The 144,179-nt window shown below is 31.8% G+C and overlaps 10 protein-coding genes and 2 long non-coding RNA genes across 13 annotated transcripts in view; 8 read left to right on the forward strand and 4 right to left on the reverse strand.

Moving 5' to 3' along the window:
- The window catches only part of LOC140448311 (uncharacterized), a 15,421-nt gene extending 10,272 nt beyond the window's left edge, over positions 1-5,149 (reverse strand). The window contains exons 1-5 of the mRNA XM_072541400.1: positions 4,861-5,149; positions 3,745-3,948; positions 2,435-2,623; positions 1,342-1,519; positions 150-249 (exon numbers count right to left, since the gene is read on the reverse strand). Of these exons, the coding sequence (XP_072397501.1) occupies positions 150-249; positions 1,342-1,519; positions 2,435-2,623; positions 3,745-3,948; positions 4,861-5,149 (960 nt within the window). The remainder of the gene's footprint in view (positions 1-149; positions 250-1,341; positions 1,520-2,434; positions 2,624-3,744; positions 3,949-4,860) is intronic.
- Positions 5,150-46,499: 41,350 nt separating this feature from the next.
- LOC140448259 (uncharacterized) lies at positions 46,500-47,577 on the forward strand. Its single transcript, XR_011951667.1, has 3 exons — positions 46,500-46,788; positions 47,029-47,164; positions 47,374-47,577. It is a non-coding gene; the product is annotated as an uncharacterized lncRNA (long non-coding RNA).
- Positions 47,578-47,966: 389 nt separating this feature from the next.
- LOC140449203 (uncharacterized) lies at positions 47,967-52,593 on the forward strand. The gene is made up of 4 exons (XM_072542371.1): positions 47,967-48,545; positions 49,357-51,332; positions 51,396-51,672; positions 52,262-52,593. Exons 1-2 carry the CDS (start codon positions 48,296-48,298, stop codon positions 50,364-50,366), a joined length of 1,260 nt encoding a protein of 419 aa, XP_072398472.1. The 5' UTR covers positions 47,967-48,295; the 3' UTR covers positions 50,367-51,332; positions 51,396-51,672; positions 52,262-52,593.
- Positions 52,594-54,142: 1,549 nt separating this feature from the next.
- Positions 54,143-59,869, forward strand: LOC140449204 (uncharacterized). The gene is made up of 4 exons (XM_072542372.1): positions 54,143-54,679; positions 55,991-58,524; positions 58,588-58,864; positions 59,454-59,869. Exons 1-2 carry the CDS (start codon positions 54,448-54,450, stop codon positions 57,556-57,558), a joined length of 1,800 nt encoding a protein of 599 aa, XP_072398473.1. The 5' UTR covers positions 54,143-54,447; the 3' UTR covers positions 57,559-58,524; positions 58,588-58,864; positions 59,454-59,869.
- Positions 59,870-61,368: 1,499 nt separating this feature from the next.
- LOC140449205 (uncharacterized) lies at positions 61,369-65,512 on the forward strand. Its single transcript, XM_072542373.1, has 2 exons — positions 61,369-61,837; positions 63,953-65,512. Exons 1-2 carry the CDS (start codon positions 61,603-61,605, stop codon positions 64,933-64,935), a joined length of 1,218 nt encoding a protein of 405 aa, XP_072398474.1. The 5' UTR covers positions 61,369-61,602; the 3' UTR covers positions 64,936-65,512.
- A 127-nt stretch (positions 65,513-65,639) lies between these two features.
- Positions 65,640-66,580, reverse strand: LOC140449206 (uncharacterized). Its single transcript, XR_011951753.1, has 2 exons — positions 66,388-66,580; positions 65,640-66,120 (listed from the first exon to the last, which is right to left on the reverse strand). It is a non-coding gene; the product is annotated as an uncharacterized lncRNA (long non-coding RNA).
- Positions 66,581-67,205: 625 nt separating this feature from the next.
- Positions 67,206-72,502, forward strand: LOC140449207 (uncharacterized). Its single transcript, XM_072542375.1, has 2 exons — positions 67,206-67,764; positions 70,750-72,502. The coding sequence occupies exons 1-2, from the start codon at positions 67,530-67,532 to the stop codon at positions 72,150-72,152; spliced, it is 1,638 nt and encodes a 545-aa protein (XP_072398476.1). The 5' UTR covers positions 67,206-67,529; the 3' UTR covers positions 72,153-72,502.
- Positions 72,503-75,185: 2,683 nt separating this feature from the next.
- Positions 75,186-79,223, forward strand: LOC140448260 (uncharacterized). The gene is made up of 2 exons (XM_072541362.1): positions 75,186-75,568; positions 78,073-79,223. Exons 1-2 carry the CDS (start codon positions 75,334-75,336, stop codon positions 79,221-79,223), a joined length of 1,386 nt encoding a protein of 461 aa, XP_072397463.1. The 5' UTR covers positions 75,186-75,333.
- An 8,796-nt stretch (positions 79,224-88,019) lies between these two features.
- Positions 88,020-97,111, reverse strand: Dbp73D (putative ATP-dependent RNA helicase Dbp73D). Its single transcript, XM_072542378.1, has 7 exons — positions 96,968-97,111; positions 96,549-96,909; positions 95,754-96,213; positions 92,383-92,577; positions 89,723-90,197; positions 88,388-88,607; positions 88,020-88,220 (listed from the first exon to the last, which is right to left on the reverse strand). The coding sequence occupies exons 1-7, from the start codon at positions 96,988-96,990 to the stop codon at positions 88,038-88,040; spliced, it is 1,917 nt and encodes a 638-aa protein (XP_072398479.1). The 5' UTR covers positions 96,991-97,111; the 3' UTR covers positions 88,020-88,037.
- A 252-nt stretch (positions 97,112-97,363) lies between these two features.
- Positions 97,364-101,410, forward strand: nito (RNA-binding protein spenito). 2 transcript variants are annotated; one of them, XM_072542377.1, is made up of 3 exons: positions 97,364-97,510; positions 97,594-99,788; positions 100,980-101,410. In XM_072542377.1, the coding sequence occupies exons 2-3, from the start codon at positions 97,647-97,649 to the stop codon at positions 100,998-101,000; spliced, it is 2,163 nt and encodes a 720-aa protein (XP_072398478.1). In that variant the 5' UTR covers positions 97,364-97,510; positions 97,594-97,646; the 3' UTR covers positions 101,001-101,410. The 2 variants fall into 2 exon arrangements, with proteins under 2 accessions (XP_072398478.1, XP_072398477.1); XM_072542376.1 differs by having other exon boundaries at positions 97,594-101,410.
- A 19,074-nt stretch (positions 101,411-120,484) lies between these two features.
- On the reverse strand, positions 120,485-133,436 carry LOC140449210 (UBX domain-containing protein 6-like). Its single transcript, XM_072542379.1, has 7 exons — positions 133,296-133,436; positions 130,798-131,264; positions 130,588-130,742; positions 125,307-125,552; positions 125,066-125,223; positions 124,222-124,351; positions 120,485-121,533 (listed from the first exon to the last, which is right to left on the reverse strand). The coding sequence occupies exons 2-7, from the start codon at positions 131,165-131,167 to the stop codon at positions 121,261-121,263; spliced, it is 1,332 nt and encodes a 443-aa protein (XP_072398480.1). The 5' UTR covers positions 131,168-131,264; positions 133,296-133,436; the 3' UTR covers positions 120,485-121,260.
- Positions 133,437-134,797: 1,361 nt separating this feature from the next.
- Polr1C (RNA polymerase I and III subunit C) lies at positions 134,798-138,771 on the forward strand. The gene is made up of 6 exons (XM_072541363.1): positions 134,798-134,942; positions 135,277-135,577; positions 136,146-136,268; positions 137,613-137,795; positions 138,268-138,507; positions 138,632-138,771. The coding sequence occupies exons 1-6, from the start codon at positions 134,883-134,885 to the stop codon at positions 138,739-138,741; spliced, it is 1,017 nt and encodes a 338-aa protein (XP_072397464.1). The 5' UTR covers positions 134,798-134,882; the 3' UTR covers positions 138,742-138,771.
- The last annotated feature ends 5,408 nt before the right edge of the window (positions 138,772-144,179 follow it).

Genomic DNA, 144,179 nt, shown 5'->3' on the forward strand with positions numbered 1-144,179 from the left:
TGCTTCATAGATTCGCCTTAGTACTTTTCTTTCAAAACATCCTAACATGTTTTCATAATTTTTTGTTAGAGTCCAGGTCTCTAAACCATATATTATCAAATATTATCATATCATATATATCATATATATCAAAAAACAGCAAAACTTACCCGTATCATTTGATTTTCTGAGCAAGCAACAACCAGTGCAGACACACAAGTTATGAGAGAGCTTGTTCGCTTTCCTAAATCCGACAATTCAGTAGCAATACTACAAAAAATTTTAAAGAATAATTAGGCATGTGTAATACATGTGAAAAGAAAATAAAAGGAAAGAAATAGAAAAGGAGGGAAGCTGAGGAAAAAAGAAAGAAAAGGAAAGGAAAGAAAGGGAAAGGAAAGAAAAGAAAAGGAAAGGAAAGGAAAGGAAAGGAAAGGAAAGGAAAGAAAAGGAAAGGAAAGGAAAGGAAAGGAAAGGAAAGGAAAGGAAAAGGAAAGGAAAGGAAAGGAAAGGAAAGGAAAGGAAAGGAAAGGAAAGGAAAGGAAAGGAAAGGAAAGGAAAGGAAAGGAAAGGAAAGGAAAGGAAAGGAAAGGAAAGGAAAGGAAAGGAAAGGAAAGGAAAGGAAAGGAAAGGAAAGGAAAGGAAAGGAAAGGAAAGGAAAGGAAAGGAAAGGAAAGGAAAGGAAAGGAAAGGAAAGGAAAGGAAAGGAAAGGAAAGGAAAGGAAAGGAAAGGAAAGGAAAGGAAAGGAAAGGAAAGGAAAGGAAAGGAAAGGAGAGGAGAGGAGAGGAAAGGAAAGGAAAGGAAAGGAAAGGAAAGGAAAGGAAAGGAAAGGAAAGGAAAGGAAAGGAAAGGAAAGGAAAGGAAAGGAAAGGAAAGGAAAGGAAAGGAAAGGAAATGAAAGGAAAGGAAAGGAAAGGAAAGGAAAGGAAAGGAAAGGAAAGGAAAGGAAAGGAAATGAAAGGAAAGGAAAGGAAAAGGAAAGGAAAGGAAAGGAAAGGAAAGGAAAGGAAAGGAAAGGAAAGGAAAGGAAAGGAAAGGAAAGGAAAGGAAAGGAAAGGAAAGGAAAGGAAAGGAAAGGAAAGGAAAGGAGAGGATAGGAAAGGAAAGGAAAGAAAAAGAAAGGAATGCAAAGGCAAGGTAAGAAAAAAAAAAGGAAAAGATAAAAGGAAGGCTGAATGTGAACGGCTGAATAACATAGTAACAAATCAACTAGTGATTTTGCCCTCGATTTGATTCGATTCGATTCTGCTCAAATTCAATCAATGAATTTGAGTGCCAATATTATACATTATATTCATAAATGTTTTTATTTATTTTTATTTTATGCCTAATAAAAACTTCTTACAATATTTGTTGCTTACCTTATAATACGGTTATGATACCTGACCCAATATCCCAATCCATCTGGTCTATACCTAATATTTTTATCGCGTATTATAGTCAGAAAGTGATTGCTTAAGTGTTCAAAATGCAATCCCAGTATCTCAACGCATTCGAACGTCAAATACATAAGCATGGCTGAAGGTAATAAAGTGAATACTAAAAAATTTAGTTGAAATTAAAATTAAAAACAGCACATATAGAAAATAGTAAAAAACAAGATATAAAGTAAATCGCTAAAAGTTGTAATGTAAGCTATTTTTCTTTAAATAATTATTTTATCTCCACTTTTATCGATTTTATTCATTTAATAATTCTCCCTTGTATTTTACTATTTTTATTCTAAAAATAGTTGCCGCTCAACTCTATATCAACTAAATATCTTTTTTTAATATTTATGGTATATTTTATTATTGGTATATTGAATTGTAAAACAGATTTTTCTCTATTATACTCTATTTTGTTTTTATTTCAGTAAAACTGCTTGGAAGTAAGTGACAGTGAATCAGAATAAGCAAATCTACTACTATTTACCTACTCACAGTATTTCGTCTGCAGAAAATTTTTAAATTTCAAGGGATTTGCATACAAAAAGAGTACTTATATTATTAGTATATGTATGAAAACAAAAATAAATATTTCGCCTGAATCTCTAAGAGAAGTAAAGGTTTTACGCTACTGAAAATATATTTTTATTCAATTATAACCAAAACAAAACATTAAAAAAAAAATGTATCACTTTTTAACCATAATTTCAAAATTAATGTGTACGTTAAGCTGTAATAATGGGTTCGAGGTTGTTCAGGCGATCTTAACTACGTCACACTCCTGGGCCAGCTGTCAAATGTCATGCGCAATATCATACCTTGTGTATTCATTGTATCATGATATTTATGTATATAATTATTATATAACGCATCACTCACTGGCACACCAGTTGTTGACAACCACTGCTAGTGAAAGAACGTTTTTACTTGCGAAATTGCGTTTTTATCGTAATAGCGAGTTTTGATACTGAGAGATTTATCATAGAAATTGATACAGATGACATGATATTTAGAATTGTTTACTTACTTACAATTGCAAACTGAATAATGAAAATTATATATTGGGCATACATTGGCAATTTAACCGGTATCCATATAGGAAGATACGTTGCACAGTTGAGATTAAAACTCAACTCTTTGTTAATTTTCATACATAGAGGCATTTCTCTAATAGTTACAAGTGCATAAGCAAAGAAACCTCCAATGTAATAACTTCCTAAAAATAAAAGTATTATTGAACTTATAATAAATTAATATCAGTCTAACCTGTCACATCAGGGCCCTGATTCTAATTGAGATTTCGACTCAAAACATGTCGAAATTAATATGGCGACGTCGAAATGCGACTTTGCGAACCTTGTGGATTTCAGCTGAACTAACCAAACGATGTCACTATTTTCGACTTATCGAAATAAATTTCAACTTCAAGAAAGTGGTTGAAATTTCATTTCGAGTCGAAATTAATCTGACATGACTGACTGGACTGGGAGAAGTGAACTTAGGTTCAGTTTAGGTAGGCGGTGTTTTGATCCTTGCAAGGAAAACTGAGGCAAAAAGTACTAATATGGCTGTGTTTTACGGACATTTGCTAGTTTTGGAGGAATTAGAGAGGTAAGATATCCGACGCTCATAACGGAGGATAAGAAGAATGTTACGGGATACTCAATATTCTTTTTCACTAAGTGATGCTCAATTTAGGCAGCAATTCCGGCTTACTAAACAAGCTGCAAATTATTTAATAAGGGTATTAGAACCATATTTGGAAGGTGTTTATGCCTCTAGGATACCCAAAATGTTTAGGGTTAGTATTACTAAGCTGCAGTAAATTTAAAAATATATTAGAATATAACCACTAAGTCAAATCTTAGTCGATATAACTTAGGATCTCCCACATCGCCTTTTGTTTTTCTTGTCATCTTTTCTTTCAATTCAAAATATAATTGAGAATGGCCAATATTTATGATTTAACAACTCAAACAAGAAAAAAAAGACGTTCACGTAACGTAAACAAAACAAACATTCAACAAGCGTAGTGCAGCCAATAAACAACAAGGCCAATCCAAATTTTCAGCAGTGTCAAAATGATAAAGTAAATATCCCCAGTTTTAACTACAATCGAAATAAATGAGAATCGCTAGCGATTGCGACTGTCATGGCGTAGTCGCTTTTAAATTTCGACATCGAAATGAAATAGAATCAGGGCCCTGGACCTCCCCATATCCGGACAAACAAATTTTTCGAAGATATGAACAGCTCGCGCCTATTTAGTTCTCTACGGTTAGTTAGTTCTCTACTAAGCGGCGGGCAAAGCTACTAGTTGTACATTATAATGCTTACTAAAATATTTAACCCAGCGATTGCTCCATTTGACGAAGTCGTCATATTTTTCTGGTTTGCCGTATACAGAAAAGTCCAGCATATTTTTAAAAAGCTGTTCCCATCGCTTGTACAAATATGTCATCTGAGTAACTATAATCAGTGTTCCAAATCCTGCAGTAAAAACAACGATGTCTTCACTTGTATCTATTTCTGTAATATGATCTAAAAAAAAAAACTTGATTTTGATACTATGATACCTATTACACTGTTGTAATGTTTTTTTGGAAACAGTTTAAAAAAAGTTTGTAGATATATAAATTATTCTTAACCCTCCATCACTCGCACCTCAAAAAATTACACCATCACTCGCGTGTTAGATTTTATCTAATATATGGGTATAGGTCAAATAAATGAGTCATTAGTACTTATTGGTTAAGTTTATTGGCTATTAACTCACAAAAAATGATAAACTTATATTTTTTTAAAACAAAACTGCAAAAAAACTACTAGGTAAACTAAAAAAATTTAATAATGTTGGGTAAACCTGTTTTTCCTTACAGTGCAAAAAGAACATCTTGGTTTTATAGTTGGAGTTGCCCCTTGAGAAACTGATGGCTTTTCTCCGGTTATATTTTGGATCATGAGTCTCAACTGAAAAGGCAGATTTGGGATATTGGAACGTCGTTGAAGATGGGACATTAGAAGTTGCTTGCCAAGCTCCGCAATGTAGCTTCTTCGAGATATTACAATATTAGTATTATTGTTGTAAATTATTTGGCTGTTTATAGTTGAAATATTTAGTAGGTTTCAAAAAACAGTAAACGGCCAGCGATTGCTAAATCAAGTCACCGAGTATACTGCCTTCATTTTATCAACAACATCCACTCCGCCTTTTGTGAGGTTGTAATCAGTAATAATCTCTAGCTTCATGGTATGCTCTTTGGTGTTTTCATCATTTAAACCATTGCTGTGTTGTGTTGAAAGTAGTAGTACATTCTTATTTTTTTGGCACGTATGATACAAGTACACACTTGTTTCCATCGTCACCATATGCAAACATTGTACTACATAAAGGTCTTCCTTTTACGTTTATCAACTCAGGGGGAATTTGTTGTTTGTTTTTACGCAAAGTACCTATCGTTGTCAAGCAATGATCGTTCAATAAAGAGTTGGCTAAGGGTATAGAGGAAAAGTAATGATCCGTAGCTACACTAGATGCATCGTTGGGTAGTTGATATGGTCCTTCAGGTTGTTTGCCGGGGTAAATTTTGAGATTTTGTGTGAAAAATGTTCTAGCGTCCACCAAGGCATAAATCTTGATTCCGTATTTTGCTGGCTTATTGGCTATGAATGCTTCCGACATTTCGTCTATGGTCACATAGAATCCAGGAGTGTATGCAGATAAACAGTTAGTGACAAACATTTTCTTGCCTCTTAGTGGCGTCGTCAAATCTTACAGCTTGAATTATTTGGTGAAATCTTTTCTTGGACATTATAACTGCAAAAATATCTGGAGCTGTGTCATCTAATTTCCAGATTTATTTGTCAGTATTTAAATGGTGCGCTCCCTTTTCCCCAGCAAGGAACAAAAGTCCGATAAACGCTTGCATTTCCTCATAGTCAACATCAGGACAATCCCTAGGGCAAGTATAAAACACTCTCATCATATCCAGTTTTTTATTTGTATATTTTACAATATTATTGATCATAGCATCCGAGAAAACCAATTTGTAGCATTATACTATGGTTTTGGCGCTTTTCTGGACTTGTGTGGACTGCTCAGAATCTGTATTGAGGATACTGTGTTCAGAACGGACATCACTTGTTCTTATCAAAATATAGTGGTTCCACATCGCTGTCTATCTCTTCATACCATTTTAGTAACTGGTTTTCCACTTTCTTGTCCATATTTACCTGAAATAAACCAAAATAGCGCTTATAATAACGGATGTTCAACAATCTATAGGTATTTCACTAAAAATCTTACCTTTTATGATAATATTATAACTTTTCTTAGGTGATCTCTCTAAAAATCAACACGCCTACACTCGCGTAGTTAGATTTTTTCTAACTCTCCGACGAACGCGATCGCTCGCGTGTTAGATTTGAACGATTTGAACTAACAACAACTGCTGTCGGCTATAAGATAATAGATCATCATCCAGCCTCAAGAGTCCACTGCTGAACATAGGCCTCTTCCTCATGTTTCCAACCCCGTCTATCTTGCGCCGCTCTCATCCAGTTTTTATTGAGTCTTCTTAAATCGTCAGTCCATCTTGTAGGTGGTCGACCGACGCTTCTCTTGTCTTCCCTTGGCCTCCATTCCAATAACCTCTTTGTCCATCGCCCATCTGTCATTCTGGCTATGTGTCCTGCCCATCTCCATTTTAGTCTGGCTATCTTCTCGATGATGTCAGTCACTCCGGTTCTTCTCCTGATGTCTTCGTTGGTTATTCTGTCTCGAAGAGTTATTCCTAACATGGACCGCTCCATTCTTCTCTGCGTGACTCTCAGTTTGGTAGCTGCTGCTTTTATTAAGGTAAGTGTTTCTGCTCCGTACGTCAACACTGGGAGGACGCACTGATCAAATACCTTTCTCTTTAGGCATGTGGGCAGCTCACTTTTAAAAATTTCTCTCAGATTTCCAAATGCTGCCCACCCAAGGCCGATTCTTCTCTTCAGTTCATGAGTCTGGTTATCCCTGCGAATCATAATTTCATGTCCCAGGTATTTATATCTATCTACGAGTTCTATTTCTTTCCCACCAATACTGATGTTCTGGTTGGGTACCAAATTGGTCATGATTTTTGTTTTTGAGATATTTAAATTTAAACCTACACTTTCTGTAGCCACAACGAGTTCCTGTACCATCTCTCTTGCCATACCTAGATCTTCAGCTATTATAAGTATATCATCGGCGAAACGTAAGTTGTTTATATATTCTCCATCTATTTTTATTCCCGTTCTATTTTTTTTTTCTTTTAGGTAATAGATACTCCCACCATTATTTAACATAGTTTTATACGAGTCTTCATAGGAGTATTCCTGGTTGCAGAACCCAAAAGAAGCAATATTTCGAAAATTATGGCGAAATATTTAAAAATGTTGGATTTTTTCTAACAGTGCGAGTGATGGAGAATAAGAATGCTATTATGTTGACATCAGAACTCGAAATTTCCAGCATTATTCACTGTCTTTCATCATATCGGGTCATCTTTCTATTACTAAATACCTGAAAACTGTTCTAGGACTTAAACACTCTACATTCTCAGACACAATTCATGGGACATTATAAAATTCCTGAAATTACACCGTAAACGTGCTAAAATTGTACGTGTCAAAGTGACACAATCGGGTTAAGTATTAAATATCAACTCACCGTATGTGATTTTGTAGAAATGAGACATAGCTCCTGCAATAATAACCACAGTAACCAACCTCAGTAAAATACAGCGGCAATAAAAAGTTTTCAAATCTTTTTTATCCTTCTCTGTAGGAAAAATTGAGGCGAAACATAAACTATCCAACGCTAGTTGGAAAGGTTTACAAATACTCGTATCTTCAATCATAGTTTTCATTTTTCCAAGTCAATGCAATCGTCTTACATTTCTAGATTTTATATGGCTTGGATAAAAAAGAATATTATATTATGTTGTTTTGAGAAATTTAGCTTAATATTTTATTTGTTATGTTCAAGTTTTTCTTTGAAAAATATCTTTGCTGTAGAACACGATCTAATTAAAACGGACTTTAATTAAAGAGAAAAGGTATACAAAGGTAGTAAAAGGTTTTTTTTAACGATATTCTAGAAAAACAATACCAAATACAAGGAAGCCTAAGTAACCCAAACTTTGATAAGTACGTTTTTTATGGTAGTTGGGGTTTAAAAGTCACAACGAAAATTGGTTGGATCATATTTTGTTTACAAAACTGTACAAGTAACGTGTATACGAAAATTTTACAAGATCTGGAAAAATAACAATTATTGACCATTTCTCCCACATACCATGAGATAGTAATATATAAGCCAATAACAAAACGATATTTTAACTGTATACAGATCGAGTAAGGGTGACTTTGACTTGTTTTTGGTGAATTTTGAGAATGTCATAACCTCCTTGCTTAGTAAAGCAGACAAACTGATCATACTTGGTGATTTTAATATAAATTTTAAAATTGAATCAGACCCTTCTTTTGATATTCAAAATCTATTAACATTTTTGGTCTAAAAGTAACTATAAACAATTATACTAGAATTACATCCCAGTCCAGTAGCTGCATCGTCAACATTATGACAATTGTTCTGAAAATATCTACAGAGTGGGCGTATTTGAGCCTTGTTTTTCTGACAATCGAGCTAAATTTTTGTTAATTGACTCTGATCATAAAGTTGTTGACACTGATCAAACATTTCAACGGTTTATTTGCTTCTTCTGGTTTTTTCTTCTTCTTCAAGTGCCCTCTCTGCTACGGAGTTTGGCAATCATCATTGCTATTCGTATCTTTGAAGCTGTTGCTCTAAATAATTGGTTAGATGTGCACTGGAACCAGTCTCTTAAATTGCGCAGCCAAGATATACGTCGTCTCCCCACACTTCGTTTGCCCTGAATCTTTCCTTGGATAATTAACTGGAGCAATCGGTACTTTTTCCCTCTCATCACATGACCAAGATATGCCAAGATAAAAGTTGGTCATGCTTGACGTTATCAAACGCCTTGTTGTAATCAATGAAACAAGCAAATACATCTTGATTCACATCCAAACACCTCTGATGACAAGATGTTAAAGGCAAGCTCCCGGAATCCAAACTGAGTTTCTCCGATATCTTCTTCCATATTTCTGTATATTCTATTGTGAATTATTTTGAGGAATATTTTTAATGTGTGGCTCATCAGACTGATCGATTAGCATGTGCCTTCTTGGGACGAGGGACAAACGTTGATTTTAGCCATTCTTCAGGAATTACACTGTTTTCATAAATCTTGTTAAATAAGTCTACTAACAAGTGGATTCGATCTTCGTCTATCAACTTTAGTATATCAGCTGGTAGCTCGTCTGGTCCTGGAGCTTTGCTATTCTTTGATGACTTCACCGCTTGCATTGCTTCTTCTTTGCTTATTTCTGGACCTGGCTCCTCTGGAAAATTATCACAAGGAGGCTGTCTTTGATCGTCAAACAGTTCGTCTATGTATGTCTGTCAATCTTTTAGTTTCTCCTCTGTTTCCATTATCATGTTTTTTTGTTGGTCTATAAGTACTGTCTGCTTCCTGTTTCTATTGTTGATCATTTCTTTAACTTTCTTGTGAAGATAGAACGAATCATATTTGACTTCCAAGTTTTCAATTTCTTTACATTTGTCTTGTAACCATTGTTTTTTAGCGTCGCGGATTTTTCTTTTGATCTCTGTGTTAATTTGCTTATACTGTTCTTCATTATTGCCTTTCGATAGTCTTCGATAATTCATCAATAACAAAATTTCGTCACTCATCCATTCTTTCTGTTTCTTTGGTTTTTCTCTCTTCAGAATATTTTTAGCGGACTCCAGCACGTTCTTTTTAATAATGGCCCAGTGTTTATTAATGTCTAGTTCTGGTATCTTCTCTGTCTTTTCAAGTTTTTCAAGATTTGCCTGAATGCTTGTTTCTACCTGATGTTTAATTGTTTCATCATTTAAACGATTGATATCTATTACCTGTTTGGGCTTAGGTGTTTGTACTCTTTTAAGTTTTATTCGGAATTGTGCCACTACTGGATTGTGGTCTGACCCTATATATGCTCCTGGATACGTTTTCACAGATTCGATTGGGTTTTTATATCTGTTGTTTATGGTTATATAATCTATTTGATTTCGTATAATATGGTCTTTAGTGTCTCCAGGAGATTTCTACGTGTATACTCGTCTTCTTGGTAGTTGATAAAATATGTTTTTAATTATAAAATTCTTCTGGTTTACAAAAGCTTAAACGTGCGCTAGCTAGTACAAAGATGGACTCTTTCTATGATATTAATAATGATCCTGATTTTTTGACAGTATTTCTTACCGAAACTTATAAAAACTTAATATTAAGGTATTTTCTACTAAAATAAGTACGACAAATTGCTCAAAAAACACGATAAAATCGGAAATTACAAAATGCTACAAAGACAGCTTAATGTGATTTTATTACTAATTCCAATAATAAACCTAGGGACTGCTGGAAAATAGTCAATTTCGAAAGAAACATACAAGATCCAGTTCGGTACAACCTGACCTATATCCAGACGAAATAAATCAATTTTTTACTACAATGGCAGTGAATATAATTACATCTCTTTCCAATATGAATGTTGATGTCCTCTTCAATTATATAAATTATCCTTCTCCGATCAAGTCCTTTTTTTTTTCTTCCCGTTGTGGAAGAAGATGTGTCTCAAATAATAAAGTCTCTTCGTAATTCTAATTGTAGGTATGGTCACGAAATTAATAGCAAAATTTTAAAAGAAACTTACCAAATAGTTTTAACACTTTTCACTCATCTTATTAATTTAGTTATATCAACTGAAGTATTTCCGGAAGTACTAAAATACTCAAAAGTACTACCTATCTGCAAAAAAGGTGATTCCTCAAAAACTGACAATTACAAACCCATAAGCATTGTTTCTACTTTTGGGAAGGTGATTGAAAAGGTTGTCAAACAACAATCTAATTTCTATTTTGAGTCAAATAATTACTTTAGCAACTCACAATATGGAATCAGAAGTGCTCGTTCTACTACAAACGCGGTATTTAATGTTGTGAGCGAGGTGATTGAGGGGCTTGAGCGCGACAATCGCATAGCAATTTCTCTTTGCGACTTGTCGAAAGCTTTTAACTGCATTACACACGACATTTTGCTCCACAAATTAAATTACTATAAAATCAGAGGTGTCCCTCTTAAGCTTATAACTTCTTATCTATGTAGCAGTCACCAGGCGGTAGTGTCTAAAGGTCATCTCTCCGATTTTCTATCCGTAAACCATGGTGTCCCACAAGGTTCGGTCTTGGGACCTCTTTTGTTTATTATTTATGTCAACGATTTGTCTAAATTTATATCTTTGTACAAATCCGTACAATTCGCAGATGATACGATATACGTTATATCGTTGGCATCAGGAGACAGAAACAATCAACATGTAGCTTCGCCGTTTTTAAAAAATTTTAAACTGTTTGTCTCTGTGTCGTGTAGTGTTAGTGTACAATTTTATGTTTATGACATTCTCAAAGATTGTTGGATAGGCCAAAATTGACGAAATGCCTCTTAAGATGCTCTAGGAAGAGAAAGTACTTGGGCAAGATTTAATTAATAAACTGTGCTCGATATCTGCCTTTCATTTCATCAAAGTTTAGTATGTTTTTATTTTTAATTTACTAAACTTACAAGTTTAGCATTTCCTTACGAGGAGGAGAGGTGTCATATACTTGACATTTTAGTAGTTCTATGACAGAACACTTGGACGTTGACAGATGTCATGGGACGTTACTCACTTCATTACTTACGGAATTACGTTATGTAGGTTACCACACAAATGTTTTTAATTAGTGAAATAAAGGAACATAAAATACATTCAACACCATTTTCATTACATTACACGTACATTTACAACAGTATTAAACAGCTAAGCTGTAATATTTTCGAAAAAGTTATAAAATAATATCTTGTCAAACATTGCATTTACTGCTCAGAAGAATATATGAGACATTGCAGAACATCCGCTGAACTGCCTACCGTGACTTCATAAATCTTTTTCTGTTTAATGTGTTCTTGTTTGTGATATATTATTTAAGTTACTTTTTATATTTATTTTCTATATACTATGTATTTTTTTTTAACTTCCTACTTCTATCCTAGTACTTGTATGCTATTACCCGAAATATAGTTATTATTAAATTGTAAGGAAATGTCCCAAACCAATATTTAGTATTTTTATAACAGTTAATGTAACCAGTGCAATATCGTCTGCATACGCTATCAGTTGGGCTGAGGATTCGATAATCGTTCCCATAATTTTGGCTGCTCTTACTGCCCCCTCTATGGCAATGTTAAATAATCTTGTTGACAGGGAGTCTCCCTGTCTGACACCTACCTCCATGTGTACTTCATCTGACGGGCCTTCCCTTGTTAAGATTCGTGCCTTGGATTCCTTCATCGTCATTTTCGTGAGACTTATTAGGTTTTCTTGGATGCCTAATTGATTCATATCCTTAATTAGCTCCTCCCTTATTACACTGTCAAAAGCTTGCTTGTAGTCAATAAACAGTATATGTAGATCTATTCCGTGCTCGTAACTTTTTTCGACGATTTGCGTTACAATGTGTATTGCATCTATTGTTGACTTACCTTCCCTGAATCCATGTTGGTATTCACCTATTTTTGTTTTAGTTTCTTTTTCTATTCTTTGTCTGATCAAATTAGTTAATATTTTGTACATTGTATTTAATAACGTGATTCCCCTGTTGTTAGTGCATTTCGCCTTTTTTAGGGATTGGTGTTATCAGACCACAATTCCAGTCGTTCGGCATGCGTTCTTCTTCCCATATTCGTTCTATTAGGTTGTGGATTCTGTGGGCTTACTAGAGATTTAAAAACCATGCAGAACATAATATTAATACTAGATAAAGAAGCAAAGAAGAGAGGGCTAGTAATAAACCAAAGCAAAACGAAATACCTCAAGTGTTCAAGAGAGAATACGAACATAAAGAAAGAAATTAAGCTTGGTGCATATACATTTGAAAGAGTACACCGTTTCAAATACCTGGGAGTGATGGTGAATGACAGAAATGATAGAACGGATGAAATAAATGAACGCATCCTACTGGGTAATAAAACCTACTGGAATTACCAAAAACTCCTGAAAGAAAAGTACATTAGTAAGAAAACCAAATTAAAAATTTACAAGACTGCAATCAGGCCAGTGATCACCTATGGTGCAGAGACGATGTGCCTAACACAAAAAGATGAAATGAGGTTGGAAATCCTAGAGAGAAAGATAATTCGACGAATAATGGGACCGGTGGGAATAAGTGTAGGCGAATTTAGAAGATTAACCAATGAAGAAATTAAAGAAGTCATCGAGGGTGAAGACATAATCAAGTTCGTGAAGACGCAAAGGCTCAGGTGGCTGGGACACACAGAAAGAGCTAACCCAGACTCTACGCTAAAGCGAATAACTGGATGGAGACCAACAAGAAAGAGACCAAAGGGGAGACCCAAAACAAGATGGAGAGATCAAGTCTTAGGAGACATAAGGAAGCTGAGAATCTACAATTGGAAGGAGCGCTGTAAGGACCGGAAAGAATGGAGGAAAATTGTAGACAGGGCCAAGTCACACACGCTGCTATAATAATAAAAAAAACAACAGCGGACTGATTCTCCGCAATAAATAAATCAGAGAGCCCAAAAGGGCGGCAAACACTCCGCCAGGAGTGAATAAGCCATGATGATGATGATGATGATAACAGTTAATGTGCGTAGATAATATGGACATTTTAGTTTTTTTATATTAAAGTAATTTTATTTTCTCTGTTACTGAGGCATTCAATTATTATATGCTTATATGCATTTTATGATGTATTGTTTCTTAGGTTTGTCGAGGTGGGTTGGGTGAAATTTCAGATAAGAAGGTATCAATTATTACGTTTTTTTCTGCATTGACCAACCTTCTATTTAGACCTTTGCTATAAAATGTGTGCTATCAATCATTTTCAAATGTACTTTAACACTAATCTATCAATAGCACTCGAAAATGCTACCACTGTATTTCAAACAGAACTGCTAGTAGAGATAGTGCAAACACTCCTGACCATGGAGCTGCGCGAAGGCGGAGTCAAAATTCACGTAAAGGCAGAAAGGTTCTTTTGTAAACCAAATTTCGTCTACTGCGCCATGGTCAGGAGTGTTTGCACTATCTCTAATAGATATGTGTGCTTAAAAATGTCTCAAACCTAATCTTAATTCATCAAAAATATTTAATTCCTCAGTTGAGCTATAACAAAAGCAATGGAAACAAACTGATATAAACCTATCAACTTCTCCTTGATTTCATTTTGCAAAAAACTTTTTGCTGATTTAAATAGCTCTTATTATTATTATTTAAGGGGTAGAAGTAAAAAATACAGTTATATATTTTATCACATATATTTAGATAAAGTAAATTACTAAACCAATTACAGTTAACAAAGGAAGCTAACAAAGCGAATAAAAAGATATGAATATTTGGCTTTTACCCGGTATCTGGTTTTGTTGCTCTCAGGCATCATCATCTTTATAAGCACCTAAGTCAATTTCTACTATATATAGCTATTATATAATAATGATAACTGTAAGCAACAAGTCTTCTTAGTTATATAAAACTGGTGGCGACATCTAACAGTCAATAGAGATGTTTGAAAAAATAATTTAAGTACATAGGATGTGGGTGTGTCATAATTTTTATTGCCAAACGTTTGTTAGGAGTACTCTGGGAGTTAGCTTTTTACTTGATATATTATAAACAAAGGTTGTTTTAGTGTAATCTTGTGCTATTTTTAGCTGTATATGGTGAGTAATCATATTATTTTGTTGAATAAAAATCATGTAGCTCTTTAGCAACATTGTCAATTGAGTAGTTGAGTTCTTTTTCAGTATAAGATTTTACTATAAAAATTTAAATGAAATATCAACTACCTCCATTTATAAAAGAAAGATAAAAATGTCGTGTATTATTCCTGTCTACCCTAATCTCTCCAATTTATCTAACACAAAGAGAAGTAAATGTGCTATGCTCAATATAATAAACATATGAGTGGAGTGGATATTGTAAACTTATTATTGGGTCTTTACAGAAGTTTAAGTCGTAGTACAAGATGGTATTTTCCATTAGTTAGATGGCTGTTAGATGTCTGTATTTTAAATGCATGGATATTATATCAAAATGACAGTAGAGCCAATCATCTAAATTTTATGCCTCTCAAGAAGTTAAGAATGGAACTAGCTTGGTCAAACACTGGAAAGATCAAAGTAAAGCGAGACCGTCCATCAAGTATGGAAAATACAGATAACCTAATTCGCCATCCTGTTGCTGTTGACTTGATGATGCTACCAGAACAGATGTCTTAGGTCATTGGCCACTTTATACAGCTAAAGGAAGATGTAGATTTTGTAAAACTGGCTAGAAAACTGTGCTGTGTGAAAAATTTAACATACGGCTTTTTGTTTTACACGGAACAAAAATTGGTTTTTATTATTCCGCTGTTAGAATTGGGCCTATATTTATAATTTTTTAGTCTTAGGCACTTTATATGTAAAAGTTTTATTTATTAAATCAATAAAATGTATTTAGCTAAACAGTTATTTACATATGATTATCTAAATGTTGGGATCTTCATTAGTGAAGTTAGTACCAAATAATGTTGCTTGACTGGCAATGTTGCTTCTAGGCAACGAATTCAAAAACCGCTTTCCCCTAGCTCCTTCCGGTTTTTTGTACCACAGGGTGTTATTGAGGGTTATAAAGATTATGTACCCAATAAAATAATTTTACGATATCTCTTTTTGGTGTTGCCAGATACCGGGTTAACAATATAAGAGGTTAAGTATCTCGGGAGATATTCTTGATTGAGAACTTATGCGGAATGGGCACATTCAAAATTGCTTTACTAAAATGGACTGTCGGTTTACAATTCAATCTTTATCTGTTAGTGCTTGTTTTTTGTTTTCTTTTTTTTCTACGTAAAATTTTTTTAAATATTTTAACATTGAAAATGGGTTTTATGCAGAATTCTGAAGTAGTGTTAAATAGGAAAATGAACCTTTAATTACCTGAAAATAAAATGAATTATATTAGTAACATAAAAGCTACACACAAAAATGTATAGTTTAAAGTTTTTTTATTTAAATGGCATACAGCCAGTCACAACATGCTAATTTTCTCTAAACAACGAGATTTTCTAATATAATATAAAAAGATAATGTAAATTGAGTCGCTCAGAATGAGAGTGGCCCAATTAATTTTTTTTGGCAATTGATTTTAAATTGGCTCAACTAACCTTTCGCTTGGAAAAGAATAACAACGAAAAGGTTTAAATACAATACATACCTATCACAAAAAGAGTGAGAAGACTACTATAAAGAACTACTCACAGAAAACCGCCCAGATTTCATAGAGACAGACACAGAACAGGAACAACAACAAAATCAGAATGAAGAACAGATTGAGATAACATTAATCGAAGTAAAGAATTCCATAAAGACTTTAAAGAACAAAAAATCAGGGGGACCAGGAGGAATCGTTAATGAACTAATTAAGTACGGAACGGACAAACTACACAGAATTATACACGAAATGTTCAGTAACGCTATAAAACTGAACGAAATACCAGAAGAATGGTCCAAAGCATATATAACCTCGATACATAAAAAGGGAGATAAGAAGAAATGCGGGAACTACAGAGGCATCAGTGTGATAGCATGTATGGGCAGGTTATATGGAAAAATACTGAAAGAAAAACTGGAAAAATCTATCTCAAATAAAATCGGAGAAGATCAGGCGGGGTTCACGGCAGGAAGATCTTGCGTAGACCACATTTATACTTCTTCTTCTAATGGCGCTACAACCCTTTGTGAGTCTTGGCCTGCTTAACAATGTTCTTCCATTCTGCCCTGTCGGATACTTTCCTTCGCCACTGCCTGATGTTCATGGTTTTAAGATCCCTCTCTACGTCGTCTATCCATCTTTTACGGGGCCTTCCTCTTGTTCTGTTTCCTTGGGGCTTCCATCTCTGGACTACTTTTACAGCTCAATTATCTGGCATTCTTTCTAGGTGACCAAGCCAGTTTAGTCTTTGTGACTTTACAAATCTGACAATATCTGCGCTCTGCATTAGTTCATCCAGCTCGTGATTCATTTTAATTCTCCACGAACCATCGCTGCATTGGGTTGGTCCAAATATCTTCCTTAGTATTTTGCGCTCAAATATTCTCAGTTGATTTTCATCAGTGGTTGAGAGGGTCCACGTTTCACATCCATATGTGACCACTGATCTAATTACTGTTTTGTAGATTCTCAGCTTAGACTCACGATTCAGTAACTTACTTTTCATTAAGTCTTTGTATGCATAAAAGCACTTATTACCGCTAAGAATCCGTGCTTGTATTTCTTGACTGATGTTGTTGTTGTCATTTATTATTGAGCCTAGGTAGGGAAAAGTGGAGGCATATTTGTAGGTATGGTTGTCTACCTTCAGATTCTCATGCTTATTCGATTTTGTGCACTCCATATATTTTGTTTTGCTTTCATTTATATATAGACCAAACGTAGCAGCTTCTCGTTTCAGTTCTATAACTTTTTCGCTTAATACACTTTTGTTGCGGCTTATTATGGCAACATCATCCGCATATGCGCATATTTGCATAGATCTTGTATTAATACAGCCGTTTATATCCAGTTTTCTAACAACAGCTTCTAAAGTTAGATTAAAAAGTGTTGTTGATAAGGCATCCCCTTGTCTAACTCCATTTTCAATATCAAAGGCCTGCAACATATCTCCATCTATTCTCACCATAGCTTTGGAACCCTCCAGAGTCATTCGTATAAGTTTAACCAACTTATTGGGTATCCCTAACATAGATAGTTGCTTTAACATCTTTTGTCGATCTACTCCATCAAACGCCTGTTTGAAATCGATATACAAGTTGTAAATAGGTATGTTATATTCAACACATTTTTCATGTATACCTCTTAACATATGTATTTGGTCAATAGTTGACCTCTTTGGTCTGAAGCCACATTGGTATTCACCAATAATCTCCTCCGAAAACGATTCCAGGCGGCTATATATAATTCCTGATAATATCTTGTAGATGACATTTAAAACTGTTATGCCCCTATAATTTTTGCAGAGTCGTTTGTCTCCCCCTTTGTACATAGGAAGTATGATTCCCACTTTCCAATCTTCTGGGATGACTTCTAGTGTCCATATGCGGTCGATTAGTTTATGGATACGCCTCCATAGCGCATGTCCACCATTCTTTATCAGTTCTGCAGTTATTCCATCTGTGCCAGGTGCTTTGTTATTTTTTAGATGTTTTATGACGTTTACCGTTTCTTCCAATGTTGGTTGCTCAACTAGTTGTTCTGCTGTGTGGTGAATTATCTCTTCATCTTCGTTTTGTTCTTTTTCTGGATTTAACAGCTCTTGAAAATGCTCCTTTCACCTTTTCATTATTTCCTCTTTCTCGCTGATAATTGCCCCATTTTTGTCCTTGCAAACTGTTGATCTTGTTATGTATCCTTGGGTGCATTGCTTGATTTCCTTGTAAAATTTTCTAGCCTCTCTTCTGTTATTATAATCTGTAATTTGTTGTATTTTTCTATTCAACATTTCTCTCTTTTTCCTTCTGCATATTTTCTTTGCATCTTTTCTGAGTTCTTCATATGCCTTTCTATTCGATCGGGAATCCCTTTGTAGACATTTCTGTCTAGCTATATTTTTGCTATTTATTACTTGTTGGCAATCTTGGTCAAACCATTCCTCGTTTCTTTGGCTTGAGGTTTCACCTAATGTTTCCTTTGCCATATTTGTAATTGTTGTTTTGATGATATTCCATTCTTCTTCAATGTTGTTTTGTTCTCCTCTTTCATTTAATATTACTTTTATTTTCTGCTGGTACTCATTCTTCTTTTTAGGATTTTTAAACATATATGTATTCCATTTTCTTTGTTTGGCGCCTTTCTCTTTTCTTACCATTGATATTCTTTGTTTTATCTTCGATATAACCAAGAAATGGTCCGAATCGCAATTTGCGCCTCTATATGTTCTAACATCTGTTACGGAGGTTGCCCACCGCTTAGATATTAATATGTGATCAATTTGATTAAATTTATTAGTACCAGGTATCATCCAGGTTCCTTTATGAATATTTTTATGAGGAAAACACGTACTAACAACTCTTAGTTTGTTTGCCATTGCCAACTGTGCCACTCTCATACCGTTGTTGCTGGTAATATCATGTAAACTATGTTTACCAAAGGATTCTGCATATATTTTCTCTTTTCCCAGCTTCGCGTTCATATAACCCAGAACTATAACTGCATCTCTCTTCGGTGCGTTTTCACATTCTACTTGTAGTTGGTCATAGAATTGGTCGGTTACTAGTTCATCTGCTGCTTCTGTTGGGGCATGGACATTTATACACTCCAACAATTATTTGAAAAAAAAATGGCAAAAAATAGACCAGTACACATGGCATTCATAGATTTAAAAAAGGCATATGACACGGTTTCCAGAAAACAACTATGGAACACGATGAAGGAAATCGGAATAACTCAGAGGTTAATAGAAGCCGTAAAAAACCTTTAGAAAAACAACAAGGTAAGAGTTAAAACCGGCAATAAATACTCCAATGAATTTAAGACCACAAAAGACTTATTGCAGGGATGCTCTACATCTCCGACACTGTTCAAGATATTCCTCGAACAAATATTAAAACCATGGAAAAGGAAATGTGAAGGGATGGGAATACCAATCCGGGACAACTTCTTGTACACATTAAGCTTTGCAGATGACCAAGTGGTAACGGCTCAAGATGAAGAAGATCTGTGCTATATGCTTCGAAAATTAGAAAAGGAATACACAAAAAATGGACTGGAAATAAATCTAGAAAAGACTGAATATTTAACAACATAGCAAGAACCAGTGAGAAACTTGGAAATGGACGATAGTAGGGAAATTAACGGCACTGACAAATTCAAATATTTAGGATTCATACTCAAAATGGAACCACCGAGCAAGAGATAACCAGCAGATTAGAACAGGCAAGAACATGTATTAAACAAATGAACGGGGTACTGTGGGATAGACAGGTTACCAGAAATACAAAGAAGAGAATTTATAACACCTTGGTACGCAGTATAATGATCTATGGAGCAGAGAATTGGGTAATAAATAAACGAAACAGGTCCAAAATCACAGCAACTGAAATGGAGTTTATGAGAAGAAGCTGCAGAGTGACAAAAATGGATAGCATCAGAAATGAGGAGATAAAACGAAGAATGGCAGTAGAACAAGACATACTCAGCTACATCGAAGAAAAAATTTGGTATGGACATGTGAGAAGAACAGATCATACAAGGTGGATAGCAAAGATTTCGGATTGGAGCCCAATAGGAAGGAGGAAAAGAGGTAGACCCCGAAGATCAGAAAGGGATGAAATGGACGAGGCCATAGAAAGACGAGACCTTAGAGATGGAGAATGGCAGAACAGAAAGGACTGGAGACGTTGGCTGAAAGAAGGAAGGCGACGACAGCTGTAAAAATCCTTATATAGATAGATAGAACGTTTCGCTGTATACCAAGAGATGGCGAGAGTTGTACAGTTAATCTGAATTTGGGTTCGAAAATTAGTTTACGGATTTTATTCTTTATTTCCGTTATCCTCTGAGTGACACTTGCAAACGATGTGAAGCTTATAACATAAAATAAGGCAGAAGCAGCTCGAAGTGGACTGAAGGAAGACGCATCGGTGTACTTTTTTGATTTGAAACAAGAATATCTGTTTTGTGTAGAATTATGGCCACATTAATGAACCAATGTTATAGTAGGTGGCGCCACCTAGGTCTAATGGTAAAGCTAATAGTATTTTCACATTATTCATAATAAATAATAGCAAGATACCAAATTTCACTTAAATCGGTTGAATAGTTTTCAATATATCCCTAAAAATAATATAAAAAAATATTAATGAATCACCCTGTAGAAGAAAACTAGCAACATTTTGCCTAAGCAATTTGATCTCAAACGCTTTATTTTGATATCATCTATCACCCATTAGCTAATGTCCAATTAATTATGGGACAACCTGTATATAGCATTTTTAATGAGAGAAGAATGAGAGAAGAACAAAGATTAGGACAAACAAGAACAGCAATCCGACAACTTAACTCAGTATGTTGGGATAGACACCTAAATATGAAGACAAAAACGCAGATTTATAAAACATTAGTGCGAAGTATTATGACATATGGGGCTGAAAATTGGATCATAAACAAGAAAAATAGCAGTAAGATAGTATCAACAGAGATGGAATGCCTGCGAAGATGCTGCAGAGTAACAAGAATGGATAGGAGAAGTAATGACGAAATAAAGCAAAGAACATCAATAGAAACAGACATACTAACATATATAGAACAAAAAAGACTAAAGTGGTATGGACATGTAAGAAGAACTAGCGACAGCAGATGGATAAAGAGTATAACCGAATGGAGCCCCATAGGAAGGAGGAAAAGAGGACGACCCCGAAAATCCTGGAGGAACGAAGTAGACGACGCCATAAGTAAGAGAGGACTAAACGATGGAGAATGGAACAACAGAGAGAAATGGAGACGGTTGAGCGAGGGAAGGCAGTGAATACTGTAGAATCCCTAAATAAATATAAACTAATTATTCTTTATGTGGTTTAATTACAGAAAATGTGAAAGATTTATTTTGCACATGATTACCCCTACCATAACTAAAAGAGCAAAGTCAAGTTGTCCTAATGGTAAGGCTTGCAGTTGAACGGTTATGTTGCTACTCATCAAGATAAATATAATATCCTTCCTTGTCTTAACATCTGTCTTATACCATAATGAATTGTAGACTGCGTCAGTTATGTCTTTATTCTAAAACAAGTTTGTTTTATTTAACAATCAATCATTTAAGGACTTATATAGAGTAAACCTAATAGTTACTGGACACCTAAAACTTGATTTTTATTTCAAATTGTTCTCTATATTTTATTCTTAATCGTCTAAAAATAGGTTTGACAACATTGCAGGTTAATAATGGTATTTTATATACTGGTAATACAATAGTTCTAGTACAAAGTGTGTTTATATCATTAAAAATTAAAAAGAAAAGAAAAAAATTTATTGAACATCACTGAAAACAATGAATTAATTAAAAAGAAGACGTAATTAAAAACTATTTACTGATGAAAACCTTTTCCTAAGAAATAAATAACCTAACCCTCAACTGTGGAGTCAGGCGGACCCCCAGTACTTTTTAAATCCATGTAAAACTTGCAACTTTAGCATTTATGCCTGGCCGCAACATCTACCTTTAAGTTGGTGCACTCGTAAGCCACTTGGATACGCACGTTAACTGTGATTCAGTCATTCAGTGTTGTTTTGAGTAGCCAGCGGTAAAGTTCATTTGGGGTATTACTCCAGTCACTGTGGAGGAAAAGAGGTCAATACCTCTAAATTTTTTATAACTGAATCGATTTTGCTAATAATTTGGAATTAGGCTTATCTTACCTCCCTCTTCAAAAGTTATATATGCGATAGGTGAGCTTTTTATTTTTAAGGGGTGAAATCACCCCTTATTGAAAATAATGAAAAAAATTTATATTAAAGCATTTTATGGATTTAAATCGTGTTAAATTAGGTAATTGAAATATTGTCAATTATATTAATGGATATTGTGTACATTCTCAACCCTTAAATAATCTTAAAAACCACCCCTTTTAATAAAAATAATTGTAAAAAAAATCGTTTAACAGGTTCAAACGCTTTTGTAGTGCATTTATATCATCTACAATGTAATTCTCTGCTTATATAAAATAATTTTGGTTGATTGCAACACTTCAACCCTTAAAAACTACCCCCTATGTCAAAATATATAAAAAAATCTTTTTAAACAACTTCAAAAGTTTTTAATGTACATTTATATTCAAAAATTTCTTTCTTATCAATAAAATATTTTTTGATTGGTTGCTTATTTTCAACCCTTAAAAACCACCTCTATGCTCACGAAACAAATTCCCCTTTGGTACATGTCTAAATAAAAAAATTAAGTATACTCATGCTGTTTTTATTGTAAAAAATTATGCATGAAAATACTTTACATTAGAAAGTATACAAAATATATTTACAAAAATAAAAATTATTTACAATATATCAAATTATTCATTGTCTGAAGCGTCATTCTCGTCGTGTTCTAACTCCACCTCTTCGTCTATTGCAGGACAGTTTTGACAATTGTCGCCAGAGCATATTCCACACGTAGCATTGCAAAATAGACATAGTGTACGAAAGCCACACGCTGAGCCGCAACCCTTTTTGCAATTGCAAAAAATCAGTTTCAATAGTTCTTCTGGTGCAGGTGAACTTGTCATTTTTATTGGTTGTAAAATATCATCACTCTTGAACCATCCCCAATCCGTTATATCAATTTCTTTGTTTCCAAGCTATATCTGAGATTGTAAATAAACTCTTTTGATATGCTCATTCAGGGCACTTACAGTTGGTACAAGAAATGATAATTTAACTGCACTATTTTTAGTTGTGGCCCTAATAAACGATTCGTATCGCATTTGTTCAAGTAATGATGAATAATCTTCGACCTTATTCATTTTGTTCATGTGGGTGTCTTTGGCAAGGCCATACAGCAAAATTGTACAGTATCTCCCAGCTTCTAAAATGTCTTCGAGATCTGAAGTACCCCTGTCATTGGCACTCATTGGCGGCTTGCCCACGAAACTTCAAAGGAGTGTCGGTTCTCTGTGTTCGTTAGTTCTCTGAAGCAAATGTTCAGTTTAGAGGTGCCTATATTATATAAATAACATATATATGTATGTATGTATGTATTATATACATATTTGTGTGAGTGTTCGTGTGTCTGTTACCAGTTTTTCAAATATACTTGAATAAAGCATTTATATATACAGAAAATAAGTTGATGCTCCAAAATATAAATAACATGCTCCAAATTTTTTTTAGAATAACTCCGTTAATTTTTAAGCTACAATGTCCATTAAGAAAATATTTTGAAGGTAATTTCAAAAGCTACAAGACTAAGTAGATTAAAATATGTTAAAATTCTTTCTTTTTAAATAGTAAAGGGCCAAAGTGCTGATTACAGGTGTGTCTGCCGCTGTATCTCAAACTTCAATTGGCTATATCTCTATTATTTTTCGAGCTACAACAAAAATAAAAAAATCAAAATTTTTGTTAAAAAAAAACTACATTTTGGTATAGAACCATTTTTCACGTATCTCTTATAGTTTTAGATTTATTTTAAAAAAATGTAAATTTTTAGATAATTAAATAAAATTTTTTTTAATTTAAACAAGATTTTTTCAAAAAATACGCATTTTAAACAGGCTAAACTTTTAAAACTTATAAATAACACTAAAATAAAATGAATTGTAGAAGATATACGTTTAATTTCAATTCTGATCAAAATAGTGTTACTTATACTGCTCGTTTTTATTTAAAACGCTAGAGTAATTCAAATTCTTTCCTTCGTATTTCGCTTTGTTTTAATCGAAATGGCTTTTAACATAGCTCATTTTAAAGGTTTTTTCTAGCTCTTTAAAAAGTGTTGTATGAGTTTTTATCAAAAAAAATGTCCATTTTCCGATATTTGATGTTAAATGCATCGAGTATAGTATCCCAAAAACAAAAAGTCATCTTCAAACAATTATAAATCGCTTAATATTGTACTTATAAAACTTAATAAAAAAAACATTCTCTTTGTTTTTTTATAAGCTTTTTTTTGCTTATTATAGATTTTTTAATAAAACGCTTTGTTTTTGAGTTATTCGTACAAAATCATTGGAAAACATGTTCTTTTTTGCGAAAAGCTTACTTTTTCAAGTGCGTATAACTCAAAAAGTATTGATTTAGCAAAAAAAATTTATATGACGTTTTTTGTTTAAAATTTGATTCTATATCAATTCCCGGGGTTATTTTGTGTGTAAAAAGTTTAACCTCCTAGATGGGGTGCCAACCACCCCAGGGGTAGAAGCACACATCGACACCATATAACTTATGTTTTTTCAGTAATTTACTACCCACTGTAAAAATTTCAGATAAATCGGTGCAGTTATAAAAAATTTAAAGGGAAAATGCCACAGTAACTGGACTATATGTGTGTTACCGCGACGCTAATAGTGTTTTATTTGTGAAATGGCAGATTCTATCAAAAGAGTGTACATATTTCCGAGAACCTAATTTTGATGAAAGTGTAAGGCGGTGGTATGATAAATTAGAAAGCGAGTTTAGTGATTATGAGGACTACAATGATAAAGATTTTCCTCCAGGTAGTGACCATAACTATGATTCTGAGATGGAAGATCAGGGGGACAATGCTGAAACACAAGAAAATCGGGCTATAGGTGAAGAAGAAGAGGATCAGAAACAACAAATGGAAAGTTTTATTTTGGTAAAAATCGATACGAAAATCGGTACAAATAGTATTGTAGTTGTTATTGAATACCCCAAAGTAAGTCTTACACTAGAATAACTTTATTAGAGGTATACAACACCATGGCCATTAAAACGGTTAAAAAACACAGAAAAAAATTTATTTTTTAATTATAACAAATGCATTTTGTAGATAACAATAGATAGAATGTTCTGTTAAAATATTATGTTAATATCTCAATAAATAGCTGCAGCAATAACATTTTTTGGTGAAAAAAGTTTAAAACTGCTCTCTTGTTAGTTATGAAAATGGATATGGTGTTGTATCCTTTCGAAGTACAGATATTTATGTATGTATATATTTGAATTAAAAAATCAATTTTCAGTGCAATAATATCATACTGCATTTCCAGTTTAACGATTTTATACTTGCTTGTTCAGCTATCTTCTCTCCGGCGTGGCATAGTGTACAGATTCCTGCAAGAAATCCAAAGAGGGATAGAAATCCTGCAGGAACATTTTCCTATAATAATAAAGTCAATAAAAACCAATATTTTAAACTACTCTACAGCTTGCGCAGATCTTTTGTGCATATTTTTATTGATCAATATTACTACTTAATGATTTTTGTCCTTCCGGATACTGCTCATTTGATAAGCTGTACCTACCTTGTTGTAAATTTGATAAATGAGACTTCCAAATAATAAAGGAGCGACGAAAGAATATACACCCAAGCACTTTTTTGCTAAAAGATTTAGTCGTTTTGTTAAGCTAAAATCAAATTAATCATTAATTTGTTAATTGTTAAATATATAATTGTTAATAATAATAAATTATTATATATATATATATATACATATATATATATATATATATATATATATATATATATATATATATATATATATATATATATATATATATATATATATATATATATATATATGTTTAGGAAAGTATTTAGTCTTCTTCTTCCTTTTTGTATGTAGGCTTTAAAGCCTGTTTCTTCTTCAATATTAGCCTCCGAAATTGTTTTAATTTTCTCACCATCTTTTTCTTGGTCTGCCAATACTTCTTCGTCCATTTGGTGACTTATCTCGTGCTATTCGTACTATCCTATCCTCTGCCATTCTACTGATGTGTTCGTTCCACTTCTGTTTCCGTTTTGTCACCAATCCATTTATGTCTTCTATATTGCATGCTCTTCTTATGTTTTCGCTTCTCTCCCTATCCAACAGACTTTTCCATGATATTCGTCGGAGTATTTTCATCTCTGTTGTTTCTAGTAGTCGTCTTGTTTTAGATGTGTCAGGTCTTGCCTCCGCCGTAAACAGATTGAACGAATTTAAAACGGAACATACGAAATCAATGTATTTCGGCTCAACTCCGCTCTAGGTGGTTGGCCAACAAAAGGTTGTCAAATAATTATATTATAAAAATCCAATACTTCAGCGGGCTTCTGGATTCTGAATTCATTCAAGAACAAGTCAAAACTCCACCCAAATAGGTTGCCTAGAATCACTGAAAAAACTAGACTACACAAGCAGTTATTATGCTGTCAAACCACTTATCGCTTCCTTATAGTCCAAGAGATAGAGCCGAAATTTTGAACTGATCAGTAATATGACATTTCTCTATTGGAATATATTCATTGTAACTGGGTTAAAACTTTGCCTTACAGGCGGACGCCCCTCGTGGTACAGGGGGTGGCTATACAGGGATGAAGTTGTCATTTTTTTCGAAAAAATGAACGATCCATAATATGGCTGAAAATTTGCCCAGAGTAAGATCTTGGTATAACTAGACGAAATCCCAAAGGGCGGACGCGAGAGTGGATACATAAGGGGTGGCGGACAGGGGTGAAATTGCAATTTTTTGGGGAAAAATTAACGATAAGTAATATGTCCGCCATTTTCATGGCTCATTATTTAGCCCCTTAAAACTCTAAATCAAAAAGAGCAGACAGTTGGGTTGGTACAGGGAGCCATAAAATGGGGTCAAATGTAGCACTTGCCTGCGCATTTTAGGTCTCGGTAACAATTTTCAAACTGATTTTATTATGATATTTTTATACCGATTGATTTGAAAATTTGTATGCTCACTTCTGTTACTATTCTAAGAAGCGTCAAGTAGAGTTTTCCTCAAAATTTTCCAAAAACATTTCCGTAAATGAAAAGTTTCGTAATTTTTTGAGGTAAAATCTAATTTGTAGAATCCTTTTGATTTTCTGTTAGTTATACCATAATTTTTTTCCAAAAATTTTCAAACGATTTTTCCGATAAGAAAAAAAAATTTAGAAAAACTTTTCTAAAACATTTGATAAAACTCTACGTCATCGTCTGAATCTTTTATAGAATATTTTGTAGTATTAAAATGATATTATGATAATGTTTTTTTTTCAAACTAAAGTCATATTTACTTTACAAATCACATTTTTTTCTTAAATATAAATATTTTACGAATTAATTTTTAATTGAATAAATGTTTGATATTTGATATTTTATTAAATTAAAGTAATTTTATAATGTTAATTATTAAATATTTTTGGTATAACAAATAGTAATTTTACTTATTTTTTATTGCAATAAAAAGGTTTTTAAATTTATATTGCATAAATAATGATTGTTCAGATATAAGAAAAATTTGATTTATTATTACATTAATAATCAAATACAAAATATATTATTTCTATTTATCAATAGATAAAATTCAATTTGTAGAATTCCTTTAACATTTTACAAATAATTATTAATAAAAATCAATTTAATAGTGGAATTATCAATTTTTTAAGTTTTGAAATTTACTTTGTAGATATTTTCAATATTTTTTTTTAACTTTCAAATTGATTGAATTTTTTTTCATTAGTTAATTATAATTTTACAAATTCTGTTTGGACATTAATTTTGCATCATTATTATTTTAAAATATTAAAATAATAATGATGCGCGTTCATTTAGATCAGTAATTCTAGACGCATGCGCTAAATGTAATAAGTATCAAGATGCTTTTATTCAACTTGGTGAAAATGACTTCGATTGTAATGAAGTTTTTGAAACCTTAGAAACTTTCGTATGTCACTTATATGGAACAGGACTGACGAGAACAATTCCAAAAAGAAAAGTAAACGATGTCAGATTTTCACTATTTAACCGGCAGTATAAGTTGCATGATGTGAACGAACCTTAAAAAAAAAACTAAAAAATTTCGATGCTTCAAGCTTACCACCATGTCAAGATGAATTACACCAACATCTACTGCGAGCTCATTATATTTCAAATATTTGGACAAATGCTCATAAAAAAGTACCAACAGAATTGATTGTTGAAGAACATGGTTGGGAGTTTGAAGATGAAACATATAAATTCAAATGGTTTAGTGGACCTCAGATGCCAGAATCAGTTCGAGAAGTAGTGATTGAAAATGAAGCAGATAATGAATGTGATATTATTGAAAGTGAAAGTGACGAAGATGATGAATGTAATGACATCAATGAGAGTGAGAAAAATGACGAAAAATTTTTAAAGTTTTTCTAATTTTTTTTTCTTATGGGAAAAATCGTTTGAAAATTTTTGAAAAAAAATCATGGTATAACTGACAGAAAATCGAAAGAACTCTACAAATTAGATTTTACCTCAAAAAATTACGAAAATTTTCATTTACGGAAATTTTTTTGGAAAATTTTAAGGAAAACTCTACTTGACGCTTTTCAGTATAGTAACAGAAGTGAGCATACAAATTTTCAAATCAATCGGTATAAAAATATTATAATAAAATCAGTTTGAAAATTGTTGCCGAGAACTAAAATGCGCAGGCAAGTGGTACATTTGACCCCGTTTTATGGCTCTCTGTACCAACCCAGCTGTCCGCCCTTTTGGATTTATAGTTTTTAGGGGCTAAATAATGAGCCACGAAAATGGCGGACATATTACTTATCGTTAATTTTTCCCCAAAAAATTGCAACTTCACCCCTGTCCGCCACCCCTTATGTATCCACTCTCGCGTCAGCCCTTTGGGATTTCGTCTAGTTATACCAAGATCTTACACTGGGCAAAGTTTTAGCCATATTATAGATCGTTAATTTTTCCGAAAAAAATTACAACTTCATCCCTGTATAGCCACCCCCTGTACCACGAGGGGCGTCCGCCTGTAAGGCAAAGTCTTAACCCAGTTACAATGAATATATTCCAATAGAGAAATGTCATATTACTGATCAGTTCAAAATTTCGGCTCTATCTCTCCGACTATTAGGCAAGCTCCTCTTTCTTTTAAAGGAGACTGATAGTTGAACGATTCTTTATACAATGTCTATCACCGGGTATGGATTTATTTTTGTCCAAGTTTTATATTGGTCCACTATTTCAAATGCAGTTCAAACAGATATATATTAAATTATATGTTCCGTTTTAAATTGGTTCAATCTGTATGTTAATGTAGGTCTAATTTCTGCTTTATAGATTCTTGTTTTTGTGTCTTGTCTTAGGTGTTTGTTCTTCCAGATTGTGTCATTAAGAGATCCCGCCGCTTTACTTGCTTTTAAGCTTTGTTATAAAACAAAGTTATTATTAACAGTGTATGTATGCAGTGTATGTAGTTGTTATTAACAGTGTAAACTGGAGCTGGATATTAGTGACACACAATATAGGTTCCGCAATGGTATGGGTACCAGAGAGGCACTTTTCCCCTTCAACGTACTGACGCAGAGATGTTTGGATGTTAACCGTCCTCTTTACGTCTGTTTTATAGACCACAATAGAGCATTTGATAAAGTAAAACATGACCTACTCATGGAAAGTCTAAAAAATAAAAACCTAGATGAAAGAGATTTAAGGCTAATAACAAACCTTTATTTCAATCAGCGAGCAATGGTACGAATTGAAAAAGAGACATCTGAATAAATAGAAATAAAGAGAGGAGTCAGGCAAGTTAGGTTATATGTTGAAACTAATTTCAGTTACCTTAAGATGCGTAGATGATACAGCAACCATAAGTTAACGCACTTTCTTCTTTCTTTTATAGAAGATATATGAAGTATACCTGCAAAGCTTTGTTTTAAGACTTTGGAATGCATTGCGATTATCGTTGCCACTTCCCATACTAACAGAGTCATAGCAGCAGCTGAAATAGAAATTGTAATAATCTTCAGAATTCACAATACCTGGCTTAAGAAAATATATCTGTCATTCACTAGTGCTTCAGTTCGGTTAATACAAATCTTATTTAAAATTGATTTCTCGCGCGTAGTGTATACTGTATTCAGAAATTTAGTGTCTCATTATAAAATTTATTTTAATAACAGCTGTAAAACTGAATAATCCCTTGTAAATACTCTGTTGTTGTATAATTATCACAGCTATTCAAGCTGACAGGACCGGCATATAGCCAAGTCAACTGTAGGTTAGTACATATAATCAGATCAAATATTATCATTTAAGCGTAATGTCAAAAAACTCTTTTTATAAACATACAAATTTCCCATAATTATTGTATTCTTTTATTAATCATTATTTTAAGTCTCAACGAAATAAAAGCGCCCAAAATTATGAAAATCTCAATTTAGTCAAATTGACTGGACCGGCCGTGGAAATTAATAAGTTTTGGGAAAACGGGTAATATACCAAACAGCACATTAGAACTGACAAACCCGTATATACAGTTATAATGAGTAAACGTTTAAGTTAATGGACAAATTACTTGGAATTTTTATAACTTTCTACCTGTTATTTATCGTTAATTGTTTTTTAATTTGAAGAGAGTTGTACTATGACAAACTAACACTTAAAAGTCTGCTTTCGACGGAATTGATTGTAAAGTCGTTTGATAATAGGGCAATTTCGCCAGTTAATGAACCGGAAGCAAATCGACAAGGAGGTGATCTCATTCAAGTATTAGAACCTGAACACCGCCAACGAATACATTTATCTACTGATGCAAAACAAATTATCGCCAATGTTTTTCAAATTCTTGTCGAAAAAACATGGACAGTAATGAACCTTACATGAAACGACAACTTTGACTAAAAAGCCATTATCCACAGTCAGAAAAATTGTAAGTAATCCTATTATACCAAGATTAACAATACGGGATAAGAGTATTTCTCGGAAGCTGGATCGTGCAGATGAAGATCTTATTCGTCGCAAAGTGTATGCCTTGTATGAAGAACAAATTGTACCCACACTAGATATATTATTTGACAGGCTTCACGTCGACAACACTGAAATTAAGTGCGGTAGAACAACTGTTTGGAAGTGTTTGCAACGTATAGGGTTTAAATACAAAAAAGTAGATAAAAGATAGGTACTTATGGAATCCAATCGTTTACGGATATGGCGAATGGAATATTTAAACAAAATTAAACAGTATCGTCGAGAGAATCGATCTATTATTTATTTAGATGAAACGTTGTTTGATACTCACGATACGACATCTAAAGTTTGGGTAGATAATAGTCAATCTTGTTCAACAAAAGCTCCTTCTAATAGAGGAAAAATAATAACAATATTCCATGCTGGATCAGTCGATTGATGGGTTCCAAATGCCTTATCTCTATCAGCTAAAAACATCAGTGATTCATGTCTCGATTACCATGACAACACAACTTCAGATATATTTGAAGACTGGTTCAAAAATAAGTTAATACCCAACATACCCCCTAATAGTATTGTAGTTATGGACAATGCAACATATCATAGCAGGCAATTAAATAAAATTCCCAGTTCAAGCGATACGAAAATAACAATACAGAATTACTTGTATGACAAAGATATTTATTTTCCCATAGATAATACTAAAAAGAATTTATTGGACATTTTAAAAAGGTTCGCATTAAAAAAAGAATACTTTTGTGATAATTATGCCGAAAATATGGGTCATACTATTTTAAGACTTCCACCATATTACTGTGTATTTAACCCAATCGAACATATGTGGCATCAACTTAAGTCAACAGTTCGAAGAAATAATACTTCGCCACATTTAAATGCATCTGTCCTGCATTTAATTGAAAAGGAAGTACTCAAAATTGATGCGAATAGTTGGAAAAATGCTGTCTCGCATATCATGAAAGCTGAGAATTCATATTTTCCTACATATAATATACAAAATATTATCATCAATTTAAAAGACGACAGTGATAGTGACACAGATTTAACATAATATCTATGTGATGTAATATTTTATACTCGTTTTGTGTGTGTGTGTGTGTTTTGTGTTTTATTGGCACTGGTTTTCACAACCAACTGGCCAGTCAATTTCATAATGATTTTTTTAGACTATAACTTATCACTAACTCAGGGGAGTAATGTGTAGTGTCTGTGTTAAGTAAATGTCTTGTTACTTTAGTAAAGTCGACGTCATTGTCTTTACAAAGAGATTTACTCGTTTTAAAAGGTTCATATTTATTCATGTTGATTTTCCGTTTCATGTCTAAAAAAGTTTGCAAAAAATGATAAATTTCTTTATTAATAATTTCACGAAAAAAAATATTCTTCACTAAAGGTTGTGCATCACATAAAATTATTAATCAATAATCTTAATACTGAAGAAGAAAGTGATTTTAAATTTAGATATAACTACAAGAAAATGTTATTTTAAAATGTTTGTAGGTATTAAAAATTATGTCCAAGTTTAGATTTATGGCCTTCTAATAATTAAATAATACATTTAAAGTAAAAAGTAAATAAAAAAATATTTTTGCATTTGTTGATTTTGTATATTGAATAAGTTATCTGTTTATGTATTGTTTCCCTTAATTATCTAGATATTTATTTAAATTAAATATGTAATGTAAATGCCAAATAAAATATAAAATTCGTTAAGCCGGCCCTTTTTACTATTTACCTGAAGAGGCAAATCTCTTTATGGCGTCGACTTTATCAGCGGGATACTTTTAAATTCTGCATAAGTCAGTTCTTATAATTGTGAATGAAGTTTACATTCAAAATAGCCGTTGTTTCTAAAAGAACGGTTCATTTCATACAAAAAGTACTAATTTACAAGTTTGTTTAAAATTATCTTAACTATATTTTTTATTTAAAATATTTTTTCTACCATGTACAGATTCTTGGAAAATGAATTTTTCGGTTTTTCCCCCTACGGGTGGAGTGATTTAAGAGGGCAGCGAGGGGGGAAGAGAAACTTATCATTGTACGGCTAAATAAAAATATAATTACATTACCTCCAGCTGTAAATAACACAATTAATATTAGTTGAGAGATACAGAAACAGCACTCTGCAGTTTCACTTAGTTTCCAAGGTAACCATGCTGGGATAATCGTACACAACATATTTATATTATGTTCTTTTCTTAATTTGAAACATTTTTGATTATCTATGTAAGCTGAAAGGTAGAAAATAGTAAGTAAAATTTATAAAAAATATAAAAAAAAAATAAAATGTTTTGAATAAATTTACATTCAGCGGCAAAAATCTTTCGTGAACATAAAGTGCATCCCTACCATATACAGTTACATCAAGAATTGATAGTGGATTATCATCGCAGACTAGCTGTTTCTCAATGATCTCAGCGACCAATTTTACCATTATTATATGACCAATTTAACTGTCTTACTCTTCGTGCAAACTCGGAAGTTAGTTCGGTTTTCATTTATTTATGACTGACTATGTTTACTTTAACCATATTTAGTATACAGCACTAGTTTATTCCAAAATGCATACTGATATCATTTGTGAAAGTTTATACAGTTTTTATCATCTGATCTAGGTGGTTTCGAGTGAAAGCCATTAATTGCATATCATTCATATATAACAGATGATTAAGCTTCGCCACAACAGTATTGTTATTTTTTATGTTAAATTCTGATCAGTAGAGTTCAGTAGCTGAGATAGTGGGTTCATCGCTAGACAGAATAAAAGTAAACTCACCGAGTCTCCATGGAAAATGACCCGGTTAAATGATATATCTTCAATTTCGATATTGGTTTCACCAGGTATTTGAAGGTGAATTTTAGTCTTCCACTAGAGAGATGCAACTCCACAAGAATCACTGAACGATGCACCGGCACATCATATGAGATTCAAATTGCCACCATTTGATGGGAAGTCTTCTTGGTCCATATACCTTAGACAATTTAAAGCTATTGCGACAGTCAATCATTGGACAGAACAAGAAAAGGCTGTTTCCTTGACTGCTACTTTACGAGGCGATCCTGCGGATATCCTAAGATCGATTCCTAAGGGTCAAGACAAACTTTACGGAGATGACCATCTCCAACAAGTCTACAACGCACAACTAAGAAGTAGAATTCAACGACCAAGTGAAAATTTGCAAGAGTTTGAAGCAGATGTTGCTCGTATAGTGCTGTTAGCTTATCCAGAGGCACCAGAAAATATTTTGAAAGAAATTGCTGTAGATATCGTCTTCAATGGTTTGAAAGACAGTGAATTACAGAAAGCTTTACGACTAGCAAGACCAAAAATTCTAGATGAAGCGCTCGCTATTGCCTTAAAACATGAAACAGCTAGTTAAACTTCACGGAGCCATCGAGTAAGAACCATGGAAGAAGGCGACGAACCAAACGATGAACGTCTTCTTGATGATGTCTTCTTGACTGAACAAAACGATGATGCCGAAGAGACGCGAGCCCAGATGTTGGAATTGTGTTGACGTAGGTCACATTCACCGTAATTGCAAGAAAATTCTGATGACCAGACTTGGTGGTCAATGCCGAGAGGGAAGTTTAAAGATGGTCTAAGATGTGGACAATGCCAAATTCCTAACGGCAAAAGCTTTAATGAATTTATGTCAAATTGCGCAGAGAGGAAGAGTGCTAAATTTGGCGTGACCACAGAAGTTCAGCAAGGTCTTGTAAGTGTTCCGCATAACGTCTTTCTAGCCCATTGTGTTGCCAAACAGCTTGAGGTGACTAAAGGAATCTCGTCCATATTCTATAAGAAGTTCGGTCGTTTGGACGAGTTAAAAAATCAGCAGCCTAAGGTTGGAAGAGTACTAAGATTAGAATATGGTCCTCGATATTTGCTATATATTATGGCGACCAGGAAGTCGTATACAGAAAAAGCAAGCTACGAGGATATATGGCGTGCTCTAACTAATTTGAAGAAAATCGTGTTTAATTATGAAATCAAGAATTTGGCCTTACCCAAGATAGGCCATATACCAGAAAATGTAGCATGCTTGAATTGATCTTCCGAGAAACCAGCGTACGAATTACTGTGTGTTGCATTAACTCCAAGAGATCGTATCCTTCAAAGACAGTAGACTGTTATTTCTTCCTGACAGATTTATGCAGAGCTGGAGAGTCCTGTAGATTCCTGTAGATTCCGATACAGTGAAGAAGGTAGTAGTGAAATGAATATTGATCAGTGTATTAGTGTCTGGGGGCTCGGGAGACTGAGACCTCGGAAGCCCCGAAGAAGACATCAGGTGAGTTTTATAATGGTATTAATCTCAGCTCTAGGTTTAATTGTACTAACTGCGGAAATCTTTCCGAACATACATATATATATATATATATATATATATATATATATATATATATATATATATATATATATATATATATACAGATTGAACGAATTTAAAACGGAACATACGAAATCAATGTATTTCGGCTCAACTCCGCTCTAGGTGGTTGGCCAACAAAAGGTTGTCAAATAATTATATTATAAAAATCCAATACTTCAGCGGGCTACTGGATTCGGAACTCATTCAAGAACAAGTCAAAACTCCACCCAAATAGGTTGCCTAGAATCACTGAAAAACTAGACTTAAAAAGCAGTTATTATGCTGTCAATCCACTTATCGCTTCCTTATAGTCCAAGAGATAGGGCCGAATTTATAATGTTAACTATTAAATATTTTTGGTATAACAAATAGTAATTTTACTTATTTTTTATTACAATAAAAAGGTTTTTAAATTTACATTGCATAAATAATGATTGTTCAGATATAAGAAAAATTTGATTTATTATTACATTAATAATCAAATACAAAATATATTATTTCTATTTATCAATAGGTAAAATTCAAATTGTAGAATTCCTTTAACATTTTATAAATAATTATTAATAAAAATCAATTTAATAGTGGAATTATCAATTTTTTAAGTTTTGAAATTTACTTTGTAGATATTTTCAATATTTTTTTGACGTGACAACGTCTTAAATTAGGTTGTGGCTCGGAGTCATTCATGAAAAAGTGTAACGCCCGCTCACGTCTGTTACAGTGAGTCACCGAACGAGAGAGAGGCCCGCCGGACCGGCGAATGCCTTGCGTCTCTCTCCCACTCAAACATGATCGGTCCGCTGCGCGCGCAGCACTAGAGAATTAGGCGCGTTGAATCGGTGCGTGCTTCCGTGCTTGTGTCTCTGTCTTTCTCGAGCGTTCTTGGCGTTCAAGACACATTACAGCAATTTCTCCTATCATCGTCCTATCCTCAACAAAATCACTCAAATAGAAATTAGTTAAGTTTAAGTTTACATATACAATGTTTTAGTAAACAAAATATATTTCTATAGATAAAATTTGTGCAATTCTTATTTTCATTCAATTCCTTGTTCCTATTGTGCAATTTAATAATATTCATATCAATAAATATTCTACCGAGAAAAAGACGTTGTCACGTAAAATCTTCGCCCGTAAAACCGACTTTACAGGCAACCGATTTTTTTTTAACTTTCAAGTTGATTGAATTTTTTTTCATTAGTTAATTATAATTTTACAAATTCTGTTTGGACATTAATTTTGCATCATTATTATTTTAAAATATTAAAATAATAATGATGCGCGTTCATTTAGATCAGTAATTCTAGACGCATGCGCTAAATGTAATAAGTATCAAGATGCTTTTATTCAACTTCGATTTGACTGACTTCGATTGTAATGAAGTTTTTGAAACCTTAGTCACTTATATGGAACAGGACTGACGAGAACAATTCCAAAAAGAAAAGTAAACGATGTCAGATTTTTACTATTTAACCGGCAGTATAAGTTGCATGATGTGAACGAGCCTTAAAAAAAAACTAAAAAATTTCGATGCTTCAAGCTTACCACCATGTCAAGATGAATTACACCAACATCTACTGCGAGCTCATTATATTTCAAATATTTGGACAAATGCTCATAAAAAAGTACCAACAGAATTGATTGTTAAAGAACATGGTTGGGAGTTTGAAGATGAAACATATAAATTCAAATGGTTTAGTGGACCTCAGATGCCAGAATCAGTTCGAGAAGTAGTGATTGAAAATGAAGCAGATAATGAATGTGATATTATTGAAAGTAAAAGTGACGAAGATTATGAATGTGATAACATCAATGAGAGTGAGAAAAATGACGAAGTTTTTCTAAATTTTTTTTTTCTTATCGGAAAAATCGTTTGAAAATTTTTGGAAAAAAATCATGGTATAACTTACAGAAAATTGAAAGGATTCTACAAATTAGATTTTACCTCAAAAAATTACGAAAATTTTCATTTACGGAAATTTTTTTGGAAAATTTTGAGGAAAACTCTACTTGACGCTTCTCAGAATAGTAACAGCAGTAAGCATACAAATTTTCAAATCAATCGGTATAAAAATATCATAATAAAATCAGTTTGAAAATTGTTACAGAGACCTAAAATGCGCAGGCAAGTGGTACATTTGACCCCGTTTTGTGGCTCTCTGTACCAACCCAGCTGTCCGCCCTTTTGGATTTAGAGTTTTTAGGGGCTAAATAATAAGCCATGAAAATGGCGGACATATTACTTATCGTTAATTTTTCCCCAAAAAATTGCAACTTCACCCCTGTCCGCCACCCCTTATGTATCCACTCTCGCGTCCGCCCTTTGGGATTTCGTCTAGTTATACCAAGATCTTACTCTAGGCAAATTTTCAGCCATATTATCGATCGTTAATTTTTCCGAAAAAAATTTCAACTTCATCCCTGTATAGCCACCCCCTGTACCACGAGGGACGTCCGCCTGTAAGGCAAAGTCTTAACCCAGATACAATGAATATATTCCAATAGAGAAATGTCATATTACTGATCAGTTCAAAATTTCGGCTCTATCTCTCCGACTATTAGGCAAACTCCTCTTTCCTTTAAAGGAGACAGATAGTTGAACGATATTTTATACAATGTCTATCACCGGGTATGTATTTATTTTTGTCCAAGTTTTATATTGGTCCACTATTTCAAATGCAGTTCAAACAGACATATATTAAATTGTATGTTCCGTTTTAAATTGGTTCAATCTGTATATATATATATATATATATATATATATATATATATATATATATATATATATATATATATATATATATATATATTGATATGATTGGTGTTTATAGAAATTAATTTATAAGTTACACATTAGATAATATTAGATATTAAATTTGGTTATTTTAATAAGTTATATACTAGAGAATTTTATAAAAATATATTTATGTGAGGGCATTTTTAAGAAATTAGCATATAATAATTGTAAAAAGTTGTATTTTAGTAATTATAATGTGGTAGATATATTTAAGTGAGCCATGTGACTAGGCAACCAACTATACATGTGAGTGACAGACAGATATACATACTCTCCAAGTGACATTTTAAATAATTAGGAATATAAAGTGGGGTTATAATAATAATGTTAGTTTAAAATGTTTAATTTATATACATTTACTGATTTAAGTGTTTATTCTGATCTGAAAAGCCTAAATGTCAACAAAATTATCAATAGAAAATTAACGAATTCTCCAGAATGCAGAATTTGACCTTTGTTTACGGTCGAACATTCGGGAATAATGGTTATGTCTGTGGATCGAACATATACTGTTTCCAGAAAATTCAGACATTTGTGTTTAATGTGTTTAATGGAATAAATCTAACATGATTTCTTACCAGATGGTTCTGGAAGATTGAAAAGATATAAATATCCGTGATTTGGATTCAAGAGGGCAGTTTTAGTAAGAAAGTCCATTCAGTTAGTCAATCAGTTATGAGTTACAGTTACTATGATGGCCAGTTTTAGTATGAAAATTAGTTAGAGGCAGTCAATCAGTTACAATTGTTCAATATAGTGAGTTAAATCAAGATTAAGAAACAGTATAAAGAAAATATTATTGAAGATTAAAAATTATGTTATGTATAAATGATGACAATGGAAGAAGTATTAATTGAATATTAAAATTAAATAATATTTTTGGTGATTGGATATTGATATATTGAAAAGAAGAATAAAAATAAATGCTGTTTGCTGGTTTGCTTGGTGGTTTATAAATGCTGTGAAGAAAAATATCTTAAATTGGTGGAAGCTGATAATTGGAAAAAGTAATTTCACAAAAACAAGGATAACCGAAGCTGAGAAGAAGACATTTGAGTGGTGATTATAATCTATATAGTGGAAAACAGTTCATTTAGGCATTCAGTGACAGAAAGGTACAAAATTTTGTTAATATAATTTAGTTAGTGTCATAACAATTTCAATTTTGAAGATAGTTTGTTTAAATTTTACATTGTCTATAGAATTTAATTAGTTTCATAAGAATTTCAATTTAAAGATAGTTTATTTTAAATTTACATTGGCTAGGTTAGATATATATGTGTGTTTCATAATAGATATAATAAAGATAATTTAAAAAAGTACTTACAAACTAATTCTTTGAGAACCGCGATAAAAACCCTATATTATTAAAAAACACTCATTGCTCATCATTCACAAACAATACATCATAACAATAGATATATATATATATATATATATATATATATATATATATATATATATATATATATATATATATATATATATGTATATATATACGTTCGAATTATCGGCTAAAGTGGTATATATATATATATATATAGCTCTTTTGGTATTTTTTGTTTAAAGAAACCATACATCTTTGTCATATTTTGTTTTGATTTTAATGTGAGAATCATTAACTTTTTAATAGGACATTTTACATAGTCTGCTCTAATAGCATTTTGTCAGTGGCTTGATACAGCAATATTAAGCGAAAATAATTAAACACTTTAATACAAAAATGTAATATAAACCAATTATCTCTAAACGATAGCTTACCAGAGGGTGCATATAACGATGATCCAATTACACAGTAGATTCTACAAAAGAGCGAGATTCTATTATACAATTTTATCTTCTCTGCAAGATTAGGAGGTGTACCAAAAACTGTATATTGAGTGACATCATGTAAAAGTCTCGACCATTCTTTATTATAATATGGAAAAATTGATTCAACGAGTATCAGTGAACTACCACTTACTAGAACAAATAAGTCTTGGCCGAAACCTAGACCAATATTAGCTAAAAAATGATAAAATCAATAAATCACAAAGCTCTTGTCTGAACCGTAAAAATTCAATGTAGTAATAGTAGTTTATTAATATTTTAATGCATAAAAGATAAATAAATAAACTTGTTGATTAAATTTTTGTAATTATTTTTCATTCTAAATTAAAATATAAAGTTCTTTTTTCTCTTGCTAATTTTTTCTTCCTAATCCAATCCATTTCCACAACTTTCGATCGGCTACTTCCTTTAAACATATCAGTGTGATCATCTCCAAACCTATGTCAATAAAGCAAGCCAATAGACATCCTCTAATAAGCCGAAAAAGTTTACATACGTTCCAGGCTGGGGTGCAGCTTGCTGGTTTGATATCTTCTTTAGAGGCCTTTATATGCTGACAAAAATGTTTTATCCAGTCGAAAAATAACTCTTCATTTATTCAACCGTTTTTTGAACATCTGTAGATTGCTCCAATTGGGCCTCCTCTCATCAATTGTGGATTCATACGTATTCGAGGGAATATGAACATAGGAGGGACAAACTGTCCTGAAACATTTACAGCGCATACTATGGTAACATTTTTCCCTCTTTCCCAAGATATTACGGATCCTACTTGCTTTTGACCTTTTGGTGCCCAAATTTTTTATGGTTTCTGGACCGTAGGAATGCTCGTTTCATCTACATTAAAAATTCGACTCTCAGGAAATTTGAACTTTCCCAAAACTGCATCTTTATTGAATGCAGAAATGCGGTTTTGACTGGTACCTTCGGGTTTTCTAAAAATAATGTCTGGATGACGCTTTAAAAAGAGTTCTAACCAATCTTCACCAGCGATCTTTTCGAGTCGAAACGGTGTTTTATTTTATTCTCTTCAGCAAACTGGTATGCTAATCGCCTTAGTTCTGGTAGTGTGACTCCAAAAAACATATTCGCCAACTTTTTAACATGGTTCCCTATGGTGGATTCCTGTTCATCATTAAAAATTGGTTTCCTGCCAAGTTTTATTTTTTTTATGGCTATTGGACTGCAGTTTGTCACGTAGAGTGGATTCTGAAATATTGAATGATCGAACTACTTCTCGTATTTTTCGTCCAGATCGTATAGCAGTGATCGCAGCTTTTAGTTCATCTTCTGTCCATTTTGATCTTTCAGTTTTCCGAACGTAAGCACGGGGCATTTTGGAATCTAAAATGCAATAAAAACACTCAAAACAACGAAAATGGGATTTAGCTCTTATAATACTCAGGTCCAGATATATTGATTAATTAGAAAATTTAATTCATTTTCTCGATTAATATGAATATGGATATACCCACATTAATATATTTAAACATACTTACTGTTTCTAAAAATTAATAAGTGAAGGAAGTCACTTATAACAAATGTGAACATTATAATCCTTATTAATTGGGAAACAATTATATAACGTCTGAAATACGTCTTATCATATTTTGTAGAATAAAGTATGCAAAACATTAACGTCCTTAATGTATGATAAAACTGAGTGTCTTTCCTAATTTGATACATGCTTAAATATTGATTAAATTTGAATATTTTCTAATCTGAATTCATCCACTAAAATTAAAACGAATGTTAACTCTTAGGTTATTAACATATGATTATTTTATACGCCAAAATAACTAAAGGTAAAACCGTATATGAAAACCGATAAGTAATTAAGCGATCTATATAAGGTTCGAAAGGAACAACAGGTTCACACAAAATTTCTGTAATGTACCTTTCGCTATTTAAAGAACCTCCGCGTAAAGACGGGTAGATCCCATCCTGAGTATCTCCGGACTGAGAGAGTATTAGAACAGGAAAAGTTCGACAACAGCCCAGACATAACAGAAGATGAGGTATTAGAGGCGATAAAGCGAACAAAGAACAACAAGGCGATAGGTCCTGACGAAATACCTGTAGACATAATACGGTTAATAGAAGAACAACAAATTGAAATATTGGTCGACTTATTCAATACAATATACAGTACAGGAATCATTCCCAGAGATTGGCTGATGTCAACATTCATAACATTACCAAAAAAACGGGTGTGGCAGTCCAATGGGACTGCCGGCAGAAGTTACACTTCTATACACGCATTCGCCGTTACAAATTTATTTGGGAGTCAATCTGCACAATCATTACATATGTAATTCTATAGGTAAGACATAGCAGAAAGAGAAACAGAATTAATAACAACTTACTAACAATGAAGGATTGAATCATTATTTTGATGAAAATGTATATTTTTATTTTCATATATGTATGAAAGGAGTTGAATGCAAAAAAAAATTTAAAAATTTTTATATTGTCTTCAGTTTTGTCATAGTTTAAACCCTCTTTTATCAATTCTTTTAGCAGCCACGTGTTTAATAGATAAGTTTTTAAAAAAGACATGTATACCTATACCTATACCTAGCAGATATAAACGACAATGACCATATCTATGTTTAATCATCATCAAAAACAATATTCTAAAAAATTTTTTTTAATACCTTTCAGATGTTGACACAATAAAACCTTAAAGCCAATGAGATGTAGTAATGCCCTATTTCTCCCAGTTGAAATTAATAGACACCAGATTTTTTTCAACATAGAGATCTCTGCTAAATCATCACTTAGCCCAGTTTTGGGGTACACTGAAAGTTTGTTTGTCACGACTAAATTAGACGCTGGAAACTTTTATTTCTATCATTAAGTTAAAACAACGTTCAAACAAATATTGTTTAAGAATGCTTTGTATAATGATTGCAATTATTAGTTCTAAAAGTTCTAATGGTAGTCTTATTGACCGTTGATCAAATAAATCATTAAAAATGTCTTAATTATAAAAGTTTAACAACAACGAATAAATGTGACGAGCAATAAATATCTGATAAGTTTTATTGTTTGATTATAAATGGTCTTAGTTGTCATCTAGGCTGGGAAGCTCACAATTTTTATTATTTGAAAAATTGCATATTTTTCTTTACGTTTTATTATTAAAAATGTAAACCAACGATAATAAACCTAACATAACGTAAACAAATCCTACCAAACCTAATCAAATCTAACCTAAACTAACCTGCTAAAAAAGCAGTAATCTATTAAAAGTAGGTAAGAATAAAATGTTATATAATTATTAAAAATCATAATTATTTTTCAAAAGAAAACATATTTTGTATAACTATGGCAACACTGGTGAGAATTGCCCTTCTTGATCCTAAAAAACAGTTGTCATTATGGATACCTACGATAATAAACTAACTTAACGTAATCAAACCTAATCAAATCTAACCTAACCTAACCCTGGTAAAAAAGCAGTAATTTTCTATTAAAAGTAGGTAAGAAAAACATCTACAGAAAAAATCTATGTTCGTGGTTTAACACAACAACCACAAATATTTTCAGAGCAGCAGTGTGCAAACTACAGATTGCCATGTCATGATGGTCGCCAACATCCGAAACGGATGGGCACTAGAAGAAGAATAATATAATAATAATCAAAAATGTTATATTAAAAATCAAATTTTTTATTTTTCATAAGAAAACATATTTTGTATAACTATGGCAACACTGGTTAGAATTACACTTCTTGATCCTAAGAAAAGAAACAGTTGACATTCATGTCATTTCTTGTTGTTCACAGTATGTACCACAAATAGTAGTGTATTTGGAATACGAAAGGTGAGGAGCGAGAATTGCATAAGCCCAGCCGTTCGTAATGGCGACGGCGCTATTAGTCACGTTAGGGGCCTAGAATAACAGAGACACATAGAAGCGACACAGCGGTCCAAAAGCGGGTACCATTTTTGTATACGCATGCCCGATTCTGGTTGTATTACTGTCAAAAACACGTGCTTATTCTTTAATTCTGGTTGTATTCGATAGTCCGTAGGCGTCTATGGTAAATACTCGACGCATTAAGTGCATTTGACCATTTATATAATTTATTTATAGTTAAAAGGTTATAGTTATAGTTTATAGTTAAATATATAAGTTTATAGTTATAGTTTATAGTTAAAAGTTTAATTTATATTTAAAATGGCTGGATATATTTGTGCGATTCGCGGATGTTCATCTGTGACAGGAAAAGGAATAAGTTTATTTAGATTTCCTAAGAATAATAACAGGTAATTACTATTGCTTTGTAATTATTATTAGTTATTACTAATTACATAATAGTATTGGTTTGACTTTCGAACAGTAAGCCGACGCCGACGTGTCTGTCCGAGCTATAAAAAAATAAACTTTGGTCTGCCAAGGGATACCTAGTTCAAACTGAAAACATTAAATTTGGTGACAGTGCGTTTTCTTTTATTGAAAGACGCAAGTCTCCGAAGGCTAGGTCAAAAAATCAACAGATGGTGGCCAAATGTCGGCGCGCTCGAAGACAATAACAATACGAATATAGTATTTTTAAGAAATAAAAATATATAGAGGGTTTTATACACGGGAATATTTGATTTAAGAGCGTAGGCGCAAAATTTGGGGCAAATGTTTTTTAAATGTATTCATTTTTTTCGAATCCTGAAAAAACTAATAAGTATTTTTGAAAAATTTAAAAGCAGAATGAAAGACCACATTATTACTGAGGGCCAAAAGTCCCCGAAAACTTTTATAATGTTTATTTTAATAAGTTACAGGGGTGAAAAAAAAGAGAAAATTTAGTGTGATTTTTAATTTTAAATATCTCATTCAAAAAAACTTTTTGTTTATTCTAAGGGACTTTCGGCCCTCGGTAATAATGTAATCTTTCATTCTGTGTTTAAATTTTACAAAAATATTTGTTAGTTTTCTCAGGATTCCAAAAAAATGTTAAAAAGCATTGGCCTGAAATTTTGCGTCTACGCTCTTAAACGAAACAAAGAAATTACTAAAATGCTCAAACTAAAAATTGTTGGAAACATAATTAGACCGATAATTGGGAAAATCTTAAAATTCCAACAGAACAAGACTTCAAAATTGCAAAAACATGGTTGCAAATAAACAAACTTACATTAAATTATGAAAAAACTAAATAGGTACTCATCTACTTTTTGCTATATACAAAAGTTTTCTGCCAATTTTTAATTCGTTAAATATAAATAAAAAAGATCAAATATATGGATCGAAATACATAAAATATTTAGGAGTTTTAAATGGGAATTACAAATAAAAAATATTAAAACTTTATTTGTTGTATATCTCAATATTTAGTGACACTTTTGTGACTTCTTCAGGAGAAAACTGAAAATTTATTAAGATTAGATATTGACAAAAGTTAAATATTTCATTACTTACAATATACTTAGAATATACTAATACCATAGAATAACAGTGCTAATACTCTTATAATTGTAAGTAATAAAGTATTATTTATAAATACAGACAAAGTTCTTTGTTTAAAATTTGTTCTGTTAAAAATTTGTAGTGCCAAAGTGTGGATAGAAGCTTGCAGACGAGAAGATTTGTTATTCAAAATGGATTCACTTTATAATAATTATAGGATTTGTGAACTGCATTTTGAAGATAATGTTATTGTAAAAGGAAATAGAAGAAAAACATTGGCGCATGACGCAGTACCTTCAATATTTTCATATAATACGATTCATAACGATAATTAAATGCAATCATTTTTTTTTTCGAATCCTGAGAAAACTAACAAATATTTTTGAAAAATTTAAATACAGAATGAAAGATTACATTATTACCGAGGGCCGAAAGTCCCTTAGAATAAACAAAAAGTTTTTTTGAATGAGATATTTCAAATTAAAAATCACACTAAATTTTCTCTTTTTCTTTCACCCCTGTAACTTATTAAAATAAATATTATAGAAGTTTTCAGGGACTTTCGGCCCTCAGTAATAATGTAGTCTTTCACTCTGCGTTTAAATTTTTCAAAAATACTTATTAGTTTTTTCAGGATTCGGAAAAAATGAATGCATTTAAAAAACATTGGCCCGAAATTTTGCGCCTACGCTCGAAGAATTTATATTGTGTGATATGCCCACTGACTATTAATTTTCTGGTTGTTAGCTGTCATTGGCGGCTTGGCCACGTAACTTCAAAGAGCTGTCGCTTCTCTGTGTTGGGTTTTTCTCTGTTAGGGGGTTATGACATAGGAAGACGAGGTGACGTTGATGTAAGTGGTGTTGCCATGTTTTCACTAGTTTGCATATTTACCGAAATAATGATTATGCTATACAATGTTTTCCAAAAAAACAAAGATTGTATAAGCAAATATTCTATTAAAATCACAGCTTAAGTTTACAATAACCTATTTCTTAAGAATTTTGAGTATTCAGCAAACAAAATTAGTTAGTGGCAACATTGTAATCCACTTCTTTGCAAATTGCAAACTGTCGTTAGTCGTTATAAAAAATAAAAACATTGTATCAAAAATTTTAGAATTATGAGATAAAAACAGTATACATCAATTTTTATATAATAGGTATATCTAATAAACATTGCTAAAATAGAAGAAGCTATAATAGTTTAAGGCTAAAAGAATTCTTTAGCAATACACTGTGGAAAAATACACCAAATCGAAAAAATCAAAAGAATATTTTTTTGGATGAGTGAAAGTTAAAGTTGGACAAAGGGCTATTAAACATTCTGAGGATTAGGAGTTTATTTTTACAAACACCAGGTAAGAACAGCACCTAATGATACCAAACTTTCGTTAATAAATACAAACTCGATACTATTTTGTACATTTTGCTTCTGTAGTTAAATTGCCTTTAAATCTTAACCAACATTTATATACTACGTATATTTTAAAATCATTAATACTCTATACTCTTAACTATTATACTGGCAGTCCTAAAAGTTGCCTTATTTTATACAAAAAGTCATACTTTCTTAATTTAATAATATATTATTATTATAGATTTTCATGGACCTTCTACTTCTGAGCAATAGTTACATACTAATTTGTGATGATCCTGAAGAGCAAGATGGCAGAAATGCTAGAGTTTACACTTTATTATCTACAGATGGTCCTTTAAGGAAGAGTATTTTAGAATGTATGGAACTAATAACAAACCAGTACTAATGAATATAGAGGCATATATATTTGTATAACAATAAAACACTAAAACTTTGTTTTCAAAACTTCCACAAAATGTTGTGGAAGTTTTGAAAACAAAGTTTTCAGTGTTTTATTGTTACATAAAATGAATTTCCATCAAGTAACGGTCGAATCCATCAATTATATATATTTGTTTATCAATAGGAAGATCTCGCAACACGATAGGAAGATTAAATGAAGATTGGTGGAAAAATCCTTACATGAAGTTGTCCATGTGGTACAGGATCGCAGTCAATGGAGACAGCAAGCTAAAAATATTTAGACTGTCTCCACCCACCCACACCCTGACAAGGGCTTAAGGAATGAGTAGGAGGAGAATATTTGTTGCCAATACTTTGCCACAGAAAATTAGACAAATAAATAAGTTTTAGGATATCTGTGTTTTATTTTGTTGTTTTCAGGACATTGGTTTGTTAATGTAATGGACAACAGATGTAGTCACAAAATAATAAAGAAAAACTTCCCTGTAGAATATATAAAAATGCGTAGGTAAGTGTATACTATATTTTTGGACAAAGAGAATATATTTTTTGGCATAGCATAAGTTTTTATTTCTTATTTTATGAATACTTTATTTTTCATTAAAAGCATATTTTTTGAATTTGCCACCTAAAATTCATAACAAATTTTAAATTTGTGGCCAAATGAGATTAGTTTCGGCCCGTCCGCACTTGGCGCTAGAAACTCTCCCAAATCTTTCTATATGACTTACCTTACTAGTGGGCTATGTGCTATAATGTTGTTTCATTGTAAATAATGGCGGTGGCTTTTAAAAATAAGACATTTTAAATGAAAATTACATAAAAAATAATGTTTTTCGGATTCAAAGAATAAAAATTATTGTGCAATCATCAGTAAGTGAAGCAGAACCCATTGATATAAATTTCATCTCCGTAGACATCGTACCGTCTTACTAAGCGTCTATATTCTTTGGTCTTACTACCAAAGAATATATGTTACTACTTTAACTACATTAGGACCAAATATTCTTTAGCATTAAACTATTGCCTCTATATTCTTTGCTTAAATTGTGTTATCAAGGAATATTATGGACACGAATTAGTTGATGGTAAAAAAATTAATCAAGTTCAATCAAATGGAAATAATAAAACAAGAAATCAGTGAGCGAACCTGTAAAGTAGAAATAGAGAATAATGGATTGGATTATGCTCTTTTGGAAAGCTTTAAATGTGAAATTAAGAAAGAATCCAGTGTAGCAAGTAAAGATAATACTTTTGAATTTCATGTAAAGACTGAAATAGAACAAGATGGAAATAAAGTTAATTATTTTAATGAAAAACAAAAAACCAAAGAAGGTAAGTAAATATACCTACATTTGGGTAAAAATAAAAACATCGTTTTTTGAGTAGGTATAATAAATATTAAGTTATAGTTTTAACAAATTTTTGAAATTTAGTCCACTAGTTAATTGCAACAGAAGAAGTGTATAACATAACTTAACATTATGTTTTAAAAACGCAAAAGTGTATTGGCCAAACCTGTTGGAGCATGCAAATATTAATAGCAATCATACCCAATATTAAAATGTTATTACTGGCTTACCTAATGAGAATAAATTGAGTCATACTAGCAATTTTTAAAATTACGTTATTATATTACCTGAATTGCTGTGTTTACTATGTCTCTACTTCAGCTTTAGTCTTTTTTTTATATTACCTTTACATTTAGGTTCAATAATAAATACAAAGTTCAAAATTATATACAAAACTGTCACTAAGCAAATTTTATTAAATGTTGAGAATGTTTGTTAACATTTGTACCTGGCAGAACTAGATTAATAGATGGACCAAGGTTGAGATGAAGTCTTGGGGCAGATGAGAATGCTACAATTAATGTTTTATCATCTGACATCAAGCTTTAAGGAATGAAAAATATGCTTAGAAATGTTCAGGTATAACTTCGGCCATACAAAACAACAATGGTGAAGTGATGATTGATATTGAAGATGAAATATTGTCTTATTTGATAACTGTGATTGATTTATTGTAAATATTTTGACTTCTAGATGCCTGTTTTAAAAAAAAGCAGCATCATAAGAATGTACTAGACTTGGTTATTATTTTCTGTTTGCATTCATTGCTCTTATAGTAAATATTTATATTTTAGGTTTTACTGAGGAAGAGGAGAACAAAATGAAAATTATGGAAACATTCTGTGAACATTCATCCCATAAAGTACACTATACAAGTCCACATGCTGAAGGAACAACCATAAATAAAAATATAAAAGTTCGGACTAGAAAAGGACCATACAAATGTGAAATTTGTTTTAAGCAATTTGGTGGACCATCTAAGTTAAAATCACATTTGAGGGTGCATACTGGAGAAAAACCTTATAAGTGTGAAATTTGTTTTAAGCAGTTTAGTGAAGCAGGTACTTTAAAAAAACATTTGATAGTGCACACTGGGGAAAAACCTTATAAGTGTGAAATTTGTTTGAAGCCGTTTTCTCGGGCAGATCATTGGAAAACTCATTTGAGAAGGCACACTGGCGAGAAACTTTACACATGTGAAATTTGTTTTAAGCACTTTAGTGAAGCAAGTACTTTGAAAACACATTTGATAGTGCATGCTGAAAAAAAACCTTACAAGTGTGAAATTTGTCTTAAACATTTTAGCCAAATGGGTAATTTGAAAACTCATTTGAAAGTGCACACTGGAGAAAAACCTTATGACTGTGAAGTTTGTTTTAGAAAGTTTAGAGAAGAACATACTTTAAAAAAACATTTGTTAGTACATGCTGGACAAAAACCTTATAAGTGTAAAATAAAACCTTACAAGTGCGAAATGTGTTTCAAGCAGTTTGGTCAAATGGGTAATTTGAAAACTCATATGAAAATGCACACTGAAGAAAAACTTTACAAGTGTGAAATTTGTTTTAAGCAGTTTAGCCAAACAGGTAATTTCAAAACTCATTTGAGAGTGCATACTGGAGAAAAGCCGTTTAAGTGTGAAATATGTTTTAAGCAGTTTAACCAATTAGGTAATTTGAAATCTCATTTGATAGTGCACACTAAAAATAAACCATACAAGTGTGAAATTTGTTTCAAGCAGTTTACTCAAATGGGTAATTTGAAAAGTCATATGAGGGTGCACACTGGAGAAAAACCTTTATAAGTGTGAAGTTTGTTTTAGAAAGTTTAGTGAAGCAAGTACTTTAAAAAGACATTTGGCAGTGCACACTGAAGAAAAACTTTAACGGTTTGATAAGCAAGTACTTTAAAACTCATTTGATAGTGCACACTGCATAAAATCTGTATAAAGAATTTCGAGATACTCCAATTTCCATTTTAGTTTTTATTTGTCATTTAAGTACTTCTGATGTACATTGTGGTTGATTTTGGACAAATTTTAAACTTTTTTTACAGAAAAAAAAATGTAGTTTAGTAATTTTTGATACAAGAAATTAATTTTTTATATTTATTGCTACTAAAAACATTCACCAAAGGGCGCTACAGTGAAATTTTTGTCATTTTAGGGCTTTTTGTGAGTGAAATAGTTTTTTTTTCGTGGATACTCAAAATTCTTTAGAAATAAAGTTATTGTAAATTTAATCTGTGATTTTAGCAGAATTTGCTACAATCTTTGTTTTTTTGAAAAACATTGTATAGTATAATTATTATTTGAGTAAATATTCAAAACTATGGTTTGTTTTTTAACCAGGAGTAATTCAAATTTATCCCGCCGTAATGCTTGTTTGTAATTGGTCCAACTGCAGGCAAGTTTACTCCACTAAATTATGACATTTTGACACTAATGACATTTATGAAATTTTAAAATTCAAAATGTATATTGACGATTTTTTGTATTTTCTGCGGTATTCATTTAATTTTTAGATTTTTCGTTTGAATTTATATAAAAAACAGTTCTTTCCAGAACTATTTAGCGACGTATTAGCGCTATCAAGATAACAATATGGATTCAATGCCAAGTATCCTTCTCAACCTAAAAAACGCGGAGTAGATTTGGGTCATTTATCATTAAATGAAAAACAATGCATTATAAAAATGTACAAACAAATAAAAATTGATAATCCTGGAAGGAAAATAACAGCTATGGTAGCAAAAATAAAACAGGCAACAGGTTAGTTTTGCAGAAGAGTTATTTACAACATCAAGACTTACTAAAGTAATGTGTTAATTTTAGGTGCTGTGAATTCAACTATTTAGAGAACAATTAAGGAATATAAGCAGACTGGAACAGTAAGATGTCCTAAAAATATTGATGGTCGACCTTCTATCCTTGCAACATATGATGAAAGAGTTAAAACATCTATACAACAGATAATACACAGCTTCTTTTGCAAGAATGAAATGTCCACTTTAAATAAAATTATAAGTGAAATTAACAACCATCCAGATCTTCCAAATATGTGTCACATTCGTTCATTATTATATAAATTCTTGAAGCAAATCAATTTTAAGTAAGTAAATATGGGTTAGCCACAATTATACCTATAGTAAAATTATCTAAAACATTTTAGAGGTTTCAATTTTATAATAGGGTATATTATTGTTACTTCTAAATAGTTTTTGTAATTATTTAAAATTTATGAGCTACATGAGAAATGATTGTAATATTACACGGTTCTTGTTTGATCAAAATATTTTTCCTATTTACAGACATAAAAACAACAGTCTTTGTGTGACATGTTTTTTAGAAACATACCAAGTGTACAAATATTTTCATTTTAAGTATCATGTACTAACATTTCACTGTTCTCATTTAAAGATATTATATACTTAGTATGTTTGATGATGAGTATACTAAGTAATGATCTCATAAAGTTATTTAAAAAAATAAATTTTAAGTTTTTAGTCGTATACTCTACTGGAATGTTGTCAAGTATTTTGGTTCAACAGATATATCAACATGGAAAAGGGAAGAAAAGGATTATTTTAACTTTACATATAAGCAGATTCATTGCAGCAAATATATTGTTTATCTTACTGTTTATAGGGTGATTGATTTATTGTCTATATTATGAGTGTCTTACCATAGTTATTTTTTAGGTGAAATTATTCAAAGAAAAGTTTATACATTGGACTGCTGACCAAAAACAAAACTTTCTTGCTCAAATATCTTAAATAGATTCAGTTTTTGCCGAAAAACTAAATGAAGAAATTCAAAATGGTGTAGTTGTTCATAAACCTCACCAAGACATAAATGAAGAGGATATTTTGGAAGACTAATAAAATTATTCAATTTTTATTTTTACGTACATCTCGAATATATATTATGCACTGAATATTATTTACCTCTAATATCTAAATTGATTTCTGACTCTTTTAATTGTTTGTAATAACTTGGACTTGATGATATGCGAATAGTAATTAATGTGATATTTTTCTAGATGGTATTTATACTAAATATAAATTTATAAACATGTTATTTATATCTAATTATCATAAGAAAAACGGCAAATATCTTTTAAACTTAGTGTATACTTGTTATAAAGCATTTTCATTTTGTTTTCATCACAATAAAAGAACTTTTATTCTGAATAAATTTTATAGTAAATTAATGTTGTGTTTTAGTTAGTAGTCGCATCATTGTCATAGCTTGTAGATTTTGCTTTTTGTATTCGTACTTTTATGCTGTATTGATACAGTTGGTTTTGTTCTTCCTGGTTGTAGATCATCACAAGAAAACTGCAAAATTATACTAGAATATAACATAATAGATTGAATTTGTTGATTATCTCACAGATTTGCAGTATTTTTTAGTAATTTTATTTATTGATAACAAATGGGACAAACTCACTGTCAAAATTAAACAAGATTCCAGCATTAAAAAAATTGCAAGTACACACTTATTTATACAAAGTATCATTTTGCATTTTAGTGCTTCAAATAGAACCTAAAGATATTGATACATAAGTTAAACAAATCTATCTAATGCGGTAACTGATTAGCATGCATGAGAAGTAGGACCACACCTATATTTGAACCATAATTAATTCTGTGATGGGAAACATGACAAAGTGAATTAAAACAAATTAGCTGAAGCAATTCAGCAGATTGGATTATTAAACTTAAAAATAATGATCAAATCAACTCTTCTGGTAAGAAAAAATCTAAATTCAAGAAATTGATTACACCAGAATAAGAATATGGTCTAGGCAGTTTAAAAGACCAGTATTTCAGAAATTTTTGAACTTTCTTTAATTTTTGATACATCCTTGAGTAAATGGAAAACAAAACAGAGTTGAATTTTCAACTTGAGCGCAGATAAAAGTGTAAATTTTTAGAGATGCAATCCTACAAAAATCTCTGTTGTCTTTTAATGAAACCAAGCCGTTTTATAGCTTTGTTGTATATAAGATCTATTTGCAAATTAAAAGACAAATTTCTGTGAAAAACCATACGTACATCTGTAACATTATTGACTCTTACGATCAAAACATTCTCTAAATTATAATTAAATACCATAGACTCGAGAGATCTATAAAACTGGATCATGGGATATTTAAATATATATTATATGATATTAAGACAACTTTCTTCTATAATGTGATAAATAAACCAAAAATTCTTCATAACATTCCAACATTTTTTTATTGTAATTAGAAAAACAAAAAATATATTATTGGAAAAAATTATTATTCAAATATAAATAAACAAGCAAAGTTAGGTTAGGATTAGAATCGACGTGTGAGATTGTCCGATACTGATTACTGGATTACCGCAAGGCCGAGATAATCAACCGAAAAAGAAGATGTATTTGGTGACTTTTCTAGTAACTTTCTTGGGTGTGAATCTGTCTTTTTAGTCATTTTTTAGTTTACTCCTCCTGGTTAAAAAACAAATCATAGTGAAACAATGGCAACAATACTTACGTCAACGTCATAAGCCTCTTGGTATGTCATACCTCTTTCTCTGTCTAAGCCTCCACCTAACGTGATTAGTAGCGCCGTCACCATTACGAACGGCTGGACCCATACAATTCACTCTTCACACTTGTCCTATTTCACTTACACAACTGTTGGTGGTATATACTGTGATATTAAATTAGATTCTAACTGGATGTATTAAATTATACAAAAAAAATATATCAACAGCTTCACAGTAGATCAGATTAATATACTGCAGTAGATTAAGTTATTTAATTTATTCATTTACCTACGGGTTATGCTCTATGGTACTTTCTTTAGTAGCAAATTAGTATTGATTAATGAAGAAGTACAGAAAATAATAAAATGGAAGTTAAACAAGAATTTAGTGAGGAGACCTGTAAAGTAAAAATAGAGTATGACTTAGATGATACTCTTATGGATGGCTTTAAATGTGAAATTAAGGAGGAATCCATTGGGCAACATAAACGTGACACATATGATTATTTAGATTTAGAGGAATATCCTACAAGTACTGAAATACACCAACATATAAATAGACTTAACCCACTTGAAGACAACCAAAAAACTGAAAAAGGTTAGTAACAGTATGTAACCTAACAAGTAGTATAAATAGTAAGGTACTAGTTTAATAAACCGGAACCGTGTTTACGGAGATGAAATTTGTATCAATGAATTCTGCTTCCTTTCTCTTGTTCTTCTTTCCATATATTTCTTGATTTCTGTTCTTTATGGGCTTATTACACTCTCATTGGACTATTCTCTTGTTTTTGTCTTTTCTTTTTGTGTATATGATCTTTTTTTTGCTGTTTCTTCTGTATCTTAGTTTGATATTATATTTGATATTTTGTTGTCACAATTTTTGTATGTCTAGTTGTTCTGTTGTTTGTTCCTATTTGTAATTCCTGTTTATCCCTCTTGTTTCACTGAATTCTGCATCTGCGTTTAATCTGTCCTTGGAGATGGTCAGATCCACATCATGCTTCTCTTCAACTCTTCTAATGACTTTGTCTATCAAGAATTAAAACAATTGATTTACAATTTTATTTACACTTTGTATATGCTTTATTCCATTATATAATACAGCTTACAAAATTTACTTTCCATACAGCAAGTCTTTATACAGCTATGTAAAAAAATTCAAGATTATTCTGATAAACAGTCTATAAATCGAGAAGTAGAACATTTTCCCAAATTGTGTTCAAAAATGTGCACAGAATGTGTTGTCGAGCATGATTGGTGACTCATAGAAGTTTAATAGTCATTATGGAACTCCTGGTGCCAGAACGGTCTTCATGCCACAATAGTATTATTTTGAGAGAATAATCTTCAAAAAAATATGGCTCAATAAATGAGAATGGATCTTGGCATGATCGATATAACTTTAAGCTAATAGTAAAAAAAAAATATCTGATGCTTAAGACTACTTTAAAAATCAGAAGCTTGGGGTGAATAGAATATCTAGCCGAACCAAGTTGAAGTTAAATCTGCACTGTGCATTCTATTGACAAAAACCGAGAGAGTTAGATTAATAGATAGACCAAGGTTAGAGCAGATAAAAGAATGCTACAAATAATGTTTTACTAACTGACATCAAGTTATAAGAACATGTCCAGATATAACTTCAGTCACAGCCAGCGTGATGGTGATATGATGATTGATGTTAAAGATGGAATATTGTGTTATTTTATAGCTATGATGGACTTATTGCCAAAGGCTTGTTTAAAAGAAAGCAGCGTCTTACGCATGTGCAAGACTGAAACTCGTGTGCCTAAACATATTTATTATATTATATAATATGGCATTTGATAGGCTTCACTTTATTTATTATTCTATCTGTATTCATTGTTCTTCTGTAGTAAATATTTATAGATGGTTTATATTTTAGGTGTTACTCATGAGGAGAAGAAAATTAAGATTATGGAAACATTTTGTGAACATGCATCCCATAAAGGACATTATACAAGTCAACATGCCGATGAAAAAACTATAAATAACAGTATAAAAGCTCAGACTAAACCTTACAAGTGTGAAATTTGTTTTAATCAGTTTAGTCAAATGTGTGATTTGAAAACACATATTAAAGTGCACACTGGAGAAAAACTTTACAAGTGTGAAATTTGTTTTAAGCAGTTTAGTCAAATGGGCAGTTTGAAAACTCATATGAAAGTGCATACTGGAGAAACACCTTTTAAGTGTGAAATTTGTTTTAATCAGTTTAGTCAAATGTGTGATTTGAAAAAACGTATGAAAGTGCACACTGGAGAAAAACCTTTTAAGTGTGAAATCTGTTTTAAACGGTTTAGTGAAGCAGGTACTTTGAAAAGACATATGAAAGTGCATACTGGAGAAAAACCTTTTAAGTGTGAAATCTGTTTTAAACGGTTTAGTGAAGCAGGTACTTTGAAAAGACATTTCAGAGTGCACACTGGAGAAAAACCTTATAACTGTGAAACTTGTTTTAATCAGTTTAGTCAAATGTGTGATTTGAAAAAACATATTAAAGTGCACACTGGAGAAAATTTTTACAAGTGTGAAATTTGTTTTAAGCAGTTTAGTCAAATGGGCAATTTGAAAACTCATATGAAAGTGCATACTGGAGAAAAACCTTTTAAGTGTAAAATCTGTTTTAAACGGTTTAGTGAAGCAGGTACTTTGAAAAGACATTTCAGAGTGCACACTGGAGAAAAACCTTATAAGTGTGAAATTTGTTTTAATCAGTTTAGTCAAATGTTTGATTTGAAAACACATATTAAAGTGCACACCGGAGAAAAACTTTACAAGTGTGAAATTTGTTTTAAGCAGTTTAGTCTAATGGGCAATTTAAAAAATCATAAGAAAGTGCACACTGGAGAAAAACCTTTTAAGTGTGAAATCTGTTTTAAACAGTTTAGTGAAGCAAGTAATTTAAAAAAACATTTGATAGTGCACACTAGAGAAAAACCTTATAAGTGTGAAATTTGTTTGAAGCCGTTTTCTCGGGCAGATCATTGGAAAACTCATTTGAGAAGGCACACTGGGGAGAAACTTTACACATGTGACATTTGTTTTAAGCAGTTTAGTGAAGCAAGTACTTTGAAAACACATTTGATAGTGCACGCTGAAAAAAAACCTTACAAGTGTGAAATTTGTCTTAAACATTTTAGCCAAATGGGTAATTTCAAAACTCATTTGAAAGTGCACACTGGAGAAAAACTTTACAAGTGTGAAATTTGTTTTAAGCAGTTTAGCCAAACAGGTAATTTCAAAACTCATTTGAGAGTGCATACTGGAGAAAAGCCGTTTAAGTGTGAAATATGTTTTAAGCAGTTTAACCAATTAGGTAATTTGAAATCTCATTTGATAGTGCACACTAAAAATAAACCATACAAGTGTGAAATTTGTTTCAAGCAGTTTACTCAAATGGGTAATTTGAAAAGTCATATGAGGGTGCACACTGGAGAAAAACCTTTATAAGTGTGAAGTTTGTTTTAGAAAGTTTAGTGAAGCAAGTACTTTAAAAAGACATTTGGCAGTGCACACTGAAGAAAAACTTTAACGGTTTGATAAGCAAGTACTTTAAAACTCATTTGATAGTGCACACTGCATAAAATCTGTATAAAGAATTTCGAGGTACTCCAATTTCCATTTTAGTTTTTATTTGTCATTTAAGTACTTCTGATATACATTGTGGTTGATTTTGGACAAATTTTAAACTTTTTTTACAGAAAAAAAAATGTAGTTTAGTAATTTTTGATACAAGAAATTAATTTTTTATATTTATTGCTACTAAAAACATTCACCAAAGGGCGCTACAGTGAAATTTTTGTCATTTTAGGGCTTTTTGTGAGTGAAATAGTTTTTTTTTCGTGGATACTCAAAATTCTTTAGAAATAAAGTTATTGTAAATTTAATCTGTGATTTTAGCAGAATTTGCTACAATCTTTGTTTTTTTGGAAAACATTGTATAGTATAATTATTATTTGAGTAAATATTCAAAACTATGGTTTGTTTTTTAACCAGGAGTAATTCAAATTTATCCCGCCGTAATGCTTGTTTGTAATTGGTCCAACTGCAGGCAAGTTTACTCCACTAAATTATGACATTTTGACACTAATGACATTTATGAAATTTTAAAATTCAAAATGTATATTGACGATTTTTTGTATTTTCTGCGGTATTCATTTAATTTTTAGATTTTTCGTTTGAATTTATATAAAAAACAGTTCTTTCCAGAACTATTTAGCGACGTATTAGCGCTATCAAGATAACAATATGGATTCAATGCCAAGTATCCTTCTCAACCTAAAAAACGCGGAGTAGATTTGGGTCATTTATCATTAAATGAAAAGCAATGCATTATAAAAATGTACAAACAAATAAAAATTGATAATCCTGGAAGGAAAATAACAGCTATGGTAGCAAAAATAAAACAGGCAACAGGTTAGTTTTGCAGAAGAGTTATTTACAACATCAAGACTTACTAAAGTAATGTGTTAATTTTAGGTGCTGTGAATTCAACTATTTAGAGAACAATTAAGGAATATAAGCAGACTGGAACAGTAAGATGTCCTAAAAATATTGATGGTCGACCTTCTATCCTTGCAACATATGATGAAAGAGTTAAAACATCTATACAACAGATAATACACAGCTTCTTTTGCAAGAATGAAATGTCCACTTTAAATAAAATTATAAGTGAAATTAACAACCATCCAGATCTTCCAAATATGTGTCACATTCGTTCATTATTATATAAATTCTTGAAGCAAATCAATTTTAAGTAAGTAAATATGGGTTAGCCACAATTATACCTATAGTAAAATTATCTAAAACATTTTAGAGGTTTCAATTTTATAATAGGGTATATTATTGTTACTTCTAAATAGTTTTTGTAATTATTTAAAATTTATGAGCTACATGAGAAATGATTGTAATATTACACGGTTCTTGTTTGATCAAAATATTTTTCCTATTTACAGACATAAAAACAACAGTCTTTGTGTGACATGTTTTTTAGAAACATACCAAGTGTACAAATATTTTCATTTTAAGTATCATGTACTAACATTTCACTGTTCTCATTTAAAGATATTATATACTTAGTATGTTTGATGATGAGTATACTAAGTAATGATCTCATAAAGTTATTTAAAAAAATAAATTTTAAGTTTTTAGTCGTATACTCTACTGGAATGTTGTCAAGTATTTTGGTTCAACAGATATATCAACATGGAAAAGGGAAGAAAAGGATTATTTTAACTTTACATATAAGCAGATTCATTGCAGCAAATATATTGTTTATCTTACTGTTTATAGGGTGATTGATTTATTGTCTATATTATGAGTGTCTTACCATAGTTATTTTTTAGGTGAAATTATTCAAAGAAAAGTTTATACATTGGACTGCTGACCAAAAACAAAACTTTCTTGGTCAAATATCTTAAATATATTCAGTTTTTGCCGAAAAACTAAATGAAGAAATTCAAAATGGTGTAGTTGTTCATAAACCTCACCAAGACATAAATGAAGAGGATATTTTGGAAGACTAATAAAATTATTAAATTTTTATTTTTACATACATCTCGAATATATATTACGCACTGAATATTATTTACCTCTAATATCTAAATTGATTTCTGACTCTTTTAATTGTTTGTAATAACTTGGACTTGATGATATGCGAATAGTAATTAATGTGATATTTTTCTAGATGGTATTTATACTAAATATAGTTTAAAATGTTTATAAATTTATAAACATGTTATTTATATTTAATTATCATAAGAAAAACTGCAAATATCTTTAAAACTTAGTGTATACTTGTTTGAAAGCATTTTCATTTTGTTTTCATCACAATAAAAGAACTTTTATTGTGAATAAATTTTATAGTAAATTAATGTTGTGTTTTAGTAACTCGCATCATTGTCATAGCTTGTAGATTTTGCTTTTTGTATTAGTACTTGTATGCTGTATTGATACAGTTGGTTTTGTTCTTCCTGGTTGTAGATCATTACAAGAAAAGCAGAGCAAATGTATGCTAGAATGTAACATAATCGATTGAATTTGTTGATTATCTCACAAAAATCCAGTATTTTTTAGTAAATTTTATTTATTGAGAACAAATGGGACAAACCCATTGTCAAAATTAAACAAGAATCCAGCATTAAAGAAATTGCAAGTACACACTTATTTATACAAAGTATCATTTTGCATTTTAGTGCTTCAAATAGAACCTAAAGATATTGATACATAAGTTAAACAAATCTATCTAATGAGGTAACTGATTAACATGCATGATAACTAGGACCACACCTCTATTTGAACCATAATTAATTCTGTGATGGGAAACATGACAAAGTAAATTAAAACAAATTAGCTGAAGCAATTCAGGAGATTGGATTATTAAGCTTAAAAATAATGATCAAATCAATTCTTCTGGTAAGAAAAAAATCTAGTATTTCGTATTTCAGAAATTTTTGAACTTTTTCTAACTTTTTGATACATGCTTGAGTAAATGGAAAACAAAATAGAGTTGAATTTTCAACTTGAGAGCAGAGAAAAGTGTAAATTTTTAGAGATGCAATCCTACAAAAATCTCTGTTGTCTTTTAATGAAACCAAGCCATTTTATAGCTTTGTTGTATATAAGATCTATTTGTAAATTAAAAGACAAATTTCTGTGAAAAACCATACTTAGATCTGTAACATTATTGACTCTTACGATCAAAACATTTTCTAAATTATAATTAAATACCATAGACTCGAGAGATCTATAAAACTGGATCATGGGATATTTAAATATATATTATATGATATTAAGACAACTTTCTTCTATAATGTGATAAATAAACTCTAAAAATTCTTCAACTTCTTCATAACATTCCAACATTTTTTTATTGTAATTAGAAAAACAAAAAAATATGTTATTGGAAAAAATTATTATTCAAATATAATATAAATAAACAAGCAAAGTTGGGTTAGGATTAGAATCGACGTGTGAGATTGTCCGATACTGATTACTGGATTACCGCAAGGCCGAGATAATCAACCGAAAAAGAAGTTGTATTTGGTGACTTTTCTAGTAACTTTCTTGGGTGTGAATCTGTCTTTTTATCATTTTTTAGTTTACTCCTCCTGGTTAAAAAACAAATCATAGTGAAACAATGGCAACACTACTTACGTCAACGTCATAAGCCTCTTGGTATGTCATACCTCTTTCTCTGTCTAAGCCTCCACCTAACGTGATTAGTAGCGCCATCACCATTACGAACGGCTGGACCCATACAATTCACTCTTCACACTTGTCCTATTTCACTTACACAACTATTGGTGGTATATACTGTGATATTAAATTAGATTCTAACTCGATGTATTAAATTATACAAAAAAAATATGTCAACAGCTTACTGCAGTAGATTAAGTTATTTCATTTATTCATTTACCTACGGGTTATGCTCTATGGTACTTTCTTTAGTAGCAAATTAGTATTGATCATTGAAGAAGTACATAAAATAATAAAATGGAAGTTAAACAAGAATTTAGTGAGGAGACCTGTAAAGTAAAAATAGAGTATAATGACTTAGATGATGCTCTTATGGATGGCTTTAAATGTGAAATTAAGGAGGAATCCATTGGGCAACATAAACGTGACACATATGATTATTTAGATTTAGAGGAATATTCTACAAGTACTGAAATACACCAACATATAAATAGACTTAACCCACTTGAAGACAACCAAAAAACTGAAAAAGGTTAGTAACAGTATATATCATAACAAGTAGTATAAATAGTAATAACAAAGTATATGCAATATGTTCTAATATTTTTACTGGTAAGGATGGTAAAAAGAAAATAATACTGACATTATGTCTTTTGCTTACAATAGTAGTAAATTTGTCTATTAAAATGGTAACAATAAACATAAATGTACAAAATTCACCATACATTTTCTTAGAAGTTTGTAAAAGTACATCAGCAATTTTAGTAATTTTACAAACTCGGAGGCTATTTTGCACTTGGCAGCAGGTAAATTTACTGATTTTTGGCAAGGTTATGGGGAAAATAGCAATGAGTAAATGCATACAATTTCATTAGGTTAAATTTACTGATCTTAACAGTAATATTCTATTTGAGTATTAACATTGGATATTTGGTATTTCTGGTACTTAATCTTAATGACAGTTGTTCAACTAAAAGTTTTTTTGTTTTGTTTTTAATTTGAATTATGTTTTCCTTATATTTTAAATGTTAAAGTAAATTATACAATCCTTTTAAAGTCAATGTTAGGTACATATCGAATATAACTGCAATCCACATTTCATCCATAAATCATTGTACTTGATGTTATTAAAATTCATACTGCTGTCAACCTCATTCAACTAAGATATAAAATAACAAATAATTATCAAATTGTATTTTACCATGTTTTAAATGATTGTAGCTCTCATCTGATGATGCCAATGAAAATTGGCAAAATATAATGAACTGTTGAACAGAGTGCACTTGGCTTTCAATCAGCTGCATACCCAATTAACCTCAACCCCCCCTCTTAATCTACAAGATCAGCTGTTATTTTAGAAGATATATAATGTATAGAAGATATATATATTAGTTTTAGTATTTTCTTTTCCCTGTTCAGCATATTTTAGCAGCCCTGTATCTTGCATCTTCCTAGATTGCTCTTCTTTCTCTGGTTCTTCTTTACATATATTTCTTGATTTCTGTTCTTTATGGCCTCATTACACTCTCATTGGACTATTCTCTTGTTTTTGTCTTTTCTTTTTGTGTCTATGATCTTTTTTGCTATTTCTTAGTTTGATATTATATTTGATATTTTGTTGTCACAATTTTTGTATGTCTAGTTGTTCTGTTGTTTGTTCTTATTTGTAACTCCCTCTTGTTTCACTGAATTCTGCATCTGCGTTTTATCTGTACTTGGAGATGGTCAGATCCACAACATGCTTCTCTTCGACTCTTCTATCGACTTTGTCTATTAAGAATTAAAACAATTGATTTACAATTTTATTTACACTTTGTATATGCTTTATTCCATTATATAATACAGCTTACAAAATTTACTTTCCATACAGCAAGTCTTTATACAGCTATGTAAAAAAATTCAAGATTATTCTGATAAACAGTCTATAAATCGAGAAGTAGAACATTTTCCCAAATTGTGTTCAAAAATGTGCACAGAATGTGTTGTCGAGCATGATTGGTGACTCATAGAAGTTTAATAGTCATTATGGAACTCCTGGTGCCAGAACGGTCTTCATGCCACAATAGTATTATTTTGAGAGAATAATCTTCAAAAAAATATGGCTCAATAAATGAGAATGGATCTTGGCATGATCGATATAACTTTAAGCTAATAGTAAAAAAAAAATATCTGATGCTTAAGACTACTTTAAAAATCAGAAGCTTGGGGTGAATAGAATATCTAGCCGAACCAAGTTGAAGTTAAATCTGCACTGTGCATTCTATTGACAAAAACCGAGAGAGTTAGATTAATAGATAGACCAAGGTTAGAGCAGATAAAAGAATGCTACAAATAATGTTTTACTAACTGACATCAAGTTATAAAAAAATGTCCAGATATAACTTCAGTCACAGCCAGCGTGATGGTGATATGATGATTGATGTTAAAGGTGGAATATTGTGTTATTTTATAGCTATGATGGACTTATTGCCAAAGGCTTGTTTAAAAGAAAGCAGCGTCTTACGCATGTGCAAGACTGAAACTCGTGTGCCTAAACATATTTATTATATTATATAATATGGCATTTGATTTGCTTCACTTTATTTATTATTCTATCTGTATTCATTGATCTTCTGTAGTAAATGTTTATAGTTGGTTTATATTTTAGGTGTTACTCATGAGGAGAAGAAAATTAAGATTATGGAAACATTTTGTGAACATGCATCCCATAAAGGACATTATACAAGTCAACATGCTGATGAAAAAACTATAAATAACAGTATAAAAGCTCAGACTAAACCTTACAAGTGTGAAATTTGTTTTAAGCAGTTTAACCAAACAGGTAATTTTAAAAAACATTTGAGAGTGCACACTGGAGAAAAACCTTATAAGTGTGAAATTTGTTTTAAGCAGTTTAGTGAAGCAGGTACTTTGAAAAGACATTTCAGAGTGCACACTGGAGAAAAACCTTATAAGTGTGAAATATGTTTTAAGCAGTTTAACCAAACAGATAATTTAAACCAACATTTGAGAGTGCACACTGGAGAAAAACCTTATAAGTGTGAAATTTGTTTTAATCAGTTTAGTCGAATGTGTGATTTGAAAACACATATGAAAGTGCACACTGGAGAAAAACTTTACAAGTGTGAAATTTGTTTTAAGCAGTTTAGTCAAATGGGCAGTTTGAAAACTCATATGAAAGTGCACACTGGAGAAAAACCTTATAAGTGTGAAATCTGTTTTAAACAGTTTGGTGAAGCAAGTAATTTAAAAAAACATTTGATAGTGCACACTAGAGAAAAACCTTATAAGTGTGAAATTTGTTTTAAGCAATTTGCAAAAACAGGCCATTTGAAAAAACATTTGATAGTTCACGCTGCAAATAATCCTTACAAGTGTGGAATTTGTTTTAAGAAGTTTAGTCAAATGTATGATTTGAAAACACATATGAAAGTGCACACTGAAGAAAAACATTACAAGTGTGAAATTTGTTGTAAGCAGTTTAGAGAAGCAGGTACTTTGAAAAGACATTTGAGAGTCCACACTGGAGAAAAACCTTATAAGTGTGATATTTGTTTTAAGCAGTTTAACCAAACAGGTAATTTGAGAACACATTTGCTAGTGCACCCTGAAAACAATTCTCAAGTATGAAATTTGTTTTAAGCCGTTTTCTCGAACGGGTCATTTGAAAATTCATTTGGGAATGCAGGCTGGAGAAAAACTTTTCCAAATGTAAAATTTGCTTTAAGCAGTTTACTGCAGTAACTGATAAAAAAACATTTGAGGGTGATGTACGAACAATCCAATGTTTGGCGAATCCTTCTAAAAATTGTTCAAGTTAAATGCAAAGAAGTAAGTGTTATCAATCGGCAATAGGAGACTTAACAATGGTGTCAATATAGAGGAACGTTGTAGCTGAAAGGGTTAAACACAATAATCGGTAAAAAGTGTTAGTGCCAAATGTTAAACTAATCAACTAGTAATGTATTACTACATAAATTAACATGAATTTAAATTTGATATTACTAATTTTAGAATATATTTTCAAAGAACCTTTCTGTAGTTTTAATATTTGTAAGACAGTTAGGGGCATAACCCCTTCTTGGTCCCCTATACCGCTGTCGCAGGTGAGAGATCTAAGGGTGTACAATTGCGTAGATATAGTTAGGATTAGTGAGTCGAATTTGTACCATAAAAGGATTTGTCTGAGTTTCTAGCGCCAAATGCAGAGGATTGGAACTAATTTCATTTAAACCTAGATTCTGAATTTTAGGCGGAAAATTAAAAAAATATGCTCTGAATTTTAGATAAAATTCAAAAAGTATCCTTTTTATGGAAAATAAATAGCCATAAAATAAGAAATAAAATTTTATTCTATGCCAAAAAATAAAATATACACTTATTTTTATATATAAATGTATAACATTGTTTATTTGTACAATTATCTTTGTTAAAGTATTGGCAAGAAAAATCATCCTCCTCCTCATTACTTAAGCCCTTATCAGGGTGTGGATGGGGACACTCTAAATATTGTTAGCTTGCTGTCTCCATTGGCTGCAGTTCTGTACAAGATGGACAACTTCATGTAAGGATTCTTCCACCAACCTTCACTTAATTTTTCCATCCTGTTGGAGATCTTCCTATGGACAAATACAGAGGCCTCTGTATTCAGTAGTACTGGTTTATTTTAAGTTCCATACCTTCTAAAATAATCTTCCTTAAAGGACCATCTGTAGATAATAAAGTGTAAACTCTAGCATTTCTGTCATCTTGCTCTTTAGAATCATCACAAATTAGTATGCAACTATTGCTCAGAAGTAAAAGGTCCATGAAAATCTATAACAATGAAACATTATTAAGAATGTATGACATTTTTTATAGAATAAAGCAACTTTTAGCAATGCAATTATAAGAGTTTTATTGATTTTAAAATATATATAGTATAAAATTCATATTGGTTAACATTTAAAGGGAAGTTAATTACAGAAGCAAAATGTACAAAATACTATTGAGTTTGTATTTAGTAACAAAAATTTGGTATAATTAGGCGCTGTTCTTGCGTGGTGCTTGTAAAAAATAAACTAATCCCAGAATGTTTAATACTTTTAATAGCCCTTCATCCAACTTTAACTATCGCCCACCCACAAAAAATATTCTTTTGATTTGGAATACTATACTTTCTTCTCTTTTAACAATGTTTATTAGATATAGATATATAAAAATTGATGTATACTGTTTTTATTTTCTATTTCTAAATTTTGGGATACAATGTTTTTATAACGCCATTTGCAATGACGTCCATTACAATACAACGTTGCCACTAGCACTAACCCACTAGTTTTTTTTTTTTCGTCGATACTCAAAATTCTTTAGGAATAAGTTATTGTAAATTTAAGCTGTCGTTTTAGTAGAATTTACTACAATCTTTGTTTTTTTGAAAAACATTGATTAGTATAATCATTATTTGAGTGAATATTCAAAACTAGTGAAACTCTGGCAACAGTACTTACGTCAACGTCATAAGACCCTTGGTATGTCATACCATGATACTATGATTAAGAAGATAAGATATTGCGCATAAGTCGTGACGTAATTGGAGACCTGCACGTTCGTAATGTCAGTTTTTTGTATGTGTCAATAAATAATCTTTAATAAATAGTTTGGAAATATCCTTTTGTGTACGATTATTGTAATTATTAAACCTTTTTTTAATATTATTATTTTGCTAATCGAATAATTTCATCACAGAATGCATAAAAATCCCATTTAACTTTAACAAGAATTCAAATTCTGGTCTCCAATGACGGCATGCGCGAACACGACCGATTTTGTGCTACGGGAAGATCCTATCTTGTTATTCATAGTATCATGTGTCATACCTCTTTCCCTGTCTAAGCCTCACCTATCGTGACTCGTGACTTGTAGTGCCGTCGCTATTACGAACGGCTGGACCCATACAATTCACTCTTCCCACTTATCCTATTCCACTTACACAACTATTGGTGGTATGTACTAAGTTATTAAATTGTACATTATACCGTTGATTGAATAATCCAAATTTGGGTTATTCAATCAACGATTATACACAAAAATCAAAAATTTGTCAAGTCAACACCTTCACAGTCCACAGTAGACGTAGACAGTAGTAGATTTTTTTAGTTATTTCATTTACTGATTTTGCTCTATGGTACTTTCTTTGGTAGCAAATTAGTATTGATTATAGAAGTACATAAAATAATAATAAAATGGAAATTAAACAAGAATTTAGTGAGGAGACCTGTAAAGTAGAAATAGAGTATAATGACTTGGATGATGCTCTTATGGATGGCTTTAAATGTGAAATTAAGGAGGAATCCATTGGGCAACATAAACGTGATACATATGATTATTTAGATTTACAGGAATATCCTACAAGTACTGAAATACACCAACATATAAATAGACTTAACCCATTTGAAGACAACCAAAAAACTGAAAAAGGTTAGTAACAGTATATAACTTAACAAGTAGTATAAATAGTAATAACAAAGGGGCATTTCGCATTTTAAGGCACTCAAATTTCGCATTTTAAGACACTCATTTTAAGACAAAGAATATACAATATGTTCTAATATTTTTACTGGTAAAGATAATAAAAAGAAAATAATATTGACGATGTCTTGCTTACAGTAGTAGCAAAGAATATAGACGCTTATAAGCGTCTATATTCTTTGGTAGTAGTAAATTTGCCTATTAAAATGGTAACAATAAACATAAATGTACAAATTTTACAAACTGAGAGGCTATTTTGCACTTGGCAGCAGGTTAATTTACTGACTTTTGGCAAGGTTAGGGGGAAAATAACAATGAATAAATGCATACAATTTCATTAGCTTAAATTTGCTGATCTTACAGTAATATTACATTTGAGTATTAACATTGGATATTTGGTATTTCTGGTACTTAATCTGGTAATTATTTAGTAAGCCGGAACGACTCAAAAATGACAAATTTTAATGACAGTTGTTCAACTAAAAGTTTTTTGTTTTGTTTTTAATTTGAATTATGTTTTCCTTATATTTTAAATGTTAAAGTAAATTATACAATCTTTTAGGTAGATGTCGAATATAGCTGCAATCCACATTTCATCCATAAAGCCTTGTACTTACTTGATGTTATTAAAAATCACACTTCTGTCAACCTTAATCAACTCGAGTTTACACTACATACATGATTTGTCATAAGCACTGTCCTGTGGCTCGTCATAGCTTGTCACAGGAGAATAGGACGGTACCTATGATTTTCGGTAATAATACCGGTAATAGCAACATATTTAAATATCGAGCCTTATTCTTATGTCAATTCAGTAACATTCCCTTACCAAGAGACAACATATTTTATTTATTAATTAATTTTTTGTTTGTTGCATTGATATTGAGCCTATTGTCTAATCTGTGCTATTGTGTCATATTTTTCTTTTATTATTTATTTAGTTTATTTTATTCTTAGTTTAGTGTTTTATAGTCTTCTTAGTCATGATTTTAGTTTAGTTTCTTTATTAAATATTTTTAATTTGGTATAATATCAACACTAAATTTGATATACCCTGTCCACTATTTCTTCCTAGGAGCCACCTGCGAGCCCAAAGGCGTCTGATCTTTTTCTTCTTACTATTATTTGTTTGCAGTTGTTACCAGTGTATTATTATTAAAAGTCGGGAAGCCAATGTAAGCAAAGATTTATTTTCCAACCTAATAGTTATTACCTATACTGTATCTTATATCTCTATGACCTTAAACAAAAACAAAAATCAGTAAAACCTCATTGTCACTTCATTGTCATAAATCATAACATTCAGTGTAAACACGATTTTTTAAAACAGATACATTTAAAACATAAATCGTTTCTATGATTTTTTAAATCATGTAGTGTAAAGTCGACATAAGATATATAGAAAAACAAATAATTATCAAATTGTATTTTACCATGTTTTAAATGATTGTAGCTCTCATCTGATGATGCCAATGAAAATTGGCGAAATATAATTAACTGTTGAACAGAGTACACTTGGCTTTTAATCAATTGCATACCCAATTAACCTCAACCCCCCTCTTAATCTACAAGATCATCTGTTATTAGAAGATATATATATATATATATATATATATATATATATATATATATATATATATATATATATATATATATATATTACTGTTTGAGTATTTTTCCTGTGCAGCATATTTTAGCAGCCCTTCATCTTGCATCTTCCTAGATTGCTCTTCTTTCTCTTGTTCTTCTTTCCATATATTTCTTGATTTCTGTTCTTTATGGGCTTATTACACTCTCATTGGACTATTCTCTTGTTTTTGTCTTTTCTTTTTGTGTATATGATCTTTTTTTTGCTGTTTCTTCTGTATCTTAGTTTGATATTATATTTGATATTTTGTTGTCACAATTTTTGTATGTCTAGTTGTTCTGTTCTTTGTTCCTATTTGTAATTCCTGTTTATCCCTCTTGTTTCACTGAATTCTGCATCTGCGTTTAATCTGTCCTTGGAGATGGTCATATCCACATCATGCTTCTCTTCGACTCTTCTAATGACTTTGTCTATCAAGAATTAAAACAATTGATTTAAAATTTTATTTACACTTTTATATGCTTTATTCCATTATATAATACAGCTTATGAAACTTACTCTCCATACAGCAAGTCTTTATACAGCTATATAAAAAAATTCAAGACTATTCTGATAAACAGTCTATAAATTGAGAAGTAAAACATTTTCCCAAATTGTGTTCAAAAATGTGCACAGAATGTGTTGTAGAGCATGATTGGTGACTCATAGAAGTTTAATAGTCATTATGGAACTCCTGTTGCCAGGACCTTCTTCATGCCACAATAGTATTATTTTGAGAGAATAATCTTCAAAAAAATATGGCTCAATAAATGAAAATGGATCTTGGCATTATCGATATAACTTTAAGCTAATAGTAAAAAAAAATATCTGATGCTTAAGACTACTTTAAAAATCAGAAGCTTGGGGTGAATAGAATATCTAGCCGAACCAAGTTGAAGTTAAATCTGCACTGTGCATTCTATTGACAAAAACCGAGAGAATTAGATTAATAGATAGACCAAGGTTGAGAGCAGATAAAAGAATGCTACAAATAATGTTTTACTAACTGACATCAAGTTATAAGAAAATGTCCAGATATAACTTCAGTTACAGCCAGTGTGATGGTGATATGATGATTGATGTTAAAGATGGAATATTGTGTTATTTTATAGCTATAATGGACTTATTGCCAAAGGCTTGTTTAAAAGAAAGCAGCGTCTTACGCATGTGCAAGACTGAAACTCGTGTGCCTAAACATATTTATTATATTATATAATATGGTATTTGATATGCTTCACTTTATTTATTATTTTATCTGTATTCATTGTTCTTCTGTAGTAAATGTTTATAGTTGGTTTATATTTTAGGTGTTACTCATGAGGAGAAGAAAATTAAGATTATGGAAACATTTTGTGAACATGCATCCCATAAAGGACATTATACAAGTCAACATGCTGATGAAAAAACTATAAATAACAGTATAAAAGCTCAGACCAAACCTTACAAGTGTGAAATTTGTTTTAAGCAATTTTCTCAGGCAGGTTCTTTGAAAAAACATTTGAGACTGCACACTGGAGAAAAACCTTATAAGTGTGAAATTTGTTTTAAGCAATTTACTACAACAAGTCATTTAAAACGACATTTAAAAACGCACACTGGAGAAAAACCTTATAAGTGTGAAATTTGTTTTAATCAGTTTAGTCAAATGTGTGATTTGAAAAAACATATTAAAGTGCACACTGGAGAAAAACTTTACAAGTGTGAAATTTGTTTTAAGCAGTTTAGTCAAATGGGCAGTTTGAAAACTCATATGAAAGTGCATACTGGAGAAAAACCTTTTAAGTGTGAAATCTGTTTTAAACGGTTTAGTGAAGCAGGTACTTTGAAAAGACATTTCAGAGTGCACACTGGAGAAAAACCTTATAACTGTGAAATTTGTTTTAATCAGTTTAGTCAAATGTGTGATTTGAAAACACATATTAAAGTGCACACTGGAGAAAAACTATACAAGTGTGAAATTTGTTTTAAGCAGTTTAGTCAAATGGGCAGTTTGAAAACTCATATGAAAGTGCATACTGGAGAAAAACCTTTTAAGTGTGAAATCTGTTTTAAACGGTTTAGTGAAGCAGGTACTTTGAAAAGACATTTCAGAGTGCACACTGGAGAAAAACCTTATAAGTGTGAAATTTGTTTTAATCAGTTTAGTCAAATGTTTGATTTGAAAACACATATTAAAGTGCACACCGGAGAAAAACTTTACAAGTGTGAAATTTGTTTTAAGCAGTTTAGTCTAATGGGCAATTTAAAAAATCATACGAAAGTGCACACTGGAGAAAAACCTTTTAAGTGTGAAATCTGTTTTAAACAGTTTAGTGAAGCAAGTAATTTAAAAAAACATTTGATAGTGCACACTAGAGAAAAACCTTATAAGTGTGAAATTTGTTTTAAGCAGTTTGCAAAAACAGGCCGTTTGAAAAAACATTTGATAGTTCACACTGAAAATAATCCTTACAAGTGTGGAATTTGTTTTAAGCAGTTTAGTCAAATGTATGATTTGAAAACACATATGAAAGTCCACACTGGAGAAAAACATTACAAGTGCGAAATTTGTTGTAAGCAGTTTAGAGAAGCAGGTACTTTGAAAAGACATTTGAGAGTCCACACTGGAGAAAAACCTTATAAGTGTGATATTTGTTTTAAGCAGTTTACCCAAACAGGTCATTTGAGAACACATTTGCTAGTGCACCCTGAAAACAATTCTCAAGTATGAAATTTGTTTCAAGCAGTTTTCTCGAACAGGTCGTTTGAAAAATCATTTGGGAATGCACACTGGAGAAAAACTTTTCCAAATGTAAAATTTGCTTTAAGCAGTTTACTGCAGTAACTGATAAAAAAACATTTGAGGGTGATGTGCGAACAATCCAATGTTTGGCGAATCCTTCTAAAAATTGTTTAAGTTAAATGCAAAGAAGTAAGTGTTATCAATCGGCAATAGGAGACTTAACAATGGTGTCAATATAGAGGAACGTTGTAGCTGAAAGGGTGAAAAACAATAATTGGTAAAAAGTGTTAGTGCCAAATGTTAAACTAATCAACTAGTAATATATTACTACATAAATTAACACGAATATAAATTTGATATTACTAATTTTAGAATATATTTTCAAAGAACCTTTCTGTAGTTTTAATATTTGTAAGACAGTTAGGGGCATAACCCCTTCTTGGTCCCCTATACCGTTGTCGCAGGTGAGAGATCTAAGGGTGTACAATTGCGTAGATATAGTTAGGGTTAGTGAGTCGAATTTGTACCATAGAAGGATTTGTCTGAGTTTCTAGCGCCAAATGCAGAGGATTGGAACTAATTTCATTTAAACCTAGATTCTGAATTTTAGGCGGAAAATTCAAAAAATATGCTCTGAATTTTAGATAAAATTCAAAAAGTATGCTTTTTATGGAAAATAAATAGCCATAAAATAAGAAATAAAATTTTATTCTATGCCAAAAAATAAAATATCCACTTATTTTTATATATAAATTTATAACATTGTTTATTTGTGAAATTATCTTTGTTAAAGTATAGGCAAGAAATATCATCCTCCTCCTCATTACTTAAGCCCTTGTCAGGGTGTGGATGGGGACATTCTAATATTGTTAGCTTGCTGTCTCCATTGGTTGTGAGCCTGTACCATATGAACAACTTCATGTAGGGATTTTTCCACCAACCTTCATTTAATTTTACCATCCTGTTGGAGATCTTCCTATTGACAAATACAGAGGCCTATATATTCAGTAGTACTGGTTTATTATAAATTCCATATTTTCTAAAATACTCTTCCTTAAAGGACCATCTGTAGATAATAAAGTGTAAACTCTAGCATTTCTGCCATCTTGCTCTTTAGGATCATCACAAATTAGTATGCAACTATTGCTCAGAAGTAGAAGGTCCATGAAAATCTATAACAATGAAACATTATTAAGAATGTATGACATTTTTTATAAAATAAAGCAACTTTTAGCAATGCAATTATAAGAGTTTTATTGATTTTAAAATATATATAGTATAAAATTCATATTGGTTAACATTTAAAGGGAAGTTAACTACAGAAGCAAAATGTACAAAATATTATTGAGTTTGTATTTAGTAACAAAAATTTGGTATAATTAGGCGCTGTTCTTACGTGGTGCTTGTAAAAAATAAACTAATCCTCAGAATGTTTAATACTTTTAATAGCCCTTCATCCAACAACTATCGCCCACCCACAAAAAATATTCTTTTGATTTGGAATACTATTCGCGATTGAAACTGAATGTAGAGGGCAGGTCGATTGCAGTGTCATGGCCGATATAAATGGTATAAACAAACATAACAGTCTAATGTTTACCATTGCTTTTGCATGTTTAGTTTGGTTTAAGATGAGTTATTTTTATCATTTAAAAATGGAAATTAGCCTACTGATATCTTTGAGTACTGTGGTGAAGCAAAGAGACCATTGGTTGAAGAGGAAGCAGTTTTCAAGTGATGAATTCTTAAATTTTAACTTTAATGTTTGGAACTGGCCTGTGTAATGATGAATACAGAATTCTATTTTGTGTATACCGGGGAACCCAGAGTATAATGTTCTGTGTAATGTTTAATATGAATTATTTTATATTATGCTTTATGTTTTTAATATGTTAATTTTTATTTTATACTATTTTTTGATATATGTAAGTACTTTATTGTATATTAACATAAATAAATAACTTGAACTTGACTTTATTGTAAGATAGTTCATTTGATTACATGAAATCAACCTTAACTTGGAGAGTCACCAGTCAAAAAAGATCATAGCACATGATTTGTCTTTAAAAGATTACATAATAAATCATGATGAAAAAACCTCATGATACTATCCCAACATGATATTTGTATTTCTGTTATTCAAGAAAATAAATTATGTATTCTCAGTATGTTATTGACTTAATAATAGTGGTGTTTTCTTTTTATTGATTTCCTCTTTTTCCTCAAGTTTTCCAGTTTAGGATAGAGAAATATCTGTTGTCCATCGTGAATTGCATTGAGGAACAAAACAATATCGATTTGATTTAAAATACTTTAATGTAGTCACAGAATATTGTTTGGCAATATACTGTGACGTAGTCATAATGCTAAAATTTACTAAAAAAATTTAATAATTCTATTCAAATCAACAGCTGTCTGGTTTGTTTATACCACTTTTAGTAGTTTAAATTTATTCCGCCAGAGGTCAGATACTTTGTTTTCAATCGCGAATATTATACTTTCTTCTCTTTTAGCAATGTTTATTAGATATAGATATATAAAAATTGATGTATACTGTTTTTATTTTCTATTTCTAAATTTTGGGATACAATGTTTTTATAACGCCATTTGCAATGACGTCCATTACAACGTTGCCACTAGCAGTACTAGCACTAACCCACTAATTAGTTTTTTTTTCGTCGATACTCAAAATTCTTTAGGAATAAGTTATTGTAAATTTAAGCTGTAGTTTTAGTAGAATTTACTACAATCTTTGTTTTTTTGAAAAACATTGATTAGTATAATCATTATTTGAGTGAATATTCAAAACTAGTGAAACTCTGGCAACAGTACTTACGTCAACGTCATAAGACCCTTGGTATGTCATACCTCTTTCCCTGTCTAAGCCTCCACCTATCGTGACTAGTAGCGCCGTCGCTATTACGAACGGCTGGACCCATACAATTCACTCTTCCCACTTATCCTATTCCACTTACACTACTATTGGTGGTATATACTGTGTTATTAAATTATACACAAAAATCAAAAATATGTCAACACCTTCACAGTCCGCAGTAGACGTAGACAGTAGTAGATTTTTTTAGTTATTTCATTTACGGATTTTGCTCTATGGTACTTTCTTTGGTAGCAAATTAGTATTGATTATAGAAGTACATAAAATAATAATAAAATGGAAATTAAACAAGAATTTAGTGAGGAGACCTGTAAAGTAGAAATAGAGTACAATGACTTAGATGCTGCTCTTATGGGTGGCTTTAAATGTGAAATTAAGGAGGAATCCATTGGGCAACATAAACGTGATACATATGATTATTTAGATTTACAGGAATATCCTACAAGTACTGAAATACACCAACATATAAATAGACTTAACCCACTTGAAGACAACCAAAAAACTGAAAAAGGTTAATAACAATATATAAGCTAACAAGTAGTATAAATAGTAATAACAAAGAATATGCAATATGTTCTAATATTTTTACTGGTAAAAAGATAATAATAATATTGACATTGTGTCTTTTGCTTACAGTAGTAGTAAATTTGCCTATTAAAATGATAACAATAAACATAAATGTACAAAATATAAAAGTACATGAGCAATTTTAGTAATTTTACAAACTGAGAGGCTATTTTGCACTTGGCAACAGGTAAATTTACTGACTTTTGGCAAGGTTAGGGGGAAAATAGCTATGAGTAAATGCATACAATTTCATTAGGTTAAATTTACTGATCTTACAGTAATATTATATTTGAGTCTTAACATTGGATATTTGGTATTTCTGATACTTAACCTTAATGATGACAGTTGTTCAACTAAAAGTTTTTTTGTTTTTAATTTGAATTATGTTTTCCTTATATTTTAAATGTTAAAGTAAATTATACAATCTTTTAGGTAGATGTCGAATATAGCTGCAATCCACATTTCATCCATAAAGCCTTGTACTTGATGTTATTAAAAATCACACTCATGTCAACCCTAATCATTTAAAGTCGACTTTACACTACATGATTTGTCATATAATTTTGTCATAAGCACTGTCCTGCGGTTCGTCATAGCTTGTCACAGGAGAATAGGACTGTACCTATTTCGCATGATAACATCGTATGATTTTCAGTAATAATACCGGTAACACCAACATATTTAAATATCAAGCCTTATTCTTATGTCAATTCAGAGACATTCCCTTACCAAGAGAAAACATATTTTATTTATTAACTAATTTTTTGTTTGTTGCATTGATATTGAGCCTATTGTCTAATCTGTGCTATTGTGTCATATTTTTATTTTATTATTTATTTAGTTTATTTTATTCTTAGTTTAGTGTTTTATAGTCCTCTTAGTCATAATTTTAGTTTAGTTTCTTTATTAATTATTTATAATTTGATATAATATCAACACTAAATTTGATATACCCCATCCACTATTTCTTCGTAAGAGCCACCTGCGAGCCCAAAGGTGTCCAATCTTTTCTTCTTACTATTAGCTGTACGCAGTTGTTGCCGGCATATTATTATTAAAAGTCGGGAAGCCAATGTAAGCAATGATTTATTTTCCAACCTAATAGTTATTACCTATGCTGTGTCTTACATCTCTATGACCATAAACAAAAACAAAAATCAATAAAACCTTATTGTCACTCATACCATAAGTCATAACTTATCATTCAGTGTAAACACGATTTTTTAAAACATAGATACATTTAAAACATAAATTGTTTCTATGATTTTTTAAAATCTTAATCTGTCCTTGGAGATGGTCAGCTACTCTTCAACTTTTCTAATGACTTTGTCTATCAAGAATTAAAACAATTGATTTGCAATTTTATTTACACTTTTATATGCTTTATTCCATTATATAATACAGCTTACGAAACTTACTCTCCATACAGCAAGTCTTTATACAGCTATGTAAAAAAATTCAAGATTATTCTGATAAACAGTCTATAAATCGAGAAGTAAAACATTTTCCCAAATTGTGTTCAAAAATGTGTACAGAATGTGTTGTCGAGCATGATTGGTGACTCATAGAAGTTTAATAGTCATTATGGAACTCCTGTTGCCAGGACCCTTCTTCATGCCACAATAGTATTATTTTGAGAGAATAATCTTCAAAAAAATATGGCTCAATAAATGAATATGGATCTTGGCATTATCGATATAACTTTAAGCTAATAGTAAAAAAAAATATCTGATGCTTAAGACTACTTTAAAAATCAGAAGCTTGGGGTGAATAGAATCTAGCCGAACCAAGTTGAAGTTAAATCTGCACTGTGCATTCTATTGACAAAAACCGAGAGAATTAGATTAATAGATAGACCAAGGTTGAGAGCAGATAAAAGAATGCTAAAAATAATGTTTTACTAACTGACATCAAGTTATAAGAAAATGTCCAGATATAACTTATATATATATATATATATATATATATATATATATATATATATATATATATATATATATATATATAAATATATATATATATATATAAATATATATATATATATATATATATATATATATATATAAATATATGTATATATATATATATAAATATATATATATATATATATATATATATATATATATATATATATATATATATATATATATATATATGTATATCAAGAAAATGTCCAGATATAACTTCAGTTACAGCCAGCGTGATGGTGATATGATGATTGATGTTAAAGGTGGAATATTGTGTTATTTTATAGCTATGATGGACTTATTGCCAAAGGCATGTTTAAAGAAAGCAGCGTCTTACGCATGTGCAAGACTGAAACTCGTGTGCCTAAACATATTTATTATATTATCTAATATGGCATTTGATATGCTTCACTTTATTTATTATTCTATCTGTATTCATTGTTCTTCTGTAGTAAATGTTTATAGTTGGTTTATATTTTAGGTGTTACTCATGAGGAGAAGAAAATTAAGATTATGGAAACATTTTGTGAACATGCATCCCATAAAGGACATTATACAAGTCAACATGCTGATGGAAAAACTATAAATAACAGTATAAAAGCTCACACTAAACCTTACAAGTGTGAAATTTGTTTTAAGCAATTTTCTCAGGCAGGTTCTTTGAAAAAACATTTGAGACTGCACACTGGAGAAAAACCTTATAAGTGTGAAATTTGTTTTAAGCAGTTTAGTGAAATGTGTGATTTGAAAAAACATATTAAAGTGCACACTGGAGAAAAATTTTACAAGTGTGAAATTTGTTTTAAGCAGTTTAGTCAAGCATGTAATTTGAAAAGACATTTCAGAGTGCACACTGGAGAAAAACCTTATAAGTGTGAAATTTGTTTTAAGCAGTTTAGTCAAATGTGTGATTTGAAAACACATATTAAAGTGCACACTGGAGAAAAATTTTACAAGTGTGAAATTTGTTTTAAGCAGTTTAGTCAAGCATGTAATTTGAAAAGACATTTCAGAGTGCACACTGGAGAAAAACCTTATAAGTGTGAAATTTGTTTTAATCAGTTTAGTCAAATGTGTGATTTGAAAAAACATATTAAAGTGCACACTGGAGAAAAACTTTACAAGTGTGAAATTTGTTTTAAGCAGTTTAGTCAAATGGGCAGTTTAAAAACTCATATGAAAGTGCATACTGGAGAAAAAGCTTTTAAGTGTGAAATCTGTTTTAAACGGTTTAATGAAGCAGGTACTTTGAAAAGACATTTCAGAGTGCACACTGGAGAAAAACCTTATAACTGTGAAACTTGTTTTAATCAGTTTAGTCAAATGTGTGATTTGAAAAAACATATTAAAGTGCACACTGGAGAAAAACTTTACAAGTGTGAAATTTGTTTTAAGCAGTTTAGTCAAATGGGCAGTTTGAAAACTCATATGAAAGTGCATACTGGAGAAAAAGCTTTTAAGTGTGAAATCTGTTTTAAACGGTTTAGTGAAGCAGGTTCTTTGAAAAGACATTTCAGAGTGCACACTGGAGAAAAACCTTATAAGTGTGATATTTGTTTTAAGCAGTTTACCCAAAGAGGTCATTTGAGAACACATTTGCTAGTGCACCCTGAAAACAATTCTCAAGTATGAAATTTGTTTTAAGCAGTTTTCTCGAACAGGTCGTTTGAAAAATCATTTGCGAATGCACACTGGAGAAAAACTTTTCCAAATGTAAAATTTGCTTTAAGCAATTTACTGCAGTAACTGATAAATAAACATTTGAGGGTGATGTGCGAACAATCCAATGTTTGGCGAATTCTTCTAAAAATTGTTCAAGTTAAATTTAAAGAAAGTAAGTGTTATCAATCGGCAATAGGAAACTTAACAAAGGTGTCAATATAGAGGAATGTTGTAGCTGAAAGGGTTAAACACAATGATCGGGAAAAAGTGTTAGTGCCAAATGTTAAACTAATTTAGCAGTAAAATTAAAGAGAATATAAATTTGATATTGTTAATTTCAGAATATATTTTCAAAAAATCTTTCTGTAGTTTAAATATTTGGTATAACCCCCTTTTGGACCTGTTATAACCTTGTCACCGGTGAGGTGTGGATGGGTGTATCTGTGATCATGACTACTCTGTGAGACTGCGTGTGGACTAGCCATTCCACTGTAGCATGAAGGAAACAAACCCTTCAATTAATTGGTAATTTCTAACATAGTTTAAATGTAGATATCTGTAGCCTGGTTTCAAAGATGGCCAACTCCATTTAGCAAAATTTTCAGTATAGGTAAAAAACTGTTTAAACTACTTCCACACAATTGGTACTATTGAATTTTTTTTGTTGACTAATAATTATTTCCAGAGCATCTTGAAATAATAATACTTATGCTTTTTACTGTAGTTAAAGGGATATTTAACGTTGAAAAATGGAGTTGGCCGTGTTTGTATCCAACATGTGGAGATAGACGTTTTTGTCACCAAAAATATTGCTGATGGTGTCTCTGATATCTTAAGTCAGCAGTAATATACTGAAGATTTTTTTGGTGAAAATAAAAAAAAAGTTGAAATATGTGTTACAAATATTAATTTATTGGGCTAATACAATATTTGTCAATAAAATTTAAAAACCCGATCAATACACTAACTACAAAAGTTCTTTAGATACCTGCTTGATCGGTAGACAATATCTGAATCTTACAATAATTCTGACTCAAACTCAATTCAGGAAGTGGATTTTCAGGCATCATTTCATTATTGTTTATCACTTCGTGATACCATTTCACATTTTTCATTTCACTCCATTTTTCACCATAATGTTTTTGTAATAAAACCCGCACGTCTTTAATTTTTAACGCATTCACTTGACTCCAAGCGTCAGTTGGGTTTATATTCCACACTTTTTTCTCTGGTCTCATGACACTGAAACTTGAATTAATTGGGAAACTATAGTTTTGTTCGCCACTGATAGTTACTGACTTTTGTTTCTTGGTCAGAATTAACTTTTTGACTTGTGAAATTTTGAAATGAAGATTTTTTGGGTCTTTAACACAGTTTTTAGCTTCTGACTTCCAATCTTGGTTGGTCCAGTCTTTTCCTAAAAGTTTGACTGTCCCATGCTTACTAAATTCTGAATGATACTCTTCAAGCTGCACAATTGTATCTCTTTTCTTTAAACTTCGTTCTATGCCACCAAAAATTCTATCACTAGGCATATATGAGTGACCGGTAACAGGAAACACAAGCTCCACTGTAGTGATTGAAGTTTTAGTCCTGTGCAGCCAAGAAATGCACATCGTTAATACAATAGTATTCTTGTTTTGGCCTGAACACCCATCAGCTACCATCCTTAAGATGTCTTTTCCTTCAAAGTAACCAGATTTAGATCTGCACTCAAGTTCTTCAAATACTGCAGAGGCTGTTTCATTCGAAGACTTTTTCATTTCGTATTCGGCCCAAGAGTAAATTGATACATTTTCTTTGCGTAAAGCTTCGGTTCCAGTAGAACATCTAGAAACTATCGTCAGATTATAGCAGTATAACTGTCTTGAATAGTACACACTCTGATCTGGGAGCTTTGGCAGAGGCATATTTTTTTGCATGTCGTACGACATTATAGCAACATTAGGTTCATCTTTTTTCAAAAGGTTAAAAAACCCTTTAGCACGGGTAGTGTGAACAGTGTATTCTGCTTTAAGCGTTTGCAATATTGCTTCAACTTTATTTTTTTCAACTAATTTTTTCTTTGTACTGAAGGCAGGTTGAACACGCATCTGTCGAAGGCCATTTAAAGCTAATGTTGAACCTAGTTACGAATATGTGTCGGAAAAACGATTCTTTAACTTTAAATTCATCAACAACGGATTCTTCGTACATCTTCCACATTTTAGAAATAGACAGGGTGGAATCAAGATAAATATGAGTACTCCTCGTTCTACTGTAATGTGATTCTGTGCCTTTAAACTGCTTTACAAAATATATTACAGAATCAATTTTTTTCTGATATATGTTAGTCTTCCTATAACCACCTCGAGTTTCTACGGGGATGAGACATCCGTCTTTTTTAAATCTTGTGAAAACACCTTCAACTCTGTGTTTTGTGATTCCCAATACATTAATAAACGTGTTCCTACATATCTCTAATCTATTTCCTGCTGTTGTTTCAATACAATATTGGTAGGTTACGCCTTTAGTATGTCTTGATCGGTCTCCTGGTCTGGTTCTTTTTGGTTGTTCTGCTGTGCAATACTTAAGAATGAAAGCATCTTGGCTGGTTTTTGTCTTTTCAGATTAAGATTAAGGTCATTGAGAAGAATGATGCGCATACCTTGGGTGGATAGAGTTCGACACGATGACGTCCTTAAGAGAGCCGGCGTGGAAAGAGAACTCTTTGAATTAATTAAAAAACGCAAGATTGGTTACCTTGGGCACATATTGAGAGGAGCAAAATATGAAATACCACAATTAATCCTACAAGGGAAGATCGAAGGTAGGAGAGGAGCCGGCCGCAAACAATTATCCTGGTTAAGGAATATTAAAGAATGGACAGGAATACACAATACAGGCGAGCTGTGTCACGCCGCCAAGAACAGAATTCTAGTAATGAGATAGTCGCCTACGCACTTTGGTGTATGGCATGTTAAGAAGAAGAAGATTAAAATGCACTATGAAACCTATTTATATCTTGCATCTTCAATAAACTGCAATTTTTCTTCCCTTTGTGGCCACATGAAGGAGCATCAGGTAATCTCTTTGAACTGTACCTAAAACAAACATTGGATTCAAAACCAAAATACAAAACTGTTTTATGTCAGGGAAACTTATTTTATTCTAACATAAGTTAAAGAAAAATAAAAATAATGTGAAGGGTGAATAGGTTAGGCCTACTAGAAATTGTTCCATTTTCACTCTAATAACTAGGCCTAGGCCTAAGTAATAGTAATTTTAAATGAATGTTATTTAAGTTTGTCTATTAGTTTATTCAATGTTAGGTTATGGTTTAATACTAACCTCAAAATCTTCTGTTTGGCTCTTTTCCAATTTGAAGGATTTGGTAGTTTCTTTCTTCCTTTCAACAAAAGAGATTCTTTAACATTAGTTCCTTCCATGTTATTTCTGCAGGTTTATTACAGTAATATCTTTTTAGTATATTAGTAAAACTTTTAAATACTAAACAATAAAACAACGCCAGTTACAACACACCAGAATTCGCGATTGAAACTGAATGTAGAGGGCAGGTCGATTGCAGTGTCATGGCCGATCAGTGTTGTTAACTCTACGGATTTATCTGTAGATCTACGGATTTTCGAAATTACTTAGGATTTTCGGATATCGATCACATTTCTACGGATTTTTCAGCTGCAGCAGTCCAGAATAAAATTAGGATTTTTTACTCTTAGCTTTTTATAGAAATAGAAATATTTATCAAATAATTAATTGGCATCTAGTCCTCTGTAATGCCGTGAAATGATGAATTTCAATTTTCGTAACAGGTGAATCCTCGGCGCTTAGGGGAATAACAGTGATCTCAGATGGAATGCTAAGATTTACCTTGGGAACTCCCCGTCCTAACATTATAAATATGAGCTATTCGGAAATCTACTGTTTAAATTTGTTATCATAAAAAAAAAATGATAGTATTTTTAATACGTTTGTATTAAAATTTATTTGATACTTCCCTGTATTGTTTAAAAATTACATGCAAAGAATGAGAAATCCCGGAAATTCGTAATTGTAATTTGATACCTAAACCATAACAATTAACATCATTCGGTATCGGCACCTATTAGTAACAATAAATCATTCACCCACTCTTAAACTTTTAAATATGTAAATATGGTAAATATTATGACCTAAATTCTGATGTGAGCCTTTGGTACCATAAAATTTGAAAACGATTTGAATTATGGATGTTTGGAATAATAACTTCGACTTAATTATTTACGGTCTTTAACTTTTGAACAGTGATTGCCATGCCGGCCGGTAATCACTGTAAACATCCTCACTGTTTACGTTGAATTAGATATACGTTAAATTTTATGTATGTATTATATAATATATAAAATAAAAATAAATCTACTGTTTTTGAAAGGAAATCTCCTGTTTTGTATTGCCCTTTTCTCCTGTTGTTGAAAATATCCATCTGGCAACACTGTACCAAGCACAAGTTTCTGTTCTACGGATTTCTACGGATTTTTGAAGCGCCCTCTACGGAAATATTCAGTTGTAGAGTTAACAACACTGTGGCCGATATAAATGGTATAAACAAACATAACAGTCTATAATTTACCATTGCTTTTGCATGTTTAGTTTGGTTTAAGACGAGTTATTTTTATCATTTAAAAATGGAAATTAGCCTAATGATATCTTTGAGTACTGTGGTGAAGCAAAGAGACCATTGGTTGAATGGGAAGCAGTTTTCAAGTGATGAATTCTTAAATTTTAACTTTAATGTTTGGAACTGGCTTGTGTATTGATGAATCCAGAATCCTATTTTGTGTATACCGGGGAACCCAGAGTATAATGTTCTGTGTAATGTTTGTCTTACTAATATATGCATTATTTTATATTATGTCTTATGTTTTTAATATGTTAATTTTTATTTTATACTATTTTTTGACATATATGAGTACTTTATTGTATATTAACATAAATAAAAAACTTGAACTTGATTTTATTGTAAGATAGTTCATTTGATTACATGAAATCAACCTTAACTTGGAGAGTCACCAGTCAAAAAAGATCATAGCACATGATTTGTCTTTAAAAGATTCCATAATAAATCATGAGGAAAAAACTTCATGATACTATCCCAACATGGTATTTGTATTTCTGTTATTCAAGAAAATAAATTATGTATTCTCAGTATGTTATTGACTTAATGATAGTGGTATTTTCTTTTTATTGATTTCCTCTTTTTCCTCAAGTTTAGGAAAGATAAATAGGGAAATATCTTTTGTCGATCTTGAATTGCATTAAGGAACAGAACAACATCGATTTGATTTAAAATACTTTAGCGTAGTTACAGAATATTGCTTTATAAAGAATATTCTTTGGCAATATACTGTGACGTAGTCATAATGCTGAAATTTACTAAAAAAATTTAATAATTCTATTCAAATCAACAGCTGTCTGGTTTGTTTATACCACTTTTAGTAGTTTAAATTTATTCCGCCAGAGGTCAGATACTTTGTTTTCAATCGCGAATAGCTCAGTTCACTGCTGTCTTCTGTTTCACCTGAGGCGGTGAGGTCACGTGACAGAATGAAGCCATCTGATTGGTGCTTTGTGGAGATGGCCGTTTTTGTCACCAACATATTTGAGAGCTGGCCGATTTTGTAACCAAGGGTACTATTCAAATGCAGTTTTAACATTGTTCTGGCCATTTTTGACACCAAAACTATTTAGATTTGGATTCCCCATGTTATTTTACACAAGAATCCGTCAATATCTGAATTTTCAAAAAAATGGAGTTGGCCATCTTTGAAACCAGGCTACAGATATTTACTTTCTTTTGGAGTTGAAAGTAGGTCGATAACCAAGTAATAAGTGATAATTTCTAAACATGATTATACAAATAATTATGATGTTATGTAAACTGACTTTGTTGAATTATATATAAAAAGCATGGTTTGAGACATGGATATTAAAAGATTTAATGAAATCGGAAAAACTGATCAGTAGTTTAACTTAGGGGTAGAATATATCTGTTGCTCCAGTGAATAAGTGGTTAAGTCAATTTTACATAGTTTTCAGGAGACAACTTACAAGTTTTGACAACATGTCATAAATCCATTTTATATGATAGAATACTAAAACTTTACAAAAAAAAATATGATAGAATACAAACGTATTATTGGTCTCATTCTGTAATTACTAAGTGATTAGGATAATGAGATATGAGACTTAACCATTTATTCACCGTCGACTTAGCCAGTTATTTACCTCAATATATTAATGAAAATAAGCCAATCTATGTATTATATTTTTGGTTTAATGACTTAAAACATAAAAAAAGAATATTTCTTTATTTACAATTTAACAAAAACAGTTTTGCAGTAAGTTTAAAAACATTGATTCTGAATTAGGTTGTGTATTTTGGTCAGGATACAATTCCTCCGGGTCAGGATCATTGGCGACATCGTTTTTCGTTTTCAGGTTTTGATAAAATGCATGGAATGAAGGATCTATTAAAGACAATAAGTATTTTTTCTTTTCCGTGGCTATCGGCACTGATTCGTTGTTAATGTTAGGTAAACTAAATAATCCAGTTGAACGTTTTCTACGAGCAAAATTTATTGTTTTGAAACAAATCTTTTTGTCTTAATGAGCATTTAAATGATATTTGGCCGCCACTTTCAGCATATTGAAGCCATTGGACAGGTTTCCACATAAACTGTTCGCCATCAATATCAATTTTTTTAATAATGTAAGGGCCATGTTTCGTCACAAGTGAATTGAAATCAAAGAAATTATCTTTCAACATCATCACAATTTGAAAGGGATTTTTCTGTTAAGCAATTCTGATTAACTGTGCCCAGTCGTTAAGATGATTTATTTTTAAATTGGTTTTTTTCTTGGCCCTTTCAATAACGGAGTGGTCAGTATCACACTCCATATGTGTATGACCACTAACCAAAAATTTCTGGTTGATCTTCAGGTTTGATTTTTGGTTATTCTGACCGCCACACTCATCAGAATAAAATGTTACTTCCGTTTTTTCAGAGGATAAGTGTGTTAAAAAATGATTAAGGCATGAGGCGATTTCATTGGCTCCCCTGCCAGACATAGTTTCATCCCACAAGTAGCAAGTTGCTTTGTCTGTTACCATGTCATGCAGCGTGAGGTTAATGAGAGAGCACAGCTGCCTCTTGTAGAAAGAAACTGAGGTTGTAAGGAAAGGGGTAGGCAGGCACTGTTGCAAGTCAAATGCATAAACTCTTTTCGATTGATTTTCTTTAGCAATTGCCTTGTCTCGACTTTTCTGCTCATAAGCAAATTGAGCCATGATATAATGTTCCTCTCTTTCTGCTATTAATTGGGTTTTAGTTTCTCCTGATGACGTGTGTCCTGCTTTGGTTTTTTTAAAAGCTAAACCTAACTTGCGAAAAATTTTAGTGGAAATAGTTAGACAAACAGGAGATGCTCGTCCTTCCTCATACAAATCAAACATTTTCGAAATAGTCAAATTGGACGGTTGAGTTTACCGAAAGTTCAAGCTGATTATAGCCGCAAATGTCAAACATGGAACAGGTAGATGCTGTATGCTTCAAATATAAAAAGATAAAGCTTTAGAAAAGTACATTTTGTATATATTATGTTATGAATTCTGCAATTTTTGATTTATATAAAACAACAATGAGTAAATATTTGTTTCTTTGTAGATTAATTAAATCAGCAGTTGCCAGATTACAACAGATGTTTGCAATTAATCTCGAAAGAGACAAATATTTACTCGTTATTGCTTCATATAAATTAAAAATTGCAGAATTCATAAAATAGTATAATCAAAATGTACTTTTAAAAAGCTTTATCTCTTTATATTTGAAGCATACAACGGTATGCATTATAAAAACATGCCAACACTGCCAAACCGAAATATTTTTGACACATGCGGCTATATTCAACTTGTAGTAGTGTTCAACCAGTAGAATATCATGGTACAATGAATGTGTATTCATTGTACCATGGTAGAATATAGTAGTAGAGATAAATGAAGAGACAAATGAACGTAGAGATGACGGTGGCGTCGAATGAAGGTAGAGATGAACGATGGCGTTGCATGAAGGTAGAGGTGAACCATCGGCAAACAGAGGTACCTTCGAATTGGAACACGCCTGTTTGACAAAAGGGAAAATAGTTAATATAGGACTCACTGTGTAAAGATATTTTATATAGATAAGGGTGAATTGAAAATACACTTACCGCCGTGTGATGGAGAATAAACCGCTTGCCACAGTAACCAACTCGAAAATAAATTCGAATTCTGATCTTAGGCAAGTTAAAGATAAAAAGGAGTGGGAGTATTGGCTAAAGAGTGCCAGGCAAAATTGATATTTAAATAGCAAGGCTAGTGGGGTCATTTTTGTAATCTAACCACTATCTCCTGAGAGGAATTATACTTTCACCGAAAACCAACTATTCTGCTTTTCTGAGAAGGTAGACCGGAGATTTCACAATAAGCACTGACTCCTTTGTTACTAGGAAAGATTTCTATTAAGCAAAGGATAGATAAAAAGATCAGGGAACATTTGACGAAATATTTCATTGCTAAAAAAGTGTAACGAATCGCTCGTTGCTGTTGGGTTATTTTTAAGGCTTTTAACAAAATATATAGATATAGGCGGCGTGAAATTAATTTTGTAAGGGGAATAATTTAAAGAAATTTTAAACATGCTTCATGGTGATGGGCAAAATCTCTAGTAAGTAATATAAAAAACAAAAAAATAATTGAATAATATGTCTTTATTTACTGATATTACTAGTAACTGAGTTATTCCTTTTTCGCTTAATTTTCTTCGTTCGTTTAGCACTCAATGTCTTTTCTAAATCTAGTTTTTCTTCATTTTCTACGACGTTTTTCAATTCTTGTAAAGAATCTTTGTACTTTTCACCGAGAGGTTCCAAATTATCTTCAGGAATAACAAGCTGCAAAAGTAAGCGAAATAAGTAAAAAAATATATATAAAATGGAGTGAGTATTACCAATCTACAGTACAATTAAATTTTATGGGTAAAAACTAACTAGTAGATTATGTTAGAAAGATTTCGTTTTCAATTTTGATGTAATCAAACGAAATACTACAACTAACTTACCTCTTGAATGTTCGTATGATTTGCTTGATTCAACATGGACTTAAACTTTGATACTTGTGGTTTATTTAATAAGGCAACAGCCAAACCAGGTTCCCCTGCTCTAGCAGTTCTACCAGCACGATGAATGTATGTCTTGAGGTATTTGGGGGCAGAATAAGAAATAACACATTGTATGTGAGGAAGGTCTATACCTCTAGCCAGGGCATCTGTACATACTAATCTAAAAATGATAAACACTTTGAAACACTAGGTAGTCCATTTTCATAATGCTAAAGATTTTATCTAATAAGATATAAATATCCTATTTACAGATCAGTAATATAAAACTTATAATGACGATTCAACAATTTATATTTCCGAGATTTATTCATGAATATAGTTTATAATAAACGTTAGTCAACAAAAATAATCCAGTAAACGATAAAAAATGGCCGATATGGAACTTTTATTATTAAATGTGTAAATCTAAACAAAATCAGCAAATTTGTCCAATGTTTATAAGAAATTTCATTTATTGAAAAGATATTGAAAATGAATCGGTGTAAACAAAAACATTCTAAGTCATTTTATGTTCTTAGTCATTAATTTAATTTTCTTCTTATGAGTTTTGTTTAATTACTATTTTATACCAGCATCAATTATTACTTCATAATTTTCAAATCAAAATATTCCGAAAACGGTACACAGTATCGACTTTTACCAAGAGTACCTTTTTCGTGTAAAATTGAATGATGTTTAAGTTTACTTGAAAATTTAATTAATAATTATACTCTTAAAGAAGTTATATTGACTAATACTTAGTACGATCCGTGTAACTAGCGCCCTCTATGAGAATCAGATATAAAAACAAATTCATGGGATGTATCAGCTTCCAAAACATATTCGTATAAAATTTCATTACAATGTTGCCAGTAGTTTCGGCAAAATCGTAAAAAATGCGTAAAATTTTTTTTTCTTCAACGCCCTGTATCTTGAAAACGGATGGCGTTACAAAAATTTTTTACTAAGCAAACCCCAATTATTTTTCAGTTTTTTACCTACCCTAGAGACGGGGTTACCTTTTTTTTGAAACACCCCGTATATACATTATTTTTGAAACACCCTGTATATACATTATTTTGTACTATAATATTTTAGGATGTAGTATTTACTACATCCTAAAATATTCATGGAAAATGTTTCTTTAATTTTAATCAAATTTTAAGGATTGAAAAAGAATTAAGTGATCTATAAATAGGACGCTGGCATATAATGGGTTAAACAAATGATTACATGTTGAACCAATTGGAATATATAATATATAAAAAAGTTTGATATTTGTACAATCATACTTACAAATCAATATCACCTGCTGCAAACTTTTCAATAAGTTTTGATCTGTTCTTTCCTTGTAGATTAGAAGATATTTCATCGACCTTTAATTCCTCTTTAAATAGAGATCTTAATAAAATTGCTAGCCTATGCGCACTTTCAACAGAATGTGTAAAGACGATAGTTTTCGTCAATTTTTCCAATTTGATTAGTTCGTACAAAAACAGCGGCTTCAATTCTGCACTTGTAACAACGTATTTTTCAGTTAATTCTCTCGGAGTTGTGTACTTTCCTATAAAGGTATCTACAACGGGAGTCGGGACAGCTTCTGCATTTTCAGATTCTACGATTGAAGTAAAGAGTTTAGGCTGAAATAGGGAAAGTTTCTGTAATTTTTCCGGATCTTGTGACAATGTGGCTGAGAATAGAAGTTTCTGGGGAGGACGTGCTTGTTCTAATGTAAAGAGATTGAGAACTTTTCTCGCTTGTCCATTGGTTGCTGAAAATACATGCAAATATTTAATATACAACACAAAGCCTTATCAAAAATTCAATATATAATTTATATAGTCGGTTCGCTATATTTACGCGGGTTTCGGATTAAGAAAATTATGCTAATGACTCATTGATAACCAGTTGCAGTAAACGACTTCCCAGAAAATTAGGTAAAAACTGCATTAATGGTCATATTTTAAAATACATTAAAATAACATTAGGGTAGGTATAAATTTGTTACAATATTGCAGTTGAATTGATTCTTTGCCAGTGTTGACATTGTATGTTTGGTGGAAATATTTAAAAATGCCTAGACGTGTGTTAGATGTAGATAGTCTAATTTGTAGTGTACATAAGTATTTTACGGATGAAAAAGAAAATCGGTAATGTCTGTTCAACAACGCGTATGTGATGCTCTAGGAATTAGTGAAACCAAACTAAGAGGAGTATTACAAAATCGCAATAATGAACGGCCGAAAGAAGATCACCGAAAAACTCGCCTATCATTGAAAACGAAAGATATTCCAGATGGAAAAAAATTTGAAATTCGTGATACCATTTATCGAATGCAAGCCAACAAGGAACATGTGACCTTAAATACAATTCTCTCGGAATTAAAAGATAGAAAATTTGACGAAATTGGCAGAACAAGTCTATGGCAAGTGATACATAATTTGGGTTTCAAATTTCAAAAGGAGGATAACAGAAAAGCCCTTTGTGAAAGAAGTTTTGTTGTGCATAAAAGAATTAACTTTCTAAGAAAATATTCTAAATTAAAAGAAGAAAGGACAAATTTTATATATTTAGACGAAACATGGATATTTTCTAGGGGTGCAACCAAGAGAATATGGCAAGATGATAACGTAAAGTCTATCAAACATACTGATGGAGAAGGGAAGCGACACATAATTTTACATGCAGGAGGGAAATCGGGTTTTATAGAAGGTGCTGATTTAATATTTTCATCTAAATCAAAATCAAGTGACTATCACGATAATATGAACACAGAAATGTTTGTAAAATGGTTACATGAAAAACTTCTCCCAGGTTTAAGTCAGCCCAGCGTAATTATTTTAGACAATGCACCTTACCATTCTGAAGTATTAAACAAAAGTCCAACGAATTCTTGGACTGTTAATAAAATTAAAGAATGGTTGACAAAGGAACATTACCATTTACACAACATATTTTAAAATCAGAATTATTACGCTTGGCAAATATCCACGCAAAACCAAAAACCTTTGTTGTGGATCAGATTATTGAAAGTTACGGTCATCAAGTTTTACGTCTGCCACTGTATCATTGCCAGTTTAATCCCATCGAATATATATGGGGAATAGCAAAACAATATTATGACAACCATATTGGGCCTAACGGTTACAGCGACGACGCAGTTCGGGAAACTTGGCGAAAGGCACTTTCAATTGTAACTCCAGAAGTGTGGTGCAACTGTATATTCAAGTGCGAGAAACTAATAGAAGATTGGTGGACTCGTGAAAATAAAATAAACGAAATAAGTCCAATCATAATAACAATTAATGGTGATGACAGCGATGATGATGACGATTATGATATTTTTGATGATAATGACTGATTTTCATTTTTGTTGGCAAGTTAAATTTTTTTATTTTTCATTAGAAATTCTCTCCATGGAACAAATATACATAGACCATATTTTCTGTGTGAAGTGTAATATAAAATTATTATTAGGTTTATATTAGCCACATTAGACTCCATTAATGAAGTAATTCTCCTTATTATACTGTCAATTATATAAAAGATTTTCCATTATTATTTAATTAAAAAAAGTTATGGATTATTTTTCATTTCATTTGACCAGTTGATATTTCCCCAAAGAGCAGGTAATTAAAACTGGGTACTTACAATAAAATCTTTAATCCGAAACCCGCGTAAATATAGCGAACCGACTATACTTATAATACTGTAATAGCTTATCCCGTATAATGTATCACAATTCTCAGAAAGATGACGCATACAGGAGAAGCTTCTCAAAGTTTCTTGAGCGAGATACGACGAAGCTGGCTTTGGTAACGAATATGCATGGTAAAGAATAGAGGTGGACTACTCTAGATGATTCGGGAATTAGTATTTCTGAATATAAGGAGCGCTGATATTAGTTTAAGTTCACTTTTAAGAGAATATAGTACTGTAAATAAATATATACTAACCTTCTTGATAAATATGTTTTTCCAAGTGATACAGCCAATCATTCTGAACATTTTCAAGCACTCTATCTGCCTCATCGATAACTAAAAACTCCAAATTTCGTAAACTGAATCCTTTAGTTACTTTTAAGTGATCTACAAGTCTTCCAGCTGTGCATACCAATATATCAATTTTACTGACTGCTCCGAAAGCTTTATCTGCAAAAAATCATGTTTAATAGCGAGACAGATTATAAACCTTGATATTATTATACACAAAAAGATAATATATTTGTGGAAAGAAGTATTAGACTCTATTTTAATGAACTTTAGGAATAGGGAATGATAACAATTGAAGTATGGTAATAGTACCTACTTTTCGATAGTGATATAAAATAGAGGGCGATTTAATGAATGTATCAAAATGAATCATTTTTATAATTTTTGACTATTATTAAAAACTATGACTCCAACAGGTCGCTACTTTTATACCAGTTTTCATTTGTACAGGGCGTTAAACTTCTTATGACTGCCATTGAAATTTAACCAATACATAACATTAAAAACATACCTTACCTTACCTTTAAGATTGAAATAACCTTAAAAAATGGCAGGCGAAGTTTTTGGTTACCCTTGTGACATTTGCAAAAATGTTTTATGCAAAAACTGCACTGGAATTAGCTCGACAGAGATAAGGTGTCTACTTCTGACCACCCCGAATTATGCCATATTATTGTGTAGTGACTACGTGCCAGGAATCAAAATGGCAGTTACACTAAACAACCGTGTAAAAGCATAAGTGAAATCAAAATTGCAAACTGTCAAAACATGGAGGAGTTTGAAAAATAGATTCGTGAGGTAACTGATGAAGTCAAGAGTTTGAAAACAAGTTTTACTACCTCATTTGAAGACATTAAGGAGGATCTTACCTTCATAAAAAATACCACCTCTACATCAAATACAAAAAACGACAATAATTACAGTTCCCCATTGGTGCACTGGTGGCAGTGTTTTGTATGAAGTGTCTGAGAAACAAAAGAGATCTTGCAACCTTATGATCTTTAATATGCCTCAAGATGGTGGGGAAGATGACACATCTAAAGCTAAGGAAATGCTGTCGGGCTTAGCTGGTTCTGATATCAAAATAGTCAGTTCGACTAGAATTGGTAAATGAAATAAAAATGCGTATCAATCACTGCAACTAATTCTAGAGTCACCGGAAATGGTTCCGTTAATATTAAGAAACAAGAGGGAGTTGGATAGAGGTTTAAAAGTATTCCTGGAAGCTGATTTAACTACTGAAAAACGAGCTGAGGTCAATGCACTGAAAAATGAGTTAAAAGAAAGACAGCGTAAGGGTGAATCCAATCTCATTTTGAAATATGTTAATTTTGTACCGAAGTTAATAAGAAAAAATTAAACATATCTACCAGGTTCAAAGCCCCCTCAGTCGAGACTTCAAAAGCGCTGGTGTATTTTCAGAATGCCAGAGGGTTACATACAAAACTTCAGCTACTGTTTCAAAATACTTCCTACTCAAAATATGATATTTTAGTTTTTAATGAAACATGGTTAACAGATGACATAAAGAGCGCCGAACTGCAAATGTTTGACTACAGCATATATATAGAAGAGATAGATCCTCTGAAACAAGTAAATTCAAAAGAGGTGAAGGAGTGCTTATAGCTGTCCGGAAAACCATAACCACTGTTTGTTTGTCAGTGACTCAAAATACCGAACATCTGTTTGTCAAGATTGAGATTGGCCACATCAACAAGTTTATCTTTGCAACTGCCCACTTTCCACCATGTAGTATCATTGAGAAGTATGTCAAATTTGCAGAAAATGTAGATAATCTAGCTGAAGAGTTACCAGAATATAAGTTATGTATCCTGGGAGATTTTAATCTTCCCAATTGTCAGTGGTCCATTGATGAATTTTCTTCTGTGGCTACTCCATTACCAGGAACCTCACCAAATGAAGTCGATTCCATTCAATTCCTCTCATTTTTTTTGTTCCTTTCATAATCTGTATCAAGTAAACACTGTTAAAAATGAAAACAATTCCTTATTAGATCTAGTCATGGTCCAAGATGAAGAGGTTGAGGTAACTAGAGCTGAGAGTGCCCTACTCCCAGAGGATAGGAATCATCCTCCACTCTCATATGGGTTTAAATGTGAATCTCAATATTTCAATGAGCCGGGATTGATTGGAGATGGCTTTTATAGAGACTTTCACTCAATGAGTGTACAGGAAGTAACAAACTATCTTTCACAATTTAACTGGGAAGATTTGTTTAAAGATAAAAGTCTTGATGATATGATCAACATGTTTTATTTACCTTGCAATTGATATTTTTGTTCCCCTGAAAAAGTATTCAGCAAAAAAGTTTCCTGTCTGGTTTTCTCCAGAGCTTAAAAAAATTTAATCAAAAAAAAAAAAGAAAATGCATAAAAAATATCTAAAATCACAATTACTTGCTGACTATAATGAGTTTTCTTTATTACGAGCTAACTGTAAACAACTAAAAGAACAATGCTATCTTAATTATGTTGCTCTAACTGAATCCTCTCTGAAAGATAATGTTAAAAATTTCTGGAAATTTGTTAACAGTAAAAAAAAACAGGAATAATATTCCTTCTGTTATGCACTATATTTCTGGCTCTTCTGGCATGGAGATTGTCAATTTATTTGCTGAATACTTTTCCAAAACTTATAGTGATAAAGATTTTGATTTGCAGGATGAAACCTTTTTAACAAGAGACATCAACCTATCACAATTTAGCATTTCTATTTCGTCTAAATAAGAAAAACTTTCCTTTTGGATAGCAACGAGGGGCCAAGTCCAGATGGTCTTCCACCTTCGTTTCTTAAACACTTTAGCTTTTTTACTTTCTAAACCTCTTTTTAATAAGATTGTTTACATTGTAATTTAATTGGGCGATTGCCGAAGTAAAGAGAATTTTAAATTTAAAATAAAATATAGCCTGTTTCATTTAGAAAAACATATCTTTGATGAATGTTACCAAAGACACTGTATATTTGAAACTAATTTTAAAATGTGAAGTTTACAGCTTCCTCGTATTTTTGTAAATAAATTTTTTTGCTTTCTCCTATATTAACAGATATAAGACTGTCATTAAAAGTTGATCACCCTATATAAAATATCGTACCAAAGCCAATTAGGGTAAAATTTCTCTTCATAGATCAAAATGCCAACATTTTAAGGATATGTGCTCTAATCAGTATGTTAAAGTTTAGATGCTGACTTGAAAAACTAATCATTTTGGAAATGTAGTAATGATAAACATTCTATATATACAGTTTATCAAATGCTATGTTTTACAGGGATCAGTCTACTTATAATATATATAATATATAATCCATATACTTACTCTCAATGATCAACTGCGATTGTTCTACAGCAAAAGAGTTAGTTCCACTTATTAAACACACATCTATATTTGTATCTTGGGAATAGGTTTTAAATGTTTTAAACACTTGAGTAGCCAAATCTTGTGTAGGTAAAATGACCAAAGCTCTTATTTTCTTCACAGTGTACTTTTTTAATGCTTGAACAATAGGTAAAACATATGCTAATGTTTTACCACTTCCAGTTGGTGCTGAAACACAAATATCTCTAGGAAATATCACATCAGAATGTCTAGAAGTTTCTAGTAACCATGGAATTACTTCTGCTTGAACAGGGAAGAAATATTGTATATTATTGGCTTTGAGTAATTTACGAATACCTTTGTCTAATTGTTTTAGATCAGAAACTTTGGTTTGTAGGTCTTGTAAGTTTACTGATATAACTGTTGGATTTGACAGCCATGATGGAAGAACTCTTTTTACCTAAAAAAGTGTAAAAACATGAGGAAATATTTTTATATGAATTTTTGTATAGGAAATCCAGCAATTGGCAGTCAGCTATCTGATCACAAAATTGTATTTAAAGTATTAGAAAATAACACTACATCTTAATATAATGACCACCTATTTAATCAAGCTAGTGTAATCAACTTTTCAAATTATCTGTTTAAAATTCGCAGAAACTCTAAAACCTAAAAAAAGTAGGTTAAAATAGTAGTATCATTTGTATGGATATATTTTTCTTCGTTTACCAAAAAAGATCAATAATTATTATAATGTTGTCGATTGTACTTTACTGAAAATTTTATATTACTTACTTTAACTTTATTTGCAACATTTTCTGCACCTAGAACAGTAAATCCTTCTAGTGATTCTGGTCCTAATTTGCGTTTTTTGTGTTTTGATTCATCAATATTATCACTGTTTTGTGTAATAACTAAATTTTCCACAGTTTTATCTAGAAATTCATCATTTATATTATCAGGAACATTTATAATAGAAGCCTTTATTTTTCTTTTGATTTCTCTTGATTGTAATGTTCGTTGTTTAGCTTGTTTAATTTGAGATATCTTTTCTTTCTGTTTTTGACGCAACTTTTTGTTTCTCTGAATCTTCTTAAGAACCTTTTCTAATTTATCCTGTTCATTTTGAATTTCTTCTTGCTGTCCATCATCGTGCCTTAAAAATACATTTTTTTCACTGTAATAATGTCCTAATAACTAATATTATAACTTACCTGTTAACCACAAACAATTCCATGTTCACTATATTTTTTTATTTTTAAAGTTTTGAATTTTGAAAAATAAAATATGTAAACTTAACCCTATAAAAACATGTTTCATCTCCTGATTGTCATTTAACTTGACAAGTGAGTGTTGACATTTCACAATTTATTATTCATAGTGATGATGTATTTCCGGTTAATTTACGGGTATAAAATTATATAACAGTTATTTATGCAATATACAGATAAACAGTATTAATCACATGTAATCTCTTGTTTGTAAATATGCCAAAATAGTAAAAATAGCTAGAAAACAACTGTCAATCTATGATATTATTTTTATTGTATGCTATAAAATTATTGTCTACTAAAAATTGCTTCATATTTCCGCTTCTGCGTATAAGATCGACCCTCCCATTTTAATTCGTTTCATTTGACCGGCAACAAAGAAAGGTGCCATTTTGTTTTTTGTTGGCGTTGAAAGGTGATGGAAGAGACAAATTTTACATAAAAGAAGTTAAACCTCTCTTTTACACAGTGTTGTGTAGTTTTAAAGTATGTTTTTTTATTTATTGTTTATCTTATTGTAGTTATTTTGGTGTAATATTATGAAAACAGTGTTTTACTTGTGTTTTTAGGAAAGGAGTGCCGTGTCATCCACTGTGTCAGTTAATTGGTGTGTGCAGTGCGTATGATCGCCTCTGGAAGAGACAAAATAACAGTTAGAATTCATAACATGAAAAGAAGTAGTGATAGGGACACTCCACCACGTAGCAAACGTTCTCGTTCTAGCATGGGAAGGTACGACGACAGCTCTGATGAAAGGATAACACCGGATAGAGTTCGTCGGCGGGGAAGCCGTGGACGCAGTCCTAGTCCACGGGCAAGATACGTTTCGCCCCATCGCGATGACTATATGCGCCCACCAGAGCGCTCGTATCCTTATAAAGTTTTATGTGTTAGTGCTTTGCATCCCAAAGCTAGCGATGAGGTTATCAAAGACACTTTATATAGAGAATATAAAAAATACGGTGATCTTAGTATTAGAGTCACTCATGATATGGATGAACGTGTAGCATATGTTTGTTTCCGAAATCCTGAAGATGCTCGTGATGCAAAACATGGAAAACCTCGTATAATAATATATGATAAAATAGCTTTAGTTGAAGCTGTCTATGAGGTTCCTCGATCAGCAGATATTTACAGAAGTCGACCACGTTCAATAAGCCCTGAGTATGACAGACATTACTATGCTAGATCTCCTGAAAGAATGCGACCTGTAGATAGGTATGATAGGGGATATGGGCCACCACCTGGTGTCCCAGTCCATCGCGAATATAGACGTGAAGCAATGCCTGCACCACACCACGATTACCTTGCCCGACCTCCTATGCACCATGGCCCTCCCCATATGGCTCCAGTCCATGGTTATGGACCTCCTAGACAACATATGCCTCGTCCTCCGTTTGAACAGAAGGAGAATAAAAAGGATAAATTTCCCAATTATTTACACCATATACAGCCTGAAGATGACCCTTTAGCCACACGCACACTTTTTGCTGGTAATTTGGAAATAAATATTACTGAAGAAGAACTAAGAAGGATCTTTAGTAGGTATGGAGTTGTGGAAGATATTGATATTAAAAGACCTCCACCAGGAACAGGTAATGCCTTTGCTTTTGTAAGATTTAACACTCTTGATATGGCTCATCGAGCCAAAGTTGAATTATCTGGTCAATATATTGGCAAATTTCAGTGCAAAATTGGATATGGAAAAGCTACTCCAACTACAAAAATATGGGTTGGTGGTTTAGGACCGTGGACATCTATAACACAATTAGAAAGAGAATTTGATAGATTCGGTGCAATTAAGAAAATTGATTATGTTAAAGGTGATAATCAGGCTCTTATTCTTTATGATAGCATTGATGCTGCCACAGCAGCTGTGAAGGAGATGAGAGGTTTTCCCCTGGGTGGACCAGAGAGAAGATTAAGAACAGATTTTGCTGATGTAACACCTGGAGTTACATACAGACCAAAACCTCCTTATGCTTCTACAGAAGATTATAGAGCTAGAGAAGTAGAATATGATTATGATTATGAAAGGGATCCATATAGAATGAGACCTTATCCTGAAAAAAGAGGGACCAGTAGAGATCCTTACAGGTACCCAGAAGGAAGAGAGGATGAGTGGGGTAGAAGCAGAGATCCTGAATTTGAAAGAAGACGTTCTGGATCAAGAGGATTTGATAGATCTAGGTCTAGATCACCAAGAAGATCTCCAGATTCAGATTCTGACAGTGGTTCTCGTAGAGCAGGTCTACTAGCATCTAGTCGTACTTTGCCGGAAGTAGCTAGAAAATGCACTACTATATGGCAAGGAGCTTTAATACTGAAAAATTCACTGTTTCCTGCAAAATTCCACTTATTTGATGGAGACACCGATATAGTAGATAGTCTAATGAAAGATGAAGATGGTAAACACCAATTACGAATCACCCAAAGACTGAGACTGGATCAACCGAAATTAGAAGATGTTCAAAAGAGAATATCCAGTGCTAGTTCACATGCAATTTTCTTGGGACTAGCAGGTTCCACTGCATCGGTGACTAATGATGATGCTACAGTTCAAACGAGACCTTTGAGAAATTTAGTATCATATCTAAAACAAAAAGAAGCTGCTGGAGTTATTTCCTTACTCAACAAAGAGACTGAAGCTACTGGGGTCCTTTATTCCTTCCCTCCCTGTCAGTTCTCCACAGAGTTATTAAAACGTACTTGTCCTAATTTATCGGATGAAGCGATAAAAGAAGATCATCTTATAATAGTTGTGGTACGTGGTGGCACTGCTTAGTATTTTTTATGAAACACACTAATTTTACCCTTTTGACACATGTAAGAAAGTATAGTCATTATATTTTTTAATAGGTAATGCTGATAGTTTTCAAATATTTTGCTATGATAATCATATATACAGTTTTTAAATAATATTCTTAAATATAAAATAGTAAATTTTACCAGCTGCAAGTTTTTTTGCTTATGTAATATATTGTATGTAATTAGAATGAATTATAAAGTATGTAATATTTTTAACTTCAATCAATTATTTTCATTCATTACTTTTATTTTTCTAATCAAAAATTGATTAACATGGTTTTGATGTCCATTGAGAAGTTTATCTGTGTAACAGATGTTTTATCTTTATAATCTATACATTTAATCTAATATGTACAAAACATTTGTACATATTAGAATTTGAATAGCCCTTTTAGGAGTTACAGTGTACAATTGCATAACGTTTTTTCCCTGCTACTTTGTTCCAATGAGACCAATGTGGTTATATAATTCTAAGAATATATTTTACACCAATTCTCACATTTACAGTTGATTTAGATGAGTTAGGTTGATTTGTTGAACAAAAGATATGCACTCAAATATGAAATTATAAACAAGGAAGCAGTTCTTTCATAAACAAGATTACCAATTTCACAGTAGATGCATATGATTACATTAAATTCTGTTTTATAGACTGACTTACCTATTAATGCAGACTATAATTTTTCACTACAAAATACCAGTTGTAAAAGCTTTCCTAAAATTGGAAATGATTTCTTTTTTAAATATAAATACATACATATTAATGCTGACTGCTTTGGACTTTTGGAACTAACACAATTGTCTTAAGGGAAAATTCATGTAGACACTATATGAGAAACATACCTGAGGAAGGTACCAGGGATGGGTTATTGAAAGTGGTTCTTAAACTTCTCACAAAAATTAATAGGTTCCATTTAAAAAAGTTTTTTTTTGAAAACTATTAGCATCTGCTTTACTTTTTTTATTTATACTTAGAATTATCATTTATTTTTTCTTACACTTAAGATATTTTTACTATACTTTTTAATTAAACAATACTAGGAATGTAGGACTAAATTTAATTTTCTCTACAGTAGCAGTTAGTTAAAAATTTCAAAGAGAAGAGTATACAAGGCAAACATTCATTCTAATATTCAGTTCATTTCAGGAGATTGGTGATCCACGATAAACAAAATATAGAATTAGAGCTGTGTTAAAAACGTAATGTATTTCCAATGTTCTAAGGATTACTGTAAAAATGTGAAGTGGAAGTAATAGCCTAAGTAATCAGTTCTTTCTCATATTTGACAATTTTCTTTGACTGTTAAGTGGAATAAAGATATACTTTATATTAATGTGAAAGAACTGCATTCATTTTTGAACAAAGTGTTTTTAAAGTAGTGATGTGTAGGTTATATATCAGTAAAAAAATGTAACTACATCTTAAAATGGCCATTTGTGATTTTGGTGTTTAGTTGACAGTGTTAATTTATAAATTTCAATTATTCCACTATGGCACGTTTGTATTTTACAACAAGTAAAATATTGTGATTCAATGTAATTCATACTGTGTTGTGAAATAGATAGTTCTTTCCAAAATCTGTGTTTTTGTTTGAGTGTGTGGAAAAAGAGAGGTTAAGTGGATAAAAGATTGTGAAAAATGTTCTCTTGGGGTTTTTACTGGGTGGGATGTAGTGGGATAAACAATAAAGTGAACATTTTTCAAATTCAAGATTTAACTTCGTGAATAAAGATCAAAATGTTGGTGAATAAGTGATAATGGTGAGTCTCATAAAGATAAAGTTAAGTTGAAGCAGTTGAAAGGTCTGTAATTTTTTATTCTGACTTATTTTGTTTTATTAGAGACATAAATATAATTTTGTCATATTTTTCTTCATCTAAAACAAAATGAAAAATGTATTACAATCTTGGAAACAAGTTGGGTGAAATGTAGTGGAATGATAATAGAGCAACTATTTTTATTAGTTTTATCAATCAAGTATTAGGAAATCATCGGCAACTTCAGAATTTTTATAGAATAGTATATGTAATTGGTATTTTTTCTCTTAGTGACCTAATTCAACTTTTACTACATCATCATCATTCTTTCTTTAGAACTAACTTCTTTGGAACAACATTGTCCTCGAACTTCTTTGGAACTCATTGATTTTATTACTCCTTCCAACACTTCTACTGGTTTATTGAAATTAGAATAGCTTATAAAAGCTGAATTATTTATTGCATTTAATTTAACTTATACATTTTAGACTTAACCTATTTGTTTGTTTTGTTTAGAAGTCTGTTCCAATAATTGAATGGTATAGGACATTGTCCTGTATAAACTTTCTGATCACTAATCAATTTCTTATATACTTGCTGTGTAAAATGTACAGAAATTTGAAGAATCAAAATAAACAAAGTTTTTCCTATACTTTTAAACATGAAATCTTTAAAATTGAATTGAGAATTTACACTTTGGAATGCACAACAAACAAAATTGTGTGGTCAGTAAGTCAATATTTGAAAAGTATTTATTAAAATCACCTAAAAAAAATTATCCATATCAAATATTCATCTTTTCCATACTTAACTTTAAGAGAGTGTTGACATTTACTGTAAGAAATAATCGGTGGAACATATCAAGGTATTCTTGTCAGTTTTGCATTGTTGATAACTATACAGTAGGTCTAATGTCTAATCTTCTAATTACTTGGTTCAGATCATATCAGTTTGAGGCATATTTTTGCATTGCCTCTCCAACAGAACTATTTCTTTTCATGCATGCATATAATTTGGTTTCCATTTATGCATATTGTGCCATTAACCCTTAAAGTGTAGATTAAAAATTGTTTAAATGCATAAACTACTATATTGTACCAAATAACTCATTGAACTACAGTGAACATAATCCACATGATATCTACAGAATGCTTCTATACATCTACATATTAAAGGAGTTAGGTCTTTTTTGCATCTTGATTCTGCATACATAATAATTCAAGTCCATAGTAGTGTGCCAACATTTCATTATGGTTTTTTTTTATGTTGAAAACTACACATTACATAGTATTTTATTTTTCTTTTTTTCTAGATCTTCTGGACAGCCAATCTATTACTATGATATCATCATGTGTCAAGATTTTTCATAGTTTCCAATGAGATTTCTGCAGAGTAAATTTCATTCTTGTGTCCATTATTAAATCATTAAAATCATTATTTCCACTTCTTCAGCTATATGTAGCGAATTTTTACTGCTGCTCACTGATTGTAGTATAAGTTTGATATTAATCATATATCTCTTTTCTAGGTTTTTTGATTCTGAGAATTTCTCTCAATTTATCATATTTAACCCATAGAAGCTTTGTTTTAATCTATAAAGCAGACCCAAAGATCTTGGCTAATATATAATCATTTTTGAATAAGAACATAAACAAATAGTGATTCCCAGGAGTACACATCATAATGGAAGCCCAACTGAGTCTTACTAATGTACTTATAATCCTAATTTGGCATATACTCTAGTGTGTATGATACTTAGAGGACTTTTATTTTGTGTGACATGAGACTAAATGTTCAGTATTATTTCCATTCTTTTGAATTCTCCTTGTTTGACATATAAATGTCAATTTTAACATTTGTCAGGGGATGACTCATGTTATGTATCTTTTATTTTTGTCATTGATTGTTTATTTTTAACATTTGGATTATATAAAAATTAAGTAATGACATATTAACAACCTGAGTACAGGAATACATGATATTTGGCAATATTCATTGGATTTTGTGAAAATGATACCCTCAATTTTTATTCCAAGGGGATCATCTTTTAATGATAGACATCTGTCATTTCCCAAATCAACTGACTTAAGCCCTTAATTTTAAGTAGTGAATAAACCATCTGTGGCATACCACTAGATAGGTATTTTGGTGGAGAATTCAGGCATTCATGATTTTTATTTTTAATAAGTGTTTTGCTAGTGTTAATGGCACTTTTTTCCGTCACATCAAAAACTACATTGAAAGAAATTTACAAAATGATGAGTTATTGTTAGTAGCATTTAACAGCCATATTATTAAAGTATTTTTTAAATCCATTCGAAATGGTTAAAAAATTTCATGAAATGGGATTAGTAGCTCCTAAAAAAAGGGACTATGAAAAAGGTATTGGATTGAAGCGGCAGAAATAGCAATTTTAGGGCATATAAATTTAGAACATACTTCAAGTACTCAAAAAATAACTCACGAATCTGGCTTTTTTCATACTACTGTCCCTAGAGTACTGAAAGATTTCAAATTCTATCCCTAAAAAATACACCTGGTACATATTTGAAGATGATCCAGACCACAGTTTTGTGGGATTATGAAAGAAAATAAATAATAATCCAAACTTTCTCTTTAATATTTGTTTTTCGGATGAACATTCTTTTTCTCTAAATGGTACTGTAAATCGACTCAATTGCCATTGAGGGGCTGATGAAAATTCCTAGAGTTTTCCACAAAACATCAACAACCCATAAAATTAAAGAGCATTTAATTCTGATGAGTAAACTGTTTAGAATAATGAATTTAAAATTTAGTATATTTTATTTATGTTACATGTAGTAAAATTCTTTATTAAATATTGCAGTTTGCTTTATGTACGTTATAGGAAAAAATTGAAATTAACAGCCTCAAAACAGGTGTTTTGCTTGGTTTTTAAAAGGCGTAAAACTTTCAATAAACTGATGATTTTTCGCAAGAATAGAGTCAATAGGGAAAAGTCATGGATATCTGAATTCTCCAGTAAAATATCTGTATATTCCCTACTTATATGACTAAATACTTAAAATGACATATCTATATCTTTAAAGATGTCCCCTTTGGAATAAAAATCAACCTTTTTATCTTTTTCACATGATCCAGTGAATATAATCAATAAAAAATGAATTAATGACAATAATTATATTTATGTCTAATAATCTGCTATGAAGTAATAACATAGATTAATTAAAGGAAAGAGAATTTTAAATTTGAACCACAGGAACTCTTACAGTAGTAAAGGTATAAAAGGTAAGGAATTGGTATGTAGCCGTACCATAATAGCATTAGAAATTTTAAATAACCAAACTACTTCAACATAATATCTAACTGAAAGGCTACAAAAGAATCAATTGTTTTGATGGATAAATACAGCAACATTGTATACTTTTTGGTTTACATATCTCACAAACGATTGTTCTGAAGATGTGTTGTACAGCTGGTTCCTAAAAAACTGATAAGACTCAGTAAGATTTGATCATTTTGAGCAGTGTATATGATTGGTCTGACATTATATTATGTTTATTATGACAGACAAATAATAAAATAAACAACCAACAATTGATTACATATGTTAATTCATAAATTGTAATAATTATTAAGGTCTAAATTTTGATATTATTTTGAATTCCTGCATTTTATAAAGAGGCTTTAAATGATAGTTTTAACATAAAATAGGGTTGTTATTATTTTTATTATTATTAAGGAATAAAACAAACGACTTAACTCAACAATATATTAAAGCAAGAATTGTAACCAAATTAAAAGATAATTGGGAACGATCAGAGGCAGCAAAACATTTCAACATAAGCAGAACCACAGTTTTTCTATTAATAAAAAAATGGGGGGAACAAGTAACTATCGAAAGAAAGTGAGGGTCTGGAAGACCAAAACTATACTAAATTTAGGTATGTAAAAATGAAATTAATATTTTGTAATATTTCCATCAGCATTGATAGCAGCTTGTAGTCCTCAGTCTATATGTGTGAAAGGAACTATGAAAAAACCTGTTGTATACTGTGCCACAGCTTTTCAGAGTTTTGAGGTATAAAATTACGTCGATACCACCGTTTTATAATAACCCCCCACACATTCTCGATTGGGTTTAAATCTGGACTATAGCTGGGTCATGGTAAGGTTTTGATGTTGTTATTCTGGAGCCACCGGTTTATTATATTTGCAGTGTGAACAGGACAATTATTATCTTGTTGGAGGATAAGATTATTTGCTGGATACAACTGTTCTACACTGGGAAACATGATGTTTTCTAGAATATTCAGATAAGTCTGCATAACGAAACCTGCCATCAATATGTCATACCATTCCCATTCGTCTAGATGAAATCCATCCCCATACATTGGTGCTAAAATGACCAGCTGCTCGATATCTATCAATATAAAGGATTTAATCTATTATTATCTGGTCTATACATCCCAATTTTGCCCTTTTTAGAAGATTGACATGACAAGATTGTTTTTACCTTGTTTAGTCCTGGGTCTCTTCAAGGAATGGGGTACTCCTTTTTTTTTAGAAGATTGAAAAATTTTCTCATCTGTAAATATTAGCTGATGATTTAAAGCAAATGTAAGTCTTGATTGCTTCTGTTGTGGTGTAAAAGCTTGTTTTTTGCTGCAGTTCTGCGCAAAGTTGTTGTCTTTCTTCCCGGAAACTGACATCATTTTTGCAGTTTTCGCATCTTCAAAAGGATTCTCTTCTAATCTCTCCAAAAGCGTATGATCTTCATGAGCGGTAGATAATTTTGGTCTTCCAGAACCTTGCTTTCTAATAGGGGTAGATACATATAAGATTTTTTCTAATAAGGGTAGTTTTCACGGCACAAGATCAAAAGTGGAGTGGATGGTAAGTAGAACCTACATAAATCCAAATTTTCATGCAATTTGGTGGTGACACGGAAAATTACAGGATATCACCCTATTTTACGTTCATTTACTGACCTATTACATATTTTAATATTTCCCAAAGTTTTTTGCAGAAACTAATGGACGTACATGCTGTTATCTTCACCTTTGATTTCTAAATTACACAATCTTTGTAATTTTTTTTAATAAAGAATTTCAAAATTATTCTCTCTAGTTTCTATTAAGATCCATTAACTCTGCTCTTAAAAAGTAAGTATAGAACACCCATCCAGGAAGTTGAGAATAATTTTTTTTAAATGTAAGCAAATACACTATAGAAAACTATGAAAAGATTAGCAAATACAGTAGACTCCCTCTATAACGAGAACTGAAATGGCAGACTAATTACCTCCTTATAAGCCGATCTCGTTATATCAGACAACAATAATACTGTGCATACATATGAATATGTAGTTTTCTAAAACATTAGCTTCCCATAGTGAAGCCATTCGGAGCAATATAAGATAGATATAGAGCTAATAAATATTATTTGAGGTGTTTTTGAAAAAAAAAATTGTTTACTCTCATTGTCAATGAAATACATTAAAACAAAAAAGAGTTGTATTGTCAATGATATACGTTAAAACAAAAAATCTGTACTTAAATTTTTTTCCAACTACATAATGTATAAAGTGTATTTTCAAGGATAACATAAACTATTGCTTCTGTAATTGGAAGAAGTCTGTCATTTTTGACTGCTTTAAATTGTCCAGTATCATTCTATCTATCATATTTGTTAAAGACGTCAAACAGTTGTACTTATTGTAAAGAAGTTTATTGCGGGCGGCAGTTAAGTTTATTGTCAGTGCGTTTAAAAAGGTATTTATTTATGGCCACAGCCGGACCAAAAACGTAAAAAAACACGTTTTTCGATCTTATTTTCTCTCGTTATAACCAAATTTGTCTCGCTATAGGGGGTTATAGTTCAATAAAAATTTCACGAGACATCTAATGTACCTCGTTATAAGCGAAAACTCGTAATAACCGTGTTTGTTATAGAGGGAGTATACTGTACTACATAGCGTTCTATAACCTAAATGTTCCCAATCATAACTTTTAACAAAACAACTAGGAAAAGTTTTAAATCTGCAAGAAAAACCACTTTTGATTTAAATTATTATTGATTACACAATCTTTTTTTATAATAAAATAACTGACGCCGAACTTCAATTGAAGCGTCTTTACATGCTGCCACAAATTAGTTCGTCCGCAGCAGTTAATTGGGAAATAATTATTAAATAAGGAACAGTTTAAAAATAGAATCATGGCTCCACCAAAAATGTTTTTCGATTGTCGCGCAGGCCATTCCCTGTAATGACCTCTTGTGGACCAATGTACACTCATCCCAAACAAATGCTTCAAATTTTGCGAGATCAAGGCAAGTACGAGATTGACGTAAGAACGCACAGACTGAGGGCGTGATTTAGTTATTGCTAGAGTGATGAGAGAACAAGACCATACTGGAAGTAGCGCGAAAAAATGCGGGATTGTTGTAATAATATAATAGTAGATTGAATGAGGACGTTACAGAATATGGTGAAGTACTGCCGCAGAGTGGTCTTCTCAACGTCTGCATTATTCGGATGGCATCTTGATAATTTTGCTTTTTCCGATAAAAAGGATGAACTAAAACCAGTAGGGTACGTGATGTGTTTTTATTTAATAAATTATGCAATAAGCTAACTGGCAAAAATATACATATATATCTTGAACAAAGTATTATCTTAAACAAATCTTTTAGTACAACAATAATAAATTATGTATTTAAATGTTAATAATAGATCTCAAATATTAAAAAACTGATAACCAGTTTCAATCTGATTGCAATAAATGATCACTCAAATTAATACAGAGGAGAATCAACATAGTCATAAAAAAGTATCGATTTAACATAATGTTTATAACAAACTTACAAAGGTCACAATCTCAGCCTATTTCGGAGTATCAATTTTAATGTTACATTGAATAAACTATACTTTTCATTCGAGACTTATTGTCGATTATAGAGTTATATTTCAAGCGTCGAAAAATTACTTCATATACACTAGTTGCCAAAATTCTGGAAACTTTACAAAAATTATCGTTTTTTTTAGCAAGACTCGTCTCATGATCATGATTTGTATAGTTTACCATTACAATTACATTTTTATTTTATTGTTTTATATTCCTGCATAACATTTTTTGTATTTCTCACTCTTTTTTTATTAACATCATTATTTAATAAAATATGGAACCAGATTCAAGCGAAACGCCGAAAATCCGAGATTTGTGAATGGCAATACTGTATTTGATCAGGGTTTTGCTAGTCAGTCAACAACCCAACTGGAAGCGGTTAGGTGGCCTTTAGTACAGTTTCGTGCGGCTTCCAGTGTTTATGAGTGACATTAGGTAGTTGTTACTAAGGTGATATTGTTTAATTCTCGGAGAGGAATTCATCAGCGTCAATTCAACTAAAATGGCAACCAGAAACCCAAAACGTGTTGGCTGGTCGCCAGGAAAGAGAGCCAAAGCAATTATCCTTCGAGAAGAAGGTTACACTTATCAAGAAATAGCAAACAAATTGGGTGGCGGCGCCACAAAATCAGTTTTAATGAAAGTTTGCAAACGTAGAACGACAAAATCAGCAAAAAGATCTGGCAGAAAACCCAAAGTTAGTTACTACGATGTGCGACTTTCTTTTACAAGATCGTCGCAGATCCGCAAGAGATATTAACATTATTCATATTAACAAGGATTACAAATATCGGACCGCACTATCAGAAGAAAGTTGTGTGAAAATGGATTGCGAGCACGAATTCCTAGAAAGAAGCCGTTCCTGAACAAAAAACAGATGCAAAAACGCATTGATTGGGCTTTGGCACACAGAGGGTGGACAGAAGAACAATAGAGTAAAGTAATTTGGAGTGATGAAACCAAAATCTCGATCTTTGGGAGCGACGGAGTGAAGTTTGTTCGCCGCCGACCGGGAGAAGACCTTTTGCCTCAGTGTACTACGGTCACTATGACGCATCCTGTGACTGTCATGGTATGGGCTTGCATGACCACTAATGGAGTTGAACGTTTAGCAGTAATAGAGGGCAATATTAATGCAAAAAAATATCAGGAAGAGATACTGCAAGCCAAGCTGCTGCCGGCTATCAGAGATTTGTTCGAAGGGGATGCCCAACAATGCATCTTCCAGCAGGATCGAGCGCCTTGTCATACGGCTAAGACTTCCATGGAATGTTACTGTTCTGCCTTGGCCTGGAAATTATCCCGATCTAAATACAATAGAAAATTTATGGTCAAGGCTGAAAGTGTTCAAGTATCACGCCGAAACCCAAGCAACAAGAGAGAACTGATAGAAGCCATTATTCAAAACTGGTTTAGAGTTATTACACTAGAAGATTTGGCTCGTCTCGTCAACTACATGCCTCGCAGAATTGAGTCTGTCCTAAAAAACCAAGGTTATCCTACCAAATACTAATTTTGTTGATAATAATCATTGTAGAGATAGTGCAAGCACTCCTGACCACGGCGCAGTAGACGAAATTTGGTTTAGTCCCCACTTCCATGCGAAATCAGTGTACTATGCACCGTATAATTCCACTTACAATAGAACCTTTCTGCCTTTACGTGAATTTGACTCCGCCTTCGCGCAGCTCCATGGTCAGGAGTGTTTGAACTATCTTTACCATTTTTTTTAAATATATCTACTAATAACTAACGGCTGTTGTTTTATTTATTTTTAAATTTTTAGAGGATTTTCCCCCTTAAAATAAATGTTAAATATTAAGTAGAAGCATAAAATTATAGATAAACTTATAAATAACATAAGTCTTGTGAAAAAGAGGAATGCTGATAACAAAACTAAAATTTTTGAAAAGTTTCCAGACTTTTGGCCACTAATGAACACTCGCATGCAAAAAAAATGCAACGGAGGAAAATTTTGGTCAAATTCAAAGTATTTCAGTTTTTTTTTATTTTTAGCCCTATTTTGATGATTTTTTTAGCACACTGTAAAAATTAATAAATTGTAATTTAGTATAGTGGATTTTTTAATAAAATTTTGTATTTGACTTATACGGGGTTAATCGAAAGGTGGTTTTTTATCCTAACTTTGAAACATCCTAGCGGATTTTCGTAAAACCTTGTTTTTCAGTTGCAACCATGTCTTCTAAGTATTATGTTTCATGTGAAAATATGGATTGGCTAATTTTTAAGAGCGAAATGACTTTGCCACCCACAATTTACGACTTTTCCTATAATTACCATTATCTTTTATATTAATTTGTAATACGACGATGGGGGTTTTGGTGACTGATATCGAAGGAATGTCATATCGACATTCCAGAAGCACTTTTCCTGTATTTGATACCCCTAAGCTATAGCATCTCTTAAACTTTGGGAAGGATAATCTGATCTTTTGTCCAAAATTATTGGCAAACCTATGTAACATTGTTAAACGACGAAACCGAAAATATACCTTGACTATGACCTTTTGTAGACTCATAATATTTTATTAACAAGTATTTGGATCACTATTTTTTTGCATTAAGAAAATAAATGGGTGAAATATGAAGTGTTTGAAAATGAATGAAATGAACATATATTTAAGATCTAAAATACACAATAGGACAATACCTTTATTTATTCTTTGTGTAAACTAACAGCCGTTTAATAATTAACCATATGAAGAATAATCATACCCCATAAGTCACTCAAGATTAGAGGATCGTGATGGCCATTCTATCGATCGTAGTAATTGGACTTTATGGGTTTTCTGGATCAGGATATAAGTTTGTCACAGATGGCATAACGTTATTTTGGAGCAGTGCTATTATCTCCATGTCCAAACTCAACCATTGCTAATGTTTGAAATGAAATATTGTAAATGTTTCTCCTATTAAAATCGTCTTCAATAAGCTCCTGAGTTGGTATCATTTTAGGGGAATGCAACGAATACCAAATGAACGGTAAAATCGAACACTGGTGTTGTTTTTCGACTAGTAGTTTGAGGATTTTCCTCAAACCCCAGCATTATCTCTATCCTCAGTCCTTTGAGTCCCCATACCGCTTCACTAGTCACTGCACTATTGCCGTTAGTATGCGCATAAACTACTTTTATGTTGACGACGTCGGCTTGGTTCACTGACGTGATATTTTGGTGTGAGTTGATGCGAAGATCTTTCATAGGTCAAACGTAGCGAACAATTCAAAACAGAATCTATAAACATTCAATTGTAGTCTAAAATGTCGACTCTGCCCTGACCTGGTATTATCTTCAAACCGGTCATAAATAGAGATGGGTCGTTAACCAACAAGCCGGATCTTTACACTAACAAGTATGAGTCGGTTCTCCAAATTATTAAGACCCGGATCAAACGTGACCTAGGTCTGACCTGTCACTTTCCTTAGAAAAATAATTGTAAGATACCTATTTTTGAGTGCAAACAATTGATATATCTAAAAATGATTTTATTACCGTTTAATACCCTTTTTATCTAACTAAATGTACCCTCAAGACATTAAAGTTACATTCGGTAAGTTCTCAGTTGCTTTTTATTAGTTCACAATGAGGTATATTTTTAAGACGGTAGTTCCATTATAAAAATGACCCGAGACTTCTATCCCTGGTCTTGTAAGTGATCCAGACATGTTGATCCGAGTCTTCAAAAAGATTAAAATCCTGATCTACAAACAATAAGTTGTAGATTGGACTTTTATTTTCCTTTTATTTATATACCTACCTTACCCTGGTCTACCCGGTATTTGTTGCTTGTAACCTTAAGGCCGTTTCTCTAGCTAAATTCACATAAAATAACTTAAAACTATGGCAGATATTGAGCATAATTCTGAAATTCTATTGAATTACAGTGAAAGTAGATAATGCAAATAAAATGTCCCGAAAACCGTTATCAGCTGCAGAACTGAAAGATATTGCTAATCATTTATGGGATTGCGATGATGAAGAATCTACCGAAGTAGGTGGCAGTGAAAGTGTCTCTGAAATTGAAGATCATCTTTCGGAAGCAAGTGAAGAGGATGATCAGCAAGTAGTATTGAGTGATAATAAAGAAGAATGTGTAGCTATAAGGTTTCAGATTTCAGAGTGTGTAATTTTTGAAACTAAGTAATGTTAGACCCTGGTCAAAGTGTAGATGATCCTTTTGTTTGTTTGTGGACGAATAAATTGTGAACGAAATAGTGAAGTGTACAAATAAAGAAACCGAAAAAGTCCTGGGGATAGAGATCTGGAAATATTGCTACTCTACAGAGCTATATGCATTTATTGAACTACTACCAACTGCAGGGCACCTGAGTGTCAACATTCACAATGTAGATATACTTTGGAGTAAGTTTTATGGACCTACTATATTTAAAGCTACCATGGGGTTAAAACGATTCAAAAATTTGCTAAGATTTGTTCGATTTTACGATAAGCACGCGAGGTTTGAACGAAGAAGGAACGAAAAATTAGCAGCAATACGCGATGTGTGGAATCAAGTCAACCAAAACTTTCAGAAATACTATTTATCAGGAAAAAACATAACGGTAGATGAGCAACTTATTCCGTATCGAGGTAGGCGTTCTTTCAAGCAGTATATGCCTTTAAAGCCAGATAAATATGGCATATATGTTTCTTCCGACCCCGAATGGCGATTAGGTTTCCGAAGGCAGACAGGTCACTATATTTCCTTCTACTACAACTCTAAAACTCGCCAACACGCTTGGCCAGCGCGGCGTTTCAGGGCCAAATTTCCCCTCATGATGGATACATCAAGTGTACGGCCCTCAGTCCCGGCGGTTCCAATTTCCCTGACCAAGGTGGCGGTCAGAACAGTGTTGGAGCAGAAGGTGCTAATAATCACCGAAAGAGATCAGGCCACCAAAACAAACGACAAATGCATATATGTGCCTACAATGTACAAACTTTATCAACAGAAGCATCAATGATAGAACTGGAGAATGAACTACAACACATAAAATGGGATATAATCGGTATAAGTGAAGTTAGGCGTCGAAAAGAAGATCAAATAATACTTAAGTCTGGAAATATGTTCCATTTCAGAGAAAACGAAGATTCATCTGTTGGAGGAGTGGGAGTGGGGCTAACACGTTGGACTGACGATCTAAAACGTTGTCATAGGAATTGGATGCAAGAGGCACAAGATCGAAATAGATGGAAAATTATGAGGGAGATCTATGTCCAGCAGTGGATAAGCGAAGATTGAATGATGATGAAATATGGCATAAAATATGGTGGGCCTGTGACTCGGAAACATATTACTCTTTAGATGGGATACCACATATAGGAAAAAACGGAAATACAGTAGCCAAAGGTCTTGCATCTCAAGTTGTAGAGCAACTCGTTGAGTCTTATTATAATTCCAAGAGGAATGTGGCTTGCGATAACTATTTCACTGATCTTGCTCTTGCACATGAATTACTGACAAATTCACTAACTCTTGTGGGCACAGTGAAAAAAAAAAAATAAGAGATTTGTTCCTCGGGAATACAATTCCTAGTCCTAGTCCTGTCTACCGTGCATCACCATGCTTACTGTGCAGATGATGTTGACAAAAAACCAGATATGATACTCTATTATAATTGTACAAAATGTGGTGTCGATACGCTAGACCAAATGAATATGTGCAAAAGACGAACTAACCGTTGGCCATTTATTACTTGGACAAATTTACATCCAAAATGGAACGAAAACAAAAATGAAAAGCGAAAATTTTTTCTTACGACAGCAGAACAACTAGTATTGCCTCAAATTTTGAGAAGAAAATCAAGATTTACAGGAAGTTGAACCACACAACAAAAAGCAAAAACTAGAAAAATATCCAGTTTTAACAAGAAAAAAATCAAAGTTTGAAAAGGTAAACTGATAAAATTCTGTTTTCAGCATTTTTTTAACAACATAAGGCAAGCTGATAATGATTTGTAATTTTTTTCTGGAAAAGACGTACATACATACTTTAAATCAAAAAAGTTTGAGCTTTGAGATTTAAGTCAATTTTTAAAAAAAAATCTCAAAAATGTAATTTTTTGAAAAATTTGATGGACAAGCAAGTAAAAATTTGAAATTTGGCTGAATGTTAGTTCCTAATGAGTAGAATAAGGGATACAAATTTGAAGTTGTAGACTTAAGGCATATAGGCGTTACAGGCCTGAGAAAATGGCAAAAAATCATTAATTTGAGCGTTTCGGTAGATTAATTAAAATTCAAATTAACTGTCTAATGAAATAAAAATTAATGTATTTTCACCAAATTTCACAATAAATACAAATTTATACTACATTATAGAAATATTAACCTTCATTTAGAATTTTGACAGTTCAGGAGTTGGGATATTTCATCGCATAAATCTTGAGATATGTTTATGATTGCGTCCAGTTGCTGTTTTTAGTTCTGAGGGGTGTGATTTTCTTCAGGATTTTATGAAAAGGCACCCAAGCTTCATCATGAGCATTTAAATGATGTGCTGGGTCCAGAACGTTCAAAAAAGTGCACATAGGAATCATGATGTTCAATGCTGACAGTTTTTAATACCCCTAGCTACCACTTCCATGGTACAAAGGATTCCATGGGTACAAAGAGTTACTAATGTTGAGGTACTTCGTCGCATGTGTAAACAAAAAGAATTACTAAGAATAATCAAAGAGAGGAAAATGCAATACTTGGGTCATGTGCTGAGAGGCGAAAGATATGAATTACTTCAAGTTATACTGGAAGGAAAAGTACAGGGCAAAAGATCAGTAGGAAGACGCCAGAACTCGTGGCTGAAAGACCTGAGGAGATGGTTCGACCGCTCATCCGCAGAGATCTTTCGCGCAGCAGTTTCCAAAACTACAATTGCCATTTGGATCGCCAACCTTCGAAAGGAGACGGCGCAATGAGAAGAAGCTACCACTTTCCATCATACACACAGGCTATCAAATCATTTTCACTTAGGGAAATGGAGATAGCACTTGTTGTGAAAAATTCTAAATATTTAGTTGCCTGGGATGTTTTAAAACATTTGACTTTATTTTCTGAGATTGGTACGATTCGATGAAAAGAACACGTGCCAGGAATTTTCAAACAAGTTTTAAATCTCTCTTCAAGTTGTGATTCATGTTGTAGGATTTCTTCACTTTCAACATAATAATACTGAATATTTAAATATATATATATATATATATATATATATATATATATATATATATATATAATGTAGTATATTTCTATAATGTAGTTGTTACGTCCCTCCACACATATTCTTAGTTTTTATTATTTTATTTTTATATTTAATTCTTTAATTAACGTGTGTATGTCTTAATATCGTGAATTAATACGGCCCTGTACACAACTCCCTGAGACTTAAGTTAAGGGAAGCGAAGCTACGAGACGACACGCACCTCAGACACAGACAGTCTTGTATAGATCAGCGCGATAAACACTCCAGTATTTTGTGTAAACGTGACGACGCGGCTTCAAGAAGATTCTGCCACCTGAGTCAACCCCAGTGCACTGTGGAAAAAGAAGAAGTGTTAGATCAACATCACAGCTACCGTAATTTGATTGCATACACACAATATTTATATTAATTGATAAAATTTATATATAACTTATTTTCGCATAAAAATAATACCATCACCTAAATAAACAATTATAAGCGAGTGTTTCTCTTATAGAATTTACAGTTGTTCAGTAGTATAAATTTGTATTTATTGTGAAATTTTAATTACTCTACCCCAAACGCTCAAATTAATGATTTTTTGCCATTTTCTCAGGCCTGTAACTCCTATATGCCTTAAGTATACAACTTCATTTTTACCCCTTATTCTACTCATTCGGAACTAACATTCAGCCAAATTTCAAATTTTTACTTGCTTGCCCATCAGAGATATAAGGACTTAAACTTTGAAATTTTTCAAAAATTCCATTTGTGAGTTTTTTTTTGAAAAAATTGACTTAAGCCTCAAAACTCAAACTTTTTTCATTTAAAGTATGTATGTATGTCTTTTCCAGAAAAAAATTACAAACCATTATCAGCTTGCCTTATGTTGTTAAAAAAACGCTGAAAACGGAATTTTATCAGTTTACCTTTTCAAACTTTGAGGTTAATTTAAGTCATTAAGGGTAGTTTGTAATTAAATAATGTTATGGATTATTTTTTTAGAGCATACTTTTCCAAACAGTTTGGTTTTTGATTTATTGTTTTAGGACAAACCTAAGTGAAAATTTGGCTAAAGAGCGAAGCCATGTTTTCCGTGAAATGACCGACACGATGAAACAAAAATGGCCGCTATCGGCAAAATAAATTTTTTAAAAATAAAATAATGCAATTTTGTACTGTCTATCGACTGAAGTATAAAAGGAAGAAAAATAAAAAATATTAAAAATAGTCAAGCATCCACCTTTGGACCACTTGGCATGGATTGACCCAAAGATTGTTTTGGTCGGTACTTTATACATGAGCTGCTAATTACCATAACCTTTTTTTTAGAAAGGTTTTCACACAATATTGAAAAGGCCACAACACCGTAATCTTTTTCCAGGGTATGCATAAACATCCAACCCCTCTTTTCAAATAAAATGGCCTCGTAGATTTACAAAAGTTTTTATTTATTTATCAATTAAGTCTTTATTTGGCTCCAAATGTTTATTACTTGTGAATAAATATTTTTTCTACAAAAGTTTTCTTGCATTTCATTATTTTGTGCCTAGGTAGACCGCATACTTAACGCCAGAGAGTGTTCAGACCACAGAACTATAGCATTGATGAGCCACACATTAAAAGTATTTTTAAAAATAATTCACAAAAGAATATTTAATAAATTAGAAATGGACATAAGCGCCACACAGTTTGGATTCAGAGGTGGACTGGGATCACGAGAAGCTTTGTTTGGTCTGAGTGTGTTAATGCAAAGATGTTTGGATGTAAACCAAGGCCTCTACGTAGGTTTCATAGATTTTGAGAAGGCCTTCGATAAAGTCAGACACCAAAAGCTGTATGAAATCATAAGAAACAAAAACATCGACAGTCGCGACATTAACATCATATCCAGGTTTTACTGGGGACAAACAGCAAAAATCAAAGTTGATAATGAGTTAACCGAAGAAATTGAGATTCTTCGAGGTGTGCATCAGGGTTGTGTGCTTTCTCCACTATTATTCAATAAATAAAGAGCGAAACAATATGTCAGGAAGCGCTCCTAGAGCAAAACATTGGTATGAACATTAACGGAGAGTTAATTAACAATATACGATACGCTGATGACACGCTAATAGTAATAGATAACCTAGCAAATTTACAGTTTTTGATGGAAAACATAAACATCCATTCTAAAAAATATGGTCTAAAACTGAACATCAAAAGACTAAATTCATGATTGTAACAAAGAAGCTATACACCAATGTGAATTTAACCATAAATAATCAGCCAGTTGAAAGAGTTACGTCCTACAAATATTTAGGGGTTTGCTTCACTGATACTAATGACCAGACAAGAGAAATCAAGAGACGAATAGAGATAGCGAGACAATCGTTTGTCAAAATGAAAAAGTTCCTATGCAGCCAGGACACTAAAAAAGATAAACATCAAAAACATTGAGGCATTCGAGATGTGGTGTTACAGGAGAATGTGGATAATACCATGGACAGAAAGAGTAACAATCAAGATGTTCTGCTGAAGATGGGGAAGGAATGCGAAGTCATAAAAACTATAAAAACGAAAAAACTGGAATATTTGGGCCACATGAGAGGAGAAAAGTACTCTCTGCTTAGACTCATAATCCAAGGAAAATCTCGGGAAAGAGAAATGTGGGACGTAGGAGGATTTCCTGGTTGCGAAATTTAAGGGAGTGGTATGGGTGCAGTTCAATACAGTTGTTCAGAGCTGCAGCCAACAAAGTGAAGATTGCTGTGATGGTAGCCAACCTCCGATAGGAGACGGTACTGCAAGAAGAAGACCGCATACTATAGTAGCACCTTTTTTTTAATCTAGACAATTTAATTTAACTTTAATAAAAAAATCAAAAAAGAATATTAGAAATATATGGGTAAATATAAATAGTACATTAAAGAACAATGGTGAGTCCAACGGACCCTAGTTGCTCGGTTCCGTAAGTAAAATGTATTGCCCCGGATAAGGGTTAATTCAACATCTATCTATCTATACCACTGAAAAATAAAACAGTAAAGGAAAAGGTACAAAAACGCATAAAAGAAAAAACGTGGGCTCGTACAGAAAAACCATGGGCCCATACAGAAACAGATAACACAGATGTAGAACTAGAAAATTTGCACAAAGTAAGTCAAGAAATAACAGAGAAATACTTAAAACCTGAAAGAACAAATAAAAGGAATTGATGACGGAGGAGATTCTATGTATGATGGAAGACAGAGAAACGCTAAAGATAATAAGAATTACTACAACATAAATAACGAAATAAAAAGGGCTATTAAAATAGCAAAAGAAAATTGGTTTAGCTCGAAGTGTACAGAGATAGAGTCATTACAACAAAAACATGAATCATTTAACCTCCATAAAAAGATTAAAGAAGCGGCAGGCTTATATAAATACAAGAACACTGGATTCCTGACAGATAATCAGGGAAACATAGTACTGGAAATAGAGCATAAAAGAGATATTTGGATTAAATACGTAGAAAAAACTTTTGAAGATATACGAAGTAACATTGGTATTACAACAAACACCAATTGCGAATCTGGACCACCATTTACAGTCGAAGAAGTAAAATATGCCATCAAAAGCACAAAGATGGTAAAGCAGTAGGCCCTGATAATTTTCACTCAGAATTCTTAAAACTTATGGGCTATGATGGCATAAAATGGTTGACAAATATATTTAACAGTATATATAATACAGGCGTGGTTCCCCAAGAGTGGTTAGTTTCAACTTTTATAAATCTTCCAAAAAAACCCAATGCGAGAAAGTGCGAAGACTATAGAATTATAAGCCTTATGAGCCATTTACTTAAAACATTTCTAAAGGTCATTCACAAAAGAATATATACAAAATGTGAGGAATAACTAACAAGAACACAATTCGGATTTCGTGATGCTCTGGGAACACGGAGGCCCTTTTTGCTGTACAGGTGCTATTTCAGAGATGCAGGGATGTGAATTGTGACATATACGTATGCTTTATAGATTACCAGAAGGCATTTGACAGAGTAAAACATGACAAATTAATGACTCTAATGCAAGAAATTGGAATTGACAACAAAGATCTTAGAATTATCAGAAACATTTACTACAATCAAACGGCAAAATCAAAATAGAAGACCAGTTAACTGATAAAATTGCAATAGAACGTGGAGTACGACAGGGCTGTATTTTGTCTCCATTGTTGTTCAACATTTATTCTGAATGGGTATTTAAGGAGCTTTAGACGGTTGTGCGAAAGGGAATACTAATAAACGGTGAATGGTTGAATAACATTAGATATGCAGATGACACTATAGTTTTTGCCGATAATCTGAATGACTTACAGATATTAACAAATCGCATAACAGAAGTCAGCAACAGATACGGGACTAGCTCTTAACATAAAGAAAACCAAATTTATGACAATTAGTAAAAAACCAATACTAAACGCTCATCTTACAATCAACCAACAGAATATCGAAAGAGTCGAGCAATATACATATCTAGGCACCAATTTAAATAGCCAATGGGACCACTCAACAGAAATTAAACAGCGAATAATAAAAGCAAAAGCAGCATTCGTTAGAATGAGAACCATTTTCAACAGTCGAGACATATCATTAAAAACAAAATGCCGTCTATTGAACTGCTACATATTCACAGTTCTGCTCTACGGAATGGAAGCATGGACACTGACTGTTGCATCTATGAATCGGCTCGAAGCTTTCGAAATGTGGTGTTATAGGCGCATCTTACGTATATCCTGGGTTGACAGAGTTACTAATGTGGAGGTCCTGCGTAGAATGGGGAAAGAATGTGAAATTCTCATGACTGTCAAAACTAAAAAGTTGGAATATCTAGGACATGTAATGAGAAATCCAGAACGTTACGGCCTTCTCCAGCTGATTCTCCAAGGGAAAGTAAATGGTAAGAGAGGACCGGGAAGAAGACGCATTTCCTGGCTTCAAAATTTACGAAAGTGGTATAACACGACTACCACTGAACTGTTCCGCGCTGCAATAAATAAAGTAAAGATAGCCGTGATGATCGCCAACATCCGGAACGGATAGGCACTTTAAGAAGAAGAAGATCTATCTATACAGCCCTTGCTGTCCAATTTTGGACATAGGCCTCCTCTTCCTTCTTCCACGTCTCTCTATTGTAGGTAGTTTGTATCCACTTCGGGCCTGCGTGTTTCTTCAAGTCATCTGACCATCTCATTTGTGGCCTTCCTCTTTTTCTAACTCTCTGTAACTATATGGTCTCCAGTGTATAATCATCTTATTCCTTCTGTCTTATGGTATGTCCAGCGAACTTCCAATTCAACATATTTTTCATTAATAAAAAATACATTTTATTGCTGTAACTTATAATAGTAAAAATATGTATAATCGAAAAAAGAATACAGTGACTTGATTTATATGACGGATAATAATTAAAGGCTGTTAGAATATTTATATCACAAAAAATATACTTAAGCATCAACATTACAGATACACTCTAAAATTCAACAATTTGTACATTATCAATAATTGTTGAATCATTTAACATTCAACTCTTTAATTAGGCATAAATTAGTAATAAGAATTTTATAATGACTGAACCAACAACATGACTTCTGGTTTTAAATAAGCGGTATTCCCCCCTGCAGCTTTCAGATCATTTTCTATAGAGGGGTCCCATTGGAATAGAAGAATCGTAGCAGGAACTAGACGGAGATCCATTAAAGCGGTGTCTTTGTCACTTTCTTCTAGTCGATGACCTGTGGAAAGGGACAGGACAAAGGGCAAACCTTCATGTTCCAAGTTTTCTTTGACGAATTCAAGAACTTCAGAGAATTTTTCATACACTGAAAAGGTTCCCTAAAACGATAAGGAAAATCATTATATTTATAAGCATTTTACATTATGTCTGTCAAAATGAATCAATAAATTCATTAAATTTTTAATATTTTGCATACCGTCACATCAGAGGCGTGCGATATGCAACTACCTGTAAAATATATATTATAAATATATACAGTGCTAGTCAAAAGTCCGTTCCCCCTCGTATCTTTTGAACGGTTATTGTTATAATAGTGAAATTTGGAGGGAGGTAATACACAGACGTAGGCTTCTAAACAGGTGACGCAATAGTGACAGATGACGTTACAGCGCCACTGTGACAGATAATTTTAAATGGGACTTTATGGCAAGTGATACCTCGTTTGAAAGGTATTGAAAATAACTATTCAGTCATAATAATTTTGTTTGAGTTTAAGCTCATTTTGACGAATATATTAAATAAATACTAAAATTGTAGCTTCTCCTTTAATTAATAAATATTTAAGAACCAGTTCTTATAGTAACTGTAGAATGTGCTCCATCTACTTCCTGACAATAATGCATCCTATTTCTATACTCTTGCCGTACTAGTTCAAATGTGTCATGGGAAATTGCTCTACATTCTTCAACAATTCGTTGTTTCAAAATGTCAATATTGTCGGGTGCTGCAGCGTAAACTTTAGATTTCAAGTATCCCCACAGAAAAAAATCTAATGGTATAAGGTCCGGTGACAAAGCTGGCCATTCTATTGTACCTCGTCGTCTAAGGCGAATGTTAAGATGTTCTAGTGCGGCTGAGACACGTTATGCAGAAAAGTTTCCTAGAAGACACTTACCAAGTAAAAAAACATTTAGAGTCATTGAACGACGTTGTCGAGAAACTGGGAATGTGAGACCAAATAAAATAAATTCTGGTAGACCAAGAACAATTAATAAAGAAAATAATATTTTAAATTTACTTGATCAAGATCCAACAGTTAGCGTAAGGAATATAGCAAGACAAACAAATACTTCTTCTTCAAGTACTTTTCGGATACTGAAAGAACAGCAATTACATCCTTATCATTACAGACAAGTCCAAGAGCTCTTGCCAGATGATCTACCGGTTAAAGTGGATTTTTGTGAAACATTGCAACAAAGGACAGCCCACAATCCAAATTTTTTAAAATGCATTCTTTTTACGGACGAGGCCACCTTTACGCGACAAGGTATGTTTAACTCCCATAATGCACACTACTAGTGTGATGAGAATCCACGAGTCAAAAGGGTACCACATTACCAACACTCATTTAAAGTTAATGTTTGGGCAGCAACTTTAGGTAACAAATTAATAGGGTCATATTCTACCTGGAAATTTAAATGGTGATATGTATCTTGATTTTTTAAACAATTCCTTATTCGAGATATTAGAAGATTTAACGTTACACGAGCAAAGATCTTTATTTTTTATGCACGATGGAGCTCCACCACACTTTGATGGGAGGTGTCGTAATTGGTTGAGTAATCATTTTCCGAATTGATGGATTGGTCGAGGTGCAGAAACTCCGATTCATTGGCCTCCTCGTTCATGCGATTTTAACCCTTTGGACTACGCAGTTTGGTCGTATATTAGGGAAAAAGTCTATGCTACAGAGGTAAATTCACGCCAAGAATTTGAAGAAAGAATTCAACGTCAATTTAATGACATCATAGCTGATCCCCTACCGTTTAGAAGGTTAATGGAATCTTTAGAAAAAAGAATAGTCTTGTGTATTCGCGAAAACGGAGGGCATTTTGAACACTAACTGTAATTGAATTTTATTTTATGTTCTTAGTCATTAATTTAATTTTCTTCTTGTGAGTTTTGTTTAATTACTAACTATTTTATACCAGCATCAATTATTACTTCATAATTATCAAATAAAAATATTCCGAAAACGGTACACAGTATCGATTTTTACCAAGAGTACCTTTTTCGTGTAAAATTGAATGATGTTTAAGTTTACTTGAAATTTTGATTATTAATTAAACTCTTAAAAAAAGTTATATTGACTAATACTTAGTATGATCCGTGTAACTAGCGCACTATATGAGAATCAGATATAAAAACAAATTCATGGGATGTATCAGCTTCCAAAACATATTCGTATAAAATTTCATTACAATGTTGCCAGTAGTTTGGGCAAAATCGTAAAAAATGCGTAACATTTTTTTTTCTTCAACGCCCTGTATCTTGAAAACGGATGGCGTTACAAAAATTTTTTACTAAGCAAACCCCAATTATTTTTCAGTTTTTTACCTACCCTAGAGACGGGGTTACCTTTTTTTGAAACACCCTGTATAAACAATTTTCAAAAATAAACATTTAAACCTTTGTTTTAATTGACGCAGTTTTATTTATTTTTTAATAACTGCCTACGAATAATTTTTTAATTTAAGTGACAAATAATATTGGCTATAAACGCGTGTGCTTGGTTGTCTAGTAACTTCCAACCACTTCCAGTCGAAGAAAATTTTTTAAAAATAAATACTAAATTTACTAGACAGTTGGGACTGCGTTTAGTTGACAGAATATACAAAAACTTTCAATTAAGATATAACTTGCCATATGATCCAGTTTAAAATATTTTACAAAATGGCGTCTGCCCGCCTTTGTGACTTACATCACTAAGTTACTATAAAAAATAGGTGAAGGGTAAATATTGTAACATCCAACCAACAAGCATACTAATTAGTATATATACCAACCTGTAGGAACAAACCATCTGGAAATCTTATCCGAATTAGACAAAATTTGTATTTTTTAATTTCCCGAATTTCATCCTTTTCACGCATGGCTTTAGTTCGCAATTGTAGTTGTTTCTCTAACTGTTCCGACCTTAAAATTAGGAAAATAAGGAACTTAATTTGACTTAAATAACAATAATACATTATACAGTGTGTCCGTAAAGTATGGAATAAATTCGATATTTTCTAAATGAAAAGCCTTTTTAAATAAATCTCAAACACGTCGATTTTTAAATTTAATGTTCTACATTTTACAATAAAATTTCATTATACAACGTGATACAAATTACAGTGATGACGTCATCGGCTCTTTTTTAAATGTAACACCCTGTAGTTTAGGACATTTTTAGATCGATAAAAATGAGCTGATTTCAAAAAGTATAATACTCGGGTCTGATGGATATAATTTGAAAGATATGCGCTTAGAAAATAAATTATTTATTATCAATTGCAAAAAAGTAGCCTACTTCTAGTTTTTGGTAAACTTTAATTATTTTTAGTAACGTTCAATAACAATTAAGTAGTACAATAATTGTATTAATTCCTGAAAGTTCTGTATTATTGCTTAGAATTAATTTTAAGTAGAAATTAATTTGAGTGAAAAGCAAAGAATTGAAATTATTCCATACTTTACGGACACACTGTATAATAGCCTGGTCATGTTTACATATTTTTACATCTTACAATCAGTACGAAATTTATAATAGAGAAGTGACAAAAGTTAATTACAAATTACAAACTTAAGAAGGCTGTTAAGCTGAAATGACCACAGTTATTGAAAACAAAAACTAAAATCAATACACACCTCTGTTGTCTCTCCTTCTTCAGTTCTTCAGCTGTCATCGCAAAGAAATCTTGAGGCAGTTCATTCCTTTCTGCTGCTTGAGCTGGCGACAATACTTGAATATTTCTATCGATCTCGAGTTCTACCCTTTCTTCGGCCTTTAGAGTATCTCGTAAAAACTATCAAACACAAGAGTTCTTTTAGAGTTTTGAAACGCTTGGAGTCCACATTCAATGTAATATTTCAAGTATTATGAACTTACCTGCAATGTTTCTAAGCCATCAATGTTTTCCACCGACCACACCAAAAAGTTCTCCTCTGTGCCGTTATGATCGATTTTCTGGTCTCTGAAACCGGCTGCATGTAGAAAATCTAGGGCACCCAAAATAGGTATTACTTTATCACAAAAAGTGGCATTTGAACATCTAATTTTATGGAATTTGGTTTCGTCTGGATTGGCTATTATGTTGTCTAGATATCTTATTAAAACATTCACACAATCGGTTACCTAAAAAGATTCAATGATGAATTTTTTAATAATACAACACTTATAACGAAGTAAATGTTTTTTTTATTTCTAAACTTTATTTGAGACAAGTTTGAAGGTATATTGGAACAAATTTTTTTACACAGAATTGTAATTTCCGTAAGCTTCTTCTCTTAACTTTCCTAACTGACCTAGCCATTGTTACTCGTCGTCTTATTTCTTCTTTATTCCCGCCATTATTTGTTATTATAGATCCTAGGTAGCATAACTTTCCCACTGCTCTGTTTATTGTTAAACTTGTGACTTCTTGATTATTTCTAGCTCGATTAATTATCATAACTTATGGTCTAGAAGGAAAAATCCGTACGTAGAATCTGTTTTTCTAAGTCTGGTCTAAGATGTCTCTAGACATGTACTGTTGTTTTATTGACTTCCAAAAGACATTTGATCGTGTTAAGCACTATATTATGACATCTATATTGATCTAAGTTCTAAGAGACATTGGCTTGGATGATACAGACGTTCGCATAATTGCTAAATTTGTATTGGAATCAAACATCAGTTTTAGTCAACGGTTTGGAATCACAGGCTCTTAATATTAAAACAGGAGTAAGACAGGGATGCTTCTGGTCGCCTCTTCTTTTCAACATTTATTTACTCCAAAAGAATTTTCAAAAAAGCATGAAGAAATAATTGTGAACGGTACTCAAGAAGATTGTCCGACACTTTGTCGTACGCGCATCCCTAATCCGTTTTTTAAAACATGATGGACGCTCATCGGGTTATCGTAAGCGGTAAAAATCAATATTAAATGTTTTTGTATAATGACGTAAAGATAACTACTATTTTTTTTTTAATAAAACCATTGTAAGAATATTCACAAAAAATAAATAAAGATTTAGATATCAAAATAAAAGTCTAGGCGGGATCTGTTTTGGATTGGACATTTTCCATAGGAAGCTATTTTTTCGCTGGAATCCCTTCAGAATGTGCCCAATATCGATAATCACGATATGCGCCAGTCGCAAACCCTGTGCTAAATTTTTTAATTTAACAAAATCTGAAAACAATTGAAAATTTCTCATTTTTTTGCTCCTATTTTCGTTTATAATTCGGAAAATATTGATCGTAGAGAAAAAATTATAAGAAGTTAAAAGTTTCGTTATTCAATTTTACACAATATTTCGTTAGTTAGAAATTGAAAATTTAATGTTTATTGTTGAAAAAATAGCAATCATTGGAAAAAACAGTACAAAAAAATGAAGTTAATCCTTTAAATGTTTTCGACATTCTAAACTTGACTTACAAGCTCCATATTCCGCCTAGAAAAACCTTTTAATATGTTTAAGACGTGTGCTAAATTTTGTTAAGATCGGTCGGATAGGTTTTGCATAATAATTTTGCAATCCAGCCTACTGGAAAAAAATCGCAAATTTTCAAATTTATAGTAGGCCCTAAATAAGGTCCTCAGATAGTTGCAAATTTTTTTACACATAAAGGAAGGCTCAAACTTTCAAACGCTTTTTGTAAAATTCAAATCGGTTCACTAGGAGAGCCTAGAAATTTTTTTAAAGTTTTAAAGATTTTTTAGGCTTATAAACAAATTGAATAACTTTACGAGCTTTAAACATATCAATTTCAAAATTTATACACTTAAAGGACATTAAAAGACGCTTCTTTAAAAAAAAGATACATTCGGCTTACTGGTTGCAGAGATATTGAAGGTCAAAGTTGGCATACATTCATAAAAAAGACAAATAAAAAACCGTTTTCGCGTAAAATGTCGCTCGGAATGCATGAGAGGTAGTGGTGGGGGACATTCACTCAAAATGTGAATCGGCGAGTTCAAAATCATAGCGCGCGCTAAAAATTGCATTATCTCGGCTTCTTGTTAACCAATTTTGCTCTTTTTTTTTGAATCGATGTCTCGGACGACAAGGATTTTAAATATCATATTTTCAAATACCATTTTTTAATGCAAATTGGGAAATTTGCAATAAACAATTGTATGTTAAACAAGTAATTGCATTTTTTTGAGCTTGCAATTTATACATTGAAGTAGTGGAGCACTTCACTATACTATATGTTTTTATTTCAACAGCCGAAATTAAACTGATGGTCTCCTACTAGATACTCGCCGATTCACATTTCGAGTGAATGTCTCCCACCACCACCTCTCATGCATTCCGAGCGAGATTTTACGCAAAACGGTTTTTTATTTGTCTTTTTTATGGATGTTGCCATGAAGCTCATTACGTAAAACTTTTCATATAAAAAGTACTTGACAAGACGAGGGTATTTGTTTAAAAACGAGCCCTCTATCACTTATGGTTACACGGCAAATGTATGCCAACTTTGACCTTCAATATCTCGGCAACCAGTAAGCCGAATGTATCTTTTTTTTTAAAGAAGCGTCTTTTAATGTTCTTTAAGTGTATAAATTTTGAAATTGAGATGTTTAAAGCTCGTAAAGTTATTCAACTTGTTTATCAGCCTAAAAAATATTTAAAACTTTTAAAAATTTTCTAGGCTCTCCTAGTGAACCGATTTGAATTTTACAAAAAGCGTTTGAAAGTTTGAGCCTTCCTTTATATGTAAAAAAATTTGCAACTATCTGAGAGCCTTATTTAGGGCCTACTATAAATTTGAAAATTTGCGATTTTTTTTCCAGTAGGCTGGATTGCAAAATTATTATGCAAAACCTATCCGACCGATCTTAACAAAATTTAGCACACGTCTTAAACATATTAAAAGGTTTTTCTAGGCGGAATATGGAGCTTGTAAGTCAAGTTTAGAATGTCGAAAACATTTAAAGGATTAACTTCATTTTTTGTACTGTTTTTTCCAATGATTGCTATTTTTTCAACAATAAACATTAAATTTTCAATTTCTAACTAACGAAATATTGTGTAAAATTGAATAACGAAACTTTTAACTTCTTATAATTTTTTCTCTACGATTAATATTTTCCGAATTATAAACGAAAATAGGAGCAAAAAAATGGGAAATTTTCAATTGTTTTCAGATTTTGTTAAATAAAAAATTTAGCAGATGGTTTGCGACTGGCGCACATCGTGATTATCGATATTGGGCACATCCTGAAGAGATTCCAGCAAAAAAATAGCTTCCTATGGAAAATGTCCATTATGGTCTGAATTTCTACAGATCCCGCCTAGTCTATAAGCAATAAGCAAAAAATCGATAAGTTAATATAAATTCTTACGGTAAATCAACAAAATATTGATAAAATAATTTCAAGGATCCTTGACTTTCACGAATTTTACTTAGAGAACAGTAAATAATTAATCAATCTAATAAGTTATATAGAACGATATACAAACTACAATTGTGCTTAAAAATATTCTATAAAATGTTTAATAACTTATAGAATAGAATAATAATCAAATGGAATAGAATTGAATTAAATCGAATTGAATGAAACTGAATTGAATTGGATTCAATCAAAATTTTTATAATTATTTATTTTCAATTTGTTTTGGCTTGTTTTCGTGTGATGTGTGATCGATGGCCTAATGTCTTTTCATATGTCGTTTTCTGTTTATATATTTTAAAACATCAGGTCAAAATCAAATTATAATTAAAAAATATATGTCACAGATAAGAGAGTATTCACCCCATTGCCTGTAACAACCAATGAGAGCAAATATTTATATTTATATAAGAATATTTTTGTTTGCATCATATGAAACATTTAACTAATTAATGTAAGGAAATCCTAAAAGGTTCAAGATAAGCTTCCAAATATTATCTTTGATTAATATACAAGGTCAGATGTACATGTTAATTTTTCTATTTTTAGACAATACCAATATTCCAGTTATACGAAGGAGGCAAAATTATTTATGGAAAATAGGAGATTTCCGCCAATTAAAATAAGAAATTATACTATTTGTTATACAGTTGGAAATATATTTATGGTAGAATAAAAATGTAACTTCCTCTCGCCTCGAGTTTTTAGATAAATAATAGTGCTTAAGTAAGTTAATTAAGGCAGTAAAAAATGAAATGTATATTGTTGTAAATATGAGATCAATCAATTGGCACAACTCAGACATTATTAGCGCAAAAGAGTGGCTGCTTACATTTGGTTACAGCAGGAAGTAAAGGAATAGGGTTTGTGAGATGCAGGTTGTAATAATTCTCTCGGTGAAGACTGTTTGCCCATTGGTGAATCGCACTCCGTTTAGTGTGACAGTTAAGGGACATACCTCGAATGATTTGGAATAACTTAATTATTTTTCCACGCAAATATTTAATACGTAGGTGTAATATAGTATGTATAAATGGCTTTCAGCCTGTAGCTTTTATAAAATATGAATAGAGTGCCAATTTTAACATGGCAAATTTAAAGAAGATACTAACAATGATAATGAAAATACCTTGAAACGCTGAAGGAACTTCAAATAAAAGACGAAATGCTTCCGATGATTCTTCACATAAAATATGAGATTATGTACTTCAATTTTTTTCTTTTTTACTTACATTGTCAATAAACGGACCCAAAATTAACTAAAAATATTGCCGAGGAATATCAAACCATTTTTCATCAAGAAAGATCTATAATTGTCGAGTTATTCACAATAAATAAACAAATTGTGGGAATACGACATTGATGTTCACAACATATTAATAGATTTCCTAGATAGAACATCCTAAGGAAGATATTTCGACCTATTAACGAAAACGGAGTATGGAGATGCAGGTATAACCATGAATTCTACCAACTGTTCAAAGAGGCACTGATCTCAGAATTCGTTTAACTTCAGAGACTTCAATGGTCTGCTCATTAGTGAGAATGAAGGTCAACAAGTGGTGTAGTATTTCATATACCATTTGTTGTGTTCTTTTTTCTATTCAGCTTGATGAGTCAACTGGAGGATTTATCAATGAAAGTAGATTTGAGAAGTATGCTTTTAAAAACATCAACAAATAATAACATCTCCTTTCCAGTATACATTAAAAACCTTTATATGGAAAAAAAAAGTATTACTTAAAAGTAATAAATAAAATAAATTACTTAATTAATAGTACCTACCTTAGATCTGTTGTAATTGCAAGAATATATAATCAGTACAGATGTCATTCCTCTTTCCTCCTCCAATGTATTAAACAAAAATTCTTTTATTTTCACCTTCCATTCTTCCTTGGGCAACACTTCATCACTAATTAACGGACACTTGAAATATACACCTAGAATTCGATACATTATTATTCTATATGCATATTAATTAAGAAAAATAAGTACCTTTCACAGCTAAGTGGTGGGAAAACTCATATTCATCTGTACTCTTTGTAGGTGAACCAGGAACTTGCGGTTGGTTTTGATTTTTAGTTTCTGCCTCCAGTTCTCTTCTTACTTTAGCTTGAATTGCTGCAAACGATGTATTGAAAGCTGTGTCTTTCCTCTGTCCCTGTAATCGAACCAATGCAGCTTCAGCAGCTTGTCTCGCTGCTTCAGTAGGCTCAACTTTAGGTGGCACATATGCGCCCTTACTTGGCTTACTCTGATTGGATGCAGTCGATGAGGAGTCACTTAATTTATGTCCTGGACCAGCAAGTTTAAACCTAGCATCTGCCTTTTTCTTGGCGAAGAATTTCTTTATTTTCTCTGCCATATTAATATGTAGGAATTTTATATTCTTGGTGTGTGTTCCTTTGGGAGTTTTAACTTTGAAACACTGGCTTTAAGCTCTTCAATTTCTCGTAGTGTAGCTGTCAAAAAATATAATATTAATTAACGACAACAGGTTTAAAGAATAATATATAATTTTTATAAGTAACAGATGTTAAAATATTGATATCAACTAAACAAATTTTAAATATTAGCACCTTGTCATTTACAGGAAGTTAAGATTGGTATAATGTAAACTGTCAATTGTATTCACTTTTGGAACATAACAAAGTTTGCCTTAACTATATACTCAACTGGTTCATTTCACTTATAAGTTTTAACAACAGACAAAACACAAAGACTTAAAATATGATGAGTAATATGTTGATGAAGTTTGTACTCTCCAAAAAAAGTAACATAGAAATTTCAGATGAGGTTTCTTACAAAGACATAATTTACAATACTTTTGTATTGTTACTGTTTAATATACTTCTATCTATCTATATTTAGTTCTTTGCAAATATACAACATTATCCACAAATTATTTTTTATCTTACATCAATTTTCTACTCACAGAACCTAAAATCATGTAACATAAATATCATGCAATCAGGACAGCTACTTTAACTGCCGAATTCATAGCTTTTTCAAATTTTTGTTTTCTTCTTAAATGGGTAAGTATATCTTCTTGTTTTGATGGCTAATCATATTAATGTAGTAACTCTTGAGGAATTATTAGGTCAACTTAACCTAATCTTACCAAAATTAATACAAAAATATACAGTTAAGAACATTTTAAATTACCATTTGAATAATATTAGTAAAAATAAAGTTGACCCAGTAATTGTTTAGAAATACCATTATTATTATCACCATCTAGTTAAGTTGAGATTTGATAATGAAATAAGTAGAATTAAATAACAACTTAGAATCCAATGTGAAAGGAAAATTAAGTTAAGTATAGTGTGAAGTATATTTAAACCTAAACTATAAGATATTACCATTTTTAATATGACTAGTTCATACCTCTAGATTAGATTAGATTTAGAGAGGTGGCCTTTTGGCCTATTCCACTACTACCTTTTCAAATCTATTGTGGTTCTCTAGTCCTAGATAACATTCTCTAGCCTGACCCTTTTTATAAAGTCTAGTAGCTTTGAGACTGTACCTTCCATGTAGCTATTTGCTGGTGGATTTTCTTCTCCCAATGCAAAGAATTGCACATTTGCGTAAAATGTGCTCTACTGTTTCTTCTTCAGCTTGACAGAATCTGCACAGCTTTGACTGTTTTCCTGTCTTTGCTTATTAGGTCTGCCGTAAATTTTGGCAAATGTTCTGTAATGAACTGTTTCGCCTGTCTTTGTCCTGGTGAATTCCTCCACTATTCCAGAGATTTATGAGCTACCTACTTCCTTGTAGCCTTTCTTGTTACTGACTTTGCAACGCCGCAGAATGGTTCCGATCCAATGAATGGCATTGATGAGCCTTGTTTGGCCATTTCATCTGCTTTTTCATTGTCCTCATAACCGTTGTGCCCCGGTACCCAAGCTACAGTCTCCTAGCTTATTTAGGGCACACACGCAATCCCATACTAGTTCATATGTCAGTCATTATTTCAACAATACACCTTCAAATCATATTCATAAATTCAGTCATTCTTTCAATTAAATAGAAGATAAGTTTAGAGTAATCCTTCTTTCACCAATAAATAGTTGATTGGGTAGGTATTAAGAAAAGTTTTTAGGTAATTTTAAGAAAATGTAAACGGAGTTAATTCGAAGTGGATTGAAAACAAGAAGCTTTAATCCTAATATTTCATTGGCATTAATCAAGTCAATGTAAAGAAAGAACTTCTTTTTAACACCAATTATTTATTTTAGATGGCCAATTTTATTACACAAACCAAATTTTAGTGTCAAGTATGTTCTTATTCCTCCATACACATGGAACATAAGATGGAATGAACACAGTAATTTTTATTCTGTATGGCGTCTTCATACAGACTAAACTAGTTAAGAGTTAAACAAAATGGTAATCTTCGGTAGATTAAGGCACTGTATAAATAAGGAAAATTTGGTTAATCACTCTAGATAATCCAACTTGGAAAATTATATATAAGGTTGAATACTTACGATTAGACATGAACCGCTCGCAAATTGATTCACCGAAATATTTCCAAACGATGAGAATCGATATAAGATTAAACAGTATTAATCCCCATATAATCTGTAAGAATTTCCACTGAAAATCGTCAAATATATTTCCGACAATTTCCAAATAGGTAAATACTTTTTTGTCACGGGCAACTTCAAAAAAATCTGATAAGTATAAAATAACACTATTGCAATAAACTTGAATTACATCTAAAATTGATGTATTCTCAAAATAATTTGAAAAAATTGATACCATTACTTGGCTACTCAGTCGCTAAGCTGCTGTTTGTCACCTAATTTTAATTTGCCATTGTCACCGAACAACAGATGATTCTGACTTTTGACTGTTGACATAAATTGTTTTTCTTATTTTTTAATGTTTATTTAAAAAATATAAATTACAAATTCAATTGCCTGCCTACTTGGTTGTTATTCGTTGAAACACGACAAGTTTCATGCAAGGGAAATGTGCTTAAATCCAGGGAATTAAAAATAAATTCACATTTGTAATTTTTGACAAAAACTATACTTTTACAAGTGTGGCAACATTGGATAGAGTCTGTAGAGCTAAGAGATCAATGACGTATAATAGATAAGTGACCCAGCTTCAGCTTACATATATCTGAAGTGACCAAACCATCTTTCTTTAGGTTCTTGTATTAGTTGTGTCTATATCTTACATCAAGTAAGTAGAGCAGCGTCTCTTTTTAGTTGGGAGAGAGCGAATGGGGTGTTTCAATGCGCTAGAGAGGGACAGATTGAACAAACGCAAAAGATGTTGTCGGGTGTCGTCGTCCGTCACTGCTTGTTGCTGTGGCATCACAAACCATACATACTCGGCATACTCAGTATTTATACGTCTATGACAAAGAATAATAAACAATTTGTTATTAATAAACAATTTTTTTTTTTTTTTACCGCATCAACCCCTAGGGTTATTAGCGGGACAATTTTTATTTATTCTGTGTCTATGGTATCTATGATGTAAAATTTTATAGTTTGGGGGTATACCGTGCCGTTTTTTATTGTTATTTATCGTTATTTGTTATTGTTATTATGGAATGGTCCAAAGACGAAATCAGTATCTTGATAGAAGAATATCGTAGACATGCAAATTTATGAGAGCCTAGAAATTCCGAATATACAAAGAAAAATCGGGAAAAAGACTCCATCAGAGAGATAACTACTAAATGGAGTAGTTTTTGAGAATACTAAATGGAGTAGAATTTTGGAGTAGACCTCTTGTTGGGGAACAATTAGCGAGCTCGCGAGTTCAAAGAGACAAATCGTGTGACATTGAGAGCAATGTAAAAGTGTAATATATTTTTAATTAATATAATAATAAATTAGAGAAATATATTCATGTAACTAAAAAACGCCCATGAAGAATACTGTTTGAGTTGCTCATGAAGTCATGAACGTACAAACATTGACGTATAAATACGTCCATGGTGTTCCTATTGTCATTTGTCATTGTCGCGTTGTGAAAAGTTGGGTTAGAGTTAGGGTTTAGAAAACCATTTGAGTTGTTATTGTTATTTGGAATTAGGAATAATCTACATAAAAATGAATTCTGTGAATGATGAAAAGCCTCGTGTTATATTGGAAGAATATAAAACATCCAAAGTGTGTATTACCTTTAAGTTTTTGTATCTGATTTTGTACTTGCTAATATGTCTTTTAGGAATGTAGGAACTCTTTAAGATTCCATATTTTATATTTTTATATTGTTTTCGAGGTTTATAGGTTTGGAATTATTTCTTCCTATCATTTCGTCGGAACTGCGACATTATCAGTGAGCTATAAACAACTATAATTACTTGCTGCCAAGGAGAAATAATTACTGACCAAGGCCAATATTAACACTGTAGTGTAATCATGTAAATTCATACAATATCAGTATCAAATACAGTAAAATTTACTTTGGTTATCACACTTTAATTCCTTTCCCTTATTTTAGAACTTACCTACAGCTCCAACAGTTCTTAATGAAGTTTTTTCAGTCAAAAATTTTAAGAAGAAATTCAGAATAGTCATAGTTAGAAATGAAAACTATGAAATGGAGTTTGATATGATTGGCATTCATCCCTTTCTAGCAAATACATTCCGCAGATTAATGTTAAGTGATGTTCCAAGCATGGCTATTGAGAAAGTTTATATTCACAATAATACTTCCATAATTCAAGATGAAGTTTTAGCCCATAGGTTGGGATTAATTCCATTAAAAGCTGACGCAAGGTTATTTGACTTCAAAGAAGATAGTAAGCTATTATTCTTATTATATATAAAACATAAAGCGAGTTGTACTTTGTCTCTGGACTGTGAGTGAGCAAGATAGCAATATATTATGTATACTCCACTGAGAAATTTTAGTTATTTAAATATTTTCAAGTTTGCAGATTTTATTTAAAGAATTCTATAATAGTATATTTTTATTTATATCTTTTGATACAAAGTGAAATTCATTTATAAAAAAAATATATTTTTTATATCATTAATTATCTGTTAAAAGGATTTTAGCCTTCCAACTATTTTTCTTCTCTTCTTTGAAAATCAGGTTCTTTTAAATTTTGAGATATTTCATAAAGATGGCTATAGTTTTTTGTCAGAATAAATGACTGGAGCATGAAATTGGCATATCAAGGTGATTTTTGAATTATTTTGTTTGTCCGTATGATCTGATAACAAATAGTTTCATCAAGAAAAGTCATAACAATGACTTTTCTTATAACTTGATATTGTTATTTTGTATTTTTATTCGATTATTTCTAGGGATTATAAATAGTAAACAAAAAAAGAAGTTAAGTACTTAAATTTTTAATGTTTTAGGTTCAGCAGCTTCAAATGAAAATGATTCCTTAGAATATGAACTTAAGATCAAATGTAGTTACAATAAAGAAGCCAACAAGAAGGATTCATCAAGAGAGGAAGATATGTATAAAAATAATAATGGTAAGTATGTGAAATAAGAATTTGAAGAAGAGAGTATGTACATAAGAGTTAACATTATATTGAATGGCATGATTTCACATAGAGCAGACACAGAGTTTCACAAGAGTATATAGTACATAATGGAATAGTATATACGCCAAGAGGATCCTTATTATTGCATTTTACTGCTCAGTTAAAAAAGTTTAAATTCTCAAGTAAAAATGGAAAGATTTTTTCTTGACAAACATTTTTATTCCAATTTTTTTATCAATAGAGATTTTCATGAGACTGAAAGATGTTGTGTATCACTGAAGCTTTTGTAGAAATGGCAGTAGACTGGAAGTGTAAGTTCTCTTTACAGGATTGTAAAAGATTTTGGATTTAAATGGAAGAAAACGAAAGATATTTGATATTTATTAATTAAAATTAAAATATCATTTTTGCTCTATGTCTATTTAGACAATCTTAAATAGTAAAGAAGTGAAATGCCAGGTTTATATGTTGATGAAATCTATGTACATGCAGGACACACTAAACTGTTTTGGAGAAGATTGCAGAGTACAATTAACACTCTCGCCGCCAATGATATTTTAAATTTTTTTCGTCGTGCGCCAAAACTATATTATTTTGTTAAAGTGAAACGCTGTAAGTGTACATTAATGTTACACATGTGTCAATACAGAGTGCACATTAATGTTACACTTGGCGGCGAGAGTGTTAAATAGGTTTAATAAATGAGAGAGAATGAAACATATTTTCACATGCAACACAGAATGACAACCATTTTATTACTACTTCAAATGTCAAGATAGCCAACCTGATTTATATACTGTCTGGGAATCAGGATAGGCAACATTTCAATACACTGAACAGTGGTCAGATGATAGTGGTAAAGAATTGTTCAAAAAAATTTCAAAAGGAAGTAGGTTGGTTATCGTACAAGGTGGATGGGCTTCATACCCTTCTGATTTTTACATCATGTGTCAAGTTGGGAGATTATCAGGATGTTATAAATATTGAAAATTAAGAAAAATGGCTGAAAGAATAGTTAATCCTTATTTTATCTGTAGGATCTGTTGTCACTGACAATGCTACATACTAAACTCATCTGGAGTGATCAAACAATGATACACTTGTTGGTACAATAAAATCCTGTGTCTGTAAATCTAGTCACAGCCAGAAAAAATTCCTCCTAAAGAATTACATGCTGACAGATCCAAATTTCGAACTTCCATTCTGTAGAATAGAGTTCTGTATCAACAGAATACTTTAGCTATTTTATTGTGTATATAATGTTGACAAATTTTATTTTGTAATTAAGGTTGACTATTTTATTGTTTATTTAATGTTTACAAATATTTCCAGTATATTCAAAACATATAAAATGGGTACCAGTTGGAAATCAGAAAGAGAGGTTCAAAGAGGCAGATGTGGGGCCCATCGAAACTGATATTCTTATAGCAAAAATGCGACCTGGACATGAGTTAGATTTAAAATTAGTAGCTGTTAAAGGAGTTGGTAGAGATCATGCAAAGTTTTCACCTGTAGGTAAGTAATGATATACTTTAGAAGATGCCACAAAATATGATAATTTAAATATTTCCCCTTTTGCTGTGCTGTGTATTCTCAAGCAAAGTACTAATTGCAAAGCCTGTGTAACAAAGACTGGGTACGGAAGTTCTCATTACTGACATAGTTCATCCTAAGAGAACCTCCTATGGGTATACAGGGCAACAGGGCGGATCTGAAAGGGGTATAACTAAACAAACAATCGCGGATTGTGTCGCGTGTTGAACATCTAATCTTTGGGAACATTTTGTGTTTGTTTAACAAACATTAACTTTATTGTGTCTATGAAATTTTACTGATTTCAGTATTATTCGTATATGTATCACTGATTCTATTTTTGATTTGTTTAATTAATCATTGTCTTAATTTCAATATAATTCGTTTATTTCATGGTATATATTATTGTTTTTAAATTTGTATTGTTCATAAACTATTTTTTTTTAATTTTTAGCCACTGCATTTTACAGACTGATGCCTGACATAAAATTAGTGAGGGAAGTAACAGGCGATGCTGCTTACAAACTTCAAAGCTGCTTTTCTCCTGGAGTAATAGGGATCAGAAACAAAAAAGATGGGCGGAAAATTGCTGTTGTCAATAATGCTAGATATGATACTGGTAGTAGAAATGTTTTTAGATATGATGACCTTAAAGATGCTGTAGTTATGACGAAGATTCAAGACCATTTTATATGTTAGTATGTTTCTAGATTATTTTTTTAACTATTGCACAGCCAATGCATGTAGAGTTTAACCTAAGAGTGTACAAATGCATTTACAAAGTTAACCAGAGCATTGATATATCTATTCTGTTACAGTTACAATTGAATCGGTGGGAGCTATGCAGCCAGATGCCATTTTTAGAGAAGCTGTTAATACCTTAAAGGAAAAATGTTCTTCACTATTGGAAGAATTGAATAGTTCTTAAATATTTATAATAAACATGTATTTTGTTAAATTTTGTTTTATTCCTTAACCTTTTCACTGCGGCTGGTTATAAAAGTAGTATGGTTTCTGGTACGGCTGTTTCATGCCTGTGCTGATCAACACGGTTGCCGCAGTCAGTTGATGAAGTACTATTGTGTATAAATACGGTTCAAGCAGTGTATCAATACAGTCTATTCAGGACTGTATTTACAATTTAGTAGAAGTATCAAGTAACTATAAATTTGTTGCTGTCAGATTTTTGAAAAATAAAAAAAAGTTAAATATACTGAAAAATTATCATTATTTTATTTATTATTAGTAATTGTAGCAACAAGGTAAAAAAACTACAAACAAATGGTACACAAAACATTCAAATGCAAAATATAAATAAAAGTTTTGACTACATTAACAGGAAAGTTTAAAATTTGTTATACAATGGTATTTTTCAAAACATGGCGTAATGCATAGAGGCACATTACAGACTATGCATTTTTTTAGGTCTTCATCGAAGATATTAATGTCAGTATTAGACCCAGTACAAATGATAAAGTCCAAATTGTAGCTTGTCTTACAGTCACATAAAACGTGGAATTTAATTCCAAATGTGTGCCTTTTAGAGGGTATATACTGTTTAAATGCTAGCCTGGATATAGAAATCTACGAAAAACGGTCTTTAAATGGTCTATAACGATTCGCAGCTTAAAAAGGGAGTCTTCTGTGGCAACGTTATTGTTATCTGAAAAACGTAACAACGACAATGTAAGGAACGACAAAGCTAGAAAACAATACTCTTCATCCACATCAGTGTCTTTCCAATTTGTTGCGACACGAGAATTTTGTTCAATATCACTATGTTCCACAACGAATTTGTTAAAATTGTTAATTTCAACAACCATTGCTTTCATAAAAGTCAATGTTTTGAAACTACTTAAAACACTTGGACTACTTTTTAAATTTTCATTCAAACACTATGATGTATTGTCATTAAAATTATGAACTGTTGGTTGTAGATCTCCCTTTTCCCATTTATATAACGGAATCTTTTCACATTTACGACGTTTAGCTTGTTGAAGAGAAGTAGATTCCAAAGTTAAAGCACTGTTTTCACTAACCTGTGTTGATGATGGTAGAGTCTCTTCATTATCATTTTCTTCTCCAGATTCATCACTTTCTGCATCAGATTCTTCAAGAATACACTCATTCTCACTGCACTTTCCATTAAAATTTCATATATTTCACTTTCGTAAGATATTTGCGTATACGAGCCATTTCACTCAGCAATTGCTTTTATTAGTCAAGAATGTATAAGAAATCTAAATTTAAGAAGCACCCACTAATTTTTGTAAAAAAAATACACTACTAGTACAGAATGGTGTACAACACTAATATCATAATATAAATAGACGCTGCACGCAAACCGGAGGAGAGATGCAGAATTCATTTGTGGCTTAAAAGAAATAATCTTAACATTATCAAGTCTGTAGTTTACGTCTTCTTTGAATATTCATATTATATTATTATTCTAAAAGGTTTTTCAAATGGTCAAGTATTATAAATTCTTTTTTTTATAGAACTAATCCAAAAAATATGTTTTGACAACAATAAGTCTTTCATTTCGGTGTGTGAACTTGAATAATATTAAAATATTCATATCTTAAATTTCAGGTAGTAAATCAAAATCTTTTAACAATACCCTACAATATGACAAGTTGTCTCGAACCGTCTTTACTATTAGCTAATTATTGCAATAGGTAATAAATCTGTAATTCACACAATTAAATTCTTAAAGAAAATAAATTAAAATACGCTGCTAAAAACTATCGTACATAAATACGGCGAAAGGGAATCCAAAGATTTTACTAAGTAAATTCCTGTTGTCCGTTCTGTGTAAAAAGGTGCGGATTTGTACGGCTCCCGCAGTGAAGCATAAAATTATTTTTAAATGTATTGTAAATTTTGATATACCTAATATGCTTAACTCTTTTCTATAGGCAACATACAATATGTAAGCAGTATCTGATGCATACGGTTTCCGCAGCGAATGCAGAAAAAGGGTACGCGTATTTAGCCGGTTCCCGTTGTACGGGCACGAAATTATTTTACGTGTGTATCCGGTTCCCGCAGTGAAAAGGTTAAACTAAACTGCGAAGGCTATGTTCACAAAAACAAAGCTCACCAAAGTGGGAGGAACCTGATGGTTTGTTAATATATCGCGATTTTCATGGTAAAGATAGTCATTTGATCACCACTCATATAGAAGAAGATAAAATCATTTATTGATCAAGGTTTGTTACAGTTTGTTTCAAACTCAACAAATGACTATATAAGAAGAAATGACTTCTGATGTTTTCGATGTATATTTTGGTCAAATGTACATTTCCTACCATTTTGTACTGATACATTACATATCCATCCTTACGGAAATTACCATTTAGTATTAAAAACAACAGTACCTAATAGGAATTAGAAAAGGAAAAAACTGTTAGATTGGTTAATAAGTGAAGAAAAAAAAATACTTAAAAAAGAGCTTAGTGAGAGGATCAAGTCTGTCTTAAAAGGAATCCGGTTTGAGTCGATGAAAGAGGTGAAGCGAAAAACGACCAAGCTTCTAAAAGCCCTAACAAAAGAAGACATCCAGCATTGCTTTAACCAATGGAAAAAACGAATGAAACGGTGTGTGGCGAGGGAAGGGGAGTATATTGAAGGAGATCATTCGATTGTAGAATAATGTTTAAAATAAAACTCTTTTTCATAAGCAGTCTATAGCCAGACCTCGTACATTCACCGAAATTTAAGAAGTATGCTGCACATGCATAGTCCGGTTTTAGAAAATAAACCTGGAGGCGAGAATACAACTCAGACCTATGTTTTGTCTCCACAAATGAAAATAATCAACAAGGTGGTCGGTTGTGCTGTACCCCTTTCTAAATCCTGCCTGTTCAACTGGTGGATATGCATCAAATTTGTTGTTTAGTCTAGTTGTGATCACCTTAGTGAAAGTTTTATAGATTTGTGACAAGAGAGATATTGGTCTATAGTTAGGTAATTTTGATCTATTTCCTTTCTTATATATCAGAATTGTATTTGCCTTGCTCCACTCTTGCGGTATTTGTCCGTCAAACAAACATTTATTGAAAAGTATCTTTAGGTAGTCTTTTATCTTTTCCCCTCCTTCTTTTAACATTTCAATTAGAATTTCATCGTCTCCCGGAGCCTTATTTCTTTTCATATCTCTAATTGCTTTTTCTATTTCTTCTCCGGTATGGGGGGTAATATTTCAGAGTTTACATTCATTATTTTCTTTTTCAGGTTTTGTTGAGTTGTATCAGGTGACTGTTTTTAGAACTGTAGAGGTCACTATAATATTCCCTTGTTATCTTAGATATTTGGGTTCTGTTTTTTCTATTACACCTTGTTTATATTTCATCTCTATGATTTTATTTCTTCGATCTTTGAGATCTTGTTTTATATGTCTTCTTATTTCTGTATTAAGGATTTTGTATTCAGTTGTATTTCTTTGATTTTCTTGTAGTAGGCTTCTCCGTTGTTGTAGCATGTCTAAAGATATGGCACTTAGTTTTGATTTTTTGTCTGATTTTGCTGGTACTACTTCTAAGCTAGTCTTTAGAAGTTCTTTAGTGATGGCTTTGTTTAGTTGATCTAGATTTAGGTCTGTTAGCTTTAGTTCTTCAGCTGTTCTTAATTTGTTTTGGTATTGTTTTTTATTCTCCTTTAATTTTTCTGGGTGGACTTTTTTCTTAGAGTGCACATATTGTCTTCGAGCTTTTTTGTGTTTAATACTTATTTTAGCCCGTATCATTCTGTGATCACTACCAGTAGAGATTGAGTTTATTACTTAAAATACCAATAATATCATCTTTTCCTCGACCTAGGTGGAACTTTCAAAAAGCAGACTGGCCGACTTTTACTGAAAGATTGGACAAATGTCTGGGATGGATACCATCAACACGTGCAAACTACATGAGATTTGTTGGCGCGGTTTTCTCTACAGCGAAGAAAACTATACCCACAGGATATCGTAAAGAGTATGTTCCAGGATGGGATGTAAAATATGAGAAATTGTATCAAGAATACAATAAAAGCCAAGACCGAGAAATTGCGGACGAATTACTGCACAGTTTGGATGCAGGATGGTGATCCAAACATTGTACATCAACCACTTGTGGAGAGAAATAACATTACATTTCCATCTCTACATATAAAATGAGAACTCACGAAACAATTCGTTAAAGCTTTGCCAACTGAAAGAGACTGTTTCAAGTATCTTATTTCGCCATTTCCTAGCCTGTCATTTAAAAAAAGTAAAGGCCGGTCTTTTTAATGGTCGAATAATTTGGCAGCTTGTTTTTCTTCCTTTTACGTAGACATGACTCTCTCTGTTTTTCAATGTGCTTCCAGTAAGTTATCGTTCCATCATTTTTGTGGTCTTCCTACTGATCGTCTTCCTATTGGGGAACCGTCTCTTGCCGTCTTTACTACTCTATTTATTGTCATTCGACTTATATGATCGTTCCATTCTACTCTTCTATTTCTTACCCAGTTCTTGATGTTCTCCACCTTGCATCTACTTCGTATATCTGTACTTCTAGCTCTATCCCATAGCACAGAATAAATAACAATCAGAATGCCCACTCTCAGATGCCGCCTTTGAAGTGTTCAGCACGCGATCGCCATATTTTAAACGGAAAAACTCAGATTGAGAAATTTGTGACAAGCTACGAGAGAACCGTAATTTAAATTTTTAGAGATTAATAATTTAATAAATTACTACATATAATAATAATTTAACCTATTCTTCAAATAAAAGTACGACATAGAATATTGCCTATTATGTCTATGGTTGCCGTAAATAAATTAAACTGGGTTAATTTTTCTGTGCACACCAGATAAAATTCCACTGAACAGCACTGGTTCCGTTTAAAACATGGCTGATTCTGTCTGCGCGAACGAGATGCGCGTACGTTATCTTGACAAGCAGAGTGGAAATTCTGATTGTTTTATTATTCTGTACCCATAGTGTCTTACCATAATTTTTTTTAAGTGTTTTTATCTCTGCTGTTTCTAACATTCTTTTTGTCCTCACTGTGCAGGTCTTGTTTCTGCCGCGTATGTCATTATTGGTCTGATGTCTGTTTTGTAAATTCTGCCTTCGGTTTCATTCCCGATATTTTTATTTCTCCATATTGTTTCAAGCAGCCTGCGGCTCTGTTTGCTCTATTCACTTGATCTTCCATTTCACTTCCGAGCTTTCCGTAGCTAGAAAATGTGATACCTAGATATTTAAACTCCATCACTTGTTCTATTATCTGACCTTCCAGATACAAATTACATCTTAGTAAATTTGCTGTTGTAACCATGCATTTTATCTTTTTTGATTAACACTTGAGAGTAGTATTGCGTCGTCTGCATAGCAGATTA

Source organism: Diabrotica undecimpunctata, chromosome 8 (genome assembly GCF_040954645.1).
Source record: "Diabrotica undecimpunctata isolate CICGRU chromosome 8, icDiaUnde3, whole genome shotgun sequence".
Lineage (NCBI taxonomy): Eukaryota > Metazoa > Arthropoda > Insecta > Coleoptera > Chrysomelidae > Diabrotica > Diabrotica undecimpunctata.

Excerpts from the sequence above, each read along its gene's own strand:
- nito (XM_072542376.1), top strand. The coding sequence starts at position 97,647 with ATGATCGCCTCTGGAAGAGACAAAATAACAGTTAGAATTCATAACATG.
- LOC140449203 (XM_072542371.1), top strand. The coding sequence starts at position 48,296 with ATGGTAAAAAAATTAATCAAGTTCAATCAAATGGAAATAATAAAACAA. Across the intron at positions 48,546-49,356 it reads AAAACAAAAAACCAAAGAAG|GTTTTACTGAGGAAGAGGAG; the intron begins GTAAGTAAATAT and ends TTTATATTTTAG.
- LOC140448260 (XM_072541362.1), top strand. The coding sequence starts at position 75,334 with ATGGAAATTAAACAAGAATTTAGTGAGGAGACCTGTAAAGTAGAAATA. Across the intron at positions 75,569-78,072 it reads CAACCAAAAAACTGAAAAAG|GTGTTACTCATGAGGAGAAG; the intron begins GTTAATAACAAT and ends TTTATATTTTAG.
- Dbp73D (XM_072542378.1), bottom strand. The coding sequence starts at position 96,990 with ATGGAATTGTTTGTGGTTAACAG. Across the intron at positions 96,214-96,548 it reads ATGTTGCAAATAAAGTTAAA|GTAAAAAGAGTTCTTCCATC; the intron begins GTAAGTAATATA and ends ACACTTTTTTAG. Across the intron at positions 88,608-89,722 it reads GCAGCAGGTGATATTGATTT|ATTAGTATGTACAGATGCCC; the intron begins GTAAGTATGATT and ends TATCATTTTTAG.
- LOC140449207 (XM_072542375.1), top strand. The coding sequence starts at position 67,530 with ATGGAAATTAAACAAGAATTTAGTGAGGAGACCTGTAAAGTAGAAATA. Across the intron at positions 67,765-70,749 it reads CAACCAAAAAACTGAAAAAG|GTGTTACTCATGAGGAGAAG; the intron begins GTTAGTAACAGT and ends TTTATATTTTAG.
- LOC140449210 (XM_072542379.1), bottom strand. The coding sequence starts at position 131,167 with ATGGCAGAGAAAATAAAGAAATTCTTCGCCAAGAAAAAGGCAGATGCT. Across the intron at positions 125,553-130,587 it reads GCAATTACAACAGATCTAAG|GTAACCGATTGTGTGAATGT; the intron begins GTAGGTACTATT and ends GAATCTTTTTAG. Across the intron at positions 125,224-125,306 it reads ATGGCTTAGAAACATTGCAG|TTTTTACGAGATACTCTAAA; the intron begins GTAAGTTCATAA and ends TGTGTTTGATAG.
- LOC140449204 (XM_072542372.1), top strand. The coding sequence starts at position 54,448 with ATGGAAGTTAAACAAGAATTTAGTGAGGAGACCTGTAAAGTAAAAATA. Across the intron at positions 54,680-55,990 it reads CAACCAAAAAACTGAAAAAG|GTGTTACTCATGAGGAGAAG; the intron begins GTTAGTAACAGT and ends TTTATATTTTAG.
- Polr1C (XM_072541363.1), top strand. The coding sequence starts at position 134,883 with ATGAATTCTGTGAATGATGAAAAGCCTCGTGTTATATTGGAAGAATAT. Across the intron at positions 134,943-135,276 it reads AAGAATATAAAACATCCAAA|AACTTACCTACAGCTCCAAC; the intron begins GTGTGTATTACC and ends CCCTTATTTTAG. Across the intron at positions 138,508-138,631 it reads GATTCAAGACCATTTTATAT|TTACAATTGAATCGGTGGGA; the intron begins GTTAGTATGTTT and ends ATTCTGTTACAG.
- LOC140449205 (XM_072542373.1), top strand. The coding sequence starts at position 61,603 with ATGGAAGTTAAACAAGAATTTAGTGAGGAGACCTGTAAAGTAAAAATA. Across the intron at positions 61,838-63,952 it reads CAACCAAAAAACTGAAAAAG|GTGTTACTCATGAGGAGAAG; the intron begins GTTAGTAACAGT and ends TTTATATTTTAG.